Below are 139,974 nucleotides of genomic sequence, written 5' to 3' on the forward strand. Positions count from 1 at the left end.
GTGTCACGCAGTCCGCCGCGTGGATCAACGGATCTATGGTTTTCAATCGAGTCTTTCCCACGAGGCTTTCCCACGAGGCTTTCCCACAGGGCTGTCCCACGTGCACACGTGGTGGGAGTCGATCCTCGGCTTGAACGTCAAGGCAGTGCAGGGAAAACAGGTTCCTCTGGAATGGACTGACACATCTGGGGGACTCTTGGAATGGTGTCACCACCCTGGAGTTCCTCTCGCCTTTCCTGTGGAGAGCGCCTCCTCTTGAGATGCGACGGGAACGCCGGGAATTCTTTCCCTACGAAACAGGGAAAGGATCCCTCATCTCGAGCTAGGAGGCGGAAACGGGGCTCCCCTGGATGTGTGCGGGAACCCACGTGCTTCCTCTCGAGTGGAGACGGGTATGTCTGGGAACTTCTTGAGTTGCAGCAAGGGTGTGAAGGACCCTTTGGAAGTTCCAGTGGTTAGATGTGATTGGCCTCGAGAAGCCTCAGCGGAAATGGGCCTCATCTCGCCTGGAGGGCAAAACCTCCTGGGTTTTCTCGAGTTGCGGCAGGTGCTCTCGACTTACGACGGGGACCTCAGGGAACCGCTCTGGTGGCCTCAGGAAAGGCCAGTCCCCATGCGAGTTCCTCGGGGGCGTCTCGGGATTCCTCTCCCGTCGACGCCGGGGCCTAAGACCTTCTGTGGAGTCGGGGCCGGAACCTGAGGATTCCACTCCAGTGCTGACATGGATCTTGGGGTACTTCTGGAGTCTCCCCAGGGGAGTCAGTCCTCGTCTCGAATGCGGGCATGCACTTGCGCTTTCCTCCAGAGCGGTAGCAGCAGTGTCACGCAGTCCGCCGCGTGGATCAAAGGATCTATGGTTTTCCCTCGAGTCTTTCCCACGAGGCTTTCCCACGAGGCTTTCCCACAGGGCTGTCCCACGTGCACACGTGGTGGGACTCGATCCTCGGCTTGAACGTCAAGGCAGTGCAGGGAAAACAGGTTCCTCTGGAATGGACTGACACATCTGGGGGACTCTTGGAATGGTGGCATGACCCTGGAGTTCCTCTCGCCTTTCCTGTGGAGAGCGCCTCCTCTTGAGATGCGACGGGAACGCCGGGAATTCTTTCCCTACGAAACAGGGAAAGGATCCCTCATCTCGAGCTAGGAGGCGGAAACGGGGCTCCCCTGGATGTGTGCGGGACACCACGTGCTTCCTCTCGAGTGCAGACGGGTATGTCGGGGAATTTCTTGCGTTGCAGCAAGGGTGTGAAGGACCCTTTGGAAGTTCCAGTGGTTAGATGTGATTGGCCTCGAGAAGCCTCAGCGGAAATGGGCCTCATCTCGCCTGGAGGGCAAAACCTCCTGGATTTTCTCGAGTTGCGGCAGGTGCTCTCGACTTACGATGGGGACCTCAGGGACCCGCTCTGGTGGCCTCAGGAAAGGCCAGTCCCGATGCGAGTTCCTCGGGGTCCTCTCGGGATTCCTCTCCCGTCGATGCCGGGGCCTAAGACCTTGTGTGGAGTCGTGGCCGGAACCTGAGGATTCCTCTCCAGGGCTGACATGGATCTTGGGGTACTTCTGGAGTCTCCCCAGGGGAGTCAGTCCTCGTCTCGAATGCGGGCATGCACTTGCGCTTTCCTCCAGAGCGGTAGCAGCAGTGTCACGCAGTCCGCCGCGTGGATCAAAGGATCTATGGTTTTCCCTCGAGGCTTTCCCACGAGGCTTTCCCACAGGGCTGTCCCACGTGCACACGTGGTGGGAGTCGATCCTCGGCTTGAACGTGAAGGCAGTGCAGGGAAAACAGGTTCCTCTGGAATGGACTGACACATCTGGGGGTCTCTTGGAATGGTGGCACGACCCTGGAGTTCCTCTCGCCTTTCCTGTGGAGAGCGCCTCCTCTGGAAATGCGACGGGAACGCCGGGAATTCTTTCTCTACGAAACAGGGAAAGGATCCCTCATCTCGAGCTAGGAGGCGGAAACGGGGCTCCCCTGGATGTGTGCGGGACCCCACGTGCTTCCTCTCGAGTGGAGACGGGTATGTCGGGGAAGTTCTTGAGTTGCAGCAAGGGTGTGAAGGACCCTTTGGAAGTTCCAGTGGTTAGACGTGATTGGCCTCGAGAAGCCTCAGCGGAAATGGGCCTCATCTCGCCTGGAGGGCAAAACCTCCTGGATTTTCTCGAGTTGCGGCAGGTGATCTCGACTTACGACGGGGACCTCAGGGACCCGCTCTGGTGGCCTCAGGAAAGGCCAGTCCCCATGCGAGTTCCTCGGGGGCCTCTCGGGATTCCTCTCCCGTCTATGCCGGGGCCTAAGACCTTGTGTGGAGTCGGGGCCGGAACCTGAGGATTCCTCTCCAGTGCTGACATGGACCTTGGGGTACTTCTGGAGTCTCCCCAGGGGAGTCAGTCCTCGTCTCGAATGCGGGCATGAACTTGCGCTTTCCTCCAGAGCGGTAGCAGCAGTGTCACGCAGTCCGCCGCGTGGATCAAAGGATCTATGGTTTTCCCTCGAGTCTTTCCCACGAGGCTTTCCCACGAGGCTTTCCCGCAGCCTGTCCCACGTGCACACGTGGTGGGAGTCGATCCTCGGCTTGAACGTCAAGGCAGTGCAGGGAAAACAGGTTCCTCTGGAATGGACTGACACATCTGGGGGACTCTTGGAATGGTGGCACGACCCTGGAGTTCCTCTCGCCTTTCCTGTGGAGAGCGCCTCCTCTTGAGATGCGACGGGTACGCCGGGAATTCTTTCCCTACGAAACAGGGAAAGGATCCCTCATCTCGAGCTAGGAGGCGGAAACGGGGCTCCCCTGGATGTGTGCGGGACCCCACGTGCTTCCTCTCGAGTGGAGACGGGTATGTCGGGGAACTTCTTGAGTTGCAGCAATGGTGTGAAGGACCCTTTGGAAGTTCCAGTGGTTAGATGTGATTGGCCTCGAGAAGCCTCAGCGGAAATGGGCCTCATCTCGCCTGGAGGGCAAAACCGCCTGGATTTTCTCGAGTTGTGGCAGGTGCTCTCGACTTACGACGGGGACCTCAGGGACCCGCTCTGGTGGCCTCAGGAAAGGCCAGTCCCCATGCGAGTTCCTCGTGGGCTTCTCGGGGTCCCTCTCCCGTCGATGCCGGCGCCTAAGACCTTGTGTGGAGTCGGGGCCGGAACCTGAGGATTCCTCTCCAGTGCTGACATGGATCTTGGGGTACTTCTGGAGTCTCCCCAGTGGAGTCAGTCCTCGTCTCGAATGCGGGCATGCACTTGCGCTTTCCTCCAGAGCGGTAGCAGCAGTGTCACGCAGTCCGCCGCGTGGATCAAAGGATCTATGGTTTTCCCTCGAGTCTTTCCCACGAGGCTTTCCCACGAGGCTTTCCCACAGGGCTGTCCCACGTGCACACGTGGTGGGAGTCGATCCTCGGCTTGAAAGTCAAGGCAGTGCAGGGAAAACAGGTTCCTCTGGAATGGACTGACACATCTGGGGGACTCTTGGAATGGTGGCACGACCCTGGAGTTCCTCTCGAGTTTCCTGTGGAGAGCGCCTCCTCTTGAGATGCGACGGGAACGCCGGGAATTCTTTCCCTACGAAACAGGGAAAGGATCCCTCATCTCGAGCTAGGAGGCGGAAACGGGGCTCCCCTGGATGTGTGCGGGACCCCACGTGCTTCCTCTCGAGTGGAGACGGGTATGTCGGGGAACTTCTTGAGTTGCAGCAATGGTGTGAAGAACCCTTTGGAAGTTCCAGTGGTTAGATGTGATTGGCCTCGAGAAGCTTCAGCGGAAATGGGCCTCATCTCGCCTGGAGGGCAAAACCTCCTGGAATTTCTCGAGTTGCGGCAGGTGCTCTCGACTTACGACGGGGACCTCAGGGACCCGCTCTGGTGGCCTCAGGAAAGGCCATTCCCCATGCGAGTTCCTCGGGGGCCTCTCGGGATTCCTCTCCCATTGATGCCGGGGCCTAAGACCTTGTGTGGAGTCGGGGCCGGAACCTGAGGATTCCTCTCCAGTGCTGACATGGATCTTGGGGTACTTCTGGAGTCTCCCCAGGGGAGTCAGTCCTCGTCTCGAATGCGGGCATGCACTTGCGCTTTCCTCCAGAGCGGTAGCAGCAGTGTCACGCAGTCCGCCGCGTGGATCAAAGGATCTATGGTTTTCCCTCGAGTCTTTCCCACGAGGCTTTCCCACGAGGCTTTCCCACAGGGCTGTCCCACGTGCACACGTGGTGGGAGTCGATCCTCGGCTTGAACGTCAAGGCAGTGCAGGGAAAACAGGTTCCTCTGGAATGGACTGACACATCTGGGGGACTCTTGGAATGGTGTCACGACCCTGGAGTTCCTCTCGCCTTTCCTGTGGAGAGCGCCTCCTCTTGAGATTCGACGGGAACGCCGGGAATTCTTTCCCTACGAAACAGGGAAGGATCCCTCATCTCGAGCTAGGAGGTGGAAACGGGGCTCCCCTGGATGTGTGAGGGACCCCACGTGCTTCCTCTCGAGTGGAGACGGGTATGTCGGGGAACTTCTTGAGTTGCAGCAATGGTGTGAAGGACCCTTTGGAAGTTCCAGTGGTTAGATGTGATTGGCCTCGAGAAGCCTCAGCGGAAATGGGCCTCATCTCGCCTGGAGGGCAAAACCTCCTGGATTTTCTCGAGTTGCGGCAGGTGCTCTCGACTTACGACGGGGACCTCAGGGACCCGCTCTGGTGGCCTCAGGAAAGGCCAGTCCCCATGCGAGTTCCTCGGGGGCCTCTCGGGATTCCTCTCCCGTCGATGCCGGGGCCTAAGACCTTGTGTGGAGTCGGGGCCGGAACCTGAGGATTCCTCTCCAGTGCTGACATGGATCTTGGGGTACTTCTGGAGTCTCCCCAGGGGAGTCAGTCCTCGTCTCGAATGCGGGCATGCACTTGCGCTTTCCTCCAGAGCGGTAGCAGCAGTGTCACGCAGTCCGCCGCGTGGATCAAAGGATCTATGGTTTTCCCTCGAGTCTTTCCCACGAGGCTTTCCCACGAGGTTTTCCCACAGGGCTGTCCCACGTGCACACGTGGTGGGACTCGATCCTCGGCTTGAACGTCAAGGCAGTGCAGGGAAAACAGGTTCCTCTGGAATGGACTGACACATCTGGGGGACTCTTCGAATGGTGGCATGACCCTGGAGTTCCTCTCGCCTTTCCTGTGGAGAGCGCCTCCTCTTGAGATGCGACGGGAACGCCGGGAATTCTTTCCCTACGAAACAGGGAAAGGATCCCTCATCTCGAGCTAGGAGGCGGAAACGGGGCTCCCCTGGATGTGTGCGGGACACCACGTGCTTCCTCTCGAGTGCAGACGGGTATGTCGGGGAATTTCTTGCGTTGCAGCAAGGGTGTGAAGGACCCTTTGGAAGTTCCAGTGGTTAGATGTGATTGGCCTCGAGAAGCCTCAGCGGAAATGGGCCTCATCTCGCCTGGAGGGCAAAACCTCCTGGATTTTCTCGAGTTGCGGCAGGTGCTCTCGACTTACGATGGGGACCTCAGGGACCCGCTCTGGTGGCCTCAGGAAAGGCCAGTCCCGATGCGAGTCCCTCGGGGTCCTCTCGGGATTCCTCTCCCGTCGATGCCGGGGCCTAAGACCTTGTGTGGAGTCGGGGCCGGAACCTGAGGATTCCTCTCCAGGGCTGACATGGATCTTGGGGTACTTCTGGAGTCTCCCCAGGGGAGTCAGTCCTCGTCTCGAATGCGGGCATGCACTTGCGCTTTCCTCCAGAGCGGTAGCAGCAGTGTCACGCAGTCCGCCGCGTGGATCAAAGGATCTATGGTTTTCCCTCGAGGCTTTCCCACGAGGCTTTCCCACAGGGCTGTCCCACGTGCACACGTGGTGGGAGTCGATCCTCGGCTTGAACGTGAAGGCAGTGCAGGGAAAACAGGTTCCTCTGGAATGGACTGACACATCTGGGGGTCTCTTGGAATGGTGGCACGACCCTGGAGTTCCTCTCGCCTTTCCTGTGGAGAGCGCCTCCTCTGGAAATGCGACGGGAACGCCGGGAATTCTTTCCCTACGAAACAGGGAAAGGATCCCTCATCTCGAGCTAGGAGGCGGAAACGGGGCTCCCCTGGATGTGTGCGGGACCCCACGTGCTTCCTCTCGAGTGGAGACGGGTATGTCGGGGAAGTTCTTGAGTTGCAGCAAGGGTGTGAAGGACCCTTTGGAAGTTCCAGTGGTTAGACGTGATTGGCCTCGAGAAGCCTCAGCGGAAATGGGCCTCATCTCGCCTGGAGGGCAAAACCTCCTGGATTTTCTCGAGTTGCGGCAGGTGATCTCGACTTACGACGGGGACCTCAGGGACCCGCTCTGGTGGCCTCAGGAAAGGCCAGTCCCCATGCGAGTTCCTCGGGGGCCTCTCGGGATTCCTCTCCCGTCTATGCCGGGGCCTAAGACCTTGTGTGGAGTCGGGGCCGGAACCTGAGGATTCCTCTCCAGTGCTGACATGGACCTTGGGGTACTTCTGGAGTCTCCCCAGGGGAGTCAGTCCTCGTCTCGAATGCGGGCATGAACTTGCGCTTTCCTCCAGAGCGGTAGCAGCAGTGTCACGCAGTCCGCCGCGTGGATCAAAGGATCTATGGTTTTCCCTCGAGTCTTTCCCACGAGGCTTTCCCACGAGGCTTTCCCACAGCCTGTCCCACGTGCACACGTGGTGGGAGTCGATCCTCGGCTTGAACGTCAAGGCAGTGCAGGGAAAACAGGTTCCTCTGGAATGGACTGACACATCTGGGGGACTCTGGGAATGGTGTCACGACCCTGGAGTTCCTCTCGCCTTTCCTGTGGAGAGCGCCTCCTCTTGAGATGCGACGGGAACGCCGGGAATTCTTTCCCTACGAAACAGGGAAAGGATCCCTCATCTCGAGCTAGGAGGCGGAAACGGGGCTCCCCTGGATGTGTGCGGGAACCCACGTGCTTCCTCTCGAGTGGAGACGGGTATGTCGGGGAACTTCTTGAGTTGCAGCAATGGTGTGAAGGACCCTTTGGTAGTTCCAGTGGTTAGATGTGATTGGCCTCGAGAAGCCTCAGCGGAAATGGGCCTCATGTCGCCTGGAGGGCAAAACCTCCTGGATTTTCTCGAGTTGCGGCAGGTGCTCTCGACTTACGACGGGGACCTCAGGGAACCGCTCTGGTGGCCTCAGGAAAGGCCAGTCCCCATGCGAGTTCCTCGGGGGCCTCTCGGGTTCCTCTCCCGTCGATGCCGGGGCCTAAGACCTTGTGTGGAGTCGGGGCCGGAACCTGAGGATTCCTCTCCAGTGCTGACATGGATCTTGGGGTACTTCTGGAGTCTCCCCAGGGGAGTCAGTCCTCGTCTCGAATGCGGGCATGCACTTGCGCTTCCTCCAGAGCGGTAGCAGCAGTGTCACGCAGTCCGCCGCGTGGATCAACGGATCTATGGTTTTCCCTCGAGTCTTTCCCACGAGGCTTTCCCACGAGGCTTTCCCACAGGGCTGTCCCACGTGCACACGTGGTGGGAGTCGATCCTCGGCTTGAACGTCAAGGCAGTGCAGGGAAAACAGGTTCCTCTGGAATGGACTGACACATCTGGGGGACTCTTGGAATGGTGTCACGACCCTGGAGTTCCTCTCGCCTTTCCTGTGGAGAGCGCCTCCTCTTGAGATGCGACGGGAACGCCGGGAATTCTTTCCCTACGAAACAGGGAAAGGATCCCTCATCTCGAGCTAGGAGGCGGAAACGGGGCTCCCCTGGATGTGTGCGGGAACCCACGTGCTTCCTCTCGAGTGGAGACGGGTATGTCTGGGAACTTCTTGAGTTGCAGCAAGGGTGTGAAGGACCCTTTGGAAGTTCCAGTGGTTAGATGTGATTGGCCTCGAGAAGCCTCAGCGGAAATGGGCCTCATCTCGCCTGGAGGGCAAAACCTCCTGGGTTTTCTCGAGTTGCGGCAGGTGCTCTCGACTTACGACGGGGACCTCAGGGAACCGCTCTGGTGGCCTCAGGAAAGGCCAGTCCCCATGCGAGTTCCTCGGGGGCGTCTCGGGATTCCTCTCCCGTCGACGCCGGGGCCTAAGACCTTCTGTGGAGTCGGGGCCGGAACCTGAGGATTCCACTCCAGTGCTGACATGGATCTTGGGGTACTTCTGGAGTCTCCCCAGGGGAGTCAGTCCTCGTCTCGAATGCGGGCATGCACTTGCGCTTTCCTCCAGAGCGGTAGCAGCAGTGTCACGCAGTCCGCCGCGTGGATCAAAGGATCTATGGTTTTCCCTCGAGTCTTTCCCACGAGTCTTTCCCACGAGGCTTTCCCACAGGGCTGTCACACGTGCACACGTGGTGGGAGTGGATCCTCGGCTTGAACGTCAAGGCAGTGCAGGGAAAACAGGTTCCTCTGGAATGGACTGACACATCTGGGGGACTCTTTGAATGGTGGCACGACCCTGGAGTTCCTCTCGCCTTTCCTGTGGAGAGCGCCTCCTCTTGAGATGCGACGGGAACGCCGGGAATTCTTTCCCTACGAAACAGGGAAAGGATCCCTCATCTCGAGCTAGGAGGCGGAAACGGGGCTCCCCTGGATGTGTGCGGGACCCCACGTGCTTCCTCTCGAGTGGAGACGGGTATGTCGGGGAACTTCTTGAGTTGCAGCAAGGGTGTGAAGGACCCTTTGGAAGTTCCAGTGGTTAGACGTGATTCGCCTCGAGAAACCTCAGCGGAAATGGGCCTCATCTCGCCTGGAGGGCAAAACCTCCTGGATTTTCTCGAGTTGCGGCAGGTGCTCTCGACTTACGACGGGGACCTCAGGGACCCGCTCTGGTGGCCTCAGGAAAGGCCAGTCCCCATGCGAGTTCCTCGGGGGCCTCTCGGGATTCCTCTCCCGTCGATGCCGGGGCCTAAGACCTTGTGTGGAGTCGGGGCCGGAACCTGAGGATTCCTCTCCAGTGCTGACATGGATCTTGGCGTATTTCTGGAGTCTCCCCAGGGGAGTCAGTCCTCGTCTCGAATGCGGGCATGCACTTGTGCTTTCCTCCAGAGCGGTAGCAGCAGTGTCACGCAGTCCGCCGCGTGGATCAAAGGATCTATGGTTTTCCCTCGAGTCTTTCCCACGAGGCTTTCCCACGAGGCTTTCCCACAGGGCTGTCCCACGTGCACACGTGGTGGGAGTGGATCCTCGGCTTGAACGTCAAGGCAGTGCAGGGAAAACAGGTTCCTCTGGAATGGACTGACACATCTGGGGGTCTCTTGGAATGGTGGCACGACCCTGGAGTTCCTCTCGCCTTTCCTGTGGAGAGCGCCTCCTCTTGAGATGCGACGGGATCACCGGGAATTCTTTCCCTACGAAACAGGGAAAGGATCCCTCATCTCGAGCTAGGAGGCGGAAACGGGGCTCCCCTGGATGTGTGCGGGACCCCACGTGCTTCCTCTCGAGTGGAGACGGGTATGTCGGGGAACTTCTTGAGTTGCAGCAAGGGTGTGAAGGACCCTTTGGAAGTTCCAGTGGTTAGACGTGATTAGCCTCGAGAAGCCTCAGCGGAAATGGGCCTCATCTCGCCTGGAGGGCAAAACCTCCTGGATTTTCTCGAGTTGCGGCAGGTGCTCTCGACTTACGACGCGGACCTCAGGGACCCGCTCTGGTGGCCTCAGGAAAGGCCAGTCCCCATGCGAGTTCCTCGGGGGCCTCTCGGGATTCCTCTCCCGTCGATGCCGGGGCCTAAGACCTTGTGTGGAGTCGGGGCCGGAACCTGAGGATTCCTCTCCAGTGCTGACATGGATCTTGGGGTACTTCTGGAGTCTCCCCAGGGGAGTCAGTCCTCGTCTCGAATGCGGGCATGCACTTGCGCTTTCCTCCAGAGCGGTAGCAGCAGTGTCACGCAGTCCGCCGCGTGGATCAAAGGATCTATGGTTTTCCCTCGAGTCTTTCCCACGAGGCTTTCCCACGAGGCTTTCCCACAGGGCTGTCCCACGTGCACACGTTGTGGGAGTCGATCCTCGGCTTGAACGTCAAGGCAGTGCAGGGAAAACAGGTTCCTCTGGAATGGACTGACACATCTGGGGGACTCTTGAAATGGTGGCACGACAGTGGAGTTCCTCTCGCCTTTTCTGTGGAGAGCGCCTCCTCTTGAGATGCGACGGGAACGCCGGGAATTCTTTCCCTACGAAACAGGGAAAGGATCCCTCATCTGGCGCTAGGAGGCGGAAACAGGGCTCCCTGGATGTGTGCGGGACCCCTCGTGCTTCCTCTCGAGTGGAGACGGGTATGTCGGGGAACTTCTTGAGTTGCAGTAAGGGTGTGAAGGACCCTTTGGAAGTTCCAGTGGTTAGACGTGATTCGCCTCGAGAAGCCTCAGCGGAAATGGGCCTCATCTCGCTTGGAGGGCAAAACCTCCTGGATTTTCTCGAGTTGCGGCAGGTGCTCTCGACTTACGACGGGGACCTCAGGGACCCGCTCTGGTGGCCTCAGGAAAGGCCAGTCCCCATGCGAGTTCCTCGGGGGCCTCTCGGGATTCCTCTCCCGTCGATGCCGGGGCCTAAGACCTTGTGTGGAGTCGGGGCCGGAACCTGAGGATTCCTCTCCAGTGCTGACATGGATCTTGGGGTACTTCTGGAGTCTCCCCAGGGGAGTCAGTCCTCGTCTCGAATGCGGGCATGCACTTGCGCTTTCCTCCAGAGCGGTAGCAGCAGTGTCACGCAGTCCGCCGCGTGGATCAAAGGATCTATGGTTTTCCCTCGAGTCTTTCCCACGAGGCTTTCCCACGAGGCTTTCCCACAGGGCTCTCCCACGTGCACACATGGTGGGAGTCGATCCTCGGCTTGAACGTCAAGGCAGTGCAGGGAAAACAGGTTCCTCTGGAATGGACTGACACATCTGGGGGACTCTTGGAATGGTGGCACGACCCTGGAGTTCCTCTCGCCTTTCCTGTGGAGAGCGCCTCCTCTTGAGATGCGACGGGAATGCCGGAAATTCTTTCCCTACGAAACAGGGAAAGGATTCCTCATCTCGAGCTAGGAGGCGGAAACGGGGCTCCCCTGGATGTGTGCGGGACCCCACGTGCTTCCTCTCGAGTGGAGACGGGTATGTCGGGGAACTTCTTGAGTTGCAGCAAGGGTGTGAAGGACCCTTTGGAAGTTCCAGTGGTTAGACGTGATTCGCCTAGAGAAGCCTCAGCGGAAATGGGCCTCATCTCGCCTGGAGGGCAAAACCTCCTGGATTTTCTCGAGTTGCCGCAGGTGCTCTCGACTTACGACGGGGACCTCAGGGACCCGCTCTGGTGGCCTCAGGAAAGGCCAGTCCCCATGCGAGTTCCTCGGGGGTCTCTCGGGATTCCTCTCCCGTCGATGCCGGGGCCTAAGACCTTGTGTGGAGTCGGGGCCGGAACCTGAGGATTCCTCTGCAGTGCTGACATGGATCTTGGGGTACGTCTGGAGTCTCCCCAGGGGAGTCAGTCCTCGTCTCGAATGCGGGCATGCACTTGCGCTTTCCTCCAGAGTGGTAGCAGCAGTGTCACGCAGTCCGCCGCGTGGATCAAAGGATCTATGGTTTTCCCTCGAGTCTTTCCCACGAGGCTTTCCCAAGAGGCTTTCCCACAGGGCTGTCCCACGTGCACACGTGGTGGGAGTGGATCCTCGGCTTGAACGTCAAGGCAGTGCAGGGAAAACAGGTTCCTCTGGAATGGACTGACACATCTGGGGGACTCTTGGAATGGTGGCACGACCCTGGAGTTCCTCTCGCCTTTCCTGTGGAGAGCGCCTCCTCTTGAGATGCGACGGGATCGCCGGGAATTCTTTCCCTACGAAACAGGGAAAGGATCCCTCATCTCGAGCTAGGAGGTGGAAACGGGGCTCCCCTGGATGTGTGCGGGACCCCACGTCCTTCCTCTCGAGTGGAGACGGGTATGTCGGGGAACTTCTTGAGTTGCAGCTAGGGTGCGAAGGACCCTTTGGAAGTTCCAGTGGTTAGATGTGATTGGCCTCGAGAAGCCTCAGCGGAAATGGGCCTAATCTCGCCTGGAGGGCAAAACCTCCTGGATTTTCTCGAGTTGCGGCAGGTGCTCTCGACTTACGACGGGGACCTCAGGGACCCGCTCTGGTGGCCTCAGGAAAGGCCAGTCCCCATGTGAGTTCCTCGGGGGCCTCTCGGGATTCCTCTCCCGTCGATGCCGGGGCCTAAGACCTTGTGTGGAGTCGGGGCCGGAACCTGAGGATTCCTCTCCAGTGCTGACATGGATCTTGGGGTACTTCTGGAGTCTCCCCAGGGGAGTCAGTCCTCGTCTCGAATGCGGGCATGCACTTGCGCTTTCCTCCAGAGCGGTAGCAGCAGTGTCACGCAGTCCGCCGCGTGGATCAAAGGATCTATGGTTTTCCCTCGAGTCTTTCCCACGAGGCTTTCCCACGAGGCTTTCCCACAGGGCTCTCCCACGTGCACACATGGTGGGAGTGGATCCTCGGCTTGAACGTCAAGGCAGTGCAGGGAAAACAGGTTCCTCTGGAATGGACTGACACATCTGGGGGACTCTTGGAATGGTGGCACGACCCTGGAGTTCCTCTCGCCTTTCCTGTGGAGAGCGCCTCCTCTTGAGATGCGACGGGAACGCCGGGAATTCTTTCCCTACGAAACAGGGAAAGGATCCCTCATCTCGAGCTAGGAGGCGGAAACGGGGCTCCCCTGGATGTGTGCGGGACCCCACGTGCTTCCTCTCGAGTGGAGACGGGTATGTCGGGGAACTTCTTGAGTTGCAGCAAGGGTGTGAAGGACCCTTTGGAGGTTCCAGTGGTTAGACGTGATTAGCCTCGAGAAGCCTCAGCGGAAATGGGCCTCATCTCGCCTGGAGGGCAAAACCTCCTGGATTTTCTCGAGTTGCGGCAGGTGCTCTCGACTTACGATGGGGACCTCAGGGACCCGCTCTGGTGGCCTCAGGAAAGGCTAGTCTCCATGCGAGTTCCTCGGGGGCCTCTCGGCATTCCTCTCCCGTCGATGCCGGGGCCTATGACCTTGTGTGGAGTCGGGGCCGGAACCTGAGGATTCCTCTCCAGTGCTGACATGGATCTTGGAGTACTTCTGGAGTCTCCCCAGGGGAGTCAGTCCTCGTCTCGAATGCGGGCATGCACTTGCGCTTTCCTCCAGAGCGGTAGCAGCAGTGTCACGCAGTCCGCCGCGTGGATCAAAGGATCTATGGTTTTCCCTCGAGTCTTTCCCACGAGGCTTTCCCACGAGGCTTTCACACAGGGCTGTCCCACGTGCACACGTGGTGGGAGTGGATCCTCGGCTTGAACGTCAAGGCAGTGCAGGGAAAACAGGTTCCTCTGGAATGGACTGACACATCTGGGGGACTCTTGGAATGGTGGCACGACCCTGGAGTTCCTCTCGCCTTTACTGTGGAGAGCGCCTCCTCTTGAGATGCGACGGGAACGCCGGGAATTCTTTCCCTACGAAACAGGGAAAGGATCCCTCATCTCGAGCTAGGAGGCGGAAACGGGGCTCCCCTGGATGTGTGCGGGACCCCACGTGCTTCCTCTCGAGTGGAGACGGGTATGTCGGGGAACTTCTTGAGTTGCAGCAAGGGTGTGAAGGACCCTTTGGAAGTTCCAGTGGTTAGACGTGATTAGCCTCGAGAAGCCTCAGCGGAAATGGGCCTCATCTCGCCTGGAGGGCAAAACCTCCTGGATTTTCTCGAGTTGCGGCAGGTGCTCTCGACTTACGACGGGGACCTCAGGGACCCGCTCTGGTGGCCTCAGGAAAGGCCAGTCCCCATGCGAGTTCCTCGGGGGCCTCTCGGGATTCCTCTCCCGTCGATGCCGGGGCCTAAGACCTTGTGTGGAGTCGGGGCCGGAACCTGAGGATTCCTCTCCAGTGCTGACATGGATCTTGGGGTACTTCTGGAGTCTCCCCAGGGGAGTCAGTCCTCGTCTCGAATGCGGGCATGCACTTGCGCTTTCCTCCAGAGCGGTAGCAGCAGTGTCACGCAGTCCGCCGCGTGGATCAAAGGATCTATGGTTTTCCCTCGAGTCTTTCCCACGAGGCTTTCCCACGAGGCTTTCCCACAGGGCTGTCCCACGTTCACACGTGGTGGGAGTGGATCCTCGGCTTGAACGTCAAGGCAGTGCAGGGAAAACAGGTTCCTCTGGAATGGACTGACACATCTGGGGGACTCTTGGAATGGTGGCACGACCCTGGAGTTCCTCTCGCCTTTACTGTGGAGAGCGCCTCCTCTTGAGATGCGACGGGAACGCCGGGAATTCTTTCCCTACGAAACAGGGAAAGGATCCCTCATCTCGAGCTAGGAGGCGGAAACGGGGCTCCCCTGGATGTGTGCGGGACCCCACGTGCTTCCTCTCGAGTGGAGACGGGTATGTCGGGGAACTTCTTGAGTTGCAGCAAGGGTGTGAAGGACCCTTTGGAAGTTCCAGTGGTTAGACGTGATTAGCCTCGAGAAGCCTCAGCGGAAATGGGCCTCATCTCGCCTGGAGGGCAAAACCTCCTGGATTTTCTCGAGTTGCGGCAGGTGCTCTCCACTTACGACGGGGACCTCAGGGACCCGCTCTGGTGGCCTCAGGAAAGGCCAGTCCCCATGCGAGTTCCTCGGGGGCCTCTCGGGATTCCTCTCCCGTCGATGCCGGGGCCTAAGACCTTGTGTGGAGTCGGGGCCGGAACCTGAGGATTCCTCTCCAGTGCTGACATGGATCTTGGGGTACTTCTGGAGTCTCCCCAGGGGAGTCAGTCCTCGTCTCGAATGCGGGCATGCACTTGCGCTTTCCTCCAGAGCGGTAGCAGCAGTGTCACGCAGTCCGCCGCGTGGATCAAAGGATCTATGGTTTTCCCTCGAGTCTTTCCCACGAGGCTTTCCCACGAGGCTTTCCCACAGGGCTGTCCCACGTGCACACGTGGTGGGAGTGGATCCTCGGCTTGAACGTCAAGGCAGTGCAGGGAAAACAGGTTCCTCTGGAATGGACTGACACATCTGGGGGACTCTTGGAATGGTGGCACGACCCTGGAGTTCCTCTCGCCTTTACTGTGGAGAGCGCCTCCTCTTGAGATGCGACGGGAACGCCGGGAATTCTTTCCCTACGAAACAGGGAAAGGATCCCTCATCTCGAGCTAGGAGGCGGAAACGGGGCTCCCCTGGATGTGTGCGGGACCCCACGTGCTTCCTCTCGAGTGGAGACGGGTATGTCGGGGAACTTCTTGAGTTGCAGCAAGGGTGTGAAGGACCCTTTAGAAGTTCCAGTGGTTAGACGTGATTAGCCTCGAGAAGCCTCAGCGGAAATGGGCCTCATCTCGCCTGGAGGGCAAAACCTCCTGGATTTTCTCGAGTTGCGGCAGGTGCTCTCCACTTACGACGGGGACCTCAGGGACCCGCTCTGGTGGCCTCAGGAAAGGCCAGTCCCCATGCGAGTTCCTCGGGGGCCTCTCGGGATTCCTCTCCCGTCGATGCCGGGGCCTAAGACCTTGTGTGGAGTCGGGGCCGGAACCTGAGGATTCCTCTCCAGTGCTGACATGGATCTTGGGGTACTTCTGGAGTCTCCCCAGGGGAGTCAGTCCTCGTCTCGAATGCGGGCATGCACTTGCGCTTTCCTCCAGAGCGGTAGCAGCAGTGTCACGCAGTCCGCCGCGTGGATCAAAGGATCTATGGTTTTCCCTCGAGTCTTTCCCACGAGGCTTTCCCACGAGGCTTTCCCACTGGGCTGTCCCACGTGCACACGTGGTGGGAGTGGATCCTCGGCTTGAACGTCAAGGCAGTGCAGGGAAAACAGGTTCCTCTGGAATGGACTGACACATCTGGGGGACTCTTGGAATGGTGGCACGACCCTGGAGTTCCTCTCGCCTTTCCTGTGGAGAGCGCCTCCTCTTGAGATGCGACGGGAACGCCGGGAATTCTTTCCCTACGAAACAGGGAAAGGATCCCTCATCTCGAGCTAGGAGTCGGAAACGGGGCTCCCCTGGATGTGTGCGGGACCCCACGTGCTTCCTCTCGAGTGGAGACGGGTATGTCGGGGAACTTCTTGAGTTGCAGCAAGGGTGTGAAGGACCCTTTGGAAGTTCCAGTGGTTAGACGTGATTAGCCTCGAGAAGCCTCAGCGGAAATGGGCCTCATCTCGCCTGGAGGGCAAAACCTCCTGGATTTTCTCGAGTTGCGGCAGGTGCTCTCGACTTACGACGGGGACCTCAGGGACCCGCTCTGGTGGCCTCAGTAAAGGCCAGTCCCCATGCGAGTTCCTCGGGGGCCTCTCGGGATTCCTCTCCCGTCGATGCCGGGGCCTAAGACCTTGTGTGGAGTCGGGGCCGGAACCTGAGGATTCCTCTCCAGTGCTGACATGGATCTTGGGGTACTTCTGGAGTCTCCCCAGGGGAGTCAGTCCTCGTCTCGAATGCGGGCATGCACTTGCGCTTTCCTCCAGAGCGGTAGCAGCAGTGTCACGCAGTCCGCCGCGTGGATCAAAGGATCTATGGTTTTCCCTCGAGTCTTTCCCACGAGGCTTTCCCACGAGGCTTTCCCACAGGGCTGTCCCACCTGCACACGTGGTGGGAGTGGATCCTCGGCTTGAACGTCAAGGCAGTGCAGGGAAAACAGGTTCCTCTGAAATGGACTGATACATCTGGGGGACTCTTGGAATGATGGCACGACCCTGGAGTTCCTCTCGCCTTTCCTGTGGAGAGCGCCTCCTCTTGAGATGCGACGGGAACGCCGGGAATTCTTTCCCTACGAAACAGGGAAAGGATCCCTCATCTCGAGCTAGGAGGCGGAAACGGGGCTCCCCTGGATGTGTGCGGGACCCCACGTGCTTCCTCTCGAGTGGAGACGGGTATGTCGGGGAACTTCTTGAGTTGCAGCAAGGGTGTGAAGGACCCTTTGGAAGTTCCAGTGGTTAGACGTGATTCGCCTCGAGAAACCTCAGCGGAAATGGGCCTCATCTCGCCTGGAGGGCAAAACCTCCTGGATTTTCTCGAGTTGCGGCAGGTGCTCTCGACTTACGACGGGGACCTCAGGGACCCGCTCTGGTGGCCTCAGGAAAGGCCAGTCCCCATGCGAGTTCCTCGGGGGCCTCTCGGCATTCCTCTCCCGTCGATGCCGGGGCCTAAGACCTTGTGTGGAGTCGGGGCCGGAACCTGAGGATTCCTCTCCAGTGCTGACATGGATCTTGGGGTACTTCTGGAGTCTCCCCAGGGGAGTTAGTCCTCGTCTCGAATGCGGGCATGCACTTGCGCTTTCCTCCAAAGCGGTAGCAGCAGTGTCACGCAGTCCGCCGCGTGGATCAAAGGATCTATGGTTTTCCCTCGAGTCTTTCCCACGAGGCTTTCCCACGAGGCTTTCCCACAGGGCTGTCCCACGTGCACACGTGGTGGGAGTGGATCCTCGGCTTGAACGTCAAGGCAGTGCAGGGAAAACAGGTTCCTCTGGAATGGACTGACACATCTGGGGGACTCTTGGAATGGTGGCACGACCCTGGAGTTCCTCTCGCCTTTCCTGTGGAGAGCGCCTCCTCTTGAGATGCGACGGGAACGCCGGGAATTCTTTCCCTACGAAACAGGGAAAGGATCCCTCATCTCGAGCTAGGAGGCGGAAACGGGGCTCCCCTGGATGTTTGCGGGACCCCACGTGCTTCCTCTCGAGTGGAGACGGGTATGTCGGGGAACTTCTTGAGTTGCAGCAAGGGTGTGAAGGACCCTTTGGAAGTTCCAGTGGTTAGACGTGATTCGCCTCGAGAAGCCTCAGCGGAAATGGGCCTCATCTCGCCTGGGGGGCAAAACCTCCTGGATTTTCTCGAGTTGCGGCAGGTGCTCTCGACTTACGACGGGGACCTCAGAGACCCGCTCTGGTGGCCTCAGGAAAGGCCAGTCCTCATGCGAGTTCCTCGGGGGCCTCTCGGGATTCCTCTCCCGTCGATGCCGGGGCCTAAGACCTTGTGTGGAGTCGGGGCCGGAACCTGAGGATTCCTCTCCAGTGCTGACATGGATCTTGGGGTACTTCTGGAGTCTCCCCAGGGGAGTCAGTCCTCGTCTTGAATGCGGGCATGCACTTGCGCTTTCCTCCAGAGCGGTAGCAGCAGTGTCACGCAGTCCGCCGCGTGGATAAAAGGATCTATGGTTTTCCCTCGACTCTTTCCCACGAGGCTTTCCCACGAGGCTTTCCCACAGGGCTGTCCCACGTGCACACGTTGTGGGAGTGGATCCTCGGCTTGAACGTCAAGGCAGTGCAGGGAAAACAGGTTCCTCTGGAATGGACTGACACATCTGGGGGACTCTTGGAATGGTGGCACGACCCTGGAGTTCCTCTCGACTTTCCTGTGGAGAGCGCCTCCTCTTGAGATGCGACGGGAACGCCGGGAATTCTTTCCCTACGAAACAGGGAAAGGATCCCTCATCTCGAGCTAGGAGTCGGAAACGGGGCTCCCCTGGATGTGTGCGGGACCCCACGTGCTTCCTCTCGAGTGGAGACGGGTATGTCGGGGAACTTCTTGAGTTGCAGCAAGGGTGTGAAGGACCCTTTGGAAGTTCCAGTGGTTAAACGTGATTAGCCTCGAGAAGCCTCAGCGGAAATGGGCCTCATCTCGCCTGGAGGGCAAAACCTCCTGGATTTTCTCGAGTTGCGGCAGGTGCTCTCGACTTACGACGGGGACCTCAGGGACCCGCTCTGGTGGCCTCAGGAAAGGCCAGTCCCCATGCGAGTTCCTCGGGGGCCTCTCGGGATTCCTCTCCCGTCGATGCCGGGGCCTAAGACCTTGTGTGGAGTCGGGGCCGGAACCTGAGGATTCCTCTCCAGTGCTGACATGGATCTTGGGGTACTTCTGGAGTCTCCCCAGGGGAGTCAGTCCTCGTCTCGAATGCGGGCATGCACTTGCGCTTTCCTCCAGAGCGGTAGCAGCAGTGTCACGCAGTCCGCCGCCTGGATCAAAGGATCTATGGTTTTCCCTCGAGTCTTTCCCACGAGGCTTTCCCACGAGGCTTTCCCACAGGGCTGTCCCACGTGCACACGTGGTGGGAGTGGATCCTCGGCTTGAACGTCAAGGCAGTGCAGGGAAAACAGGTTCCTCTGGAATGGACTGACACATCTGGGGGACTCTTGGAATGGTGGCACGACCCTGGAGTTCCTCTCGCCTTTCCTGTGGAGAGCGCCTCCTCTTGAGATGCGACGGGAACGCCGGGAATTCTTTCCCTACAAAACATGGAAAGGATCCCACATCTCGAGCTAGGAGGCGGAAACGGGCACCCCTGGATGTGTGCGGGACCCCACGTGCTTCCTCTCGAGTGGAGACGGGTATGTCGGGGAACTTCTTGAGTTGCAGCAAGGGTGTGAAGGACCCTTTGGAAGTTCCAGTGGTTAGACGTGACTCGCCTCGAGAAGCCTCAGCGGAAATGGGCCTCATCTCGCCCAGAGGGGAAAACCTCCTGGATTTTCTCGAGTTGCGGCAGGTGCTCTCGACTTACGACGGGGACCTCAGGGACCCGCTCTGGTGGCCTCAGGAAAGGCCAGTCCCCATGCGAGTTCCTCGGGGGCCTCTCGGCATTCCTCTCCCGTCGATGCCGGGGCCTAAGACCTTGTGTGGAGTCGGGGCCGGAACCTGAGGATTCCTCTCCAGTGCTGACATGGATCTTGGGGTACTTCTGGAGTCTCCCCAGGGGAGTCAGTCCTCGTCTCGAATGCGGGCATGCACTTGCGCTTTCCTCCAGAGCGGTAGCAGCAGTGTCACGCAGTCCGCCGCGTGGATCAAAGGATCTATGGTTTTCCCTCGAGTCTTTCCCACGAGGCTTTCCCACGAGGCTTTCCCACAGGGCTGTCCCACGTGCACACGTGGTGGGAGTCTATCCTCGGCTTGAACGTCAAGGCAGTGCAGGGAAAACAGGTTCCTCTGGAATGGACTGACACATCTGGGGGACTCTTGGAATGGTGGCACGACCCTGGAGTTCCTCTCGCCTTTCCTGTGGAGAGCGCCTCCTCTTGAGATGCGACGGGAACGCCGGGAATTCTTTCCCTACGAAACAGGGAAAGGATCCCTCATCTCGAGCTAGGAGGCGGAAACGGGGCTCCCCTGGATGTCTGCGGGACCCCACGTGCTTCCTCTCCAGTGGAGACGGGTATGTCGGGGAACTTCTTGAGTTGCAGCAACGGTGTGAAGGACCCTTTGGAAGTTCCAGTGGTTAGACGTGATTGGCCTCGAGAAGCCTCAGCGGAAATGGGCCTCATCTCGCCTGGAGGGCAAAACCTCCTGGATTTTCTCGAGTTGCGGCAGGTGCTCTCGACTTACGACGGGGACCTCAGGGACCCGCTCTGGTGGCCTCAGGAAAGGCCAGTCCCCATGCGAGTTCCTCGGGGGCCTCTCGAGATTCCTCTCCCGTTGATGCCGGGGCCTAAGACCTTGTGTGGAGTCAGTGTCGGAACCTGAGGATTCCTCTCCAGTGCTGACATGGATCTTGGGGTACTTCTGGAGTCTCCCCAGGGGAGTCAGTCCTCGTCTCGAATGCGGGCATGCACTTGCGCATTCCTCCAGAACGGTAGCAGCAGTGTCACGCAGTCCGCCGCGTGGATCAAAGGATCTATGGTTTTCCCTCGAGTCTTTCCCACGAGGCTTTCCCACGAGGCTTTCCACAGGGCTGTCCCACGTGCACACGTGGTGGGACTCGATCCTCGGCTTGAACGTCAAGGTAGTGCAGGGAAAACAGGTTCCTCTGGAATGGACTGACACATCTGGGGGACTCTTGGAATGGTGGCACGACCCTGGAGTTCCTCTCGCCTTTCCTGAGGAGAGCGCCTCCTCTTGAGATGCGACGGGAACGCCGGGAATTCATTCCCTACGAAACAGGGAAAGGATCCCTCATCTCGAGCTAGGAGGCGGAAACGGGGCTCCCCTGGATGTGTGCGGGACCCCACGTGCTTCCTCTCGAGTGGAGACGGGTATGTTGCGGAACTGCTTCAGTTGCAGCAAGGGTGTGAAGGACCCTTTGGAAGTTCAAGTGGTTAGATGTGATTAGCCTCGAGAAGCCTCAGCGGAAATGGGCCTCATTTCGCCTGGAGGGCAAAACCTCCTGGATTTTCTCGAGTTGCGGCAGGTGCTCTCGACTTACGATGGGGACCTCAGGGACCCGCTCTGGTGGCCTCAGGAAAGGCCAGTCCCCATGCGAGTTCCTGGGGGCCTCTCGGCATTCCTCTCCCGTCGAAGCTGGGGCCTAAGACCTTGTGTGGAGTCGGGGACGGAACCTGAGGATTCCTCTCCAGTGCTGACATGGATCTTGGGGTACTTCTGGAGCCTCCCCAGGGGAGTCAGTCCTCGTCTCGAATGCGGGCATGCACTTGCGCTTTCCTCCAGAGCGGTAGCAGCAGTGTCACGCAGTCCGCCGCGTGGATCAAAGGATCTATGGTTTTCCCTCGAGTCTTTCCCACGAGGCTTTCCCAGGAGGCTTTCCCACAGGGCTGTCCCACATGCACACGTGGTGGGAGTCGATCCTCGGCTTGAACGTCAAGGCAGTGCAGGGAAAACAGGTTCCTCTGGAATGGACTGACACATCTGGGGGACTCTTGGAATGGAGGCACGACCCTGGAGTTCCTCTCGCCTTTCCTGTGGAGAGCGCCTCCTCTTGAGATGCGACGGGAACGCCGGGAATTCTTTCCCTACGAAACAGGGAAAGGATCCCTCATCTCGAGCTAGGAGGCGGAAACGGGGCTCCCCTGGATGTGTGCGGGACCCCACGAGCTTCCTCTCGAGTGGAGACGGGTATGTCGGGGAACTTCTAGAGTTGCAGCAAGGGTGTGAAGGACCCTTTGGAAGTTCCAGTGGTTAGACGTGATTAGCCTCAGCGGAAATGGGCCTCATCTCGCCTGGAGGGCAAAACCTCCTGGATTTTCTCGAGTTGTGGCATGTGCTCTCGACTTAAAACGGGGACCTCAGGGACCCGCTCTGGTGACCTCAGGAAAGGCCAGTCCCCATGCGAGTTCCTCGGGGGCCTCTCGGGATTCCTCTCCCGTCGATGCCGGGGCCTAAGACCTTGTGTGGAGTCGGGGCCGGAACCTGAGGATTCCTCTCCAGTGCTGACATGGATCTTGGGGTACTTCTGGAGTCTCCCCAGGGGAGTAAGTCCTCCTCTCAAATGCGGGCATGCAATTGCGCTTCCTCCAGAGCGGTAGCAGCAGTGTCACGCAGTCCGCCGCGTGGATCAAAGGATCTATGGTTTTCCCTCGAGTCTTTCCCACGAGGCTTTCCCACGAAGCTTTCCCACAGGGCTGTCCCACGTGCACACGTGGTGGGAGTGGATCCTCGGCTTGAACGTCAAGGCAGTGCAGGGAAAACAGGTTCCTCTGGAATGGACTGACACATCTGGGGGACTCTTGGAATGGTGGCATGTCCCTGGAGTTCCTCTCGCCTTTCCAGTGGAGAGCGCCTCCTCTTGAGATGCGACGGGAATGCCGGGAATTCTTTCCCTACGAAACAGGGAAAGGATCCCTCATCTCGAGCTAGGAGGCGGAAACGGGGCTCTCCTGGATGTGTGCGGGACCCCACGTGCTTCCTCTCGAGTGGAGACGGGTATGTCGGGGAACTTCTTGAGTTGCATCCAGGGTGTGAAGGACCCTTTGGAAGTTCCAGTGGTTAGATGTGATTAGCCTCGAGAAGCCTCAGCGGAAATGGGCCTCATCTCGCCTGGAGGGCAAAACCTCCTGGATTTTCTCGAGTTGCGGCATGTGCTCTCGACTTACGACGGGGACCTCGGGGACCCGCTCTGGTGGCCTCAGGAAAGGCCAGTCCCCATGCGAGTTCCTCGGGGGCGTCTCGGGATTCTTCTCCCGTCAATGCCGGGGCCTAAGACCTTGTGTGGATTCGGGGCCCGAACCTGAGGATTCCTCTCCAGTGCTGACATGGAACTTGGGGTACTTCTGGAGTCTCCCCAGGGGAGTCAGTCCTCGTCTCGAATGCGGGCATGCACTTGCGCTTTCCTCCAGAGCGGTAGCAGCAGTGTCACGCAGTCCGCCGAGTGGATCAAAGGATCTATGGTTTTCCCTCGAGTTTTTCCCACTAGGCTTTCCCACGAGGCTTTCCCACAGGGCTGTCCCACGTGCACACGTGGTGGGAGTCGATCCTCGGCTTAAACGTCAAGGCAGTGCAGTGAAAACAGGTTCCTCTGGAATGGACTGACACATCTGGGGGACTCTTGGAATGGTGGCACGACCCTGGAGTTCCTCTCGCCTTTCCTGTGGAGAGCGCCACCTCTTGAGATGCGACGGGAACGCCGGGAATTCTTTCCCTACGAAACTGGGAAAGGATCCCTCATCTCGAGCTAGGAGGCGGAAACGGGGCTCCCCTGGATGTGTGCGGGACCCCACGTGCTTCCTCTCGAGTGGAGACGGGTATGTCGGGGAACTTCTTGAGTTGCAGCAAGGGTGTGAAGGACCCTTTGGAAGTTCCAGTGGTTAGATGTGATTGGCCTCGAGAAGCCTCAGCGGAAATGGGCCTCATCTCGCCTGGAGGGCAAAACCTCCTGGATTTTCTCGAGTTGCGGCAGGTGCTCTCGACTTACGACGGGGACCTCGGGGACCCGCTCTGGTGGCCTCAGGAAAGGCCAGTCCCCATGCGAGTTCCTCGGGGGCCTCTCGGGATTCCCCTCCCGTCGATGCTGTGGCCTAAGACCTTGTGTGGAGTCGGAGCCGGAACCTGAGGATTCCTCTCCAGTGCTGACATGGATATTTGGGTACTTCTGGAGTCTCCCCAGGGGAGTCAGTCCTCGACTCGAATGCACGCATGCACTTGCGATTTCCTCCAGAGCGGTAGCTGCAGTGTCACGCAGTCCGCCGCATGGATCAAAGGATCTATTGTTTTCCCTCGTGTCTTTCCCACGAGGCTTTCCCACGAGGCTTTCCCACAGTGCTGTCCCACGTGCACACGTGGTGGGAGTGGATCCTCGGCTTGAACGTCAAGGCAGTGCAGGGAAAACAGGTTCCTCTGGAATGGACTGACACATCTGGGGGACTCTTGGAATGGTGGCACGACCCTGGAGTTCCTCTCGCCTTTCCTGTGGAGAGCGCCTCCTCTTGAGATGCGACGGGAACGCCGGGAATTCTTTCCCTACGAAACAGGGAAAGGATCCCTCATCTCGAGCTAGGAGGCGGAAACGGGGCTCCCCTGGATGTGTGCGGGACCCCACGTGCTTCCTCCCGAGTGCAGACGGGTATGTCGGGGAACTTCTTGAATTGCAGCAAGGGTGTGAAGGACCCTTTGGAAGTTCCAGTGGTTAGATGTGATTGGCCTCGAGAAGCCTCAGCGGAAATGGGCCTCATCTCGCCTGGAGGGCAAAACCTCCTGGATTTTCTCGAGTTGCGGCATGTGCTCTCGACTTACGACGGGGACCTCGGGGACCCGCTCTGGTGGCCTCAGGAAAGGCCAGTCCCCATGCGAGTTCCTCGGGGGCGTCTCGGGATTCCTCTCCCGTCGATGCCGGGGACTAAGACCTTGTGTGGAGTCGGGGCCCGAACCTGAGGATTCCTCTCCAGTGTTGACATGGATCTTGGGGTACTTCTGGAGCCTCCCCAGGGGAGTCAGTCCTCGTCTCGAATGCGGGCATGCACTTGCGCTTTCCTCCAGAGCGGTAGCAGCAGTGTCACGCAGTCCGCCGCGTGGATCAAAGGATCTATGGTTTTCCCTCGAGTCTTTCCCACGAGGCTTCCCCAGGAGGCTTTCCCACAGGGCTGTCCCACATGCACACGTGGTGGGAGTCGATCCTCGGCTTGAACGTCAAGGCAGTGCAGGGAAAACAGGTTCCTCTGGAATGGACTGACACATCTGGGGGACTCTTGGAATGGAGGCACGACCCTGGAGTTCCTCTCGCCTTTCCTGTGGAGAGCGCCTCCTCTTGAGATGCGACGGGAACGCCGGGAATTCTTTCCCTACGAAACAGGGAAAGGATCCCTCATCTCGAGCTAGGAGGCGGAAACGGGGCTCCCCTGGATGTGTGCGGGACCCCACGAGCTTCCTCTCGAGTGGAGACGGGTATGTCGGGGAACTTCTAGAGTTGCAGCAAGGGTGTGAAGGACCCTTTGGAAGTTCCAGTGGTTAGACGTGATTAGCCTCAGCGGAAATGGGCCTCATCTCGCCTGGAGGGCAAAACCTCCTGGATTTTCTCGAGTTGTGGCATGTGCTCTCGACTTAAAACGGGGACCTCAGGGACCCGCTCTGGTGACCTCAGGAAAGGCCAGTCCCCATGCGAGTTCCTCGGGGGCCTCTCGGGATTCCTCTCCCGTCGATGCCGGGGCCTAAGACCTTGTGTGGAGTCGGGGCCGGAACCTGAGGATTCCTCTCCAGTGCTGACATGGATCTTGGGGTACTTCTGGAGTCTCCCCAGGGGAGTAAGTCCTCCTCTCAAATGCGGGCATGCAATTGCGCTTCCTCCAGAGCGGTAGCAGCAGTGTCACGCAGTCCGCCGCGTGGATCAAAGGATCTATGGTTTTCCCTCGAGTCTTTCCCACGAGGCTTTCCCACGAAGCTTTCCCACAGGGCTGTCCCACGTGCACACGTGGTGGGAGTGGATCCTCGGCTTGAACGTCAAGGCAGTGCAGGGAAAACAGGTTCCTCTGGAATGGACTGACACATCTGGGGGACTCTTGGAATGGTGGCATGTCCCTGGAGTTCCTCTCGCCTTTCCAGTGGAGAGCGCCTCCTCTTGAGATGCGACGGGAATGCCGGGAATTCTTTCCCTACGAAACAGGGAAAGAATCCCTCATCTCGAGCTAGGAGGCGGAAACGGGGCTCTCCTGGATGTGTGCGGGACCCCACGTGCTTCCTCTCGAGTGGAGACGGGTATGTCGGGGAACTTCTTGAGTTGCATCCAGGGTGTGAAGGACCCTTTGGAAGTTCCAGTGGTTAGATGTGATTAGCCTCGAGAAGCCTCAGCGGAAATGGGCCTCATCTCGCCTGGAGGGCAAAACCTCCTGGATTTTCTCGAGTTGCGGCATGTGCTCTCGACTTACGACGGGGACCTCGGGGACCCGCTCTGGTGGCCTCAGGAAAGGCCAGTCCCCATGCGAGTTCCTCGGGGGCGTCTCGGGATTCTTCTCCCGTCAATGCCGGGGCCTAAGACCTTGTGTGGATTCGGGGCCCGAACCTGAGGATTCCTCTCCAGTGCTGACATGGAACTTGGGGTACTTCTGGAGTCTCCCCAGGGGAGTCAGTCCTCGTCTCGAATGCGGGCATGCACTTGCGCTTTCCTCCAGAGCGGTAGCAGCAGTGTCACGCAGTCCGCCGAGTGGATCAAAGGATCTATGGTTTTCCCTCGAGTTTTTCCCACTAGGCTTTCCCACGAGGCTTTCCCACAGGGCTGTCCCACGTGCACACGTGGTGGGAGTCGATCCTCGGCTTAAACGTCAAGGCAGTGCAGTGAAAACAGGTTCCTCTGGAATGGACTGACACATCTGGGGGACTCTTGGAATGGTGGCACGACCCTGGAGTTCCTCTCGCCTTTCCTGTGGAGAGCGCCACCTCTTGAGATGCGACGGGAACGCCGGGAATTCTTTCCCTACGAAACTGGGAAAGGATCCCTCATCTCGAGCTAGGAGGCGGAAACGGGGCTCCCCTGGATGTGTGCGGGACCCCACGTGCTTCCTCTCGAGTGGAGACGGGTATGTCGGGGAACTTCTTGAGTTGCAGCAAGGGTGTGAAGGACCCTTTGGAAGTTCCAGTGGTTAGATGTGATTGGCCTCGAGAAGCCTCAGCGGAAATGGGCCTCATCTCGCCTGGAGGGCAAAACCTCCTGGATTTTCTCGAGTTGCGGCAGGTGCTCTCGACTTACGACGGGGACCTCGGGGACCCGCTCTGGTGGCCTCAGGAAAGGCCAGTCCCCATGCGAGTTCCTCGGGGGCCTCTCGGGATTCCCCTCCCGTCGATGCTGTGGCCTAAGACCTTGTGTGGAGTCGGAGCCGGAACCTGAGGATTCCTCTCCAGTGCTGACATGGATATTTGGGTACTTCTGGAGTCTCCCCAGGGGAGTCAGTCCTCGACTCGAATGCACGCATGCACTTGCGATTTCCTCCAGAGCGGTAGCTGCAGTGTCACGCAGTCCGCCGCATGGATCAAAGGATCTATTGTTTTCCCTCGTGTCTTTCCCACGAGGCTTTCCCACGAGGCTTTCCCACAGTGCTGTCCCACGTGCACACGTGGTGGGAGTGGATCCTCGGCTTGAACGTCAAGGCAGTGCAGGGAAAACAGGTTCCTCTGGAATGGACTGACACATCTGGGGGACTCTTGGAATGGTGGCACGACCCTGGAGTTCCTCTCGCCTTTCCTGTGGAGAGCGCCTCCTCTTGAGATGCGACGGGAACGCCGGGAATTCTTTCCCTACGAAACAGGGAAAGGATCCCTCATCTCGAGCTAGGAGGCGGAAACGGGGCTCCCCTGGATGTGTGCGGGACCCCACGTGCTTCCTCCCGAGTGCAGACGGGTATGTCGGGGAACTTCTTGAATTGCAGCAAGGGTGTGAAGGACCCTTTGGAAGTTCCAGTGGTTAGATGTGATTGGCCTCGAGAAGCCTCAGCGGAAATGGGCCTCATCTCGCCTGGAGGGCAAAACCTCCTGGATTTTCTCGAGTTGCGGCATGTGCTCTCGACTTACGACGGGGACCTCGGGGACCCGCTCTGGTGGCCTCAGGAAAGGCCAGTCCCCATGCGAGTTCCTCGGGGGCGTCTCGGGATTCCTCTCCCGTCGATGCCGGGGACTAAGACCTTGTGTGGAGTCGGGGCCCGAACCTGAGGATTCCTCTCCAGTGCTGACATGGAACTTGGGGTACTTCTGGAGTCTCCCCAGGGGAGTCAGTTCTCGTCTCGAATGCGGGCATGCACTTGCGCTTTCCTCCAGAGCGGTAGCAGCAGTGTCACGCAGTCCGGCGAGTGGATCAAAGGATCTATGGTTTTCCCTCGAGTCTTTCCCACGAGGCTTTCCCACAGGGCTGTCCCACGTGCACACGTGGTGGGAGTCGATCCTCGGCTTGAACGTCAAGGCAGTGCAGGGAAAACAGGTTCCTCTGGAATGGACTGACACATCTGGGGGACTCTTGGAATGGTGGCACGACCCTGGAGTTCCTCTCGCCTTTCCTGTGGAGAGCGCCTCCTCTTGAGATGCGACGGGAACGCCGGGAATTCTTTCCCTACGAAACAGGGAAAGGATCCCTCATCTCGAGCTAGGAGGCGGAAACGGGGCTCCCCTGGATGTGTGCGGGACCCCACGTGCTTCCTCTCGAGTGGAGACGGGTATGTCGGGGAACTTCTTGAGTTGCAGCAAGGGTGTGAAGGACCCTTTGGAAGTTCCAGTGGTTAGACGTGATTAGCCTCGAGAAGCCTCAGCGGAAATGGGCCTCATCTCACCTGGAGGGCAAAACCTCCTGGATTTTCTCGAGTTGCGGCAGGTGCTCTCGACTTACGACGGGGACCTCAGGGACCCGCTCTGGTGGCCTCAGGAAAGGCCAGTCCCCATGCGAGTTCCTCAGGGGCCTCTCGGGATTCCTCTCCCGTCGATGCCGGGGCCTTAGACCTTGTGTGGAGTCGGGGCCGGAACCTGAGGATTCCTCTCCAGTGCTGACATGGATCTTGGGGTACTACTGGAGTCTCCCCAGGGGAGTCAGTCCTCGTCTCGAATGCGGGCATGCACTTGCGCTTTCCTCCAGAGCGGTAGCAGCAGTGTCACGCAGTCCGCCGCGTGGATCAAAGGATCTATGTTTTTCCCTCGAGTCTTTCCCACGAGGCTTTCCCACGAGGCTTTCCCACAGGGCTGTTCCACGTGCACACGTGGTGGGAGTGGATCCTCGGCTTGAACGTCAAGGCAGTGCAGGGAAAACAGTTTCCTCTGGAATGGACTGACACATCTGGGGGACTCTTGGAATGGTGGCACGACCCTGGAGTTCCTCTCGCCTTTCCTGTGGAGAGCGCCTCCTCTTGAGATGCGACGGGAACGCCGGGAATTCTTTCCCTACGAAACAGGGAAAGGATCCCTCATCTCGAGCTAGGAGCGGAAACCGGGCTCCCCTGGATGTGTGCGGGACCCCACGTGCTTCCTCTCGAGTGGAGACGGGTATGTCGGGGAACTTCTTGAGTTGCAGCAAGGGTGTGAAGGACCCTTTGTAAGTTCCAGTGGTTAGATGTGATTGGCCTCGAGAAGCCTCAGCGGAAATGGGCCTCATCTCGCCTGGAGGGCAAAACCTCCTGGATTTTCTCGAGTTGCGGCAGGTGCTCTCGACTTACGACGGGGACCTCAGGGACCCGCTCTGGTGGCCTCAGGAAAGGCCAGTCCCCAGGCGAGTTCCTCGGGGGCCTCTCGGGATTCCTCTCCCGTCGATGCCGGGGCCTAAGACCTTGTGTGGAGTCGGGGCCGGAACCTGAGGATTCCTCTCCAGTGCTGACATGGATCTTGGGGTACTTCTGGAGTCTCCCCAGGGGAGTCAGTCCTCGTCTCGAATGAGGGCATGCACTTGCGCTTTCCTCCAGAGCGGTAGCAGCAGTGTCACGCAGTCCTCCGCGTGGATCAAAGGATCTATGGTTTTCCCTCGAGTCTTTCCCACGAGGTTTTCCCACGAGGCTTTCCCACAGGGCTGTCCCACGTGCACACGTGGTGGGAGTCGATCCTCGGCTTGAACGTCAAGGCAGTGCAGGGAAAACAGGTTCCTCTGGAATGGACTGACACATCTGGGAGACTCTTGGAATGGTGGCAAGACCCTGGAGTTCCTCTCGCCTTTCCTGTGGAGAGCGCCTCCTCTTGAGATGCGACGGGAACGCCGGGAATTCTTTCCCTACGAAACAGGGAAAGGATCCCTCATCTCGAGCTAGGAGGCGGAAACGGGGCTCCCCTGGATGTGTGCGGGACCCCACGTGCTTCCGTTCGAGTGGAGACGGGTATGTCGGGGAACTTCTTGAGTTGCAGCAAGGGTGTGAAGGACCCTTTGGAAGTTCCCGTGGTTAGATGTGATTGGCCTCGAGAAGCCTCAGCGGAAATGGGGCTCATCTCGCCTGGAGGGCAAAACCTGCTGGATTTTCTCGAGTTGCGGCAGGTGCTCTCGACTTACGACGGGGACCTCAGGGACCCGCTCTAGTGGCCTCAGGAAAGGCCAGTCCCCATGCGAGTTCCTCGGGGGCCTCTCGGGATTCCTCTCCCGTCGATGCCGGGGCCTAAGACCTTGTGTGGAATCGGGGCCGGAACCTGAGGATTCCTCTCCAGTGCTGACATGGATCTTGGGGTACTTCTGGAGTCTCCCCAGGGGAGTCAGTCCTCGTCTCGAATGCGGGCATGCACTTGCGCTTTCCTCCAGAGCGGTAGCAGCAGTGTCACGCAGTCCTCCGCGTGGATCAAAGGATCTATGGTTTTCCCTCGAGTCTTTCCCACGAGGCTTTCCCACGAGGCTTTCCCACAGGGCTGTCCCACGTGCACACGTGGTGGGTGTCGATCCTCGGCTTGAACGTCAAGGCAGTGCAGGGAAAACAGGTTCCTCTGGAATGGACTGACACATCTGGGGGACTCTTGGAATGGTGGCACGACCCTGGAGTTCCTCTCGCCTTTCCTGTGGAGAGCGCCTCCTCTTGAGATGCGACGGGAACGCCGGGAATTCTTTCCCTACGAAACAGGGAAAGGATCCCTCATCTCGAGCTAGGAGGCGGAAACGGGGCTCCCCTGAATGTGTGCGGGACCCTCGTGCTTCCTCTCGAGTGGAGACGGGTATGTCGGAGAACTTCTTGTGTTGCCGCAAGGGTGTGAAGGACCCTTTGGAAATTCCAGTGGTGAGAGGTGATTAGCCTCGAGAAGCCTCAGCGGAAATGGGCCTCATCTCGCCTGGAGGGCAAAACCTCCTGGATTTTCTCGAGTTGCGGCAGCTGCTCTCTACTTACGACGTGGACCTCAGGGACCCGCTCTGGTGGCCTCAGGAAAGCCCAGTCCGCATGCGAGTTCCTCGGGGGCCTCTCGGGATTCCTCTCCCGTCGATGCCGGGGACTAAGACCTTGTGTGGAGTCGGGGCCGGAACCTGAGGATTCCTCTCCAGTGTTGACATGGATCTTGGGGTACTTCTGGATTCTCCCCAGGGGAGTCAGTCCTCGTCTCGAATGTGAGCATGCACTTGCGCTTTCCTCCAGAGCGGTAGCAGCAGTGTCACGCAGTCCGCAGCGTGCATCAAAGGATCTATGGTTTTCCCTCGAGTCTTTCCCACGAGGCTTTCCCATTAGGCTCTCCCACAGGGCTGTCTAACGTGAAACGTGGTGCGAATCGATCCTCGGCTTGAACGTTAAGGCAGTGCAGGAAAAACAGGTTCCTCTGGAATGGCCTGACACATCTGGGGGACTCTTGGAATGGTGGCACGACCCTGGAGTTCCTCTCGCCTTTCCTGTGGAGAGCGCCTCCTCTTGAGATGCGACGGGAACGCCGGGAATTCTTTCCCTACGAAACAGGGAAAGGATCCCTCATCTCGAGCTAGGAGGCGGAAACGGGGCTCCCCTGGATGTGTGCGGGACACCACGTGCTTCCTCTCGAGTGCAGACGGGTATGTCGGGGAACTTGTTGAGTTGCAGCAAGGGTGTGAAGGACCCTTTGGAAGTTCCAGTGGTTAGATGTGATTGGCCTCGAGAAGCCTCAGCAGAAATGGGCCTCATCTCGCCTGGAGGGCAAAACCTCCTGGATTTTCTCGAGTTGCGGCAGGTGCTCTCGACTTATGACGGGGACCTCAGGGACCCGCTTTGGTGGCCTCAGGAAAGGCCAGTCCCCATGCGAGTTCCTCGGGGGCCTCTCGGGATTCCTCTCCCGTCGATGCCGGGGCCTAAGACCTTGTGTGGAGTCGGGGCCGGAACCTGAGGATTCCTCTCCAGTGCTGACATGGATCTTGGGGTACTTCTGGAGTCTCCCCAGGGGAGTCAGTCCTCGTCTCGAATGCGGGCATGCACTTGCGCTTTCCTCCAGAGTGGTAGCAGCAGTGTCACGCAGTCCGCCGCGTGGATCAAAGGATCTATGGTTTTCCCTCGAGTCTTTCCCACGAGGCTTTCCCACGAGGCTTTCCCACAGGGCTGTCCCACGTGCACACGTGGTGGGACTCGATCCTCGGCTTGAACGTCAAGGCAGTGCAGGGAAAAAAGGTTCCTCTGGAATGGACTGACACATCTGGGGGACTCTTGGAATGGTGTCACGATCCTGGAGTTCCTCTCGCCTTTCCTGTGGAGAGCGCCTCCTCTTGAGATGCGACGGGAACGCCGGGAATTCTTTCCCTACGAAACAGGGAAAGGATCCCTCATCTCGAGCTAGGAGGCGGAAACGGGGCTCCCCTGGATGTGTGCGGGAACCCACGTGCTTCCTCTCGAGTGGAGACGGGTATGTCGGGGAACTTCTTGAGTTGCAGCAATGGTGTGAAGGACCCTTTGGAAGTTCCAGTGGTTAGATGTGATTGGCCTCGAGTAGCCTCAGCGGAAATGGGCCTCATCTCGCCTGGAGGGCAAAACCTCCTGGATTTTCTCGAGTTGCGGCAGGTGCTCTCGACTTACGACGGGGCCTCAGGGAACCGCTCTGGTGGCCTCAGGAAAGGCCAGTCCCCATGCGAGTTCCTCGGGGGCCTCTCGGGATTCCTCTCCTTTTGATGCCGGGGCCTAAGACCTTGTGTGGAGTCGGGGCCGGAACCTGAGGATTCCTCTCCAGTGCTGACATGGATCTCGGGGTACTTCTGGAGTCTCCCCAGGGGAGTCAGTCCTCGTCTCGAATGCGGGCATGCATTGTGCTTTCCTCCAGAGCGGTAGCAGCAGTGTCACGCAGTCCGCCGCGTGGATCAAAGGATCTATGGTTTTCCCTCGAGTCTTTCCCACGAGGCTTTCCCACGAGGCTTTCCCACAGGGCTGTCCCACGTGCACACGTGGTGGGAGTGGATCCTCGGCTTGAACGTCAAGGCAGTGCAGGGAAAGCAGGTTCCTCTGGAATGGACTGACACATCTGGGGGACTCTTGGAATGGTGGCACGACCCTGGAGTTCCTCTCGCCTTTCCTGTGGAGAGCGCCTCCTCTTGAGATGCGACGGGAACGCCGGGAATTCTTTCCCTACGAAACAGGGAAAGGATCCCTCATCTCGAGCTAGGAGGCGGAAACGGGGCTCCCCTGGATGTGTGCGGGACCCCACGTGCTTCCTCTCGAGTGGAGACGGGTATGTCGGGGAACTTCTTGAGTTGCAGCAATGGTGTGAAGGACCCTTTGGAAGTTCCAGTGGTTAGATGTGATTGGCCTCGAGAAGCCTCAGCGGAAATGGGCCTCATCTCGCCTGGAGCGCAAAACCTCCTGGATTTTCTCGAGTTGCGGCAGGTGCTCTCGACTTACGACGGGGACCTCAGGGAACCGCTCTGGTGGCCTCAGGAAAGGCCAGTCCCCATGCGAGTTCCTCGGGGGCCTCTCGGGATTCCTCTCCCGTCGATGCCGGGGCCTAAGACCTTGTGTGGAGTCGGGGCCGGAACCTGAGGATTCCTCTCCAGTGCTGACATGGATCTTGGGGTACTTCTGGAGTCTCCCCAGGGGAGTCAGTCCTCGTCTCGAATGCGGGCATGCACTTGCGCTTTCCTCCAGAGCGGTAGCAGAAGTGTCACGCAGTCCGCCGCGTGCATCAAAGGATCTATGGTTTTCCCTCGAGTCTTTCCCACGAGGCTTTCCCACGAGGCTTTCCAACAGGGCTGTCCCACGTGCACACGTGGTGGGAGTCGATCCTCGGCTTGAACGTCAAGGCAGTGCAGGGAAAACAGGTTCCTCTGGAATGGACTGACACATCTGGGGGACTCTTGGAACGGTGGCACGACCCTGGAGTTCCTCTCGCCTTTCCTGTGGAGAGCGCCTCCTCTTGAGATGCGACGGGAACGCCGGGAATTCTTTCCCTACGAAACAGGGAAAGGATCCCTCATCTCGAGCTAGGAGGCGGAAACGGGGCTCCCCTGGATCTGTGCGGGACCCACGTGCTTCCTCTCGAGTGGAGACGGGTATGTCGGGGAACTTCTTGAGTTGCAGCAAGGGTGTGAAGGACCCTTTGGAAGTTCCACTGGTTAGACGTGATTAGCCTCGAGAAGCCTCAGCGGAAATGGGCCTCATCTCGCCTGGAGGGCAAAACCTCCTGGATTTTCTCGAGTTGCGGCAGGTGCTCTCGACTTACGACGGGGACCTCAGGGACCCGCTCTGGTGGCCTCAGGAAAGGCCAGTCCCCATGCGAGTTCCTCGGGGGCCTCTCGGGATTCCTCTCCCGTCGATGCCGGGGCCTAAGACCTTGTGTGGAGTCGGGGCCGGAACCTGAGGATTCCTCTCCAGTGCTGACATGGATCTTGGGGTACTTCTGGAGTCTCCCCAGGGGAGTCAGTCCTCGTCTCGAATGCGGGCATGCACTTGCGCTTTCCTCCAGAGCGGTAGCAGCAGTGTCACGCAGTCCACCGCGTGGATCAAAGGATCTATGGTTTTCCCTCGAGTCTTTCCCACGAGGCTTTCCCACGAGGCTTTCCCACAGGGCTGTCCCACGTGCACACGTGGTGGGAGTCGATCCTCGGCTTGAACGTCAAGGCAGTGCAGGGAAAACAGGTTCCTCTGGAATGGACTGACACATCTGGGGGACTCTTGGAATGGTGGCACGACCCTGGAGTTCCTCTCGCCTTTCCTGTGGAGAGCGCCTCCTCTTGAGATGCGACGGGAACGCCGGGAATTCTTTCCCTACGAAACAGGGAAAGGATCCCTCATCTCGAGCTAGGAGGCGGAAACGGGGCTCCCCTGGATCTGTGCGGGACCCACGTGCTTCCTCTCGAGTGGAGACGGGTATGTCGGGGAACTTCTTGAGTTGCAGCAAGGGTGTGAAGGACCCTTTGGAAGTTCCACTGGTTAGACGTGATTAGCCTCGAGAAGCCTCAGCGGAAATGGGCCTCATCTCGCCTGGAGGGCAAAACCTCCTGGATTTTCTCGAGTTGCGGCAGGTGCTCTCGACTTACGACGGGGACCTCAGGGACCCGCTCTGGTGGCCTCAGGAAAGGCCAGTCCCCATGCGAGTTCCTCGGGGGCCTCTCGGGATTCCTCTCCCGTCGATGCCGGGGCCTAAGACCTTGTGTGGAGTCGGGGCCGGAACCTGAGGATTCCTCTCCAGTGCTGACATGGATCTCGGGGTACTTCTGGAGTCTCCCCAGGGGAGTCAGTCCTCGTCTCGAATGCGGGCATGCATTGTGCTTTCCTCCAGAGCGGTAGCAGCAGTGTCACGCAGTCCGCCGCGTGGATCAAAGGATCTATGGTTTTCCCTCGAGTCTTTCCCACGAGGCTTTCCCACGAGGCTTTCCCACAGGGCTGTCCCACGTGCACACGTGGTGGGAGTCGATCCTCGGCTTGAACGTCAAGGCAGTGCAGGGAAAACAGGTTCCTCTGGAATGGACTGACACATCTGGGGGACTCTTGGAATGGTGTCACGACCCTGGAGTTCCTCTCGCCTTTCCTGTGGAGAGCGCCTCCTCTTGAGATGCGACGGGAACGCCGGGAATTCTTTCCCTACGAAACAGGGAAAGGATCCCTCATCTCGAGCTAGGAGGCGGAAACGGGGCTCCCCTGAATCTGTGCGGGACCCACGTGCTTCCTCTCGAGTGGAGACGGGTATGTCGGGGAACTTCTTGAGTTGCAGCAAGGGTGTGAAGGACCCTTTGGAAGTTCCAGTGGTTAGACGTGATTAGCCTCGAGAAGCCTCAGCGGAAATGGGCCTCATCTCGCCTGGAGGGCAAAACCTCCTGGATTTTCTCGAGTTGCGGCAGGTGCTCTCGACTTACGACGGGGACCTCAGGGACCCGCTCTGGTGGCCTCAGGAAAGGCCAGTCCCCATGCGAGTTCCTCGGGGGCCTCTCGGGATTCCTCTCCCGTCGATGCCGGGGCCTAAGACCTTGTGTGGAGTCGGGGCCGGAACCTGAGGATTCCTCTCCAGTGCTGACATGGATCTTGGGGTACTTCTGGAGTCTCCCCAGGGGAGTCAGTCCTCGTCTCGAATGCGGGCATGCACTTGCGCTTTCCTCCAGAGCGGTAGCAGCAGTGTCACGCAGTCCGCCGCGTGCATCAAAGGATCTATGGTTTTCCCTCGAGTCTTTCCCACGAGGCTTTCCCACGAGGCTTTCCCACAGGGCTGTCCCACGTGCACACGTGGTGGGAGTGGATCCTCGGCTTGAACGTCAAGGCAGTGCAGGGAAAACAGGTTCCTCTGGAATGGACTGACACATCTGGGGGACTCTTGGAATGGTGGCACGACCCTGGAGTTCCTCTCGCCTTTCCTGTGGAGAGCGCCTCCTCTTGAGATGCGACGGGAACGCCGGGAATTCTTTCCCTACGAAACAGGGAAAGGATCCCTCATCTCGAGCTAGGAGGCGGAAACGGGGCTCCCCTGGATGTGTGCGGGAACCCACGTGCTTCCTCTCGAGTGGAGACGGGTATGTCGGGGAACTTCTTGAGTTGCAGCAATGGTGTGAAGGACCCTTTGGAAGTTCCAGTGGTTAGATGTGATTGGCCTCGAGAAGCCTCAGCGGAAATGGGCCTCATCTCGCCTGGAGCGCAAAACCTCCTGGATTTTCTCGAGTTGCGGCAGGTGCTCTCGACTTACGACGGGGACCTCAGGGAACCGCTCTGGTGGCCTCAGGAAAGTCCAGTCCCCATGCGAGTTCCTCGGGGACCTCTCGGGATTCCTCTCCCGTCGATGCCGGGGCCTAAGACCTTGTGTGGAGTCGGGGCCGGAACCTGAGGATTCCTCTCCAGTGCTGACATGGATCTTGGGGTACTTCTGGAGTCTCCCCAGGGGAGTCAGTCCTCGTCTCGAATGCGGGCATGCACTTGCGCTTTCCTCCAGAGCGGTAGCAGCAGTGTCACGCAGTCCGCCGCGTGCATCAAAGGATCTATGGTTTTCCCTCGAGTCTTTCCCACGAGGCTTTCCCACGAGGCTTTCCAACAGGGCTGTCCCACGTGCACACGTGGTGGGAGTGGATCCTCGGCTTGAACGTCAAGGCAGTGCAGGGAAAACAGGTTCCTCTGGAATGGACTGACACATCTGGGGGACTCTTGGAATGGTGGCACGACCCTGGAGTTCCTCTCGCCTTTCCTGTGGAGAGCGCCTCCTCTTGAGATGCGACGGGAACGCCGGGAATTCTTTCCCTACGAAACAGGGAAAGGATCCCTCATCTCGAGCTAGGAGGCGGAAACGGGGCTCCCCTGGATGTGTGCGGGAACCCACGTGCTTCCTCTCGAGTGGAGACGGGTATGTCGGGGAACTTCTTGAGTTGCAGCAATGGTGTGAAGGACCCTTTGGAAGTTCCAGTGGTTAGATGTGATTGGCCTCGAGAAGCCTCAGCGGAAATGGGCCTCATCTCGCCTGGAGCGCAAAACCTCCTGGATTTTCTCGAGTTGCGGCAGGTGCTCTCGACTTACGACGGGGACCTCAGGGAACCGCTCTGGTGGCCTCAGGAAAGGCCAGTCCCCATGCGAGTTCCTCGGGGGCCTCTCGGGATTCCTCTCCCGTCGATGCCGGGGCCTAAGACCTTGTGTGGAGTCGGGGCCGGAACCTGAGGATTCCTCTCCAGTGCTGACATGGATCTTGGGGTACTTCTGGAGTCTCCCCAGGGGAGTCAGTCCTCGTCTCGAATGCGGGCATGCACTTGCGCTTTCCTCCAGAGCGGTAGCAGCAGTGTCACGCAGTCCACCGCGTGGATCAAAGGATCTATGGTTTTCCCTCCAGTCTTTCCCACGAGGCTTTCCCACGAGGCTTTCCAACAGGGCTGTCCCACGTGCACACGTGGTGGGAGTGGATCCTCGGCTTGAACGTCAAGGCAGTGCAGGGAAAACAGGTTCCTCTGGAATGGACTGACACATCTGGGGGGCTCTTGGAATGGTGGCACGACCCTGGAGTTCCTCTCGCCTTTCCTGTGGAGAGCGCCTCCTCTTGAGATGCGACGGGAACGCCGGGAATTCTTTCCCTACGAAACAGGGAAAGGATCCCTCATCTCGAGCTAGGAGGCGGAAACGGGGCTCCCCTGGATCTGTGCGGGACCCACGTGCTTCCTCTCGAGTGGAGACGGGTATGTCGGGGAACTTCTTGAGTTGCAGCAAGGGTGTGAAGGACCCTTTGGAAGTTCCACTGGTTAGACGTGATTAGCCTCGAGAAGCCTCAGCGGAAATGGGCCTCATCTCGCCTGGAGGGCAAAACCTCCTGGATTTTCTCGAGTTGCGGCAGGTGCTCTCGACTTACGACGGGGACCTCAGGGACCCGCTCTGGTGGCCTCAGGAAAGGCCAGTCCCCATGCGAGTTCCTCGGGGGCCTCTCGGGATTCCTCTCCCGTCGATGCCGGGGCCTAAGACCTTGTGTGGAGTCGGGGCCGGAACCTGAGGATTCCTCTCCAGTGCTGACATGGATCTTGGGGTACTTCTGGAGTCTCCCCAGGGGAGTCAGTCCTCGTCTCGAATGCGGGCATGCACTTGCGCTTTCCTCCAGAGCGGTAGCAGCAGTGTCACGCAGTCCGCCGCGTGCATCAAAGGATCTATGGTTTTCCCTCGAGTCTTTCCCACGAGGCTTTCCCACGAGGCTTTCCCACAGGGCTGTCCCACGTGCACACGTGGTGGGAGTGGATCCTCGGCTTGAACGTCAAGGCAGTGCAGGGAAAACAGGTTCCTCTGGAATGGACTGACACATCTGGGGGACTTTGGAATGGTGGCACGACCCTGGAGTTCCTCTCGCCTTTCCTGTGGAGAGCGCCTCCTCTTGAGATGCGACGGGAACGCCGGGAATTCTTTCCCTACGAAACAGGGAAAGGATCCCTCATCTCGAGCTAGGAGGCGGAAACGGGGCTCCCCTGGATCTGTGCGGGACCCACGTGCTTCCTCTCGAGTGGAGACGGGTATGTCGGGGAACTTCTTGAGTTGCAGCAAGGGTGTGAAGGACCCTTTGGAAGTTCCAGTGGTTAGACGTGATTAGCCTCGAGAAGCCTCAGCGGAAATGGGCCTCATCTCGCCTGGAGGGCAAAACCTCCTGGATTTTCTCGAGTTGCGGCAGGTGCTCTCGACTTACGACGGGGACCTCAGGGACCCGCTCTGGTGGCCTCAGGAAAGGCCAGTCCCCATGCGAGTTCCTCGGGGGCCTCTCGGGATTCCTCTCCCGTCGATGCCGGGGCCTAAGACCTTGTGTGGAGTCGGGGCCGGAACCTGAGGATTCCTCTCCAGTGCTGACATGGATCTTGGGGTACTTCTGGAGTCTCCCCAGGGGAGTCAGTCCTCGTCTCGAATGCGGGCATGCACTTGCGCTTTCCTCCAGAGCGGTAGCAGCAGTGTCACGCAGTCCGCCGCGCGCATCAAAGGATCTATGGTTTTCCCTCGAGTCTTTCCCACGAGGCTTTCCCACGAGGCTTTCCCACAGGGCTGTCCCACGTGCACACGTGGTGGGAGTGGATCCTCGGCTTGAACGTCAAGGCAGTGCAGGGAAAACAGGTTCCTCTGGAATGGACTGACACATCTGGGGGACTCTTGGAATGGTGGCACGACCCTGGAGTTCCTCTCGCCTTTCCTGTGGAGAGCGCCTCCTCTTGAGATGCGACGGGAACGCCGGGAATTCTTTCCCTACGAAACAGGGAAAGGATCCCTCATCTCGAGCTAGGAGGCGGAAACGGGGCTCCCCTGGATGTGTGCGGGACACCACGTGCTTCCTCTCGAGTGCAGACGGGTATGTCGGGGAACTTCTTGAGTTGCAGCAAGGTGTGAAGGACCCTTTGGAAGTTCCAGTGGTTAGATGTGATTGGCCTCGAGAAGCCTCAGCGGAAATGGGCCTCATCTCGCCTGGAGGGCAAAACCTCCTGGATTTTCTCGAGTTGCGGCAGGTGCTCTCGACTTACGACGGGGACCTCAGGGACCCGCTCTGGTGGCCTCAGGAAAGGCCAGTCCCCATGCGAGTTCCTCGGGGGCCTCTCGGGATTCCTCTCCCGTCGATGCCGGGGCCTAAGACCTTGTGTGGAGTCGGGGCCGGAACCTGAGGATTCCTCTCCAGTGCTGACATGGATCTTGGGGTACTTCTGGAGTCTCCCCAGGGGAGTCAGTCCTCGTCTCGAATGCGGGCATGCACTTGCGCTTTCCTCCAGAGCGGTAGCAGCAGTGTCACGCAGTCCTCCGCGTGGATCAAAGGATCTATGGTTTTCCCTCGAGTCTTTCCCACGAGGTTTTTCCACGAGGCTTTCCCACAGGGCTGTCCCACGTGCACACGTGGTGGGAGTCGATCCTCGGCTTGAACGTCAAGGCAGTGCAGGGAAAACAGGTTCCTCTGGAATGGACTGACACATCTGGGGGACTCTTGGAATGGTGCCACGACCCTGGAGTTCCTCTCGCCTTTCCTGTGGAGAGCGCCTCCTCTTGAGATGCGACGGGAACGCCGGGAATTCTTTCCCTACGAAACAGGGAAAGGATCCCTCATCTCGAGCTAGGAGGCGGAAACGGGGCTCCCCTGAATGTGTGCGGGACCCTCGTGCTTCCTCTCGAGTGGAGACGGGTATGTCGGAGAACTTCTTGTGTTGCAGCAAGGGTGTGAAGGACCCTTTGGAAATTCCAGTGGTGAGAGGTGATTAGCCTCGAGAAGCCTCAGCGGAAATGGGCCTCATCTCGCCTGGAGGGCAAAACCTCCTGGATTTTCTCGAGTTGCGGCAGGTGCTCTCGACTTACGACGTGGAACTCAGGGACCCGCTCTGGTGGCCTCAGGAAAGCCCAGTCCCCATGCGAGTTCCTCGGGGGCCTCTCGGGATTCCTCTCCCGTCGATGCCGGGGACTAAGACCTTGTGTGGAGTCGGGGCCGGAACCTGAGGATTCCTCTCCAGTGCTGACATGGATCTTGGGGTACTTCTTGAGTCTCCCCAGGGGAGTCAGTCCTCGTCTCGAATGCGGGCATGCACTTGCGCTTTCCTCCAGAGCGGTAGCAGCAGTGTCACGCAGTCCGCCGCGTGGATCAAAGGATCTATGGTTTTCCCTCGAGTCTTTCCCACGAGGCTTTCCCACGAGGCTTTCCCACAGGGCTGTCCCACGTGCACACGTGGTGGGAGTGGATCCTCGGCTTGAACGTCAAGGCAGTGCAGGGAAAACAGGTTCCTCTGGAATGGACTGACACATCTGGGGGACTCTTGGAATGGTGGCACGACCCTGGAGTTCCTCTCGCCTTTCCTGTGGAGAGCGCCTCCTCTTGAGATGCGACGGGAACGCCGGGAACTCTTTCCCTACGAAACAGGGAAAGGATCCCTCATCTCGAGCTAGGAGGCGGAAACGGGGCTCCCCTGGATGTGTGCGGGACACCACGTGCTTCCTCTCGAGTGCAGACGGGTATGTCGGGGAACTTCTTGAGTTGCAGCAAGGGTGTGAAGGACCCTTTGGAAGTTCCAGTGGTTAGATGTGATTGGCCTCGAGAAGCCTCAGCGGAAATGGGCCTCATCTCGCCTGGAGGGCAAAACCTCCTGGATTTTCTAGAGTTGCGGCAGGTGCTCTCGACTTACGACGGGGACCTCAGGGACCCGCTCTGGTGGCCTCAGGAAAGGCCAGTCCCCATGCGAGTTCCTCGGGGGCCTCTCGGGATTCCTCTCCCGTCGATGCCGGGGCCTAAGACCTTGTGTGGAGTCGGGGCCGGAACCTGAGGATTCCTCTCCAGTGCTGACATGGATCTTGGGGTACTTCTGGAGTCTCCCCAGGGGAGTCAGTCCTCGTCTCGAATGCGGGCATGCACTTGCGCTTTCCTCCAGAGCGGTAGCAGCAGTGTCACGCAGTCCTCCGCGTGGATCAAAGGATCTATGGTTTTCCCTCGAGTCTTTCCCACGAGGCTTTCCAACGAGGCTTTCCCACAGGGCTGTCCCACGTGCACACGTGGTGGGAGTCGATCCTCGGCTTGAACGTCAAGGCAGTGCAGGGAAAACAGGTTCCTCTGGAATGGACTGACACATCTGGGGGACTCTTGGAATGGTGCCACGACCCTGGAGTTCCTCTCGCCTTTCCTGTGGAGAGTGCCTCCTCTTGAGATGCGACGGGAACGCCGGGAATTCTTTCCCTACGAAACAGGGAAAGGATCCCTCATCTCGAGCTAGGAGGCGGAAACGGGGCTCCCCTGAATGTGTGCGGGACCCTCGTGCTTCCTCTCGAGTGGAGACGGGTATGTCGGAGAACTTCTTGTGTTGCAGCAAGGGTGTGAAGGACCCTTTGGAAATTCCAGTGGTGAGAGGTGATTAGCCTCGAGAAGCCTCAGCGGAAATGGGCCTCATCTCGCCTGGAGGGCAAAACCTCCTGGATTTTCTCGAGTTGCGGCAGGTGCTCTCGACTTACGACGTACACCTCAGGGACCCGCTCTGGTGGCCTCAGGAAAGCCCAGTCCCCATGCGAGTTCCTCGGGGGCCTCTCGGGATTCCTCTCCCGTCGATGCCGGGGCCTAAGACCTTGTGTGGAGTCGGGGCCGGAACCTGAGGATTCCTCTCCAGTGCTGACATGGATCTTGGGGTACTTCTGGAGTCTCCCCAGGGGAGTCAGTCCTCGTCTCGAATGCGGGCATGCACTTGCGCTTTCCTCCAGAGCGGTAGCAGCAGTGTCACGCAGTCCGCCGCGTGCATCAAAGGGTCTATGGTTTTCCCTCGAGTCTTTCCCACGAGGCTTTCCCACGAGGCTTTCCCACAGGGCTGTCCCACGTGCACACGTGGTGGGAGTGGATCCTCGGCTTGAACGTCAAGGCAGTGCAGGGAAAACAGGTTCCTCTGGAATGGACTGACACATTTGGGGGACTCTTCGAATGGTGGCACGACCCTGGAGTTCCTCTCGCCTTTCCTGTGGAGAGCGCCTCCTCTTGAGATGCGACGGGAACGCCGGGAATTCTTTCCCTACGAAACAGGGAAAGGATCTCTCATCTCGAGCTAGGAGGCGGAAACGGGGCTCCCCTGGATGTGTGCGGGACCCCACGTGCTTCCTCTCGAGTGGAGACGGGTATGTCGGGAAACTTCTTGAGTTGCAGCAAGGGTGTGAAGGACCCTTTGGAAGTTCCAGTGGTTAGATGTGATTGGCCTCGAGAAGCCTCAGCGGAAATGGGCCTCATCTCGCCTGGAGCGCAAAACCTCCTGGATTTTCTCGAGTTGCGGCAGGTGCTCTCGACTTACGACGGGGACCTCAGGGAACCGCTCTGGTGGCCTCAGGAAAGGCCAGTCCCCATGCGAGTTCCTCGGGGGCCTCTCGGGATTCCTCTCCCGTCGATGCCGGGGCCTAAGAATTGTGTGGAGTCGGGGCCGGAACCTGAGGATTCCTCTCCAGTGCTGACATGGATCTTGGGGTACTTCTGGAGTCTCCCCAGGGGAGTCAGTCCTCGTCTCGAATGCGGGCATGCACTTGCGCTTTCCTCCAGAGCGGTAGCAGCAGTGTCACGCAGTCCACGGCGTGGATCAAAGGATCTATGGTTTTCCCTCGAGTCTTTCCCACGAGGCTTTCCCACGAGGCTTTCCCACAGGGCTGTCCCACGTGCACACGTGGTGGGAGTGGATCCTCGGCTTGAACGTCAAGGCAGTGCAGGGAAAACAGGTTCCTCTGGAATGGACTGACACATCTGGGGGACTCTTGGAATGGTGGCACGACCCTGGAGTTCCTCTCGCCTTTCCTGTGGAGAGCGCCTCCTCTTGAGATGCGACGGGAACGCCGGGAATTCTTTCCCTACGAAACAGGGAAAGGATCCCTCATCTCGAGCTAGGAGGCGGAAACGGGGCTCCCCTGGATCTGTGCGGGACCCACGTGCTTCCTCTCGAGTGGAGACGGGTATGTCGGGGAACTTCTTGAGTTGCAGCAAGGGTGTGAAGGACCCTTTGGAAGTTCCAGTGGTTAGACGTGATTAGCCTCGAGAAGCCTCAGCGGAAATGGGCCTCATCTCGCCTGGAGGGCAAAACCTCCTGGATTTTCTCGAGTTGCGGCAGGTGCTCTCGACTTACGACGGGGACCTCAGGGACCCGCTCTGGTGGCCTCAGGAAAGGCCAGTCCCCATGCGAGTTCCTCGGGGGCCTCTCGGGATTCCTCTCCCGTCGATGCCGGGGCCTAAGACCTTGTGTGGAGTTGGGGCCGGAACCTGAGGATTCCTCTCCAGTGCTGACATGGATCTTGGGGTACTTCTGGAGTCTCCCCAGGGGAGTCAGTCCTCGTCTCGAATGCGGGCATGCACTTGCGCTTTCCTCCAGAGCGGTAGCAGCAGTGTCACGCAGTCCGCCGCGTGGATCAAAGGATCTATGGTTTTCCCTCGAGTCTTTCCCACGAGGCTTTCCCACGAGGCTTTCCCACAGGGCTGTCCCACGTGCACACGTGGTGGGAGTGGATCCTCGGCTTGAACGTCAAGGCAGTGCAGGGAAAACAGGTTCCTCTGGAATGGACTGACACATCTGGGGGACTCTTGGAATGGTGGCACGACCCTGGAGTTCCTCTCGCCTTTCCTGTGGAGAGCGCCTCCTCTTGAGATGCGACGGGAACGCCGGGAATTCTTTCCCTACGAAACAGGGAAAGGATCCCTCATCTCGAGCTAGGAGGCGGAAACGGGGCTCCCCTGGATGTGTGCGGGACACCACGTGCTTCCTCTCGAGTGCAGACGGGTATGTCGGGGAACTTCTTGAATTGCAGCAAGGGTGTGAAGGACCCTTTGGAAGTTCCAGTGGTTAGATGTGATTGGCCTCGAGAAGCCTCAGCGGAAATGGGCCTCATCTCGCCTGGAGGGCAAAACCTCCTGGATTTTCTCGAGTTGCGGCAGGTGCTCTCGACTTACGACGGGGACCTCAGGGACCCGCTCTGGTGGCCTCAGGAAAGGCCAGTCCCCATGCGAGTTCCTCGGGGGCCTCTCGGGATTCCTCTCCCGTCGATGCCGGGGCCTAAGACCTTGTGTGGAGTCGGGGCCGGAACCTGAGGATTCCTCTCCAGTGCTGACATGGATCTTGGGGTACTTCTGGAGTCTCCCCAGGGGAGTCAGTCCTCGTCTCGAATGCGGGCATGCACTTGCGCTTTCCTCCAGAGCGGTAGCAGCAGTGTCACGCAGTCCTCCGCGTGGATCAAAGGATCTATGGTTTTCCCTCGAGTCTTTCCCACGAGGCTTTCCCACGAGGCTTTCCCACAGGGCTGTCCCACGTGCACACGTGGTGGGAGTCGATCCTCGGCTTGAACGTCAAGGCAGTGCAGGGAAAACAGGTTCCTCTGGAATGGACTGACACATCTGGGGGACTCTTGGAATGGTGCCACGACCCTGGAGTTCCTCTCGCCTTTCCTGTGGAGAGCGCCTCCTCTTGAGATGCGACGGGAACGCCGGGAATTCTTTCCCTACGAAACAGGGAAAGGATCCCTCATCTCGAGCTAGGAGGCGGAAACGGGGCTCCCCTGAATGTGTGCGGGACCCTCGTGCTTCCTCTCGAGTGGAGACGGGTATGTCGGAGAACTTCTTGAGTTGCAGCAATGGTGTGAAGGACCCTTTGGAAGTTCCAGTGGTTAGATGTGATTGGCCTCGAGAAGCCTCAGCGGAAATGGGCCTCATCTCGCCTGGAGGGCAAAACCTCCTGGATTTTCTCGAGTTGCGGCAGGTGCTCTCGACTTACGACGGGGACCTCAGGGACCCGCTCTGGTGGCCTCAGGAAAGGCCAGTCCCCATGCGAGTTCCTCGGGGGCCTCTCGGGATTCCTCTCCCGTCGATGCCGGGGCCTAAGACCTTGTGTGGAGTCGGGGCCGGAACCTGAGGATTCCTCTCCAGTGCTGACATGGATCTTGGGGTACTTCTTGAGTCTCCCCAGGGGAGTCAGTCCTCGTCTCGAATGCGGGCATGCACTTGCGCTTTCCTCCAGAGCGGTAGCAGCAGTGTCACGCAGTCCGCCGCGTGCATCAAAGGATCTATGGTTTTCCCTCGAGTCTTTCCCACGAGGCTTTCCCATGAGGCTTTCCCACAGGGCTGTCCCACGTGCACACGTGGTGGGAGTGGATCCTCGGCTTGAACGTCAAGGCAGTGCAGGGAAAACAGGTTCCTCTGGAATGGACTGACACATCTGGGGGACTCTTCGAATGGTGGCACGACCCTGGAGTTCCTCTCGCCTTTCCTGTGGAGAGCGCCTCCTCTTGAGATGCGACGGGAACGCCGGGAATTCTTTCCCTAAGAAACAGGGAAAGGATCCCTCATTTCGAGCTAGGAGGCGGAAACGGGGCTCCCCTGGATCTGTGCGGGACCCACGTGCTTCCTCTCGAGTGGAGAAGGGTATGTCGGGGAACTTCTTGAGTTGCAGCAAGGGTGTGAAGGACCCTTTGGAAGTTCCAGTGGTTAGACGTGATTAGCCTCGAGAAGCCTCAGCGGAAATGGGCCTCATCTCGCCTGGAGCGCAAAACCTCCTGGATTTTCTCGAGTTGCGGCAGGTGCTCTCGACTTACGACGGGGACCTCAGGGACCCGCTCTGGTGGCCTCAGGAAAGGCCAGTCCCCATGCGAGTTCCTCGGGGGCCTCTCGGGATTCCTCTCCCGTCGATGCCGGGGCCTAAGACCTTGTGTGGAGTCGGGGCCGGAACCTGAGGATTCCTCTCCAGAACTGACATGGATCTTGGGGTACTTCTGGAGTCTCCCCAGGGGAGTCAGTCCTCGTCTCGAATGCGGGCATGCACTTGCGCTTTCCTCCAGAGCGGTAGCAGCAGTGTCACGCAGTCCGCCGCGTGGATCAAAGGATCTATGGTTTTCCCTCGAGTCTTTCCCACGAGGCTTTCCCTCGAGGCTTTCCCACAGGGCTGTCCCACGTGCACACGTGGTGGGAGTCGATACTCGGCTTGAACGTCTAGGCAGTGCAGGGAAAACAGGTTCCTCTGGAATGGACTGACTCATCTGGGGGACTCTTGGAATGGTGGCACGACCCTGGAGTTCCTCTCGCCTTTCCTGTGGAGAGCGCCTCCTCTTGAGATGCGACGGGAACGCCGGGAATTCTTTCCCTACGAAACAGGGAAAGGATCCCTCATCTCGAGCTAGGAGGCGGAAACGGGGCTCCCCTGGATGTGTGCGGGACCCCACGTGCTTCCTCTCGAGTGGAGACGGGTATGTCGGGGAACTTCTTGAGTTGCAGCAATGGTGTGAAGGACCCTTTGGAAGTTCCAGTGGTTAGATGTGATTGGCCTCGAGAAGCCTCAGCGGAAATGGGCCTCATCTCGCCTGGAGCGCAAAACCTCCTGGATTTTCTCGAGTTGCGGCAGGTGCTCTCGACTTACGACGGGGACCTCAGGGACCCGCTCTGGTGGCCTCAGGAAAGGCCAGTCCCCATGCGAGTTCCTCGGGGGCCTCTCGGGATTCCTCTCCCGTCGATGCCGGGGCCTAAGACCTTGTGTGGAGTCGGGGCCGGAACCTGAGGATTCCTCTCCAGTGCTGACATGGATCTTGGGGTACTTCTGGAGTCTCCCCAGGGGAGTCAGTCCTCGTCTCGAATGCGGGCATGCACTTGCGCTTTCCTCCAGAGCGGTAGCAGCAGTGTCACGCAGTCCGCCGCGTGCATCAAAGGATCTATGGTTTTCCCTCGAGTCTTTCCCACGAGGCTTTCCCACGAGGCTTTCCCACAGGGCTGTCCCACGTGCACACGTGTTGGGAGTCGATCCTCGGCTTGAACGTCAAGGCAGTGCAGGGAAAACAGGTTCCTCTGGAATGGACTGACACATCTGGGGGACTCTTGGAATGGTGTCACGATCCTGGAGTTCCTCTCGCCTTTCCTGTGGAGAGCGCCTCCTCTTGAGATGCGACGGGAACGCCGGGAATTCTTTCCCTACGAAACAGGGAAAGGATCCCTCATCTCGAGCTAGGAGGCGGAAACGGGGCTCCCCTGGATGTGTGCGGGAACCCACGTGCTTCCTCTCGAGTGGAGACGGGTATGTCGGGGAACTTCTTGAGTTGCAGCAAGGGTGTGAAGGACCCTTTGGAAGTTCCAGTGGTTAGACGTGATTAGCCGCGAGAAGCCTCAGCGGAAATAGGCCTCATCTCGCCTGGAGGGCAAAACCTCCTGGATTTTCTCGAGTTGCGGCAGGTGCTCTCGACTTACGACGGGGACCTCAGGGACCCGCTCTGGTGGCCTCAGGAAAGGCCAGTCCCCATGCGAGTTCCACGGGGGCCTCTCGGGATTGCTCTCCCGTCGATGCCGGGGCCTAAGACCTTGTGTGGAGTCGGGGCCGGAACCTGAGGATTCCTCTCCAGAACTGACATGGATCTTGGGGTACTTCTGGAGTCTCCCCAGGGGAGTCAGTCCTCGTCTCGAATGCGGGCATGCACTTGCGCTTTCCTCCAGAGCGGTAGCAGCAGTGTCACGCAGTCCGCCGCGTGGATCAAAGGATCTATGGTTTTCCCTCGAGTCTTTCCCACGAGGCTTTCCCACGAGGCTTTCCCACAGGGCTGTCCCACGTGCACACGTGGTGGGAGTCGATCCTCGGCTTGAACGTCAAGGCAGTGCAGGGAAAACAGGTTCCTCTGGAATGGACTGACACATCTGGGGGACTCTTGGAATGGTGGCACGACCCTGGAGTTCCTCTCGCCTTTCCTGTGGAGAGCGCCTCCTCTTGAGATGCGACGGGAACGCCGGGAATTCTTTCCCTACGAAACAGGGAAAGGATCCCTCATCTCGAGCTAGGAGGCGGAAACGGGGCTCCCCTGGATCTGTGCGGGACCCACGTGCTTCCTCTCGAGTGGAGACGGGTATGTCGGGGAACTTCTTGAGTTGCAGCAAGGGTGTGAAGGACCCTTTGGAAGTTCCAGTGGTTAGATGTGATTGGCCTCGAGAAGCCTCAGCGGAAATGGGCCTCATCTCGCCTGGAGCGCAAAACCTCCTAGATTTTCTCGAGTTGCGGCAGGTGCTCTCGACTTACGACGGGGACCTCAGGGAACCGCTCTGGTGGCCTCAGGAAAGGCCAGTCCCCATGCGAGTTCCTCGGGGGCCTCTCGGGATTCCTCTCCCGTCGATGCCGGGGCCTAAGACCTTGTGTGGAGTCGGGGCCGGAACCTGAGGATTCCTCTCCAGTGCTGACATGGATCTTGGGGTACTTCTGGAGTCTCCCCAGGGGAGTCAGTCCTCGTCTCGAATGCGGGCATGCATTGCGCTTTCCTCCAGAGCGGTAGCAGCAGTGTCACGCAGTCCGCCGCGTGGATCAAAGGATCTATGGTTTTCCCTCGAGTCTTTCCCACGAGGCTTTCCCTCGAGGCTTTCCCACAGGGCTGTCCCACGTGCACACGTGGTGGGAGTCGATCCTCGGCTTGAACGTTTAGGCAGTGCAGGGAAAACAGGTTCCTCTGGAATGGACTGACTCATCTGGGGGACTCTTGGAATGGTGGCACGACCCTGGAGTTCCTCTCGCCTTTCCTGTGGAGAGCGCCTCCTCTTGAGATGCGACGGGAACGCCGGGAATTCTTTCCCTACGAAACAGGGAAAGGATCCCTCATCTCGAGCTAGGAGGCGGAAACGGGGCTCCCCTGGATGTGTGCGGGACCCCACGTGCTTCCTCTCGAGTGGAGACGGGTATGTCGGGGAACTTCTTGGGTTGCAGCAATGGTGTGAAGGACCCATTGGAAGTTCCAGTGGTTAGATGTGATTGGCCTCGAGAAGCCTCAGCGGAAATGGGCCTCATCTCGCCTGGAGCGCAAAACCTCCTGGATTTTCTCGAGTTGCGGCAGGTGCTCTCGACTTACCACGGGGACCTCAGGGAACCGCTCTGGTGGCCTCAGGAAAGGCCAGTCCCCATGCGAGTTCCTCGGGGGCCTCTCGGGATTCCTCTCCCGTCGATGCCGGGGCCTAAGACCTTGTGTGGAGTCGGGGCCGGAACCTGAGGATTCCTCTCCAGTGCTGACATGGATCTTGGGGTACTTCTGGAGTCTCCCCAGGGGAGTCAGTCCTCGTCTCGAATGCGGGCATGCATTGCGCTTTCCTCCAGAGCGGTAGCAGCAGTGTCACGCAGTCCGCCCCGTGCATCAAAGGATCTATGGTTTTCCCTCGAGTCTTTCCCACGAGGCTTTCCCCCGAGGCTTTCCCACAGGGCTGTCCCACGTGCACACTTGGTGGGAGTCGATCCTCGGCTTGAACGTCAAGGCAGTGCAGGGAAAACAGGTTCCTCTGGAATGGACTGACACATCTGGGCGTCTCTTGGAATGGTGGCACGACCCTGGAGTTCCTCTCGCCTCTCCTGTGGAGAGCGCCTCCTCTTGAGATGCGACGGGAACGCCGGGAATTCTTACCCTAAGCAACAGGAAAAGGATCCCTCATCTCGAGCTAGGAGGGGGAAACGGGGCCCCCTGGATGTGTACGGGACCCCACGTGCTTCCTCTCGAGTGGAGACGGGTATGTCGGGGAACTTCTTGAGTTGCAGCAAGGGTGTGAAGGACCCTTTGGAAGTTCCAGTGGTTAGATGTGATTGGCCTCGAGAAGCCTCAGCGGAAATGGGCCTCATCTCGCCTGGAGGGCAAAACCTCCTGGATTTTCTCGAGTTGCGGCATGTGCTCTCGACTTACGACGGGGACCTCGGGGACCCGCTCTGGTGACCTCAGGAAAGGCCAGTCCCCATGCGAGTTCCTCGGGGGCCTCTCGGGATTCCTCTCCCGTCGATGCCGGGGCCTAAGACCTTGTGTGGAGTCGGGGCCGGAACCTGAGGATTCCTCTCCAGTGCTGACATGGATCTTGGGGTACTTCTGGAGTCTCCCCAGGGGAGTCAGTCCTCGTCTCGAATGCGGGCATGCACTTGCGCTTTCCTCCAGAGCGGTAGCAGCAGTGTCACGCAGTCCGCCGCGTGGATCAAAGGATCTATGGTTTTCCCTCGAGTCTTTCCCACGAGGCTTTCCCACGAGGCTTTCCCACAGGGCTGTCCCACGTGCACACGTGGTGGGAGTGGATCCTCGGCTTGAACGTCAAGGCAGTGCAGGGAAAACAGGTTCCTCTGGAATGGACTGACACATCTGGGGGACTCTTGGAATGGTGGCACGACCCTGGAGTTCCTCTCGCCTTTCCTGTGGAGAGCGCCTCCTCTTGAGATGCGACGGGAACGCCGGGAATTCTTTCCCTACGAAACAGGGAAAGGATCCCTCATCTCGAGCTAGGAGGCGGAAACGGGGCTCCCCTGGATCTGTGCGGGACCCACGTGCTTCCTCTCGAGTGGAAACGGGTATGTCGGGGAACTTCTTGAGTTGCAGCAAGGGTGTGAAGGACCCTTTGGAAGTTCCAGTGGTTAGATGTGATTGGCCTCGAGAAGCCTCAGCGGAAATGGGCCTCATCTCGCCTGGAGCGCAAAACCTCCTGGATTTTCTCGAGTTGCGGCAGGTGCTCTCGACTTACGACGGGGACCTCAGGGAACCGCTCTGGTGGCCTCAGGAAAGGCCAGTCCCCATGCGAGTTCCTCGGGGGCCTCTCGGGATTCCTCTCCCGTCGATGCCGGGGCCTAAGACCTTGTGTGGAGTCGGGGCCGGAACCTGAGGATTCCTCTCCAGTGCTGACATGGATTTTGGGGTACTTCTGGAGTCTCCCCAGGGGAGTCAGTCCTCGTCTCGAATGCGGGCATGCACTTGCGCTTTCCTCCAGAGCGGTAGCAGCAGTGTCACGCAGTCCACGGCGTGGATCAAAGGATCTATGGTTTTCCCACGAGGCTTTCCCACGAGGCTTTCCCACAGGGCTGTCCCACGTGCACACGTGGTGGGAGTGGATCCTCGGCTTGAACGTCAAGGCAGTGCAGGGAAAACAGGTTCCTCTGGAATGGACTGACACATCTGGGGGACTCTTGGAATGGTGGCACGACCCTGGAGTTCCTCTCGCCTTTCCTGTGGAGAGCGCCTCCTCTTGAGATGCGACGGGAACGCCGGGAATTCTTTCCCTACGAAACAGGGAAAGGATCCCTCATCTCGAGCTAGGAGGCGGAAACGGGGCTCCCCTGGATCTGTGCGGGACCCACGTGCTTCCTCTCGAGTGGAGACGGGTATGTCGGGGAACTTCTTGAGTTGCAGCAAGGGTGTGAAGGACCCTTTGGAAGTTCCAGTGGTTAGACGTGATTAGCCTCGAGAAGCCTCAGCGGAAATGGGCCTCATCTCGCCTGGAGGGCAAAACCTCCTGGATTTTCTCGAGTTGCGGCAGGTGCTCTCGACTTACGACGGGGACCTCAGGGACCCGCTCTGGTGGCCTCAGGAAAGGCCAGTCCCCATGCGAGTTCCTCGGGGGCCTCTCGGGATTCCTCTCCCGTCGATGCCGAGGCCTAAGACCTTGTGTGGAGTCGGGGCCGGAACCTGAGGATTCCTCTCCAGTGCTGACATGGATCTTGGGGTACTTCTGGAGTCTCCCCAGGGGAGTCAGTCCTCGTCTCGAATGCGGGCATGCACTTGCGCTTTCCTCCAGAGCGGTAGCAGCAGTGTCACGCAGTCCGCCGCGTGGATCAAAGGATCTATGGTTTTCCCTCGAGTCTTTCCCACGAGGCTTTCCCACGAGGCTTTCCCACAGGGCTGTCCCACGTGCACACGTGGTGGGACTCGATCCTCGGCTTGAACGTCAAGGCAGTGCAGGGAAAACAGGTTCCTCTGGAATGGACTGACACATCTGGGGGACTCTTGGAATGGTGTCACGATCCTGGAGTTCCTCTCGCCTTTACTGTGGAGAGCGCCTCCTCTTGAGATGCGACGGGAACGCCGGGAATTCTTTCCCTACGAAACAGGGAAAGGATCTCTCATCTCGAGCTAGGAGGCGGAAACGGGGCTCCCCTGGATGTGTGCGGGACCCCACGTGCTTCCTCTCGAGTGGAGACGGGTATGTCGGGGAACTTCTTGAGTTGCAGCAATGGTGTGAAGGACCCTTTGGAAGTTCCAGTGGTTAGATGTGATTGGCCTCGAGAAGCCTCAGCGGAAATGGGCCTCATCTCGCCTGGAGCGCAAAACCTCCTGGATTTTCTCGAGTTGCGGCAGGTGCTCTCGACTTACGACGGGGACCTCAGGGAACCGCTCTGGTGGCCTCAGGAAAGGCCAGTCCCCATGCGAGTTCCTCGGGGGCCTCTCGGGATTCCTCTCCCGTCGATGCCGGGGCCTAAGACCTTGTGTGAAGTCGGGGCCGGAACCTGAGGATTCCTCTCCAGTGCTGACATGGATCTTGGGGTACTTCTGGAGTCTCCCCAGGGGAGTCAGTCCTCGTCTCGAATGCGGGCATGCACTTGCGCTTTCCTCCAGAGCGGTAGCAGCAGTGTCACGCAGTCCGCCGCGTGGATCAAAGGATCTATGGTTTTCCCTCGAGTCTTTCCCACGAGGCTTTCCCACGAGGCTTTCCCACAGGGCTGTCCCACGTGCACACGTGGTGGGAGTCGATCCTCGGCTTGAACGTCAAGGCAGTGCAGGGAAAACAGGTTCCTCTGGAATGGACTGACACATCTGGGGGACTCTTGGAATGGTGGCACGACCCTGGAGTTCCTCTCGCCTTTCCTGTGGAGAGCGCCTCCTCTTGAGATGCGACGGGAACGCCGGGAATTCTTTCCCTACGAAACAGGGAAAGGATCCCTCATCTCGAGCTAGGAGGCGGAAACGGGGCTCCCCTGGATGTGTGCGGGACCCCACGTGCTTCCTCTCGAGTGGAGACGGGTATGTCGGGGAACTTCTTGAGTTGCAGCAATGGTGTGAAGGACCCTTTGGAAGTTCCAGTGGTTAGATGTGATTGGCCTCGAGAAGCCTCAGCGGAAATGGGCCTCATCTCGCCTGGAGCGCAAAACCTCCTGGATTTTCTCGAGTTGCGGCAGGTGCTCTCGACTTACGACGGGGACCTCAGGGACCCGCTCTGGTGGCCTCAGGAAAGGCCAGTCCCCATGCGAGTTCCTCGGGGGCCTCTCGGGATTCCTCTCCCGTCGATGCCGGGGCCTAAGACCTTGTGTGGAGTCGGGGCCGGAACCTGAGGATTCCTCTCCAGTGCTGACATGGATCTTGGGGTACTTCTGGAGTCTCCCCAGGGGAGTCAGTCCTCGTCTCGAATGCGGGCATGCACTTGCGCTTTCCTCCAGAGCGGTAGCAGCAGTGTCACGCAGTCCGCCGCGTGCATCAAAGGATCTATGGTTTTCCCTCGAGTCTTTCCCACGAGGCTTTCCCACGAGGCTTTCCCACAGGGCTGTCCCACGTGCACACGTGTTGGGAGTCGATCCTCGGCTTGAACGTCAAGGCAGTGCAGGGAAAACAGGTTCCTCTGGAATGGACTGACACATCTGGGGGACTCTTGGAATGGTGTCACGATCCTGGAGTTCCTCTCGCCTTTCCTGTGGAGAGCGCCTCCTCTTGAGATGCGACGGGAACGCCGGGAATTCTTTCCCTACGAAACAGGGAAAGGATCCCTCATCTCGAGCTAGGAGGCGGAAACGGGGCTCCCCTGGATGTGTGCGGGAACCCACGTGCTTCCTCTCGAGTGGAGACGGGTATGTCGGGGAACTTCTTGAGTTGCAGCAAGGGTGTGAAGGACCCTTTGGAAGTTCCAGTGGTTAGACGTGATTAGCCGCGAGAAGCCTCAGCGGAAATAGGCCTCATCTCGCCTGGAGGGCAAAACCTCCTGGATTTTCTCGAGTTGCGGCAGGTGCTCTCGACTTACGACGGGGACCTCAGGGACCCGCTCTGGTGGCCTCAGGAAAGGCCAGTCCCCATGCGAGTTCCACGGGGGCCTCTCGGGATTGCTCTCCCGTCGATGCCGGGGCCTAAGACCTTGTGTGGAGTCGGGGCCGGAACCTGAGGATTCCTCTCCAGAACTGACATGGATCTTGGGGTACTTCTGGAGTCTCCCCAGGGGAGTCAGTCCTCGTCTCGAATGCGGGCATGCACTTGCGCTTTCCTCCAGAGCGGTAGCAGCAGTGTCACGCAGTCCGCCGCGTGGATCAAAGGATCTATGGTTTTCCCTCGAGTCTTTCCCACGAGGCTTTCCCACGAGGCTTTCCCACAGGGCTGTCCCACGTGCACACGTGGTGGGAGTCGATCCTCGGCTTGAACGTCAAGGCAGTGCAGGGAAAACAGGTTCCTCTGGAATGGACTGACACATCTGGGGGACTCTTGGAATGGTGGCACGACCCTGGAGTTCCTCTCGCCTTTCCTGTGGAGAGCGCCTCCTCTTGAGATGCGACGGGAACGCCGGGAATTCTTTCCCTACGAAACAGGGAAAGGATCCCTCATCTCGAGCTAGGAGGCGGAAACGGGGCTCCCCTGGATCTGTGCGGGACCCACGTGCTTCCTCTCGAGTGGAGACGGGTATGTCGGGGAACTTCTTGAGTTGCAGCAAGGGTGTGAAGGACCCTTTGGAAGTTCCAGTGGTTAGATGTGATTGGCCTCGAGAAGCCTCAGCGGAAATGGGCCTCATCTCGCCTGGAGCGCAAAACCTCCTAGATTTTCTCGAGTTGCGGCAGGTGCTCTCGACTTACGACGGGGACCTCAGGGAACCGCTCTGGTGGCCTCAGGAAAGGCCAGTCCCCATGCGAGTTCCTCGGGGGCCTCTCGGGATTCCTCTCCCGTCGATGCCGGGGCCTAAGACCTTGTGTGGAGTCGGGGCCGGAACCTGAGGATTCCTCTCCAGTGCTGACATGGATCTTGGGGTACTTCTGGAGTCTCCCCAGGGGAGTCAGTCCTCGTCTCGAATGCGGGCATGCATTGCGCTTTCCTCCAGAGCGGTAGCAGCAGTGTCACGCAGTCCGCCGCGTGGATCAAAGGATCTATGGTTTTCCCTCGAGTCTTTCCCACGAGGCTTTCCCTCGAGGCTTTCCCACAGGGCTGTCCCACGTGCACACGTGGTGGGAGTCGATACTCGGCTTGAACGTTTAGGCAGTGCAGGGAAAACAGGTTCCTCTGGAATGGACTGACTCATCTGGGGGACTCTTGGAATGGTGGCACGACCCTGGAGTTCCTCTCGCCTTTCCTGTGGAGAGCGCCTCCTCTTGAGATGCGACGGGAACGCCGGGAATTCTTTCCCTACGAAACAGGGAAAGGATCCCTCATCTCGAGCTAGGAGGCGGAAACGGGGCTCCCCTGGATGTGTGCGGGACCCCACGTGCTTCCTCTCGAGTGGAGACGGGTATGTCGGGGAACTTCTTGGGTTGCAGCAATGGTGTGAAGGACCCATTGGAAGTTCCAGTGGTTAGATGTGATTGGCCTCGAGAAGCCTCAGCGGAAATGGGCCTCATCTCGCCTGGAGCGCAAAACCTCCTGGATTTTCTCGAGTTGCGGCAGGTGCTCTCGACTTACCACGGGGACCTCAGGGAACCGCTCTGGTGGCCTCAGGAAAGGCCAGTCCCCATGCGAGTTCCTCGGGGGCCTCTCGGGATTCCTCTCCCGTCGATGCCGGGGCCTAAGACCTTGTGTGGAGTCGGGGCCGGAACCTGAGGATTCCTCTCCAGTGCTGACATGGATCTTGGGGTACTTCTGGAGTCTCCCCAGGGGAGTCAGTCCTCGTCTCGAATGCGGGCATGCATTGCGCTTTCCTCCAGAGCGGTAGCAGCAGTGTCACGCAGTCCGCCCCGTGCATCAAAGGATCTATGGTTTTCCCTCGAGTCTTTCCCACGAGGCTTTCCCCCGAGGCTTTCCCACAGGGCTGTCCCACGTGCACACTTGGTGGGAGTCGATCCTCGGCTTGAACGTCAAGGCAGTGCAGGGAAAACAGGTTCCTCTGGAATGGACTGACACATCTGGGCGTCTCTTGGAATGGTGGCACGACCCTGGAGTTCCTCTCGCCTCTCCTGTGGAGAGCGCCTCCTCTTGAGATGCGACGGGAACGCCGGGAATTCTTACCCTAAGCAACAGGAAAAGGATCCCTCATCTCGAGCTAGGAGGGGGAAACGGGGCCCCCTGGATGTGTACGGGACCCCACGTGCTTCCTCTCGAGTGGAGACGGGTATGTCGGGGAACTTCTTGAGTTGCAGCAAGGGTGTGAAGGACCCTTTGGAAGTTCCAGTGGTTAGATGTGATTGGCCTCGAGAAGCCTCAGCGGAAATGGGCCTCATCTCGCCTGGAGGGCAAAACCTCCTGGATTTTCTCGAGTTGCGGCATGTGCTCTCGACTTACGACGGGGACCTCGGGGACCCGCTCTGGTGACCTCAGGAAAGGACAGTCCCCATGCGAGTTCCTCGGGGGCCTCTCGGGATTCCTCTCCCGTCGATGCCGGGGCCTAAGACCTTGTGTGGAGTCGGGGCCGGAACCTGAGGATTCCTCTCCAGTGCTGACATGGATCTTGGGGTACTTCTGGAGTCTCCCCAGGGGAGTCAGTCCTCGTCTCGAATGCGGGCATGCACTTGCGCTTTCCTCCAGAGCGGTAGCAGCAGTGTCACGCAGTCCGCCGCGTGGATCAAAGGATCTATGGTTTTCCCTCGAGTCTTTCCCACGAGGCTTTCCCACGAGGCTTTCCCACAGGGCTGTCCCACGTGCACACGTGGTGGGAGTGGATCCTCGGCTTGAACGTCAAGGCAGTGCAGGGAAAACAGGTTCCTCTGGAATGGACTGACACATCTGGGGGACTCTTGGAATGGTGGCACGACCCTGGAGTTCCTCTCGCCTTTCCTGTGGAGAGCGCCTCCTCTTGAGATGCGACGGGAACGCCGGGAATTCTTTCCCTACGAAACAGGGAAAGGATCCCTCATCTCGAGCTAGGAGGCGGAAACGGGGCTCCCCTGGATCTGTGCGGGACCCACGTGCTTCCTCTCGAGTGGAGACGGGTATGTCGGGGAACTTCTTGAGTTGCAGCAAGGGTGTGAAGGACCCTTTGGAAGTTCCAGTGGTTAGACGTGATTAGCCTCGAGAAGCCTCAGCGGAAATGGGCCTCATCTCGCCGGAGGGCAAAACCTCCTGGATTTTCTCGAGTTGCGGCAGGTGCTCTCGACTTACGACGGGGACCTCAGGGACCCGCTCTGGTGGCCTCAGGAAAGGCCAGTCCCCATGCGAGTTCCTCGGGGGCCTCTCGGGATTCCTCTCCCGTCGATGCCGGGGCCTAAGACCTTGTGTGGAGTCGGGGCCGGAACCTGAGGATTCCTCTCCAGTGCTGACATGGATCTTGGGGTACTTCTGGAGTCTCCCCAGGGGAGTCAGTCCTCGTCTCGAATGCGGGCATGCACTTGCGCTTTCCTCCAGAGCGGTAGCAGCAGTGTCACGCAGTCCGCCGCGCGCATCAAAGGATCTATGGTTTTCCCTCGAGTCTTTCCCACGAGGCTTTCCCACGAGGCTTTCCCACAGGGCTGTCCCACGTGCACACGTGGTGGGAGTGGATCCTCGGCTTGAACGTCAAGGCAGTGCAGGGAAAACAGGTTCCTCTGGAATGGACTGACACATCTGGGGGACTCTTGGAATGGTGGCACGACCCTGGAGTTCCTCTCGCCTTTCCTGTGGAGAGCGCCTCCTCTTGAGATGCGACGGGAACGCCGGGAATTCTTTCCCTACGAAACAGGGAAAGGATCCCTCATCTCGAGCTAGGAGGCGGAAACGGGGCTCCCCTGGATGTGTGCGGGACACCACGTGCTTCCTCTCGAGTGCAGACGGGTATGTCGGGGAACTTCTTGAGTTGCAGCAAGGGTGTGAAGGACCCTTTGGAAGTTCCAGTGGTTAGATGTGATTGGCCTCGAGAAGCCTCAGCGGAAATGGGCCTCATCTCGCCTGGAGGGCAAAACCTCCTGGATTTTCTCGAGTTGCGGCAGGTGCTCTCGACTTACGACGGGGACCTCAGGGACCCGCTCTGGTGGCCTCAGGAAAGGCCAGTCCCCATGCGAGTTCCTCGGGGGCCTCTCGGGATTCCTCTCCCGTCGATGCCGGGGCCTAAGACCTTGTGTGGAGTCGGGGCCGGAACCTGAGGATTCCTCTCCAGTGCTGACATGGATCTTGGGGTACTTCTGGAGTCTCCCCAGGGGAGTCAGTCCTCGTCTCGAATGCGGGCATGCACTTGCGCTTTCCTCCAGAGCGGTAGCAGCAGTGTCACGCAGTCCTCCGCGTGGATCAAAGGATCTATGGTTTTCCCTCGAGTCTTTCCCACGAGGTTTTTCCACGAGGCTTTCCCACAGGGCTGTCCCACGTGCACACGTGGTGGGAGTGGATCCTCGGCTTGAACGTCAAGGCAGTGCAGGGAAAACAGGTTCCTCTGGAATGGACTGACACATCTGGGGGACTCTTGGAATGGTGGCACGACCCTGGAGTTCCTCTCGCCTTTCCTGTGGAGAGCGCCTCCTCTTGAGATGCGACGGGAACGCCGGGAATTCTTTCCCTACGAAACAGGGAAAGGATCCCTCATCTCGAGCTAGGAGGCGGAAACGGGGCTCTCCTGAATGTGTGCGGGACCCTCGTGCTTCCTCTCGAGTGGAGACGGGTATGTCGGAGAACTTCTTGTGTTGCAGCAAGGGTGTGAAGGACCCTTTGGAAGTTCCAGTGGTTAGATGTGATTGGCCTCGAGAAGCCTCAGCGGAAATGGGCCTCATCTCGCCTGGAGCGCAAAACCTCCTGGATTTTCTCGAGTTGCGGCAGGTGCTCTCGACTTACGACGGGGACCTCAGGGACCCGCTCTGGTGGCCTCAGGAAAGGCCAGTCCCCATGCGAGTTCCTCGGGGGCCTCTCGGGATTCCTCTCCCATCGATGCCGGGGCCTAAGACCTTGTGTGGAGTCGGGGCCGGAACCTGAGGATTCCTCTCCAGTGCTGACATGGATCTTGGGGTACTTCTGGAGTCTCCCCAGGGGAGTCAGTCCTCGTCTCGAATGCGGGCATGCACTTGCGCTTTCCTCCAGAGCGGTAGCAGCAGTGTCACGCAGTCCGCCGCGTGGATCAAAGGATCTATGGTTTTCCCTCGAGTCTTTCCCACGAGGCTTTCCCACGAGGCTTTCCCACAGGGCTGTCCCACGTGCACACGTGGTGGGAGTCGATCCTCGGCTTGAACGTCAAGGCAGTGCAGGGAAAACAGGTTCCTCTGGAATGGACTGACACATCTGGGGGACTCTTGGAATGGTGTCACGATCCTGGAGTTCCTCTCGCCTTTCCTGTGGAGAGCGCCTCCTCTTGAGATGCGACGGGAACGCCGGGAATTCTTTCCCTACGAAACAGGGAAAGGATCCCTCATCTCGAGCTAGGAGGCGGAAACGGGGCTCCCCTGGATGTGTGCGGGACACCACGTGCTTCCTCTCGAGTGCAGACGGGTATGTCGGGGAACTTCTTGAGTTGCAGCAAGGGTGTGAAGGACCCTTTGGAAGTTCCAGTGGTTAGATGTGATTGGCCTCGAGAAGCCTCAGCGGAAATGGGCCTCATCTCGCCTGGAGGGCAAAACCTCCTGGATTTTCTCGAGTTGCGGCAGGTGCTCTCGACTTACGACGGGGACCTCAGGGACCCGCTCTGGTGGCCTCAGGAAAGGCCAGTCCCCATGCGAGTTCCTCGGGGGCCTCTCGGGATTCCTCTCCCGTCGATGCCGGGGCCTAAGACCTTGTGTGGAGTCGGGGCCGGAACCTGAGGATTCCTCTCCAGTGCTGACATGGATCTTGGGGTACTTCTGGAGTCTCCCCAGGGGAGTCAGTCCTCGTCTCGAATGCGGGCATGCACTTGCGCTTTCCTCCAGAGCGGTAGCAGCAGTGTCACGCAGTCCTCCGCGTGGATCAAAGGATCTATGGTTTTCCCTCGAGTCTTTCCCACGAGGTTTTTCCACGAGGCTTTCCCACAGGGCTGTCCCACGTGCACACGTGGTGGGAGTGGATCCTCGGCTTGAACGTCAAGGCAGTGCAGGGAAAACAGGTTCCTCTGGAATGGACTGACACATCTGGGGGACTCTTGGAATGGTGGCACGACCCTGGAGTTCCTCTCGCCTTTCCTGTGGAGAGCGCCTCCTCTTGAGATGCGACGGGAACGCCGGGAATTCTTTCCCTACGAAACAGGGAAAGGATCCCTCATCTCGAGCTAGGAGGCGGAAACGGGGCTCTCCTGAATGTGTGCGGGACCCTCGTGCTTCCTCTCGAGTGGAGACGGGTATGTCGGAGAACTTCTTGTGTTGCAGCAAGGGTGTGAAGGACCCTTTGGAAGTTCCAGTGGTTAGATGTGATTGGCCTCGAGAAGCCTCAGCGGAAATGGGCCTCATCTCGCCTGGAGCGCAAAACCTCCTGGATTTTCTCGAGTTGCGGCAGGTGCTCTCGACTTACGACGGGGACCTCAGGGACCCGCTCTGGTGGCCTCAGGAAAGGCCAGTCCCCATGCGAGTTCCTCGGGGGCCTCTCGGGATTCCTCTCCCGTCGATGCCGGGGCCTAAGACCTTGTGTGGAGTCGGGGCCGGAACCTGAGGATTCCTCTCCAGTGCTGACATGGATCTTGGGGTACTTCTGGAGTCTCCCCAGGGGAGTCAGTCCTCGTCTCGAATGCGGGCATGCACTTGCGCTTTCCTCCAGAGCGGTAGCAGCAGTGTCACGCAGTCCGCCGCGTGGATCAAAGGATCTATGGTTTTCCCTCGAGTCTTTCCCACGAGGCTTTCCCACGAGGCTTTCCCACAGGGCTGTCCCACGTGCACACGTGGTGGGAGTCGATCCTCGGCTTGAACGTCAAGGCAGTGCAGGGAAAACAGGTTCCTCTGGAATGGACTGACACATCTGGGGGACTCTTGGAATGGTGTCACGATCCTGGAGTTCCTCTCGCCTTTCCTGTGGAGAGCGCCTCCTCTTGAGATGCGACGGGAACGCCGGGAATTCTTTCCCTACGAAACAGGGAAAGGATCCCTCATCTCGAGCTAGGAGGCGGAAACGGGGCTCCCCTGGATGTGTGCGGGAACCCACGTGCTTCCTCTCGAGTGGAGACGGGTATGTCGGGGAACTTCTTGAGTTGCAGCAAGGGTGTGAAGGACCCTTTGGAAGTTCCAGTGGTTAGACGTGATTAGCCGCGAGAAGCCTCAGCGGAAATAGGCCTCATCTCGCCTGGAGGGCAAAACCTCCTGGATTTTCTCGAGTTGCGGCAGGTGCTCTCGACTTACGACGGGGACCTCAGGGACCCGCTCTGGTGGCCTCAGGAAAGGCCAGTCCCCATGCGAGTTCCACGGGGGCCTCTCGGGATTGCTCTCCCGTCGATGCCGGGGCCTAAGACCTTGTGTGGAGTCGGGGCCGGAACCTGAGGATTCCTCTCCAGAACTGACATGGATCTTGGGGTACTTCTGGAGTCTCCCCAGGGGAGTCAGTCCTCGTCTCGAATGCGGGCATGCACTTGCGCTTTCCTCCAGAGCGGTAGCAGCAGTGTCACGCAGTCCGCCGCGTGGATCAAAGGATCTATGGTTTTCCCTCGAGTCTTTCCCACGAGGCTTTCCCACGAGGCTTTCCCACAGGGCTGTCCCACGTGCACACGTGGTGGGAGTCGATCCTCGGCTTGAACGTCAAGGCAGTGCAGGGAAAACAGGTTCCTCTGGAATGGACTGACACATCTGGGGGACTCTTGGAATGGTGGCACGACCCTGGAGTTCCTCTCGCCTTTCCTGTGGAGAGCGCCTCCTCTTGAGATGCGACGGGAACGCCGGGAATTCTTTCCCTACGAAACAGGGAAAGGATCCCTCATCTCGAGCTAGGAGGCGGAAACGGGGCTCCCCTGGATCTGTGCGGGACCCACGTGCTTCCTCTCGAGTGGAGACGGGTATGTCGGGGAACTTCTTGAGTTGCAGCAAGGGTGTGAAGGACCCTTTGGAAGTTCCAGTGGTTAGATGTGATTGGCCTCGAGAAGCCTCAGCGGAAATGGGCCTCATCTCGCCTGGAGCGCAAAACCTCCTAGATTTTCTCGAGTTGCGGCAGGTGCTCTCGACTTACGACGGGGACCTCAGGGAACCGCTCTGGTGGCCTCAGGAAAGGCCAGTCCCCATGCGAGTTCCTCGGGGGCCTCTCGGGATTCCTCTCCCGTCGATGCCGGGGCCTAAGACCTTGTGTGGAGTCGGGGCCGGAACCTGAGGATTCCTCTCCAGTGCTGACATGGATCTTGGGGTACTTCTGGAGTCTCCCCAGGGGAGTCAGTCCTCGTCTCGAATGCGGGCATGCATTGCGCTTTCCTCCAGAGCGGTAGCAGCAGTGTCACGCAGTCCGCCGCGTGGATCAAAGGATCTATGGTTTTCCCTCGAGTCTTTCCCACGAGGCTTTCCCTCGAGGCTTTCCCACAGGGCTGTCCCACGTGCACACGTGGTGGGAGTCGATCCTCGGCTTGAACGTTTAGGCAGTGCAGGGAAAACAGGTTCCTCTGGAATGGACTGACTCATCTGGGGGACTCTTGGAAAGGTGGCACGACCCTGGAGTTCCTCTCGCCTTTCCTGTGGAGAGCGCCTCCTCTTGAGATGCGACGGGAACGCCGGGAATTCTTTCCCTACGAAACAGGGAAAGGATCCCTCATCTCGAGCTAGGAGGCGGAAACGGGGCCCCCTGGATGTGTACGGGACCCCACGTGCTTCCTCTCGAGTGGAGACGGGTATGTCGGGGAACTTCTTGAGTTGCAGCAAGGGTGTGAAGGACCCTTTGGAAGTTCCAGTGGTTAGATGTGATTGGCCTCGAGAAGCCTCAGCGGAAATGGGCCTCATCTCGCCTGGAGGGCAAAACCTCCTGGATTTTCTCGAGTTGCGGCATGTGCTCTCGACTTACGACGGGGACCTCGGGGACCCGCTCTGGTGACCTCAGGAAAGGCCAGTCCCCATGCGAGTTCCTCGGGGGCCTCTCGGGATTCCTCTCCCGTCGATGCCGGGGCCTAAGACCTTGTGTGGAGTCGGGGCCGGAACCTGAGGATTCCTCTCCAGTGCTGACATGGATCTTGGGGTACTTCTGGAGTCTCCCCAGGGGAGTCAGTCCTCGTCTCGAATGCGGGCATGCACTTGCGCTTTCCTCCAGAGCGGTAGCAGCAGTGTCACGCAGTCCGCCGCGTGGATCAAAGGATCTATGGTTTTCCCTCGAGTCTTTCCCACGAGGCTTTCCCACGAGGCTTTCCCACAGGGCTGTCCCACGTGCACACGTGGTGGGAGTGGATCCTCGGCTTGAACGTCAAGGCAGTGCAGGGAAAACAGGTTCCTCTGGAATGGACTGACACATCTGGGGGACTCTTGGAATGGTGGCACGACCCTGGAGTTCCTCTCGCCTTTCCTGTGGAGAGCGCCTCCTCTTGAGATGCGACGGGAACGCCGGGAATTCTTTCCCTACGAAACAGGGAAAGGATCCCTCATCTCGAGCTAGGAGGCGGAAACGGGGCTCCCCTGGATCTGTGCGGGACCCACGTGCTTCCTCTCGAGTGGAGACGGGTATGTCGGGGAACTTCTTGAGTTGCAGCAAGGGTGTGAAGGACCCTTTGGAAGTTCCAGTGGTTAGACGTGATTAGCCTCGAGAAGCCTCAGCGGAAATGGGCCTCATCTCGCCGGAGGGCAAAACCTCCTGGATTTTCTCGAGTTGCGGCAGGTGCTCTCGACTTACGACGGGGACCTCAGGGACCCGCTCTGGTGGCCTCAGGAAAGGCCAGTCCCCATGCGAGTTCCTCGGGGGCCTCTCGGGATTCCTCTCCCGTCGATGCCGGGGCCTAAGACCTTGTGTGGAGTCGGGGCCGGAACCTGAGGATTCCTCTCCAGTGCTGACATGGATCTTGGGGTACTTCTGGAGTCTCCCCAGGGGAGTCAGTCCTCGTCTCGAATGCGGGCATGCACTTGCGCTTTCCTCCAGAGCGGTAGCAGCAGTGTTACGCAGTCCGCCGCGCGCATCAAAGGATCTATGGTTTTCCCTCGAGTCTTTCCCACGAGGCTTTCCCACGAGGCTTTCCCACAGGGCTGTCCCACGTGCACACGTGGTGGGAGTGGATCCTCGGCTTGAACGTCAAGGCAGTGCAGGGAAAACAGGTTCCTCTGGAATGGACTGACACATCTGGGGGACTCTTGGAATGGTGGCACGACCCTGGAGTTCCTCTCGCCTTTCCTGTGGAGAGCGCCTCCTCTTGAGATGCGACGGGAACGCCGGGAATTCTTTCCCTACGAAACAGGGAAAGGATCCCTCATCTCGAGCTAGGAGGCGGAAACGGGGCTCCCCTGGATGTGTGCGGGACACCACGTGCTTCCTCTCGAGTGCAGACGGGTATGTCGGGAAACTTCTTGAGTTGCAGCAAGGGTGTGAAGGACCCTTTGGAAGTTCCAGTGGTTAGATGTGATTGGCCTCGAGAAGCCTCAGCGGAAATGGGCCTCATCTCGCCTGGAGGGCAAAACCTCCTGGATTTTCTCGAGTTGCGGCAGGTGCTCTCGACTTACGACGGGGACCTCAGGGACCCGCTCTGGTGGCCTCAGGAAAGGCCAGTCCCCATGCGAGTTCCTCGGGGGCCTCTCGGGATTCCTCTCCCGTCGATGCCGGGGCCTAAGACCTTGTGTGGAGTCGGGGCCGGAACCTGAGGATTCCTCTCCAGTGCTGACATGGATCTTGGGGTACTTCTGGAGTCTCCCCAGGGGAGTCAGTCCTCGTCTCGAATGCGGGCATGCACTTGCGCTTTCCTCCAGAGCGGTAGCAGCAGTGTCACGCAGTCCTCCGCGTGGATCAAAGGATCTATGGTTTTCCCTCGAGTCTTTCCCACGAGGTTTTTCCACGAGGCTTTCCCACAGGGCTGTCCCACGTGCACACGTGGTGGGAGTCGATCCTCGGCTTGAACGTCAAGGCAGTGCAGGGAAAACAGGTTCCTCTGGAATGGACTGACACATCTGGGGGACTCTTGGAATGGTGCCACGACCCTGGAGTTCCTCTCGCCTTTCCTGTGGAGAGCGCCTCCTCTTGAGATGCGACGGGAACGCCGGGAATTCTTTCCCTACGAAACAGGGAAAGGATCCCTCATCTCGAGCTAGGAGGCGGAAACGGGGCTCCCCTGAATGTGTGCGGGACCCTCGTGCTTCCTCTCGAGTGGAGACGGGTATGTCGGAGAACTTCTTGTGTTGCAGCAAGGGTGTGAAGGACCCTTTGGAAATTCCAGTGGTGAGAGGTGATTAGCCTCGAGAAGCCTCAGCGGAAATGGGCCTCATCTCGCCTGGAGGGCAAAACCTCCTGGATTTTCTCGAGTTGCGGCAGGTGTTCTCGACTTACGACGTGGACCTCAGGGACCCGCTCTGGTGGCCTCAGGAAAGCCCAGTCCCCATGCGAATTCCTCGGGGGCCTCTCGGGATTCCTCTCCCGTCGATGCCGGGGACTAAGACCTTGTGTGGAGTCGGGGCCGGAACCTGAGGATTCCTCTCCAGTGCTGACATGGATCTTGGGGTACTTCTGGAGTCTCCCCAGGGGAGTCAGTCCTCGTCTCGAATGCGGGCATGCACTTGCGCTTTCCTCCAGAGCGGTAGCAGCAGTGTCACGCAGTCCGCCGCGTGGATCAAAGGATCTATGGTTTTCCCTCGAGTCTTTCCCACGAGGCTTTCCCACGAGGCTTTCCCACAGGGCTGTCCCACGTGCACACGTGGTGGGACTCGATCCTCGGCTTGAACGTCAAGGCAGTGCAGGGAAAACAGGTTCCTCTGGAATGGACTGACACATCTGGGGGACTCTTGGAATGGTGGCACGACCCTGGAGTTCCTCTCGCCTTTCCTGTGGAGAGCGCCTCCTCTTGAGATGCGACGGGAACGCCGGGAACTCTTTCCCTACGAAACAGGGAAAGGATCCCTCATCTCGAGCTAGGAGGCGGAAACGGGGCTCCCCTGGATGTGTGCGGGACACCACGTGCTTCCTCTCGAGTGCAGACGGGTATGTCGGGGAACTTCTTGAGTTGCAGCAAGGGTGTGAAGGACCCTTTGGAAGTTCCAGTGGTTAGATGTGATTGGCCTCGAGAAGCCTCAGCGGAAATGGGCCTCATCTCGCCTGGAGGGCAAAACCTCCTGGATTTTCTAGAGTTGCGGCAGGTGCTCTCGACTTACGACGGGGACCTCAGGGACCCGCTCTGGTGGCCTCAGGAAAGGCCAGTCCCCATGCGAGTTCCTCGGGGGCCTCTCGGGATTCCTCTCCCGTCGATGCCGGGGCCTAAGACCTTGTGTGGAGTCGGGGCCGGAACCTGAGGATTCCTCTCCAGTGCTGACATGGATCTTGGGGTACTTCTGGAGTCTCCCCAGGGGAGTCAGTCCTCGTCTCGAATGCGGGCATGCACTTGCGCTTTCCTCCAGAGCGGTAGCAGCAGTGTCACGCAGTCCGCCGCGCGCATCAAAGGATCTATGGTTTTCCCTCGAGTCTTTCCCACGAGGCTTTCCCACGAGGCTTTCCCACAGGGCTGTCCCACGTGCACACGTGGTGGGAGTGGATCCTCGGCTTGAACGTCAAGGCAGTGCAGGGAAAACAGGTTCCTCTGGAATGGACTGACACATCTGGGGGACTCTTGGAATGGTGGCACGACCCTGGAGTTCCTCTCGCCTTTCCTGTGGAGAGCGCCTCCTCTTGAGATGCGACGGGAACGCCGGGAATTCTTTCCCTACGAAACAGGGAAAGGATCCCTCATCTCGAGCTAGGAGGCGGAAACGGGGCTCCCCTGGATCTGTGCGGGACCCACGTGCTTCCTCTCGAGTGGAGACGGGTATGTCGGGGAACTTCTTGAGTTGCAGCAAGGGTGTGAAGGACCCTTTGGAAGTTCCAGTGGTTAGACGTGATTAGCCTCGAGAAGCCTCAGCGGAAATGGGCCTCATCTCGCCGGAGGGCAAAACCTCCTGGATTTTCTCGAGTTGCGGCAGGTGCTCTCGACTTACGACGGGGACCTCAGGGACCCGCTCTGGTGGCCTCAGGAAAGGCCAGTCCCCATGCGAGTTCCTCGGGGGCCTCTCGGGATTCCTCTCCCGTCGATGCCGGGGCCTAAGACCTTGTGTGGAGTCGGGGCCGGAACCTGAGGATTCCTCTCCAGTGCTGACATGGATCTTGGGGTACTTCTGGAGTCTCCCCAGGGGAGTCAGTCCTCGTCTCGAATGCGGGCATGCACTTGCGCTTTCCTCCAGAGCGGTAGCAGCAGTGTCACGCAGTCCTCCGCGTGGATCAAAGGATCTATGGTTTTCCCTCGAGTCTTTCCCACGAGGTTTTTCCACGAGGCTTTCCCACAGGGCTGTCCCACGTGCACACGTGGTGGGAGTCGATCCTCGGCTTGAACGTCAAGGCAGTGCAGGGAAAACAGGTTCCTCTGGAATGGACTGACACATCTGGGGGACTCTTGGAATGGTGCCACGACCCTGGAGTTCCTCTCGCCTTTCCTGTGGAGAGCGCCTCCTCTTGAGATGCGACGGGAACGCCGGGAATTCTTTCCCTACGAAACAGGGAAAGGATCCCTCATCTCGAGCTAGGAGGCGGAAACGGGGCTCCCCTGAATGTGTGCGGGACCCTCGTGCTTCCTCTCGAGTGGAGACGGGTATGTCGGAGAACTTCTTGTGTTGCAGCAAGGGTGTGAAGGACCCTTTGGAAATTCCAGTGGTGAGAGGTGATTAGCCTCGAGAAGCCTCAGCGGAAATGGGCCTCATCTCGCCTGGAGGGCAAAACCTCCTGGATTTTCTCGAGTTGCGGCAGGTGTTCTCGACTTACGACGTGGACCTCAGGGACCCGCTCTGGTGGCCTCAGGAAAGCCCAGTCCCCATGCGAATTCCTCGGGGGCCTCTCGGGATTCCTCTCCCGTCGATGCCGGGGACTAAGACCTTGTGTGGAGTCGGGGCCGGAACCTGAGGATTCCTCTCCAGTGCTGACATGGATCTTGGGGTACTTCTGGAGTCTCCCCAGGGGAGTCAGTCCTCGTCTCGAATGCGGGCATGCACTTGCGCTTTCCTCCAGAGCGGTAGCAGCAGTGTCACGCAGTCCGCCGCGTGGATCAAAGGATCTATGGTTTTCCCTCGAGTCTTTCCCACGAGGCTTTCCCACGAGGCTTTCCCACAGGGCTGTCCCACGTGCACACGTGGTGGGAGTGGATCCTCGGCTTGAACGTCAAGGCAGTGCAGGGAAAACAGGTTCCTCTGGAATGGACTGACACATCTGGGGGAATCTTGGAATGGTGGCACGACCCTGGAGTTCCTCTCGCCTTTCCTGTGGAGAGCGCCTCCTCTTGAGATGCGACGGGAACGCCGGGAACTCTTTCCCTACGAAACAGGGAAAGGATCCCTCATCTCGAGCTAGGAGGCGGAAACGGGGCTCCCCTGGATGTGTGCGGGACACCACGTGCTTCCTCTCGAGTGCAGACGGGTATGTCGGGGAACTTCTTGAGTTGCAGCAAGGGTGTGAAGGACCCTTTGGAAGTTCCAGTGGTTAGATGTGATTGGCCTCGAGAAGCCTCAGCGGAAATGGGCCTCATCTCGCCTGGAGGGCAAAACCTCCTGGATTTTCTAGAGTTGCGGCAGGTGCTCTCGACTTACGACGGGGACCTCAGGGACCCGCTCTGGTGGCCTCAGGAAAGGCCAGTCCCCATGCGAGTTCCTCGGGGGCCTCTCGGGATTCCTCTCCCGTCGATGCCGGGGCCTAAGACCTTGTGTGGAGTCGGGGCCGGAACCTGAGGATTCCTCTCCAGTGCTGACATGGATCTTGGGGTACTTCTGGAGTCTCCCCAGGGGAGTCAGTCCTCGTCTCGAATGCGGGCATGCACTTGCGCTTTCCTCCAGAGCGGTAGCAGCAGTGTCACGCAGTCCGCCGCGCGCATCAAAGGATCTATGTTTTTCCCTCGAGTTTTTCCCACGAGGCTTTCCCACGAGGCTTTCCCACAGGGCTGTCCCACGTGCACACGTGGTGGGAGTGGATCCTCGGCTTGAACGTCAAGGCAGTGCAGGGAAAACAGGTTCCTCTGGAATGGACTGACACATCTGGGGGACTCTTGGAATGGTGGCACGACCCTGGAGTTCCTCTCGCCTTTCCTGTGGAGAGCGCCTCCTCTTGAGATGCGACGGGAACGCCGGGAATTCTTTCCCTACGAAACAGGGAAAGGATCCCTCATCTCGAGCTAGGAGGCGGAAACGGGGCTCCCCTGGATGTGTGCGGGACACCACGTGCTTCCTCTCGAGTGCAGACGGGTATGTCGGGGAACTTCTTGAGTTGCAGCAAGGGTGTGAAGGACCCTTTGGAAGTTCCAGTGGTTAGATGTGATTGGCCTCGAGAAGCCTCAGCGGAAATGGGCCTCATCTCGCCTGGAGGGCAAAACCTCCTGGATTTTCTCGAGTTGCGGCAGGTGCTCTCGACTTACGACGGGGACCTCAGGGACCCGCTCTGGTGGCCTCAGGAAAGGCCAGTTCCCATGCGAGTTCCTCGGGGGCCTCTCGGGATTCCTCTCCCGTCGATGCCGGGGCCTAAGACCTTGTGTGGAGTCGGGGCCGGAACCTGAGGATTCCTCTCCAGTGCTGACATGGATCTTGGGGTACTTCTGGAGTCTCCCCAGGGGAGTCAGTCCTCGTCTCGAATGCGGGCATGCACTTGCGCTTTCCTCCAGAGCGGTAGCAGCAGTGTCACGCAGTCCTCCGCGTGGATCAAAGGATCTATGGTTTTCCCTCGAGTCTTTCCCACGAGGTTTTTCCACGAGGCTTTCCCACAGGGCTGTCCCACGTGCACACGTGGTGGGAGTCGATCCTCGGCTTGAACGTCAAGGCAGTGCAGGGAAAACAGGTTCCTCTGGAATGGACTGACACATCTGGGGGACTCTTGGAATGGTGCCACGACCCTGGAGTTCCTCTCGCCTTTCCTGTGGAGAGCGCCTCCTCTTGAGATGCGACGGGAACGCCGGGAATTCTTTCCCTACGAAACAGGGAAAGGATCCCTCATCTCGAGCTAGGAGGCGGAAACGGGGCTCCCCTGAATGTGTGCGGGACCCTCGTGCTTCCTCTCGAGTGGAGACGGGTATGTCGGAGAACTTCTTGTGTTGCAGCAAGGGTGTGAAGGACCCTTTGGAAATTCCAGTGGTGAGAGGTGATTAGCCTCGAGAAGCCTCAGCGGAAATGGGCCTCATCTCGCCTGGAGGGCAAAACCTCCTGGATTTTCTCGAGTTGCGGCAGGTGCTCTCGACTTACGACGTGGACCTCAGGGACCCGCTCTGGTGGCCTCAGGAAAGGCCAGTCCCCAGGCGAGTTCCTCGGGGGCCTCTCGGGATTCCTCTCCCGTCGATGCCGGGGCCTAAGACCTTGTGTGGAGTCGGGGCCGGAACCTGAGGATTCCTCTCCAGTGCTGACATGGATCTTGGGGTACTTCTGGAGTCTCCCCAGGGGAGTCAGTCCTCGTCTCGAATGCGGGCATGCACTTGCGCTTTCCTCCAGAGCGGTAGCAGCAGTGTCACGCAGTCCGCCGCGTGGATCAAAGGATCTATGGTTTTCCCTCGAGTCTTTCCCACGAGGCTTTCCCACGAGGCTTTCCCACAGGGCTGTCCCACGTGCACACGTGGTGGGAGTCGATCCTCGGCTTGAACGTCAAGGCAGTGCAGGGAAAACTGGTTCCTCTGGAATGGACTGACACATCTGGGGGACTCTTGGAATGGTGGCACGACCCTGGAGTTCCTCTCGCCTTTCCTGTGGAGAGCGCCTCCTCTTGAGATGCGACGGGAACGCCGGGAACTCTTTCCCTACGAAACAGGGAAAGGATCCCTCATCTCGAGCTAGGAGGCGGAAACGGGGCTCCCCTGGATGTGTGCGGGACACCACGTGCTTCCTCTCGAGTGCAGACGGGTATGTCGGGGAACTTCTTGAGTTGCAGCAAGAGTGTGAAGGACCCTTTGGAAGTTCCAGTGGTTAGATGTGATTGGCCTCGAGAAGCCTCAGCGGAAATGGGCCTCATCTCGCCTGGAGGGCAAAACCTCCTGGATTTTCTCGAGTTGCGGCAGGTGCTCTCGACTTACGACGGGGACCTCAGGGACCCGCTCTGGTGGCCTCAGGAAAGGCCAGTCCCCATGCGAGTTCCTCGGGGGCCTCTCGGGATTCCTCTCCCGTCGATGCCGGGGCCTAAGACCTTGTGTGGAGTCGGGGCCGGAACCTGAGGATTCCTCTCCAGTGCTGACATGGATCTTGGGGTACTTCTGGAGTCTCCCCAGGGGAGTCAGTCCTCGTCTCGAATGCGGGCATGCACTTGCGCTTTCCTCCAGAGCGGTAGCAGCAGTGTCACGCAGTCCTCCGCGTGGATCAAAGGATCTATGGTTTTCCCTCGAGTCTTTCCCACGAGGCTTTCCCACGAGGCTTTCCCACAGGGCTGTCCCACGTGCACACGTGGTGGGACTCGATCCTCGGCTTGAACGTCAAGGCAGTGCAGGGAAAACAGGTTCCTCTGGAATGGACTGACACATCTGGGGGGACTCTTGGAATGGTGGCAACGACCCTGGAGTTCCTCTCGCCTTTCCTGTGGAGAGCGCCTCCTCTTGAGATGCGACAGGGAACGCCGGGAATTCTTTCCCTACGAAACAGGGGAAAGGATCCCCTCATCTCGAGCTAGGAGGCGGAAACGGGGCTCGCCCTGGATGTGTGCGGGATCCCCACGTGCTTCCTCTCGAGTGGAGACGGGGTATGTCGGGAAACTTCTTGAGTTGCAGCAAGGGTGTGAAGGACCCTTTGGAAGTTCCAGTGGTGAGATGTGATTGGGCCTCGAGAAGCCTCAGCGGAAATGGGCCTCATCTCGCCTGGAGCGCAAAACCTCCTGGATTTTCTCGAGTTGCGGCAGGTGCTCTCGACTTACGACGGGGACCTCAGGGAACCGCTCTGGTGGCCTCAGGAAAGGCCAGTCCCCATGCGAGTTCCTCGGGGGCCTCTCGGGATTCCTCTCCCGTCGATGCCGGGGCCTAAGACCTTGTGTGGAGTCGGGGCCGGAACCTGAGGATTCCTCTCCAGTGCTGACATGGATCTTGGGGTACTTCTGGAGTCTCCCCAGGGGAGTCAGTCCTCGTCTCGAATGCGGGCATGCACTTGCGCTTTCCTCCAGAGCGGTAGCAGCAGTGTCACGCAGTCTACGGCGTGGATCAAAGGATCTATGGTTTTCCCTCGAGTCTTTCCCACGAGGCTTTCCCACGAGGCTTTCCCACAGGGCTGTCCCACGTGCACACGTGGTGGGAGTGGATCCTCGGCTTGAACGTCAAGGCAGTGCAGGGAAAACAGGTTCCTCTGGAATGGACTGACACATCTGGGGGCTCTTGGAATGGTGGCACGACCCTGGAGTTCCTCTCGCCTTTCCTGTGGAGAGCGCCTCCTCTTGAGATGCGACGGGAACGCCGGGAATTCTTTCCCTACGAAACAGGGAAAGGATCCCTCATCTCGAGCTAGGAGGCGGAAGCGGGGCTCCCCTGGATCTGTGCGGGACCCACGTGCTTCCTCTCGAGTGGAGACGGGTATGTCGGGGAACTTCTTGAGTTGCAGCAAGGGTGTGAAGGACCCTTTGGAAGTTCCAGTGGTTAGACGTGATTAGCCTCGAGAAGCCTCAGCGGAAATGGGCCTCATCTCGCCTGGAGGGCAAAACCTCCTGGATTTTCTCGAGTTGCGGCAGGTGCTCTCGACTTACGACGGGGACCTCAGGGACCCGCTCTGGTGGCCTCAGGAAAGGCCAGTCCCCATGCGAGTTCCTCGGGGGCCTCTCGGGATTCCTCTCCCGTCGATGCCGGGGCCTAAGACCTTGTGTGGAGTCGGGGCCGGAACCTGAGGATTCCTCTCCAGTGCTGACATGGATCTTGGGGTACTTCTTGAGTCTCCCCAGGGGAGTCAGTCCTCGTCTCGAATGCGGGCATGCACTTGCGCTTTCCTCCCGAGCGGTAGCAGCAGTGTCACGCAGTCCGCCGCGTGCATCAAAGGATCTATGGTTTTCCCTCGAGTCTTTCCCACGAGGCTTTCCCATGAGGCTTTCCCACAGGGCTGTCCCACGTGCACACGTGGTGGGAGTGGATCCTCGGCTTGAACGTCAAGGCAGTGCAGGGAAAACAGGTTCCTCTGGAATGGACTGACACATCTGGGGGACTCTTCGAATGGTGGCACGACCCTGGAGTTCCTCTCGCCTTTCCTGTGGAGAGCGCCTCCTCTTGAGATGCGACGGGAACGCCGGGAATTCTTTCCCTACGAAACAGGGAAAGGATCCCTCATCTCGAGCTAGGAGGCGGAAACGGGGCTCCCCTGGATGTGTGCGGGACCCCACGTGCTTCCTCTCGAGTGGAGACGGGTATGTCGGGGAACTTCTTGAGTTGCAGCAAGGGTGTGAAGGACCCTTTGGAAGTTCCAGTGGTTAGATGTGATTGGCCTCGAGAAGCCTCAGCGGAAATGGGCCTCATCTCGCCTGGAGCGCAAAACCTCCTGGATTTTCTCGAGTTGCGGCAGGTGCTCTCGACTTACGACGGGGACCTCAGGGAACCGCTCTGGTGGCCTCAGGAAAGGCCAGTCCCCATGCGAGTTCCTCGGGGGCCTCTCGGGATTCCTCTCCCGTCGATGCCGGGGCCTAAGACCTTGTGTGGAGTCGGGGCCGGAACCTGAGGATTCCTCTCCAGTGCTGACATGGATTTTGGGGTACTTCTGGAGTCTCCCCAGGGGAGTCAGTCCTCGTCTCGAATGCGGGCATGCACTTGCGCTTTCCTCCAGAGCGGTAGCAGCAGTGTCACGCAGTCCACGGCGTGGATCAAAGGATCTATGGTTTTCCCTCGAGTCTTTCCCACGAGGCTTTCCCACGAGGCTTTCCCACAGGGCTGTCCCACGTGCACACGTGGTGGGAGTGGATCCTCGGCTTGAACGTCAAGGCAGTGCAGGGAAAACAGGTTCCTCTGGAATGGACTGACACATCTGGGGGACTCTTGGAATGGTGTCACGACCCTGGAGTTCCTCTCGCCTTTCCTGTGGAGAGCGCCTCCTCTTGAGATGCGACGGGAACGCCGGGAATTCTTTCCCTACGAAACAGGGAAAGGATCCCTCATCTCGAGCTAGGAGGCGGAAACGGGGCTCCCCTGGATCTGTGCGGGACCCACGTGCTTCCTCTCGAGTGGAGACGGGTATGTCGGGGAACTTCTTGAGTTGCAGCAAGGGTGTGAAGGACCCTTTGGAAGTTCCAGTGGTTAGACGTGATTAGCCTCGAGAAGCCTCAGCGGAAATGGGCCTCATCTCGCCTGGAGGGCAAAACCTCCTGGATTTTCTCGAGTTGCGGCAGGTGCTCTCGACTTACGACGGGGACCTCAGGGACCCGCTCTGGTGGCCTCAGGAAAGGCCAGTCCCCATGCGAGTTCCTCGGGGGCCTCTCGGGATTCCTCTCCCGTCGATGCCGAGGCCTAAGACCTTGTGTGGAGTCGGGGCCGGAACCTGAGGATTCCTCTCCAGTGCTGACATGGATCTTGGGGTACTTCTGGAGTCTCCCCAGGGGAGTCAGTCCTCGTCTCGAATGCGGGCATGCACTTGCGCTTTCCTCCAGAGCGGTAGCAGCAGTGTCACGCAGTCCGCCGCGTGGATCAAAGGATCTATGGTTTTCCCTCGAGTCTTTCCCACGAGGCTTTCCCACGAGGCTTTCCCACAGGGCTGTCCCACGTGCACACGTGGTGGGACTCGATCCTCGGCTTGAACGTCAAGGCAGTGCAGGGAAAACAGGTTCCTCTGGAATGGACTGACACATCTGGGGGACTCTTGGAATGGTGTCACGATCCTGGAGTTCCTCTCGCCTTTACTGTGGAGAGCGCCTCCTCTTGAGATGCGACGGGAACGCCGGGAATTCTTTCCCTACGAAACAGGGAAAGGATCCCTCATCTCGAGCTAGGAGGCGGAAACGGGGCTCCCCTGGATGTGTGCGGGACCCCACGTGCTTCCTCTCGAGTGGAGACGGGTATGTCGGGGAACTTCTTGAGTTGCAGCAATGGTGTGAAGGACCCTTTGGAAGTTCCAGTGGTTAGATGTGATTGGCCTCGAGAAGCCTCAGCGGAAATGGGCCTCATCTCGCCTGGAGCGCAAAACCTCCTGGATTTTCTCGAGTTGCGGCAGGTGCTCTCGACTTACGACGGGGACCTCAGGGAACCGCTCTGGTGGCCTCAGGAAAGGCCAGTCCCCATGCGAGTTCCTCGGGGGCCTCTCGGGATTCCTCTCCCGTCGATGCCGGGGCCTAAGACCTTGTGTGAAGTCGGGGCCGGAACCTGAGGATTCCTCTCCAGTGCTGACATGGATCTTGGGGTACTTCTGGAGTCTCCCCAGGGGAGTCAGTCCTCGTCTCGAATGCGGGCATGCACTTGCGCTTTCCTCCAGAGCGGTAGCAGCAGTGTCACGCAGTCCGCCGCGTGGATCAAAGGATCTATGGTTTTCCCTCGAGTCTTTCCCACGAGGCTTTCCCCCGAGGCTTTCCCACAGGGCTGTCCCACGTGCACACGTGGTGGGAGTCGATCCTCGGCTTGAACGTCAAGGCAGTGCAGGGAAAACAGGTTCCTCTGGAATGGACTGACACATCTGGCGGACTCTTGGAATGGTGCCACGACCCTGGAGTTCCTCTCGCCTTTCCTGTGGAGAGCGCCTCCTCTTGAGATGCGACGGGAACGCCGGGAATTCTTTCCCTAAGAAACAGGGAAAGGATCCCTCATTTCGAGCTAGGAGGCGGAAACGGGGCTCCCCTGGATCTGTGCGGGACCCACGTGCTTTCTCTCGAGTGGAGAAGGGTATGTCGGGGAACTTCTTGAGTTGCAGCAAGGGTGTGAAGGACCCTTTGGAAGTTCCAGTGGTTAGACGTGATTAGCCTCGAGAAGCCTCAGCGGAAATGGGCCTCATCTCGCCTGGAGCGCAAAACCTCCTGGATTTTCTCGAGTTGCGGCAGGTGCTCTCGACTTACGACGGGGACCTCAGGGACCCGCTCTGGTGGCCTCAGGAAAGGCCAGTCCCCATGCGAGTTCCTCGGGGGCCTCTCGGGATTCCTCTCCCGTCGATGCCGGGGCCTAAGACCTTGTGTGGAGTCGGGGCCGGAACCTGAGGATTCCTCTCCAGAACTGACATGGATCTTGGGGTACTTCTGGAGTCTCCCCAGGGGAGTCAGTCCTCGTCTCGAATGCGGGCATGCACTTGCGCTTTCCTCCAGAGCGGTAGCAGCAGTGTCACGCAGTCCGCCGCGTGGATCAAAGGATCTATGGTTTTCCCTCGAGTCTTTCCCACGAGGCTTTCCCTCGAGGCTTTCCCACAGGGCTGTCCCACGTGCACACGTGGTGGGAGTCGATCCTCGGCTTGAACGTCTAGGCAGTGCAGGGAAAACAGGTTCCTCTGGAATGGACTGACTCATCTGGGGGACTCTTGGAATGGTGGCACGACCCTGGAGTTCCTCTCGCCTTTCCTGTGGAGAGCGCCTCCTCTTGAGATGCGACGGGAACGCCGGGAATTCTTTCCCTACGAAACAGGGAAAGGATCCCTCATCTCGAGCTAGGAGGCGGAAACGGGGCTCCCCTGGATGTGTGCGGGACCCCACGTGCTTCCTCTCGAGTGGAGACGGGTATGTCGGGGAACTTCTTGAGTTGCAGCAATGGTGTGAAGGACCCTTTGGAAGTTCCAGTGGTTAGATGTGATTGGCCTCGAGAAGCCTCAGCGGAAATGGGCCTCATCTCGCCTGGAGCGCAAAACCTCCTGGATTTTCTCGAGTTGCGGCAGGTGCTCTCGACTTACGACGGGGACCTCAGGGACCCGCTCTGGTGGCCTCAGGAAAGGCCAGTCCCCATGCGAGTTCCTCGGGGGCCTCTCGGGATTCCTCTCCCGTCGATGCCGGGGCCTAAGACCTTGTGTGGAGTCGGGGCCGGAACCTGAGGATTCCTCTCCAGTGCTGACATGGATCTTGGGGTACTTCTGGAGTCTCCCCAGGGGAGTCAGTCCTCGTCTCGAATGCGGGCATGCACTTGCGCTTTCCTCCAGAGCGGTAGCAGCAGTGTCACGCAGTCCGCCGCGTGGATCAAAGGATCTATGGTTTTCCCTCGAGTCTTTCCCACGAGGCTTTCCCACGAGGCTTTCCCACAGGGCTGTCCCACGTGCACACGTGGTGGGAGTCGATCCTCGGCTTGAACGTCAAGGCAGTGCAGGGAAAACAGGTTCCTCTGGAATGGACTGACACATCTGGGGGACTCTTGGAATGGTGTCACGATCCTGGAGTTCCTCTCGCCTTTCCTGTGGAGAGCGCCTCCTCTTGAGATGCGACGGGAACGCCGGGAATTCTTTCCCTACGAAACAGGGAAAGGATCCCTCATCTCGAGCTAGGAGGCGGAAACGGGGCTCCCCTGGATGTGTGCGGGAACCCACGTGCTTCCTCTCGAGTGGAGACGGGTATGTCGGGGAACTTCTTGAGTTGCAGCAAGGGTGTGAAGGACCCTTTGGAAGTTCCAGTGGTTAGACGTGATTAGCCTCGAGAAGCCTCAGCGGAAATAGGCCTCATCTCGCCTGGAGGGCAAAACCTCCTGGATTTTCTCGAGTTGCGGCAGGTGCTCTCGACTTACGACGGGGACCTCAGGGACCCGCTCTGGTGGCCTCAGGAAAGGCCAGTCCCCATGCGAGTTCCTCGGGGGCCTCTCGGGATTGCTCTCCCGTCGATGCCGGGGCCTAAGACCTTGTGTGGAGTCGGGGCCGGAACCTGAGGATTCCTCTCCAGAACTGACATGGATCTTGGGGTACTTCTGGAGTCTCCCCAGGGGAGTCAGTCCTCGTCTCGAATGCGGGCATGCACTTGCGCTTTCCTCCAGAGCGGTAGCAGCAGTGTCACGCAGTCCGCCGCGTGGATCAAAGGATCTATGGTTTTCCCTCGAGTCTTTCCCACGAGGCTTTCCCACGAGGCTTTCCCACAGGGCTGTCCCACGTGCACACGTGGTGGGAGTCGATCCTCGGCTTGAACGTCAAGGCAGTGCAGGGAAAACAGGTTCCTCTGGAATGGACTGACACATCTGGGGGACTCTTGGAATGGTGCCACGACCCTGGAGTTCCTCTCGCCTTTCCTGTGGAGAGCGCCTCCTCTTGAGATGCGACGGGAACGCCGGGAATTCTTTCCCTAAGAAACAGGGAAAGGATCCCTCATCTCGAGCTAGGAGGCGGAAACGGGGCTCCCCTGGATCTGTGCGGGACCCACGTGCTTCCTCTCGAGTGGAGACGGGTATGTCGGGGAACTTCTTGAGTTGCAGCAAGGGTGTGAAGGACCCTTTGGAAGTTCCAGTGGTTAGACGTGATTAGCCTCGAGAAGCCTCAGCGGAAATGGGCCTCATCTCGCCTGGAGCGCAAAACCTCCTGGATTTTCTCGAGTTGCGGCAGGTGCTCTCGACTTACGACGGGGACCTCAGGGACCCGCTCTGGTGGCCTCAGGAAAGGCCAGTCCCCATGCGAGTTCCTCGGGGGCCTCTCGGGATTCCTCTCCCGTCGATGCCGGGGCCTAAGACCTTGTGTGGAGTCGGGGCCGGAACCTGAGGATTCCTCTCCAGTGCTGACATGGATCTTGGGGTACTTCTGGAGTCTCCCCAGGGGAGTCAGTCCTCGTCTCGAATGCGGGCATGCACTTGCGCTTTCCTCCAGAGCGGTAGCAGCAGTGTCACGCAGTCCACGGCGTGGATCAAAGGATCTATGGTTTTCCCTCGAGTCTTTCCCACGAGGCTTTCCCACGAGGCTTTCCCACAGGGCTGTCCCACGTGCACACGTGGTGGGAGTGGATCCTCGGCTTGAACGTCAAGGCAGTGCAGGGAAAACAGGTTCCTCTGGAATGGACTGACACATCTGGGGGACTCTTGGAATGGTGGCACGACCCTGGAGTTCCTCTCGCCTTTCCTGTGGAGAGCGCCTCCTCTTGAGATGCGACGGGAACGCCGGGAATTCTTTCCCTACGAAACAGGGAAAGGATCCCTCATCTCGAGCTAGGAGGCGGAAACGGGGCTCCCCTGGATGTGTGCGGGAACCCACGTGCTTCCTCTCGAGTGGAGACGGGTATGTCGGGGAACTTCTTGAGTTGCAGCAAGGGTGTGAAGGACCCTTTGGAAGTTCCAGTGGTTAGACGTGATTAGCCTCGAGAAGCCTCAGCGGAAATAGGCCTCATCTCGCCTGGAGGGCAAAACCTCCTGGATTTTCTCGAGTTGCGGCAGGTGCTCTCGACTTACGACGGGGACCTCAGGGACCCGCTCTGGTGGCCTCAGGAAAGGCCAGTCCCCATGCGAGTTCCTCGGGGGCCTCTCGGGATTGCTCTCCCGTCGATGCCGGGGCCTAAGACCTTGTGTGGAGTCGGGGCCGGAACCTGAGGATTCCTCTCCAGAACTGACATGGATCTTGGGGTACTTCTGGAGTCTCCCCAGGGGAGTCAGTCCTCGTCTCGAATGCGGGCATGCACTTGCGCTTTCCTCCAGAGCGGTAGCAGCAGTGTCACGCAGTCCGCCGCGTGGATCAAAGGATCTATGGTTTTCCCTCGAGTCTTTCCCACGAGGCTTTCCCACGAGGCTTTCCCACAGGGCTGTCCCACGTGCACACGTGGTGGGAGTCGATCCTCGGCTTGAACGTCAAGGCAGTGCAGGGAAAACAGGTTCCTCTGGAATGGACTGACACATCTGGGGGACTCTTGGAATGGTGGCACGACCCTGGAGTTCCTCTCGCCTTTCCTGTGGAGAGCGCCTCCTCTTGAGATGCGACGGGAACGCCGGGAATTCTTTCCCTACGAAACAGGGAAAGGATCCCTCATCTCGAGCTAGGAGGCGGAAACGGGGCTCCCCTGGATCTGTGCGGGACCCACGTGCTTCCTCTCGAGTGGAGACGGGTATGTCGGGGAACTTCTTGAGTTGCAGCAAGGGTGTGAAGGACCCTTTGGAAGTTCCAGTGGTTAGACGTGATTAGCCTCGAGAAGCCTCAGCGGAAATGGGCCTCATCTCGCCTGGAGCGCAAAACCTCCTGGATTTTCTCGAGTTGCGGCAGGTGCTCTCGACTTACGACGGGGACCTCAGGGACCCGCTCTGGTGGCCTCAGGAAAGGCCAGTCCCCATGCGAGTTCCTCGGGGGCCTCTCGGGATTCCTCTCCCGTCGATGCCGGGGCCTAAGACCTTGTGTGGAGTCGGGGCCGGAACCTGAGGATTCCTCTCCAGTGCTGACATGGATCTTGGGGTACTTCTGGAGTCTCCCCAGGGGAGTCAGTCCTCGTCTCGAATGCGGGCATGCACTTGCGCTTTCCTCCAGAGCGGTAGCAGCAGTGTCACGCAGTCCACGGCGTGGATCAAAGGATCTATGGTTTTCCCTCGAGTCTTTCCCACGAGGCTTTCCCACGAGACTTTCCCACAGGGCTGTCCCTCGTGCACACGTGGTGGGAGTGGATCCTCGGCTTGAACGTCAAGGCAGTGCAGGGAAAACAGGTTCCTCTGGAATGGACTGACACATCTGGGGGACTCTTGGAATGGTGGCACGACCCTGGAGTTCCTCTCGCCTTTCCTGTGGAGAGCGCCTCCTCTTGAGATGCGACGGGTACGCCGGGAATCCTTTCCCTACGAAACAGTGAAAGGATCCCTCATCTAGAGCTAGGAGGCGGAAACGGGGCTCCCCTGGATGTGTGCGGGAACCCACGTGCTTCCTCTCCAGTGGAGACGGGTATGTCGGGGAACTTCTTGAGTTGCAGCAATGGTGTGAAGGACCCTTTGGAAGTTCCAGTGGTTAGATGTGATTGGCCTCGAGAAGCCTCAGCGGAAATGGGCCTCATCTCGCCTGGAGGGCAAAACCTCCTGGATTTTCTCGAGTTGCGGCAGGTGCTCTCGACTTACGACGGGGACCTCAGGGAACCGCTCTGGTGGCCTCAGGAAAGGCCAGTCCCCATGCGAGTTCCTCCGGGGCCTCTCGGGATTCCTCTCCCGTCGATGCCGGGGCCTAAGACCTTGTGTGGAGTCGGGGCCGGAACCTGAGGATTCCTCTCCAGTGCTGACATGGATCTTGGGGTACTTCTGGAGTCTCCCCAGGGGAGTCAGTCCTCGTCTCGAATGCGGGCATGCATTGCGCTTTCCTCCAGAGCGGTAGCAGCAGTGTCACGCAGTCCGCCGCGTGGATCAAAGGATCTATTGTTTTCCCTCGAGTCTTTCCCACGAGGCTTTCCCCCGAGGCTTTCCCACAGGGCTGTCCCACGTGCACACTTGGTGGGAGTCGATCCTCGGCTTGAACGTCAAGGCAGTGCAGGGAAAACAGGTTCCTCTGGAATGGACTGACACATCTGGGCGTCTCTTGGAATGGTGGCACGACCCTGGAGTTCCTCTCGCCTCTCCTGTGGAGAGCGCCTCCTCTTGAGATGCGACGGGAACGCCGGGAATTCTTACCCTAAGAAGCAGGGAAAGGATCCCTCATCTCGAGCTAGGAGGGGGAAACGGGGCCCCCTGGATGTGTACGGGACCCCACGTGCTTCCTCTCGAGTGGAGACGGGTATGTCGGGGAACTTCTTGAGGTGCAGCAAGGGTGTGAAGGACCCTTTGGAAGTTCCAGTGGTTAGATGTGATTGGCCTCGAGAAGCCTCAGCGGAAATGGGCCTCATCTCGCCTGGAGGGCAAAACATCCTGGATTTTCTCGAGTTGCGGCATGTGCTCTCGACTTACGACTGGGAACCTCGGGGACCCGCTCTGGTGACCTCAGGAAAGGCCAGTCCCCATGCGAGTTCCTCGGGGGCCTCTCGAGATTCCTCTCCCGTCGATGCCGGGGCCTAAGACCTTGTGTGGAGTCGGGGCCGGAACCTGAGGATTCCTCTCCAGTGCTGACATGGATCTTGGGGTACTTCTGGAGTCTCCCCAGGGGAGTCAGTCCTCGTCTCGAATGCGGGCATGCACTTGCGCTTTCCTCCAGAGCGGTAGCAGCAGTGTCACGCAGTCCGCCGCGTGCATCAAAGGATCTATGGTTTTCCCTCGAGACTTTCCCACGAGGCTTTCCCCCGAGGCTTTCCCACAGGGCTGTCCCACGTGCACACTTGGTGGGAGTCGATCCTCGGCTTGAACGTCAAGGCAGTGCAGGGAAAACAGGTTCCTCTGGAATGGACTGACACATCTGGGCGTCTCTTGGAATGGTGGCACGACCCTGGAGTTCCTCTCGCCTCTCCTGTGGAGAGCGCCTCCTCTTGAGATGCGACGGGAACGCCGGGAATTCTTACCCTAAGAAACAGGGAAAGGATCCCTCATCTCGAGCTAGGAGGGGGAAACGGGGCCCCCTGGATGTGTACGGGACCCCACGTGCTTCCTCTCGAGTGGAGACGGGTATGTCGGGGAACTTCTTGAGTTGCAGCAAGGGTGTGAAGGACCCTTTTGAAGTTCCAGTGGTTAGATGTGATTGGCCTCGAGAAGCCTCAGCGGAAATGGGCCTCATCTCGCCTGGAGGGCAAAACATCCTGGATTTTCTCGAGTTGCGGCATGTGCTCTCGACTTACGACGGGGCCCTCGGGGACCCGCTCTGGTGACCTCAGGAAAGGCCAGTCCAAATGCGAGTTCCTCGTGGGCCTCTCGGGATTCCTCTCCCATCGATGCTGGGGCCTAAGACGTTGTGTGGAGTCGGGGCCGGAACCTGAGGATTCCTCTCCAGTGCTGATATGGATCTTGGGGTACTTCCGGAGTCTCCCCAGGGGAGTCAGTCCTCGTCTCGAATGCGGGCATGCACTTGCGCTTTCCTCCAGAGCGGTAGCAGCAGTGTCACGCAGTCCGCCGCGTGGATCAAAGGATCTATGGTTTTCCCTCGAGTTTTCCCACGAGGCTTTCCCACGAGGCTTTCCCACAGGGCTGTCCCACGTGCACACGTGGTGGGAGTCGATCCTCGGCTTGAACGTCAAGGCAGTGCAGGGAAAACAGGTTCCTCTGGAATGGACTGACACATCTGGGGGACTCTTGGAATGGTGGCACGACCCTGGAGTTCCGCTCGCCTTTCCTGTGGAGAGCGCCTCCTCTTGAGATGCGACGGGAACGCCGGGAATTCTTTCCCTACGAAACAGGGAAAGGATCCCTCATCTCGAGCTAGGAGGCGGAAACGGGGCTCCCCTGGATGTGTGCGGGACACCACGTGCTTCCTCTCGAGTGGAGACGGGTATGTCGGGGAACTTCTTGGGTTGCAGCAATGGTGTGAAGGACCCATTGGAAGTTCCAGTGGTTAGATGTGATTGGCCTCGAGAAGCCTCAGCGGAAATGGGCCTCATCTCGCCTGGAGCGCAAAACCTCCTGGATTTTCTCGAGTTGCGGCAGGTGCTCTCGACTTACCACGGGGACCTCAGGGAACCGCTCTGGTGGCCTCAGGAAAGGCCAGTCCCCATGCGAGTTCCTCGGGGGCCTCTCGGGATTCCTCTCCCGTCGATGCCAGGGCCTAAGACCTTGTGTGGAGTCGGGGCCGGAACCTGAGGATTCCTCTCCAGTGCTGACATGGATCTTGGGGTACTTCTGGAGTCTCCCCAGGGGAGTCAGTCCTCGTCTCGAATGCGGGCATGCATTGCGCTTTCCTCCAGAGCGGTAGCAGCAGTGTCACGCAGTCCGCCCCGTGCATCAAAGGATCTATGGTTTTCCCTCGAGTCTTTCCCACGAGGCTTTCCCCCGAGGCTTTCCCACAGGGCTGTCCCACGTGCACACTTGGTGGGAGTCGATCCTCGGCTTGAACGTCAAGGCAGTGCAGGGAAAACAGGTTCCTCTGGAATGGACTGACACATCTGGGCGTCTCTTGGAATGGTGGCACGACCCTGGAGTTCCTCTCGCCTCTCCTGTGGAGAGCGCCTCCTCTTGAGATGCGACGGGAACGCCGGGAATTCTTACCCTAAGCAACAGGAAAAGGATCCCTCATCTCGAGCTAGGAGGGGAAACGGGGCCCCCTGGATGTGTACGGGACCCCACGTGCTTCCTCTCGAGTGGAGACGGGTATGTCGGGGAACTTCTTGAGTTGCAGCAAGGGTGTGAAGGACCCTTTGGAAGTTCCAGTGGTTAGATGTGATTGGCCTCGAGAAGCCTCAGCGGAAATGGGCCTCATCTCGCCTGGAGGGCAAAACCTCCTGGATTTTCTCGAGTTGCGGCATGTGCTCTCGACTTACGACGGGGACCTCGGGGACCCGCTCTGGTGACCTCAGGAAAGGCCAGTCCCCATGCGAGTTCCTCGGGGGCCTCTCGGGATTCCTCTCCCGTCGATGCCGGGGCCTAAGACCTTGTGTGGAGTCGGGGCCGGAACCTGAGGATTCCTCTCCAGTGCTGACATGGATCTTGGGGTACTTCTGGAGTCTCCCCAGGGGAGTCAGTCCTCGTCTCGAATGCGGGCATGCACTTGCGCTTTCCTCCTGAGCGGAAGCAGCAGTGTCACGCAGTCCGCCGCGTGGATCAAAGGATCTATGGTTTTCCCTCGAGTCTTTCCCACGAGGCTTTCCCACGAGGCTTTCCCACAGGGCTGTCCCACGGGCACACGTGGTGGGAGTGGATCCTTGGCTTGAACGTCAAGGCAGTGCAGAGAAAACAGGTTCCTCTGGAATGGACTGACACATCTGGGGGACTCTTGGAATGGTGGCACGACCCTGGAGTTCCTCTCGCCTTTCCTGTGGAGAGCGCCTCCTCTTGAGATGCGACGGGAACGCCGGGAATTCTTTCCCTACGAAACAGGGAAAGGATCCCTCATCTCGAGCTAGGAGGCGGAAACGGGGCTCCCCTGGATGTGTGCGGGACACCACGTGCTTCCTCTCGAGTGGAGAAGGGTATGTCGGGGAACTTCTTGAGTTGCAGCAAGGGTGTGAAGGACCCTTTGGAAGTTCCAGTGGTTAGATGTGATTGGCCTCGAGAAGCCTCAGCGGAAATGGGCCTCATCTCGCCTGGAGGGCAAAACCTCCTGGATTTTCTCGAGTTGCGGCAGGTGCTCTCGACTTACGATGGGGACCTCAGGGACCCGCTCTGGTGGCCTCAGGAAAGGCCAGTCCCCATGCGAGTTCCTCGGGGGCCTCTCGGGATTCCTCTCCCGTCGATGCCGGGGCCTAAGACCTTGTGTGGAGTCGGGGCCGGAACCTGAGGATTCCTCTCCAGTGCTGACATGGATCTTGGGGTACTTCTGGAGTCTCCCCAGGGGAGTCAGTCCTCGTCTCGAATGCGGGCATGCACTTGCGCTTTCCTCCAGAGCGGTAGCAGCAGTGTCACGCAGTCCGCCGCGTGCATCAAAGGATCTATGGTTTTCCCTCGAGACTTTCCCACGAGGCTTTCCCCCGAGGCTTTCCCACAGGGCTGTCCCACGTGCACACTTGGTGGGAGTCGATCCTCGGCTTGAACGTCAAGGCAGTGCAGGGAAAACAGGTTCCTCTGGAATGGACTGACACATCTGGGCGTCTCTTGGAATGGTGGCACGACCCTGGAGTTCCTCTCGCCTCTCCTGTGGAGAGCGCCTCCTCTTGAGATGCGACGGGAACGCCGGGAATTCTTACCCTAAGAAACAGGGAAAGGATCCCTCATCGTGAGCTAGGAGGGGGAAACGGGGCCCCCTGGATGTGTACGGGACCCCACGTGCTTCCTCTCGAGTGGAGACGGGTATGTCGGGGAACTTCTTGAGTTGCAGCAAGGGTGTGAAGGACCCTTTGGAAGTTCCAGTGGTTAGATGTGATTGGCCTCGAGAAGCCTCAGCGGAAATGGGCCTCATCTCGCCTGGAGGGCAAAACATCCTGGATTTTTTCGAGTTGCGGCATGTGCTCTCGACTTACGACGGGGACCTCGGGGACCCGCTCTGGTGACCTCAGGAAAGGCCAGTCCCCATGCGAGTTCCTCGGGGGCCTCTCGGGATTCCTCTCCCATCGATGCTGGGGCCTAAGACGTTGTGTGGAGTCGGGGCCGGAAACTGAGGATTCCTCTCCAGTGCTGATATGGATCTTGGGGTACTTCTGGAGTCTCCCCAGGGGAGTCAGTCCTCGTCTCGAATGCGGGCATGCACTTGCGCTTTCCTCCAGAGCGGTAGCATCAGTGTCACGCAGTTCGCCGCGTGGATCAAAGGATCTATGGTTTTCCCTCGAGTTTTCCCACGAGGCTTTCCCAGGAGGCTTTCCCACAGGGCTGTCTCACGTGCACACGTGGTGGGAGTCGATCCTCGGCTTGAACGTCAAGGCAGTGCAGGGAAAACAGGTTCCTCTGGAATGGACTGACACATCTGGGGGACTCTTGGAATGGTGGCACGACCCTGGAGTTCCTCTCGCCTTTCCTGTGGGGAGCGCCTCCTCTTGAGATGCGACGGGAACGCCGGGAATTCTTTCCCTACGAAACAGGGAAAGGATCCCTCATCTCGAGCTAGGAGGCGGAAACGGGGCTCCCCTGGAGGTGTGCGGGACACCACGTGCTTCCTCTCGAGTGGAGACGGGTATGTCGGGGAACTTCTTGGGTTGCAGCAATGGTGTGAAGGACCCATTGGAAGTTCCAGTGGTTAGATGTGATTGGCCTCGAGAAGCCTCAGCGGAAATGGGCCTCATCTCGCCTGGAGCGCAAAACCTCCTGGATTTTCTCGAGTTGCGGCAGGTGCTCTCGACTTACGACGGGGACCTCAGGGAACCGCTCTGGTGGCCTCAGGAAAGGCCAGTCCCCATGCGAGTTCCTCGGGGGCCTCTCGGGATTCCTCTCCCGTCGATGCCGGGGCCTAAGACCTTGTGTGGAGTCGGGGCCGGAACCTGAGGATTCCTCTCCAGTGCTGACATGGATCTTGGGGTACTTCTGGAGTCTCCCCAGGGGAGTCAGTCCTCGTCTCGAATGCGGGCATGCATTGCGCTTTCCTCCAGAGCGGTAGCAGCAGTGTCACGCAGTCCGCCGCGTGGATCAAAGGATCTACGGTTTTCCCTCGAGTCTTTCCCATGAGGTTTTCCCATGAGGCTTTACCACAGGGCTGTCCCACGTGCACACGTGGTGGGACTCAATCCTCGGCTTGAACGTCAAGGCAGTGCAGGAAAAACAGATTCCTCTGGAATGGACTGACACATCTGGGGGTCTCTTGGAATGGTGCCACGACCCTGGAGTTCCTCTCGGCTTTCCTGTGGTGAGGGCCACCTCTTGAGATGCGACGGGAACGCCGGGAATTCTTTCCCTACGAAAAAGGGAAAGGATCCCTCATCTCGAGCTAGGAGGCGGAAACGGGGCTCCCCTGGATGTGGGCGGGACCCCACGTGCTTCCTCTCGAGTGGAGACGGGTATGTCGCGGAACTGCTTGAGTTGCAGCAAGGGTGTGAAGGACCCTTTGGAAGTTCCAGTGGTTAGATGTGATTAGCCTCGAGAAGCCTCAGCGGAAATGGGCCTCATCTCGCCTGGAGGGCAAAACCTCCTGGATTTTCTCGAGTTGCGGCAGGTGCTCTCGACTTACGACGGGGACATCAGGGAACCGCTCTGGTGGCCTCAGGAAAGGCCAGTCCCCATGCGAGTTCCTCGGGGGCCTCTCGGGATTCCTCTCCCGTCGATGCCGGGGCCTAAGACCTTGTGTGGAGTCGGGGCGGGAACCTGAGGATTCCTCTCCAGTGCTGACATGGATCTTGGGGTACTTCTGGAGTCTCCCCAGGGGAGTCAGTCCTCGTCTCGAATGCGGGCATGCACTTGCGCTTTCCTCCAGAGCGGTAGCAGCAGTGTCACGCAGTCCGCCGCGTGGATCAAAGGATCTATGGTTTTCCCTCGTGTCTTTCCCACGAGGCTTTCCCACGAGGCTTTCCCACAGGGCTGTCCCACGTGCACACGTGGTGGGAGTCGATCCTCGGCTTGAACGTCAAGGCAGTGAAGGGAAAACAGGTTCCTCTGGATTGGACTGACACATCTGGGGGACTCTTGGAATGGTGGCACGACCCTGGAGTTCCTCTCGCCTTTCCTGTGGAGAGCGCCTCCTCTTGAGATGCGACGGGAACGCCGGGAATTCTTTCCCTACGAAACAGGGAAAGGATCCCTCATCTCGAGCTAGGAGGCGGAAACGGGGCTCCCCTGGATGTGTGCGGGACCCCACGTGCTTCCTCTCGAGTGGAGACGGGTATGTCGGGGAACTTCTTGAGTTGCAGCCAGGGTGTGAAGGACCCTTTGGAAGTTCCAGTGGTTAGATGTGATTAGCCTCGAGAAGCCTCAGCGGAAATGGGCCTCATCTCGCCTGGAGGGCAAAACCTCCTGGATTTTCTCGAGTTGCGGCATGTGCTCTCGACTTACGACGGGGACCTCGGGGACCCGCTCTGGTGGCCTCAGGAAAGGCCAGTCCCCATGCGAGTTCCTCGGGGGCCTCTCGGGATTCCTCTCCCGTCGATGCCGGGGACTAAGACCTTGTGTGGAGTCGGGGCCCGAACATGAGGATTCCTCTCCAGTGCTGACATGGAACTTGGGGTACTTCTGGAGTCTCCCCAGGGGAGTCAGTCCTCCTCTCGAATGCGGGCATGCACTTGCGCTTTCCTCCAGAGCGGTAGCAGCAGTGTCACGCAGTCCGCCGAGTGGATCAAAGGATCTATGGTTTTCCCTCGAGTCTTTCCCACGAGGCTTTCCCACGAGGCTTTCCAACAGGGCTGTCCCACGTGCACACGTGGTGGGAGTCGATCCTCGGCTTAAACGTCAAGGCAGTGCAGGGAAAACAGGTTCCTCTGGAATGGACTGACACATCTGGGGGTCTCTTGGAATGGTGTCACGACCCTGGAGTTCCTCTCGCCTTTCCTGTGGAGAGCGCCACCTCTTGAGATGTGACGGGAACGCCGGGAATTCTTTCCCTACGAAACTGGGAAAGGATCCCTCATCTCGAGCTAGGAGGCGGAAACGGGGCTCCCCTGGATGTGTGCGGGACCCCACGTGCTTCCTCTCGAGTGGAGACGGGTATGTCGCGGAACTGCTTGAGTTGCAACAAACGTGTGAAGGACCCTTTGGAAGTTCCAGTGGTTAGATGTGATTAGCCTCGAGAAGCCTCAGCGGAAATGGGCCTCATCTCGCCTGGAGGGCAAAACCTCCTGGATTTTCTCGAGTTGCGGCAGGTGCTCTCGACTTACGACGGGGACATCAGGGAACCGCTCTGGTGGCCTCTGGAAAGGCCAGTCCCCATGCGAGTTCCTCGGGGGCCTCTCGGGATTCCTCTCCCGTCGATGCCGGGGCCTAAGACCTTGTGTGGAGTCGGGGCCGGAACCTGAGGATTCCTCTCCAGTGCTGACATGGATCTTGGGGTACTTCTGGAGTCTCCCCAGGGGAGTCAGTCCTCGTCTCGAATGCGGGCATGCACTTGCGCTTTCCTCCAGAGCGGTAGCAGCAGTGTCACGCAGTCCGCCGCGTGGATCAAAGGATCTATGGTTTTCCCTCGAGTCTTTCCAACGAGGCTTTCCCACGAGGCTTTCCCACAGGGCTGTCCCACGTGCACACGTGGGGGGAGTCGATCCTCGGCTTGAACGTCAAGGCAGTGCAGGGAAAACAGGTTCCTCTGGAATGGACTGACACATCTGGGGGACTCTTGGAATGGTGGCACGACCCTGGAGTTCCTTTCGCCTTTCCTGTGGAGAGCGCCTCCTCTTGAGATGCGACGGGAACGCCGGGAATTCTTTCCCTACGAAACAGGGAAAGGATCCCTCATCTCGAGCTAGGAGGCGGAAACGGGGCTCCCCTGGATGTGTGCGGGACCCCACGTGCTTCCTCTCGAGTGGAGACGGGTATATCGGGGAACTTCTTGAGTTGCAGCAAGGGTGTGAAGGACCCTTTGGATGTTCCAGTGGTTAGACGTGATTAGCCTCGAGAAGCCTCAGCGGAAATGGGCCTCATCTCGCCTGGAGGGCAAAACCTCCTGGATTTTCTCGAGTTGCGGCAGGTGCTCTCGACTTACGACGGGGACCTCAGGGACCCGCTCTGGTGGCCTCAGGAAAGGCCAGTCCCCATGCGAGTTCCTCGGGGGCCTCTCGGGATTCCTCTCCCGTCGATGCCGGGGCCTTAGACCTTGTGTGGAGTCGGGGCCGGAACCTGAGGATTCCTCTCCAGTGCTGACATGGAACTTGCGGTACTACTGGAGTCTCCCCAGGGGAGTCAGTCCTCGTCTCGAATGCGGGCATGCACTTGCGCTTTCCTCCAGAGCGGTAGCAGCAGTGTCACGCAGTCCGCCGCGTGGATCAAAGGATCTATGGTTTTCCCTCGAGTCTTTCCCACGAGGCTTTCCCACGAGGCTTTCCCACAGGGCTGTCCCATGTGCACACGTGGTGGGAGTCGATCCTCGGCTTGAACGTCAAGGCAGTGCAGGGAAAACAGGTTCCTCTGGAATGGACTGACACATCTGGGGGACTCTTGGAATGGTGGCACGACCCTGGAGTTCCTCTCGCCTTTCCTGTGGAGAGCGCCTCCTCTTGAGATGCGACGGGAACGTCGGGAATTCTTTCCCTACGAAACAGGGAAAGGATCCCTCATCTCGAGCTAGGAGGCGGAAACCGGGCTCCCCTGGATGTGTGCGGGACCCCACGTGCTTCCTCTCGAGTGGAGATTGGTATGTCGGGGAACTTCTTGAGTTGCAGCAAGGGTGTGAAGGACCCTTTGTAAGTTCCAGTGGTTAGATGTGATTGGCCTCGAGAAGCCTCAGCGGAAATGGGCCTCATCTCGCCTGGAGGGCAAAACCTCCTGGATTTTCTAGAGTTGCGGCAGGTGCTCTCGACTTACGACGGGGACCTCAGGGACCCGCTCTGGTGGCCTCAGGAAAGGCCAGTCCCCATGCGAGTTCCTCGGGGGCCTCTCGGGATTCCTCTCCCGTCGATGCCGGGGCCTAAGACCTTGTGTGGAGTCGGGGCCGGAACCTGAGGATTCCTCTCCAGTGCTGACATGGATCTTGGGGTACTTCTGGAGTCTCCCCAGGGGAGTCAGTCCTCGTCTCGAATGAGGGCATGCACTTGCGCTTTCCTCCAGAGCGGTAGCAGCAGTGTCACGCAGTCCTCCGCGTGGATCAAAGGATCTATGGTTTTCCCTGGAGTCTTTCCCACGAGGTTTTCCCACGAGGCTTTCCCACAGGGCTGTCCCACGTGCACACGTGGTGGGAGTCGATCCTCGGCTTGAACGTCAAGGCAGTGCAGGGAAACAGGTTCCTCTGGAATGGACTGACACATCTGGGAGACTCTTTGAATGGTGGCAAGACCCTGGAGTTCCTCTCGCCTTTCCTGTGGAGAGCGCCTCCTCTTGAGATGCGACGGGAACGCCGGGAATTCTTTCCCTACGAAACAGGGAAAGGATCCCTCATCTCGAGCTAGGAGGCGGAAACGGGGCTCCCCTGGATGTGTGCGGGACCCCACGTGCTTCCTCTCGAGTGGAGACGGGTATGTCTTGGAACTTCTTGAGTTGCAGCAATGGTGTGAAGGACCCTTTGGAAGTTCCAGTGGTTAGATGTGATTGGCCTCGAGAAGCCTCAGCGGAAATGGGCCTCATCTCGCCTGGAGGGCAAAACCTCCTGGATTTTCTCGAGTTGCGGCAGGTGCTCTCGACTTACGACGGGGACATCAGGGAACCGCTCTGGTGGCCTCAGGAAAGGCCAGTCCCCATGCGCGTTCCTCGGGGGCCTCTCGGGATTCCTCTCCCGTCGATGCCGGGGCCTAAGACCTTGTGTGGAGTCGGGGCCGGAACCTGAGGATTCCTCTCCAGTGCTGACATGGATCTTGGGGTACTTCTGGTGTCTCCCCAGGGGAGTCAGTCCTCGTCTCGAATGCGGGCATGCACTTGCGCTTTCCTCCAGAGCGGTAGCAGCAGTGTCACGCAGTCCGCCGCGTGGATCAAAGGATCTATGGTTTTCCCTCGAGTCTTTCCCACGAGGCTTTCCCACGAGGCTTTCCCACAGGGCTGTCCCACGTGCACACGTGGTGGGAGTCGATCCTCGGCTTGAACGTCAAGGCAGTGCAGGGAAAACAGGTTCCTCTGGAATGGACTGACACATCTGGGGGACTCTTGGAATGGTGTCACGACCCTGGAGTTCCTCTCGCCTTTCCTGTGGAGAGCGCCTCCTCTTGAGATGCGACGGGAACGCCGGGAATTCTTTCCCTACGAAACAGGGAAAGGATCCCTCATCTCGAGCTAGGAGGCGGAAACGGGACTCCCCTGGATGTGTGCGGGAACCCACGTGCTTCCTCTCGAGTGGAGACGGGTATGTCGGGGAACTTCTTGAGTTGCAGCCAGGGTGTGAAGGACCCTTTGGAAGTTCCAGTGGTTAGATGTGATTAGCCTCGAGAAGCCTCAGCGGAAATGGGCCTCATCTCGCCTGGAGGGCAAAACCTCCTGGATTTTCTCGAGTTGCGGCATGTGCTCTCGACTTACGACGGGGACCTCGGGGACCCGCTCTGTTGGCCTCAGGAAAGGCCAGTCCCCATGCGAGTTCCTCGGGGGCGTCTCGAGATTCCTCTCCCATCGATGCTGGGGCCTAAGACGTTGTGTGGAGTCGGGGCCGGAAACTGAGGATTCCTCTCCAGTGCTGACATGGAACTTGGGGTACTTCTGGAGTCTCCCCAGGGGAGTCAGTCCTCGTCTCGAATGCGGGCATGCACTTGCGCGTTCCTCCAGAGCGGTAGCAGCAGTGTCACGCAGTCCGCCGAGTGGATCAAAGGATCTATGGTTTTCCCTCGAGTCTTTCCCACGAGGCTTTCCCACGAGGCTTTCCAACAGGGCTGTCCCACGTGCACACGTGGTGGGAGTCGATCCTCGGCTTAAACGTCAAGGCAGTGCAGGGAAAACAGGTTCCTCTGGAATGGACTGACACATCTGGGGGTCTCTTGGAATGGTGGCACGACCCTGGAGTTCCTCTCGCCTTTCCTGTGGAGAGCGCCACCTCTTGAGATGTGACGGGAACGCCGGGAATTCTTTCCCTACGAAACTGGGAAAGGATCCCTCATCTCGAGCTAGGAGGCGGAAACGGGGCTCCCCTGGATGTGTGCGGGACCCCACGTGCTTCCTCTCGAGTGGAGACGGGTATGTCGGGGAACTTCTTGAGTTGCAGCAAGGGTGTGAAGGACCCTTTGGAAGTTCCAGTGGTTAGATGTGATTGGCCTCGAGAAGCCTCAGCGGAAATGGGCCTCATCTCGCCTGGAGGGCAAAACCTCCTGGATTTTGTCGAGTTGCGGTAGGTGCTCGCGACTTACGATGGGGACCTCAGGGAACCGCTCTGGTGGCCTCAGGAAAGGCCAGTCCCCATGCGAGTTCCTCGGGGGCCTCTCGGAATTCCGCTCCCGTCGATGCCGGGGCCCAGGCCTTGTGTGGAGTCGGGGCCGGAACCTGAGGATTCCTCTCCAGTGCTGACATGTATCTTGGGGTTCTTCTGGAGTCTCCCCAGGGGAGTCAGTCCTCGTCTCGAATGCGGGCATGGACTTGCGCTTTCCTCCAGAGCGGTAGCAGCAGTGTCACGCAGTCCGCCGCGTGGATCAAAGGATCTACGGTTTTCCCTCGAGTCTTTCCCACGAGGTTTTCCCATGAGGCTTTACCACAGGGCTGTCCCACGTGCACACGTGGTGGGACTCAATCCTCGGCTTGAACGTCAAGGCAGTGAAGGAAAAACAGATTCCTCTGGAATGGACTGACACATCTGGGGGTCTCTTGGAATGGTGCCACGACCCTGGAGTTCCTCTCGGCTTTCCTGTGGTGAGGGCCACCTCTTGAGATGCGACGGGAACGCCGGGAATTCTTTCCCTACGAAAAAGGGAAAGGATCCCTCATCTCGAGCTAGGAGGCGGAAACGGGGCTCCCCTGGATGTGGGCGGGACCCCACGTGCTTCCTCTCGAGTGGAGACGGGTATGTCGCGGAACTGCTTGAGTTGCAGCAAGGGTGTGAAGGACCATTTGGAAGTTCCAGTGGTTAGATGTGATTAGCCTCGAGAAGCCTCAGCGGAAATGGGCCTCATCTCGCCTGGAGGGCAAAACCTCCTGGATTTTCTCGAGTTGCGGCAGGTGCTCTCGACTTACGACGGGGACATCAGGGAACCGCTCTGGTGGCCTCAGGAAAGGCCAGTCCCCATGCGAGTTCCTCGGGGGCCTCTCGGGATTCCTCTCCCGTCGATGCCGGGGCCTAAGACCTTGTGTGGAGTCGGGGCGGGAACCTGAGGATTCCTCTCCAGTGCTGACATGGATCTTGGGGTACTTCTGGAGTCTCCCCAGGGGAGTCAGTCCTCGTCTCGAATGCGGGCATGCACTTGCGCTTTCCTCCAGAGCGGTAGCAGCAGTGTCACGCAGTCCGCCGCGTGGATCAAAGGATCTATGGTTTTCCCTCGTGTCTTTCCCACGAGGCTTTCCCACGAGGCTTTCCCACAGGGCTGTCCCACGTGCACACGTGGTGGGAGTCGATCCTCGGCTTGAACGTCAAGGCAGTGAAGGGAAAATAGGTTCCTCTGGATTGGACTGACACATCTGGGGGACTCTTGGAATGGTGGCACGACCCTGGAGTTCCTCTCGCCTTTCCTGTGGAGAGCGCCTCCTCTTGAGATGCGACGGGAACGCCGGGAATTCTTTCCCTACGAAACAGGGAAAGGATCCCTCATCTCGAGCTAGGAGGCGGAAACGGGGCTCCCCTGGATGTGTGCGGGACCCCACGTGCTTCCTCTCGAGTGGAGACGGGTATGTCGGGGAACTTCTTGAGTTGCAGCCAGGGTGTGAAGGACCCTTTGGAAGTTCCAGTGGTTAGATGTGATTAGCCTCGAGAAGCCTCAGCGGAAATGGGCCTCATCTCGCCTGGAGGGCAAAACCTCCTGGATTTTCTCGAGTTGCGGCATGTGCTCTCGACTTACGACGGGGACCTCGGGGACCCGCTCTGGTGGCCTCAGGAAAGGCCAGTCCCCATGCGAGTTCCTCGGGGGCCTCTCGGGATTCCTCTCCCGTCGATGCCGGGGACTAAGACCTTGTGTGGAGTCGGGGCCCGAACATGAGGATTCCTCTCCAGTGCTGACATGGAACTTGGGGTACTTCTGGAGTCTCCCCAGGGGAGTCAGTCCTCCTCTCGAATGCGGGCATGCACTTGCGCTTTCCTCCAGAGCGGTAGCAGCAGTGTCACGCAGTCCGCCGAGTGGATCAAAGGATCTATGTTTTTCCCTCGAGTCTTTCCCACGAGGCTTTCCCACGAGGCTTTCCAACAGGGCTGTCCCACGTGCACACGTGGTGGGAGTCGATCCTCGGCTTAAACGTCAAGGCAGTGCAGGGAAAACAGGTTCCTCTGGAATGGACTGACACATCTGGGGGTCTCTTGGAATGGTGTCACGACCCTGGAGTTCCTCTCGCCTTTCCTGTGGAGAGCGCCACCTCTTGAGATGTGACGGGAACGCCGGGAATTCTTTCCCTACGAAACTGGGAAAGGATCCCTCATCTCGAGCTAGGAGGCGGAAACGGGGCTCCCCTGGATGTGTGCGGGACCCCACGTGCTTCCTCTCGAGTGGAGACGGGTATGTCGCGGAACTGCTTGAGTTGCAACAAATGTGTGAAGGACCCTTTGGAAGTTCCAGTGGTTAGATGTGATTAGCCTCGAGAAGCCTCAGCGGAAATGGGCCTCATCTCGCCTGGAGGGCAAAACCTCCTGGATTTTCTCGAGTTGCGGCAGGTGCTCTCGACTTACGACGGGGACATCAGGGAACCGCTCTGGTGGCCTCTGGAAAGGCCAGTCCCCATGCGAGTTCCTCGGGGGCCTCTCGGGATTCCTCTCCCGTCGATGCCGGGGCCTAAGACCTTGTGTGGAGTCGGGGCCGGAACCTGAGGATTCCTCTCCAGTGCTGACATGGATCTTGGGGTACTTCTGGAGTCTCCCCAGGGGAGTCAGTCCTCGTCTCGAATGCGGGCATGCACTTGCGCTTTCCTCCAGAGCGGTAGCAGCAGTGTCACGCAGTCCGCCGCGTGGATCAAAGGATCTATGGTTTTCCCTCGAGTCTTTCCAACGAGGCTTTCCCACGAGGCTTTCCCACAGGGCTGTCCCACGTGCACACGTGGGGGGAGTCGATCCTCGGCTTGAACGTCAAGGCAGTGCAGGGAAAACAGGTTCCTCTGGAATGGACTGACACATCTGGGGGACTCTTGGAATGGTGGCACGACCCTGGAGTTCCTTTCGCCTTTCCTGTGGAGAGCGCCTCCTCTTGAGATGCGACGGGAACGCCGGGAATTCTTTCCCTACGAAACAGGGAAAGGATCCCTCATCTCGAGCTAGGAGGCGGAAACGGGGCTCCCCTGGATGTGTGCGGGACCCCACGTGCTTCCTCTCGAGTGGAGACGGGTATATCGGGGAACTTCTTGAGTTGCAGCAAGGGTGTGAAGGACCCTTTGGATGTTCCAGTGGTTAGACGTGATTAGCCTCGAGAAGCCTCAGCGGAAATGGGCCTCATCTCGCCTGGAGGGCAAAACCTCCTGGATTTTCTCGAGTTGCGGCAGGTGCTCTCGACTTACGACGAGGACCTCAGGGACCCGCTCTGGTGGCCTCAGGAAAGGCCAGTCCCCATGCGAGTTCCTCGGGGGCCTCTCGGGATTCCTCTCCCGTCGATGCCGGGGCCTTAGACCTTGTGTGGAGTCGGGGCCGGAACCTGAGGATTCCTCTCCAGTGCTGACATGGATCTTGCGGTACTACTGGAGTCTCCCCAGGGGAGTCAGTCCTCGTCTCGAATGCGGGCATGCACTTGCGCTTTCCTCCAGAGCGGTAGCAGCAGTGTCACGCAGTCCGCCGCGTGGATCAAAGGATCTATGGTTTTCCCTCGAGTCTTTCCCACGAGGCTTTCCCACGAGGCTTTCCCACAGGGCTGTCCCATGTGCACACGTGGTGGGAGTCGATCCTCGGCTTGAACGTCAAGGCAGTGCAGGGAAAACAGGTTCCTCTGGAATGGACTGACACATCTGGGGGACTCTTGGAATGGTGGCACGACCCTGGAGTTCCTCTCGCCTTTCCTGTGGAGAGCGCCTCCTCTTGAGATGCGACGGGAACGTCGGGAATTCTTTCCCTACGAAACAGGGAAAGGATCCCTCATCTCGAGCTAGGAGGCGGAAACCGGGCTCCCCTGGATGTGTGCGGGACCCCACGTGCTTCCTCTCGAGTGGAGATTGGTATGTCGGGGAACTTCTTGAGTTGCAGCAAGGGTGTGAAGGACCCTTTGTAAGTTCCAGTGGTTAGATGTGATTGGCCTCGAGAAGCCTCAGCGGAAATGGGCCTCATCTCGCCTGGAGGGCAAAACCTCCTGGATTTTCTAGAGTTGCGGCAGGTGCTCTCGACTTACGACGGGGACCTCAGGGACCCGCTCTGGTGGCCTCAGGAAAGGCCAGTCCCCATGCGAGTTCCTCGGGGGCCTCTCGGGATTCCTCTCCCGTCGATGCCGGGGCCTAAGACCTTGTGTGGAGTCGGGGCCGGAACCTGAGGATTCCTCTCCAGTGCTGACATGGATCTTGGGGTACTTCTGGAGTCTCCCCAGGGGAGTCAGTCCTCGTCTCGAATGAGGGCATGCACTTGCGCTTTCCTCCAGAGCGGTAGCAGCAGTGTCACGCAGTCCTCCGCGTGGATCAAAGGATCTATGGTTTTCCCTGGAGTCTTTCCCACGAGGTTTTCCCACGAGGCTTTCCCACAGGGCTGTCCCACGTGCACACGTGGTGGGAGTCGATCCTCGGCTTGAACGTCAAGGCAGTGCAGGGAAACAGGTTCCTCTGGAATGGACTGACACATCTGGGAGACTCTTTGAATGGTGGCAAGACCCTGGAGTTCCTCTCGCCTTTCCTGTGGAGAGCGCCTCCTCTTGAGATGCGACGGGAACGCCGGGAATTCTTTCCCTACGAAACAGGGAAAGGATCCCTCATCTCGAGCTAGGAGGCGGAAACGGGGCTCCCCTGGATGTGTGCGGGACCCCACGTGCTTCCTCTCGAGTGGAGACGGGTATGTCTTGGAACTTCTTGAGTTGCAGCAATGGTGTGAAGGACCCTTTGGAAGTTCCAGTGGTTAGATGTGATTGGCCTCGAGAAGCCTCAGCGGAAATGGGCTTCATTTCGCCTGGAGGGCAAAACCTGCTGGATTTTCTCGAGTTGCGGCAGGTGCTCTCGACTTACAACGGGGACCTCAGGGACCCGCTCTAGTGGCCTCAGGAAAGGCCAGTCCCCATGCGAGTTCCTCGGGGGCCTCTCGGGATTCCTCTCCCGTCGATGCCGGGGCCTAAGACCTTGTGTGGAGTCGGGGCCGGAACCTGAGGATTCCTCTCCAGTGCTGACATGGATCTTGGGGTACTTCTGGAGTCTCCCCAGGGGAGTCAGTCCTCGTCTCGAATGCGGGCATGCACTTGCGCTTTCCTCCAGAGCGGTAGCAGCAGTGTCACGCAGTCCTCCGCGTGGATCAAAGGATCTATGGTTTTCCCTCGAGTCTTTCCCACGAGGCTTTCCCACGAGGCTTTCCCACAGGGCTGTCCCACGTGCACACGTGGTGGGAGTCGATCCTCGGCTTGAACGTCAAGGCAGTGCAGGGAAAACAGGTTCCTCTGGAATGGACTGACACATCTGGGGGACTCTTGGAATGGTGGCACGACCCTGGAGTTCCTCTCGCCTTTCCTGTGGAGAGCGCCTCCTCTTGAGATGCGACGGGAACGCCGGGAATTCTTTCCCTACGAAACAGGGAAAGGATCCCTCATCTCGAGCTAGGAGGCGGAAACGGGGCTCACCTGAATGTGTGCGGGACCCTCGTGCTTCCTCTCGAGTGGAGACGGGTATGTCGGGGAACTTCTTGGGTTGCAGCAATGGTGTGAAGGACCCTTTGGAAGTTCCAGTGGTTAGATGTGATTGGCCTCGAGAAGCCTCAGCGGAAATGGGCCTCATCTCGCCTGGAGGGCAAAACCTCCTGGATTTTCTCGAGTTGCGGCATGTGCTCTCGACTTACGACGGGGACCTCGGGGATCCGCTCTGGTGACCTCAGGAAAGGCCAGTCCCCATGCGAGTTCCTCGGGGGCCTCTCGGAATTCCTCTCCCGTTGATGCCGGGGCCTAAGACCTTGTGTGGAGTCGGGGCCGGAACCTGAGGATTCCTCTCCAGTGCTGACATGGATCTTGGGGTACTTCTGGAGTCTCCCCAGGGGAGTCAGTCCTCGTCTCGAATGCGGGCATGCACTTGCGCTTTCCTCCAGAGCGGTAGCAGCAGTGTCACGCAGTCCGCCGCGTGGATCAAAGGATCTATGGTTTTCCCTCGAGTCTTTCCCACGAGGCTTTCCCACGAGGCTTTCCCACAGGGCTGTCCCACGTGCACACTTGGTGGGAGTCGATCCTCGGCTTGAACGTCAAGGCAGTGCAGGGAAAACAGGTTCCTCTGGAATGGACTGACACATCTGGGGGACTCTTGGAATGGTGGCACGACCCTGGAGTTCCTCTCGCCTTTCCTGTGGGGAGCGCCTCCTCTTGAGATGCGACGGGAACGCCGGGAATTCTTTCCCTACGAAACAGGGAAAGGATCCCTCATCTCGAGCTAGGAGGCGGAAACGGGGCTCCCCTGGAGGTGTGCGGGACCCACGTGCTTCCTCTCGAGTGGAGACGGGTATGTCGGGGAACTTCTTGAGTTGCAGCAAGGGTGTGAAGGACCCTTTGGAAGTTCCAGTGGTTAGACGTGATTAGCCTCGAGAAGCCTCAGCGGAAATGGGCCTCATCTCTCCTGGAGGGCAAAACCTCCTGGATTTTCTCGAGTTGCGGCAGGTGCTCTCGACTTACGACGGGGACCTCAGGGACCCGCTCTGGTGGCCTCAGGAAAGGCCAGTCCCCATGCGAGTTCCTCGGGGGCCTCTCGGGATTCCTCTCCCGTCGATGCCGGGGCCTAAGACCTTGTGTGGAGTCGGGGCCGGAACCTGAGGATTCCTCTCCAGAACTGACATGGATCTTGGGGTACTTCTGGAGTCTCCCCAGGGGAGTCAGTCCTCGTCTCGAATGCGGGCATGCACTTGCGCTTTCCTCCAGAGCGGTAGCATCAGTGTCACGCAGTCCGCCGCGTGGATCAAAGGATCTATGGTTTTCCCTCGAGTCTTTCCCACGAGGCTTTCCCACGAGGCTTTCCCACAGGGCTGTCCCACGTGCACACGTGGTGGGAGTCGATCCTCGGCTTGAACGTCAAGGCAGTGCAGGGAAAACAGGTTCCTCTGGAATGGACTGACACATCTGGGGGACTCTTGGAATGGTGGCACGACCCTGGAGTTCCTCTCGCCTTTCCTGTGGAGAGCGCCTCCTCTTGAGATGCGACGGGAACGCCGGGAATTCTTTCCCTACGAAACAGGGAAAGGATCCCTCATCTCGAGCTAGGAGGCGAAAACGGGGCTCCCCTGGATGTGTGCGGGACCCACGTGCTTCCTCTCGAGTGGAGACGGGTATGTCGGGGAACTTCTTGAGTTGCAGCAAGGGTGTGAAAGACCCTTTGGAAGTTCCAGTGGTTAGACGTGATTGGCCTCGAGAAGCCTCAGCGGAAATGGGCCTCATCTCGCCTGGAGGGCAAAACCTCCTGGATTTTCTCGAGTTGCGGCAGGTGCTCTCGACTTACGACGGGGACCTCAGGGAACCGCTCTGGTGGCCTCAGGAAAGGCCAGTCCCCATGCGAGTTCCTCGGGGGCCTCTGGGGATTCCTCTCCCGTCGATGCCGGGGCCTAAGACCTTGTGTGGAGTCGGGGCCGGAACCTGAGGATTCCTCTCCAGTGCTGACATGGATCTAGGGGTACTTCTGGAGTCTCCCCAGGGGAGTCAGTCCTCGTCTCGAATGCGGGCATGCATTGCGCTTTCCTCCAGAGCGGTAGCAGCAGTGTCACGCAGTCCGCCGCGTGCATCAAAGGATCTATGGTTTTCCCTCGAGTCTTTCCCAAGAGGCTTTCCCCCGAGGCTTTCCCACAGGGCTGTCCCACGTGCACACTTTTTGGGAGTCGATCCTCGGCTTGAACGTCAAGGCAGTGCAGGGAAAACAGGTTCCTCTGGAATGGACTGACATATCTGGGCGTCTCTTGGAATGGTGGCACGACCCTGGAGTTCCTCTCGCCTCTCCTGTGGAGAGCGCCTCCTCTTGAGATGCTACGGGAACGCCGGGAATTCTTACCCTAAGAGACAGGGAAAGGATCCCTCATCTCGAGCTAGGAGGGGGAAACGGGGCCCCCTGGATGTGTACGGGACCCCACGTGCTTCCTCTCGAGTGGAGACGGGTATGTCGGGGAACTTCTTGAGTTGCAGCAAGGGTGTGAAGGACCCTTTGGAAGTTCCAGTGGTTAGATGTGATTGGCCTCGAGAAGCCTCAGCGGAAATGGGCCTCATCTCGCCTGGAGGGTAAAACTCCTGGATTTTCTCGAGTTGCGGCATGTGCTCTCGACTTACGACGGGGACCTCGGGGAACCGCTCTGGTGACCTCAGGAAAGGCCAGTCCCCATGCGAGTTCCTCTGGGGCCTCTCGGGATTCCTCTCCCGTCGATGCCGGGGCCTAAGACCTTGTGTGGAGTCGGGGCCGGAACCTGAGGATTCCTCTCCAGTGCTGACATGGATCTTGGGGTACTTCTGGAGTCTCCCCAGGGGAGTCAGTCCTCGTCTCGAATGCGGGCATGCACTTGCGGTTTCCTCCAGAGCGGAAGCAGCAGTGTCACGCAGTCCGCCGCGTGGATCAAAGGATATATGGTTTTCCCTCGAGTCTTTCCCACGAGGCTTTCCCACGAGGATTTCACACAGGGCTGTCCCACGTGCACACGTGGTGGGAGTGGATCCTTGGCTTGAACGTCAAGGCAGTGCAGGGAAAACAGGTTCCTCTGGAATGGACTGACACATCTGGGGGACTCTTGGAATGGTGGCACGACCCTGGAGTTCCTCTCGCCTTTCCTGTGGAGAGCGCCTCCTCTTGAGATGCGACGGGAACGCCGGGAATTCTTTCCCTATGAAACAGGGAAAGGATCCCTCATCTCGAGCTAGGAGGCGGAAACGGGGCTCCCCTGGATGTGTGCGGGACACCACGTGCTTCCTCTCGAGTGGAGAAGGGTATGTCGGGGAACTTCTTGAGTTGCAGCAAGGGTGTGAAGGACCCTTTGGAAGTTCCAGTGGTTAGATGTGATTGGCCTCGAGAAGCCTCAGCGGAAATGGGCCTCATCTCGCCTGGAGCGCAAAACCTCCTGGATTTTCTCGAGTTGCGGCAGGTGCTCTCGACTTACGACGGGGACCTCAGGGAACCGCTCTGGTGGCCTCAGGAAAGGCCAGTCCCCATGCGAGTTCCTCGGGGGCCTCTCGGGATTCCTCTCCCATCGATGCTGGGGCCTAAGACGTTGTGTGGAGTCGGGGCCGGAAACTGAGGATTCCTCTCCAGTGCTGATATGGATCTTGGGGTACTTCTGGAGTCTCCCCAGGGGAGTCAGTCCTCGTCTCGAATGCGGGCATGCACTTGCGCTTTCCTCCAGAGCGGTAGCAGCAGTGTCACGCAGTCCGCCGCGTGGATCAAAGGATCTATGGTTTTCCCTCGAGTTTTCCCACGAGGCTTTCCCACGAGGCTTTCCCACAGGGCTGTCCCACGTGCACACGTGGTGTGAGTCGATCCTCGGCTTGAACGTCAAGGCAGTGCAGGGAAAACAGGTTCCTCTGGAATGGACTGACACATCTGGGCGTCTCTTGGAATGGTGGCACGACCCTGGAGTTCCTCTCGCCTCTCCTGTGGAGAGCGCCTCCTCTTGAGATGCGACGGGAACGCCGGGAATTCTTACCCTAAGAAACAGGGAAAGGATCCCTCATCTCGAGCTAGGAGGGGGAAACGGGGCCCCCTGGATGTGTACGGGACCCCACGTGCTTCCTCTCGAGTGGAGACGGGTATGTCGGGGAACTTCTTGAGTTGCAGCAAGGGTGTGAAGGACCCTTTGGAAGTTCCAGTGGTTAGATGTGATTGGCCTCGAGAAGCCTCAGCGGAAATGGGCCTCATCTCGCCTGGAGGGCAAAACCTCCTGGATTTTCTCGAGTTGCGGCATGTGCTCTCGACTTACGACGGGGACCTCGGGGACCCGCTCTGGTGACCTCAGGAAAGGCCAGTCCCCATGCGAGTTCCTCGGGGGCCTCTCGGAATTCCTCTCCCGTTGATGCCGGGGCCTAAGACCTTGTGTGGAGTCGGGGCCGGAACCTGAGGATTCCTCTCCAGTGCTGACATGGATCTTGGGGTACTTCTGGAGTCTCCCCAGGGGAGTCAGTCCTCGTCTCGAATGCGGGCATGCACTTGCGCTTTCCTCCAGAGCGGTAGCAGCAGTGTCACGCAGTCCGCCGCGTGGATCAAAGGATCTATGGTTTTCCCTCGAGTCTTTCCCACGAGGCTTTCCCACGAGGCTTTCCCACAGGGCTGTCCCACGTGCACACGTGGTGGGAGTCGATCCTCGGCTTGAACGTCAAGGCAGTGCAGGGAAAACAGGTTCCTCTGGAATGGACTGACACATCTGGGGGACTCTTGGAATGGTGGCACGACCCTGGAGTTCCTCTCGCCTTTCCTGTGGGGAGCGCCTCCTCTTGAGATGCGACGGGAACGCCGGGAATTCTTTCCCTACGAAACAGGGAAAGGATCCCTCATCTCGAGCTAGGAGGCGGAAACGGGGCTCCCCTGGATGTGTGCGGGACCCACGTGCTTCCTCTCGAGTGGAGACGGGTATGTCGGGGAACTTCTTGAGTTGCAGCAAGGGTGTGAAGGACCCTTTGGAAGTTCCAGTGGTTAGACGTGATTAGCCTCGAGAAGCCTCAGCGGAAATGGGCCTCATCTCTCCTGGAGGGCAAAACCTCCTGGATTTTCTCGAGTTGCGGCAGGTGCTCTCGACTTACGACGGGGACCTCAGGGACCCGCTCTGGTGGCCTCAGGAAAGGCCAGTCCCCATGCGAGTTCCTCGGGGGCCTCTCGGGATTCCTCTCCCGTCGATGCCGGGGCCTAAGACCTTGTGTGGAGTCGGGGCCGGAACCTGAGGATTCCTCTCCAGAACTGACATGGATCTTGGGGTACTTCTGGAGTCTCCCCAGGGGAGTCAGTCCTCGTCTCGAATGCGGGCATGCACTTGCGCTTTCCTCCAGAGCGGTAGCAGCAGTGTCACGCAGTCCGCCGCGTGGATCAAAGGATCTATGGTTTTCCCTCGAGTCTTTCCCACGAGGCTTTCCCACGAGGCTTTCCCACAGGGCTGTCCCACGTGCACACGTGGTGGGAGTCGATCCTCGGCTTGAACGTCAAGGCAGTGCAGGGAAAACAGGATCCTCTGGAATGGACTGACACATCTGGGGGACTCTTGGAATGGTGGCACGACCCTGGAGTTCCTCTCAACTTTCCTGTGGAGAACGCCTCCTCTTGAGATGCGACGGGAACGCCGGGAATTCTTTCCCTACGAAACAGGGAAAGGATCCCTCATCTCGAGCTAGGAGGTGAAAACGGGGCTCCCCTGGATGTGTGCGGGACCCACGTGCTTCCTCTCGAGTGGAGACGGGTATGTCGGGGAACTTCTTGAGTTGCAGCAAGGGTGTGAAGGACCCTTTGGAAGTTCCAGTGGTTAGACGTGATTGGCCTCGAGAAGCCTCAGCGGAAATGGGCCTCATCTCGCCTGGAGGGCAAAACCTCCTGGATTTTCTCGAGTTGCGGCAGGTGCTCTCGACTTACGACGGGGACCTCAGGGAACCGCTCTGGTGGCCTCAGGAAAGGCCAGTCCCCATGCGAGTTCCTCGGGGGCCTCTGGGGATTCCTCTCCCGTCGATGCCGGGGCCTAAGACCTTGTGTGGAGTCGGGGCCGGAACCTGAGGATTCCTCTCCAGTGCTGACATGGATCTTGGGGTACTTCTGGAGTCTCCCCAGGGGAGTCAGTCCTCGTCTCGAATGCGGGCATGCATTGCGCTTTCCTCCAGAGCGGTAGCAGCAGTGTCACGCAGTCCGCCGCGTGCATCAAAGGATCTATGGTTTTCCCTCGAGTCTTTCCCAAGAGGCTTTCCCCCGAGGCTTTCCCACAGGGCTGTCCCACGTGCACACTTTTTGGGAGTCGATCCTCGGCTTGAACGTCAAGGCAGTGCAGGGAAAACAGGTTCCTCTGGAATGGACTGACATATCTGGGCGTCTCTTGGAATGGTGGCACGACCCTGGAGTTCCTCTCGCCTCTCCTGTGGAGAGCGCCTCCTCTTGAGATGCTACGGGAACGCCGGGAATTCTTACCCTAAGAGACAGGGAAAGGATCCCTCATCTCGAGCTAGGAGGGGGAAACGGGGCCCCCTGGATGTGTACGGGACCCCACGTGCTTCCTCTCGAGTGGAGACGGGTATGTCGGGGAACTTCTTGAGTTGCAGCAAGGGTGTGAAGGACCCTTTGGAAGTTCCAGTGGTTAGATGTGATTGGCCTCGAGAAGCCTCAGCGGAAATGGGCCTCATCTCGCCTGGAGGGTAAAACCTCCTGGATTTTCTCGAGTTGCGGCATGTGCTCTCGACTTACGACGGGGACCTCGGGGAACCGCTCTGGTGACCTCAGGAAAGGCCAGTCCCCATGCGAGTTCCTCTGGGGCCTCTCGGGATTCCTCTCCCGTCGATGCCGGGGCCTAAGACCTTGTGTGGAGTCGGGGCCGGAACCTGAGGATTCCTCTCCAGTGCTGACATGGATCTTGGGGTACTTCTGGAGTCTCCCCAGGGGAGTCAGTCCTCGTCTCGAATGCGGGCATGCACTTGCGGTTTCCTCCAGAGCGGAAGCAGCAGTGTCACGCAGTCCGCCGCGTGGATCAAAGGATCTATGGTTTTCCCTCGAGTTTTCCCACGAGGCTTTCCCACGAGGCTTTCCCACAGGGCTGTCCCACGTGCACACGTGGTGTGAGTCGATCCTCGGCTTGAACGTCAAGGCAGTGCAGGGAAAACAGGTTCCTCTGGAATGGACTGACACATCTGGGCGTCTCTTGGAATGGTGGCACGACCCTGGAGTTCCTCTCGCCTCTCCTGTGGAGAGCGCCTCCTCTTGAGATGCGACGGGAACGCCGGGAATTCTTACCCTAAGAAACAGGGAAAGGATCCCTCATCTCGAGCTAGGAGGGGGAAACGGGGCCCCCTGGATGTGTACGGGACCCCACGTGCTTCCTCTCGAGTGGAGACGGGTATGTCGGGGAACTTCTTGAGTTGCAGCAAGGGTGTGAAGGACCCTTTGGAAGTTCCAGTGGTTAGATGTGATTGGCCTCGAGAAGCCTCAGCGGAAATGGGCCTCATCTCGCCTGGAGGGCAAAACCTCCTGGATTTTCTCGAGTTGCGGCATGTGCTCTCGACTTACGACGGGGACCTCGGGGACCCGCTCTGGTGACCTCAGGAAAGGCCAGTCCCCATGCGAGTTCCTCGGGGGCCTCTCGGAATTCCTCTCCCGTTGATGCCGGGGCCTAAGACCTTGTGTGGAGTCGGGGCCGGAACCTGAGGATTCCTCTCCAGTGCTGACATGGATCTTGGGGTACTTCTGGAGTCTCCCCAGGGGAGTCAGTCCTCGTCTCGAATGCGGGCATGCACTTGCGCTTTCCTCCAGAGCGGTAGCAGCAGTGTCACGCAGTCCGCCGCGTGGATCAAAGGATCTATGGTTTTCCCTCGAGTCTTTCCCACGAGGCTTTCCCACGAGGCTTTCCCACAGGGCTGTCCCACGTGCACACGTGGTGGGAGTCGATCCTCGGCTTGAACGTCAAGGCAGTGCAGGGAAAACAGGTTCCTCTGGAATGGACTGACACATCTGGGGGACTCTTGGAATGGTGGCACGACCCTGGAGTTCCTCTCGCCTTTCCTGTGGGGAGCGCCTCCTCTTGAGATGCGACGGGAACGCCGGGAATTCTTTCCCTACGAAACAGGGAAAGGATCCCTCATCTCGAGCTAGGAGGCGGAAACGGGGCTCCCCTGGATGTGTGCGGGACCCACGTGCTTCCTCTCGAGTGGAGACGGGTATGTCGGGGAACTTCTTGAGTTGCAGCAAGGGTGTGAAGGACCCTTTGGAAGTTCCAGTGGTTAGACGTGATTAGCCTCGAGAAGCCTCAGCGGAAATGGGCCTCATCTCTCCTGGAGGGCAAAACTTCCTGGATTTTCTCGAGTTGCGGCAGGTGCTCTCGACTTACGACGGGGACCTCAGGGACCCGCTCTGGTGGCCTCAGGAAAGGCCAGTCCCCATGCGAGTTCCTCGGGGGCCTCTCGGGATTCCTCTCCCGTCGATGCCGGGGCCTAAGACCTTGTGTGGAGTCGGGGCCGGAACCTGAGGATTCCTCTCCAGAACTGACATGGATCTTGGGGTACTTCTGGAGTCTCCCCAGGGGAGTCAGTCCTCGTCTCGAATGCGGGCATGCACTTGCGCTTTCCTCCAGAGCGGTAGCAGCAGTGTCACGCAGTCCGCCGCGTGGATCAAAGGATCTATGGTTTTCCCTCGAGTCTTTCCCACGAGGCTTTCCCACGAGGCTTTCCCACAGGGCTGTCCCACGTGCACACGTGGTGGGAGTCGATCCTCGGCTTGAACGTCAAGGCAGTGCAGGGAAAACAGGATCCTCTGGAATGGACTGACACATCTGGGGGACTCTTGGAATGGTGGCACGACCCTGGAGTTCCTCTCAACTTTCCTGTGGAGAACGCCTCCTCTTGAGATGCGACGGGAACGCCGGGAATTCTTTCCCTACGAAACAGGGAAAGGATCCCTCATCTCGAGCTAGGAGGTGAAAACGGGGCTCCCCTGGATGTGTGCGGGACCCACGTGCTTCCTCTCGAGTGGAGACGGGTATGTCGGGGAACTTCTTGAGTTGCAGCAAGGGTGTGAAGGACCCTTTGGAAGTTCCAGTGGTTAGACGTGATTGGCCTCGAGAAGCCTCAGCGGAAATGGGCCTCATCTCGCCTGGAGGGCAAAACCTCCTGGATTTTCTCGAGTTGCGGCAGGTGCTCTCGACTTACGACGGGGACCTCAGGGAACCGCTCTGGTGGCCTCAGGAAAGGCCAGTCCCCATGCGAGTTCCTCGGGGGCCTCTGGGGATTCCTCTCCCGTCGATGCCGGGGCCTAAGACCTTGTGTGGAGTCGGGGCCGGAACCTGAGGATTCCTCTCCAGTGCTGACATGGATCTTGGGGTACTTCTGGAGTCTCCCCAGGGGAGTCAGTCCTCGTCTCGAATGCGGGCATGCATTGCGCTTTCCTCCAGAGCGGTAGCAGCAGTGTCACGCAGTCCGCCGCGTGCATCAAAGGATCTATGGTTTTCCCTCGAGTCTTTCCCAAGAGGCTTTCCCCCGAGGCTTTCCCACAGGGCTGTCCCACGTGCACACTTTTTGGGAGTCGATCCTCGGCTTGAACGTCAAGGCAGTGCAGGGAAAACAGGTTCCTCTGGAATGGACTGACATATCTGGGCGTCTCTTGGAATGGTGGCACGACCCTGGAGTTCCTCTCGCCTCTCCCGTGGAGAGCGCCTCCTCTTGAGATGCTACGGGAACGCCGGGAATTCTTACCCTAAGAGACAGGGAAAGGATCCCTCATCTCGAGCTAGGAGGGGGAAACGGGGCCCCCTGGATGTGTACGGGACCCCACGTGCTTCCTCTCGAGTGGAGACGGGTATGTCGGGGAACTTCTTGAGTTGCAGCAAGGGTGTGAAGGACCCTTTGGAAGTTCCAGTGGTTAGATGTGATTGGCCTCGAGAAGCCTCAGCGGAAATGGGCCTCATCTCGCCTGGAGGGTAAAACCTCCTGGATTTTCTCGAGTTGCGGCATGTGCTCTCGACTTACGACGGGGACCTCGGGGAACCGCTCTGGTGACCTCAGGAAAGGCCAGTCCCCATGCGAGTTCCTCTGGGGCCTCTCGGGATTCCTCTCCCGTCGATGCCGGGGCCTAAGACCTTGTGTGGAGTCGGGGCCGGAACCTGAGGATTCCTCTCCAGTGCTGACATGGATCTTGGGGTACTTCTGGAGTCTCCCCAGGGGAGTCAGTCCTCGTCTCGAATGCGGGCATGCACTTGCGGTTTCCTCCAGAGCGGAAGCAGCAGTGTCACGCAGTCCGCCGCGTGGATCAAAGGATATATGGTTTTCCCTCGAGTCTTTCCCACGAGGCTTTCCCACGAGGATTTCACACAGGGCTGTCCCACGTGCACACGTGGTGGGAGTGGATCCTTGGCTTGAACGTCAAGGCAGTGCAGGGAAAACAGGTTCCTCTGGAATGGACTGACACATCTGGGGGACTCTTGGAATGGTGGCACGACCCTGGAGTTCCTCTCGCCTTTCCTGTGGAGAGCGCCTCCTCTTGAGATGCGACGGGAACGCCGGGAATTCTTTCCCTACGAAACAGGGAAAGGATCCCTCATCTCGAGCTAGGAGGCGGAAACGGGGCTCCCCTGGATGTGTGCGGGACACCACGTGCTTCCTCTCGAGTGGAGAAGGGTATGTCGGGGAACTTCTTGAGTTGCAGCAAGGGTGTGAAGGACCCTTTGGAAGTTCCAGTGGTTAGATGTGATTGGCCTCGAGAAGCCTCAGCGGAAATGGGCCTCATCTCGCCTGGAGGGCAAAACCTCCTGGATTTTCTCGAGTTGCGGCAGGTGCTCTCGACTTACGATGGGGACCTCAGGGACCCGCTCTGGTGGCCTCAGGAAAGGCCAGTCCCCATGCGAGTTCCTCGGGGGCCTCTCGGGATTCCTCTCCCATCGATGCCGGGGCCTAAGACGTTGTGTGGAGTCGGGGCCGGAAACTGAGGATTCCTCTCCAGTGCTGATATGGATCTTGGGGTACTTCTGGAGTCTCCCCAGGGGAGTCAGTCCTCGTCTCGAATGCGGGCATGCACTTGCGCTTTCCTCCAGAGCGGTAGCAGCAGTGTCACGCAGTCCGCCGCGTGGATCAAATGATCTATGGTTTTCCCTCGAGTTTTCCCACGAGGCTTTCCCACGAGGCTTTCCCACAGGGCTGTCCCACGTGCACACGTGGTGGGAGTGGATCCTCGGCTTGAACGTCAAGGCAGTGCAGGGAAAACAGGTTCCTCTGGAATGGACTGACACATCTGGGGGACTCTTGGAATGGTGGCACGACCCTGGAGTTCCTCTCGCCTTTCCTGTGGAGAGCGCCTCCTCTTGAAATGCGACGGGAACGCCGGGAATTCTTTCCCTACGAAACAGGGAAAGGATCCCTCATCTCGAGCTAGGAGGCGAAAACGGGGCTCCCCTGGATGTGTGCGGGACCCACGTGCTTCCTCTCGAGTGGAGACGGGTATGTCGGGGAACTTCTTGAGTTGCAGCAAGGGTGTGAAGGACCCTTTGGAAGTTCCAGTGGTTAGACGTGATTAGCCTCGAGAAGCCTCAGCGGAAATGGGCCTCAACTCGCCTGAAGGGCAAAACCTCCTGGATTTTCTCGAGTTGCGGCAGGTGCTCTCGACTTACGACGGGGACCTCAGGGACCCGCTCTGGTGGCCTCAGGAAAGGCCAGTCCCCATGCGAGTTCCTCGTGGGCCTCTCGGGATTCCTCTCCCGTCGATGCCGGGGACTAAGACCTTGTGTGGAGTCGGGGCCGGAAACTGAGGATTCCTCTCCAGTGCTGACATGGATCTTGGGGTACTTCTGGAGTCTCCCCAGGGGAGTCAGTCCTCGTCTCGAATGCGGGCATGCACTTGCGCTTTCCTCCAGAGCGGTAGCAGCAGTGTCACGCAGTCCGCCGCGTGGATCAAAGGATCTATGGTTTTCCCTCGAGTCTTTTCCACGAGGCTTTCCCACGAGGCTTTCCCACAGGGCTGTCCCACGTGCACACGTGGTGGGAGTCGATCCTCGGCTTGAACATCAAGGCAGTGCAGGGAAAACAGGTTCCTCTGGAATGGACTGACACATCTGGGGGACTCTTGGAATGGTGGCACGACCCTTCAGTTCCTCTCGCCTTTCCTGTGGAGAGCGCCTCCTCTTGAGATGTGACGGGAACGCCGGGAATTCTTTCCCTACGAAACAGGGAAAGGATCCCTCATCTCGAGCTAGGAGGCGGAAACGGAGCTCCCCTGGATGTGTGCGGGACACCACGTGCTTCCTCTCGAGTGGAGACGGGTATGTCGGGGAACTTCTTGAGTTGCAGCAAGGGTGTGAAGGACCCTTTGGAAGTTCCAGTGGTTAGACGTGATTAGCCTCGAGAAGCCTCAGCGGAAATGGGCCTCATCTCGCCTGGAGGGCAAAACCTCCTGGATTTTCTCGAGTTGCGGCAGGTGCTCTCGACTTACGACGGGGACCTCAGGGACCCGCTCTGGTGGCCTCAGGAAAGGCCAGTCCCCATGCGAGTTCCTCGGGGGCCTCTCGGGATTCCTCTCCCGTCTATGCCGGGGACTAAGACCTTGTGTGGAGTCGGGGCCGGAAACTGAGGATTCCTCTCCAGTGTTGACATGGATCTTGGGGTACTTCTGGAGTCTCCCCAGGGGAGTCAGTCCTCGTCTCGAATGCGGGCATGCACTTGCGCTTTCCTCCAGAGCGGTAGCAGCAGTGTCACGCAGTCCGCCGCGTGGATCAAAGGATCTATGGTTTTCCCTTGAGTCTTTTCCACGAGGCTTTCCCACGAGGCTTTCCCACAGGGCTGTCCCACGTGCACACGTGGTGGGAGTCGATCCTCGGCTTGAACATCAAGGCAGTGCAGGGAAAACAGGTTCCTCTGGAATGGACTGACACATCTGGGGGACTCTTGGAATGGTGGCACGACCCTTCAGTTCCTCTCGCCTTTCCTGTGGAGAGCGCCTCCTCTTGAGATGTGACGGGAACGCCGGGAATTCTTTCCCTACGAAACAGGGAAAGGATCCCTCATCTCGAGCTAGGAGGCGGAAACGGAGCTCCCCTGGATGTGTGCGGGACACCACGTGCTTCCTCTCGAGTGGAGACGGGTATGTCGGGGAACTTCTTGAGTTGCAGCAAGGGTGTGAAGGACCCTTTGGAAGTTCCAGTGGTTAGACGTGATTAGCCTCGAGAAGCCTCAGCGGAAATGGGCCTCATCTCGCCTGGAGGGCAAAACCTCCTGGATTTTCTCGAGTTGCGGCAGGTGCTCTCGACTTACGACGGGGACCTCAGGGACCCGCTCTGGTGGCCTCAGGAAAGGCCAGTCCCCATGCGAGTTCCTCGGGGGCCCCTCGGGATTCCTCTCCCGTCGATGCCGGGGCCTAAGACCTTCTGTGGAGTCGGGGCCGGAACCTGAGGATTCCTCTCCAGTGCTGACAAGGATCTTGGGGTACTTCTGGAGTCTCCCCAGGGGAGTCAGTCCTCGTCTCGAATGCGGGCATGCACTTGCGCTTTCCTCCAGAGCGGGAGCAGCAGTGTCACGCAGTCCGCCGCGTGGATCAAAGGATCTATGGTTTTCCCTCGAGTCTTTTCCACGAGGCTTTCCCACGAGTCTTTCCCACAGGGCTGTCCCACGTGCACACGTGGTGGGAGTCGATCCTCGGCTTGAACGTCAAGGCAGTGCAGGGAAAACAGGTTCCTCTGGATTGGACTGACACATCTGGGGGACTCTTGGAATGGTGTCACGACCCTGGAGTTCCTCTCGCCTTTCCTGTGGAGAGCGCCTCCTCTTGAGATGCGACGGGAACGCCGGGAATTCTTTCCCTACGAAACAGGGAAAGGATCCCTCATCTCGAGCTAGGAGGCGGAAACGGGGCTCCCCTGGATGTGTGCGGGAACCCACGTGCTTCCTTTCGAGTGGAGACGGGTATGTCGGGGAACTTCTTGAGTTGCAGCAATGGTGTGAAGGACCCTTTGGAAGTTCCAGTGGTTAGATGTGATTGGCCTCGAGAAGCCTCAGCGGAAATGGGCCTCATCACGCCTGGAGGGCAAAACCTCCTGGATTTTCTCGAGTTGCGGCAGGTGCTCTCGACTTACGACGGGGACCTCAGGGAACCGCTCTGGTGGCCTCAGGAAAGGCCAGTCCCCATGCGAGTTCCTCGGGGGCCTCTCGGGATTCCTCTCCCGTCGATGCCGGGGCCTAAGACCTTGTGTGGAGTCGGGGCCGGAACCTGAGGATTCCTCTCCAGTGCTGACATGGATCTTGGGGTACTTCTGGAGTCTCCCCAGGGGAGTCAGTCCTCGTCTCAAATGCGGGCATGCATTGCGCTTTCCTCCAGAGCGGTAGCAGCAGTGTCTCGCAGTCCGCCGCGTGGATCAAAGGATCTATGGTTTTCCCTCGAGTCTTTCCCACAAGGCTTTCCCACGAGGCTTTCCCACAGGGCTGTCCCACGTGCACACGTGGTGGGAGTCGATCCTCGGCTTGAACGTCTAGGCAGTGCAGGGAAAACAGGTTCCTCTGGAATGGACTGACTCATCTGGGGGACTCTTGGAATGATGGCACGACCCTGGAGTTCCTCTCGCCTTTCCTGTGGAGAGCGCCTCCTCTTGAGATGCGACGGGAACGCCGGGAATTCTTTCCCTACGAAACAGGGAAAGGATCCCTCATCTCGAGCTAGGAGGCGGAAACGGGGCTCCCCTGGATGTGTGCGGTACCCCACGTGCTTCCTCTCGAGTGGAGACGGGTATGTCGGGGAACTTCTTGAGTTGCAGCAATGGTGTGAAGGACCCTTTGGAAGTTCCAGTGGTTAGATGTGATTGGCCTCGAGAAGCCTCAGCGGAAATGGGCCTCATCACGCCTGGAGGGCAAAACCTCCTGGATTTTCTCGAGTTGCGGCAGGTGCTCTCGACTTACGACGGGGACCTCAGGGAACCGCTCTGGTGGCCTCAGGAAAGGCCAGTCCCCATGCGAGTTCCTCGGGGGCCTCTCGGGATTCCTCTCCCGTCGATGCCGGGGCCTAAGACCTTGTGTGGAGTCGGGGCCGGAACCTGAGGATTCCTCTCCAGTGCTGACATGGATCTTGGGGTACTTCTGGAGTCTCCCCAGGGGAGTCAGTCCTCGTCTCGAATGCGGGCATGCATTGCGCTTTCCTCCAGAGCGGTAGCAGCAGTGTCTCGCAGTCCGCCGCGTGGATCAAAGGATCTATGGTTTTCCCTCGAGTCTTTCCCACAAGGCTTTCCCACGAGGCTTTCCCACAGGGCGGTCCCACGTGCACACGTGGTGGGAGTCGATCCTCGGCTTGAACGTCTAGGCAGTGCAGGGAAAACAGGTTCCTCTGGAATGGACTGACTCATCTGGGGGACTCTTGGAATGATGGCACGACCCTGGAGTTCCTCTCGCCTTTCCTGTGGAGAGCGCCTCCTCTTGAGATGCGACGGGAACGCCGGGAATTCTTTCCCTACGAAACAGGGAAAGGATCCCTCATCTCGAGCTAGGAGGCGGAAACGGGGCTCCCCTGGATGTGTGCGGTACCCCACGTGCTTCCTCTCGAGTGGAGACGGGTATGTCGGGGAACTTCTTGAGTTGCAGCAATGGTGTGAAGGACCCTTTGGAAGTTCCAGTGGTTAGATGTGATTGGCCTCGAGAAGCCTCAGCGGAAATGGGCCTCATCTCGCCTGGAGCGCAAAACCTCCTGGATTTTCTCGAGTTGCGGCAGGTGCTCTCGACTTACGACGGGGACCTCAGGGACCCGCTCTGGTGGCCTCAGGAAAGGCAAGTACCCATGCGAGTTCCTTGGGGGCCTCTGGGGATTCCTCTCCCGTCGATGCCGGGGCCTAAGTTCTTGTGTGGAGTCGGGGCCGGAACCTGAGGATTCCTCTCCAGTGCTGACATGGATCTTGGGGTACTTCTGGAGTCTCCCCAGGGGAGGCAGTCTTCGTCTCGAATGCGGGCATGCACTTGCGCTTTCCTCCAGAGCGGTAGCAGCAGTGTCACGCAGTCCGCCGCGTGGATCAAAGGATCTATGGTTTTCCCTCGAGTCTTTTCCACGAGGCTTTCCCACGAGGCTTTCCCACAGGGCTCTCCCACGTGCACACGTGGTGGGAGTCGATCCTTGGCTTGAACGTCAAGGCAGTGCAGGGAAAACAGGTTCCTCTGGAATGGACTGACACATCTGGGGGACTCTTGGAATGGTGGCACGACACTGGAGTTCCTCTCGCCTTTCCTGTGGAGAGCGCCTCCTCTTGAGATGCGACGAGAACGCCGGGAATTCTTTCCCTACGAAACCGGGAAAGGATCCCTCATCTCGAGCTAGGAGTCGGAAACGAAGCTCCCCTGGATGTGGGCGGGACACCACGTGCTTCCCCTCGAGTGGAGACGGGTATGTCGGGGAACTTCTTGAGTTGCAGCAAGGATGTGCAGGACCCTTTGGAAGTTCCAGTGGTTAGACGTGATTTGCCTCGAGAAGCCTCAGGGGAAATGGGCCTCATCTCGCCTGGAGGGCAAAACCTCCTGGATTTTCTCGAGTTGCCGCAGGTGCTCTCGACTAACGACGGGGCCTCAGGGACCCGCTCTGGTGGCCTCAGGAAAGGCCAGTCCCCATGCGAGTTCCTCGGGGGCCTCTCGGGATTCCTCTCCCGTCGATGCCGGGGCCTAAGGCCTTGTGTGGAGTCGGGGCCAGAACCTGAGGATTCCTCTCCAGTGCTGACATGGATCTTGGGGAACTTCTGGAGTCTCCCCAGGGGAGTCAGTCCTCGTCTCGAATGCGGGCATGCACTTGCGCTTTCCTCCAGAGGGGTAGCAGCAGTGTCACGCAGTCCGCCGCGTGGATCAAAGGATCTATGGTTTTCCCTCGAGTCTTTCCCACGAGGCTTTCCCACGAGGCTTTCCCACAGGGCTGTCCCACGTGCACACGTGGTGGGAGTCGATCCTCGGCTTGAACATCAAGGCAGTGCAGGGAAAACAGGTTACTCTGGAATGGACTGACACATCTGGGGGACTCTTGGAATGGTGGCACGACCCTTCAGTTCCTCTCACCTTTCCTGTGGAGAGCGCCTCCTCTTGAGATGTGACGGGAACGCCGGGAATTCTTTCCCTAGGAAACAGGGAAAGGATCCCTCATCTCGAGCTAGGAGGCGGAAACGGGGCTCCCCTGGATGTGTGCGGGACACCACGTGCTTCCTCTCGAGTGGAGACGGGTATGTCGGGGAACTTCTTGAGTTGCAGCAAGGGTGTGAAGGACCCTTTGGAAGTTCCAGTGGTTAGACGTGATTAGCCTCGAGAAGCCTCAGCGGAAATGGGCCTCATCTCGCCTGGAGGGCAAAACCTCCTGGATTTTCTCGAGTTGCGGCAGGTGCTCTCGACTTACGACGGGGACCTCAGGGACCCGCTCTGGTGGCCTCAGGAAAGGCCAGTCCCCATGCGAGTTCCTCGGGGGCCCCTCGGGATTCCTCTCCCGTCGATGCCGGGGCCTAAGACCTTGTGTGGAGTCGGGGCCGGAACCTGAGGATTCCTCTCCAGTGCTGACAAGGATCTTGGGGTACTTCTGGAGTCTCCCCAGGGGAGTCAGTCCTCGTCTCGAATGCGGGCATGCACTTGCGCTTTCCTCCAGAGCGGGAGCAGCAGTGTCACGCAGTCCGCCGCGTGGATCAAAGGATCTATGGTTTTCCCTCGAGTCTTTTCCACGAGGCTTTCCCACGAGGCTTTCCCACAGGGCTGTCCCACGTGCACACGTGGTGGGAGTCGATCCTCGGCTTGAACGTCAAGGCAGTGCAGGGAAAACAGGTTCCTCTGGAATGGACTGACACATCTGGGGGACTCTTGGAATGGTGTCACGACCCTGGAGTTCCTCTCGCCTTTCCTGTGGAGAGCGCCTCCTCTTGAGATGCGACGGGAACGCCGGGAATTCTTTCCCTACGAAACAGGGAAAGGATCCCTCATCTCGTGCTAGGAGGCGGAAACGGGGCTCCCCTGGATGTGTGCGGGACCCACGTGCTTCCTCTCGAGTGGAGACGGGTATGTCGGGGAACTTCTTGAGTTGCAGCAAGGGTGTGAAGGACCCTTTGGAAGTTCCAGTGGTTAGACGTGATTAGCCTCGAGAAGCCTCAGCGGAAATGGGCCTCATCTCGCCTGGAGGGCAAAACCTCCTAGATTTTCTCGAGTTGCGGCAGGTGCTCTCGACTTACGACGGGGACCTCAGGGACCCGCTCTGGTGGCCTCAGGAAAGGCCAGTCCCCATGCGAGTTCCTCGGGGGCCTCTCGGGATTCCTCTCCCGTCGATGCCGGGGCCTAAGACCTTGTGTGGAGTCGGGGCCGGAACCTGAGGATTCCTCTCCAGTGCTGACATGGATCTTGGGGTACTTCTGAAGTCTCCCCAGGGGAGTCAGTCCTCCTCTCGAATGCGGGCATGCACTTGCGCTTTCCTCCAGAGCGGTAGCAGCAGTGTCACGCAGTCCGCCGCGTGGATCAAAGGATCTATGGTTTTCCCTCGAGTCTTTCCCACGAGGCTTTCCCACGAGGCTTTCCCACAGGGCTGTCCCACGTGCACAGGTGGTGGGAGTCGATCCTCGGCTTGAACGTCAAGGCAGTGTAGGGAAAACAGGTTCCTCTGGAATGGACTGACACATCTGGGGGACTCTTGGAATGGTGGCACGACCCTGGATTTCCTCTAGCCTTTCCTGTGGAGAGCGCCTCCTCTTGAGATGCGACGGGAACGCCGGGTATTCTTTCCCTACGAAACAGGGAAAGGATCCCTCATCTCGAGCTAGGAGGCGGAAAAGGGGCTCCCCTGGATGTGTGCGGGACCCCACGTGCTTCCTCTCGAGTGGAGACGGGTATGTCGGGGAACTTCTTGAGTTGCAGCAATGGTGTGAAGGACCCTTTGGAAGTTCCAGTGGTTAGATGTGATTGGCCTCGAGAAGCCTCAGCGGAAATGGGCCTCATCTCGCCTGGAGGGCAAAACCTCCTGGATTTTCTCGAGTTGCGGCAGGTGCTCTCAACTTACGACGGGGACCTCAGGGAACCGCTCTGGTGGCCTCAGGAAAGGCCAGTTCCCATGCGAGTTCCTCGGGGGCCTCTCGGGATTCCTCTCCCGTTGATGCCGGGGCCTAAGACCTAGTGTGGAGTCGGGGCCGGAACCTGAGGATTCCTCTCCAGTGCTGACATGGATCTTGGGGTACTTCTGGAGTCTCCCCAGGGGAGTCAGTCCTAGTCTCGAATGCGGGCATGCATTGCGCTTTCCTCCAGAGCGGTAGCAGCAGTGTCACGCAGTCCGCCGCGTGGATCAAAGGATCTATGTTTTTCCCTCCAGTCTTTCCCACGAGGCTTTCCCACGAGGCTTTCCCACAGGGCTGTCCCACGTGCACACGTGGTGGGAGTCGATCCTCGGCTTGAACGTCAAGGCAGTGCAGGGAAAACAGGTTCCTCTGGAATGGACTGACTCATCTGGGGGACTCTTGGAATGGTGGCACGACCCTGGAGTTCCTCTCGCCTTTCCTGTGGAGAGCGCCTCCTCTTGAGATGCGACGGGAACGCCGGGAATTCTTTCCCTACGAAACAGGGAACGGATCCCTCATCTCGAGCTAGGATGCGGAAACGGGGCTCCCCTGGATGTGTGCGGGACACCACGTGCTTCCTCTCGAGTGGAGACGGGTATGTCGGGGAACTGCTTGAGTTGCAGCAATGGTGTGAAGGACCCTTTGGAAGTTCCAGTGGTTAGATGTGATTGGCCTCGAGAAGCCTCAGCGGAAATGGGCCTCATCTCGCCTGGAGGGCAAAACCTCCTGGATTTTCTCGAGTTGCGGCAGGTGCTCTCGACTTACGACGGGGACCTCAGGGACCCGCTCTGGTGGCCTCAGGAAAGGCCAGTCCCCATGCGAGTTCCTCGGGGGCCTCTCGGGATTCCTCTCCCGTCGATGCCGGGGCCTAAGACCTTTTGTGGAGTCGGGACCGGAACCTGAGGATTCCTCTCCAGTGCTGACATGGATCTTGGGGTACTTCTGGAGTCTCCCCAGGGGAGTCAGTCCTCGTCTCGAATGCGGGCATGCATTTGCCCTTTCCTCCAGAGCGGGAGCAGCAGTGTCACGCAGTCCGCCGCGTGGATCAAAGGATCTATGGTTTTCCCTCGAGTCTTTCCCACGAGGCTTTCCCACGAGGCTTTCCCACAGGGCTGTCCCACGTGCACACGTGGTGGGAGTCGATCCTCGGCTTGAACGTCAAGGCAGTGCAGGGAAAACAGGTTCCTCTGGAATGGACTGACACATCTGGGGGACTCTTGGAATGGTGGCACGACCCTGGAGTTCCTCTCGCCTTTCCTGTGGAGAGCGCCTCCTCTTGAGATGCGACGGGAACGCCGGGAATTCTTTCCCTACGAAACAGGGAAAGGATCCCTCATCTCGTGCTAGGAGGCGGAAACGGGGCTCCCCTGGATGTGTGCGGGACCCACGTGCTTCCTCTCGAGTGGAGACGGGTATGTCGGGGAACTTCTTGAGTTGCAGCAAGGGTGTGAAGGACCCTTTGGAAGTTCCAGTGGTTAGACGTGATTAGCCTCGAGAAGCCTCAGCGGAAATGGGCCTCATCTCGCCTGGAGGGCAAAACCTCCTGGATTTTCTCGAGTTGCGGCAGGTGCTCTCGACTTACGACGGGGACCTCAGGGACCCGCTCTGGTGGCCTCAGGAAAGGCCAGTCCCCATGCGAGTTCCTCGGGGGCCTCTCGGGATTCCTCTCCCGTCGATGCCGGGGCCTAAGACCTTGTGTGGAGTCGGGGCCGGAACCTGAGGATTCCTCTCCAGTGCTGACATGGATCTTGGGGTACTTCTGGAGTCTCCCCAGGGGAGTCAGTCCTCGTCTCGAATGCGGGCATGCACTTGCGCTTTCCTCCAGAGCGGTAGCAGCAGTGTCACGCAGTCCGCCGCGTGGATCAAAGGATCTATGGTTTTCCCTCGAGTCTTTCCCACGAGGCTTTCCCACGAGGCTTTCCCACAGGGCTGTCCCACGTGCACACGTGGTGGGAGTCGATCCTCGGCTTGAACGTCAAGGCAGTGCAGGGAAAACAGGTTCCTCTGGAATGGACTGACACATCTGGGGGACTCTTGGAATGGTGTCACGACCCTGGAGTTCCTCTCGCCTTTCCTGTGGAGAGCGCCTCCTCTTGAGATGCGACGGGAACGCCGGGAATTCTTTCCCTACGAAACAGGGAAAGGATCCCTCATCTCGAGTTGGAGGCGGAAACGGGGCTCCCCTGGATGTGTGCGGGACACCACGTGCTTCCTCTTGAGTGCAGACGGGTATGTCGGGGAACTTCTTGAATTGCAGCAAGGGTGTGAAGGACCCTTTGGAAGTTCCAGTGGTTAGATGTGATTGACCTCGAGAAGCCTCAGCGGAAATGGGCCTCATCTCGCCTGGAGGGCAAAACCTCCTGGATTTTCTCGAGTTGCGGCAGGTGCTCTCGACTTACGACGGGGACCTCAGGGACCCGCTCTGGTGGCCTCAGGAAAGGCCAGTCCCCATGCGAGTTCCTCGGGGGCCTCTCGGGATTCCTCTCCCGTCGATGCCGGGGCCTAAGACCTTGTGTGGAGTTGGGGCCGGAACCTGAGGATTCCTCTCCAGTGCTGACATGGATCTTGGGGTACTTCTGAAGTCTCCCCAGGGGAGTCAGTCCTCCTCTCGAATGCGGGCATGCACTTGCGCTTTCCTCCAGAGCGGTAGCAGCAGTGTCACGCAGTCCGCCGCGTGGATCAAAGGATCTATGGTTTTCCCTCGAGTCTTTCCCACGAGGCTTTCCCACGAGGCTTTCCCACAGGGCTGTCCCACGTGCACAGGTGGTGGGAGTCGATCCTCGGCTTGAACGTCAAGGCAGTGCAGGGAAAACAGGATCCTCTGGAATGGACTGACACATCTGGGGGACTCTTGGAATGGTGGCACGACCCTGGATTTCCTCTCGCCTTTCCTGTGGAGAGCGCCTCCTCTTGAGATGCGACGGGAACGCCGGGTATTCTTTCCCTACGAAACAGGGAAAGGATCCCTCATCTCGAGCTAGGAGGCGGAAACGGGGCTCCCCTGGATGTGTGCGGGACCCCACGTGCTTCCTCTCGAGTGGAGACGGGTATGTCAGGGAACTTCTTGAGTTGCAGCAAGGGTGTGAAGACCCTTTGGAAATTCCAGTGTTTAAATGTGATTGGCCTCGAGAAGCCTCAGCGGAAATGGGCCTCATCTCGCCTGGAGGGCAAAACCTCCTGGATTTTCTCGAGTTGCGGCAGGTGCTCTCGACTTACGACGGGGACCTCAGGGACCCGCTCTGGTGACCTCAGGAAAGGCCAGTCCCCATGCGAGTTCCTCGGGGTCCTCTCGGGATTCCTCTCCCGTCGATGCCGGGGCCTAAGACCTTGTGTGGAGTCGGGGCCGGAACCTGAGGATTCCTCTCCAGTGCTGACATGGATCTTGGGGTACTTCTGGAGTCTCCCCAGGCGAGTCAGTCCTCGTCTCGAATGCGGGCATGCACTTGCGCTTTCCTCCAGAGCGGTAGCAGAAGTGTCACGCAGTCCGTCGCGTGGATCAATGGATCTATGGTTTTCCCTCGAGTCTTTCCCACGAGGCTTTCCCACGAGGCTTTCCCACAGGGCTGTCTAACGTGCAAACGTGGAGCGAGTCGATCCTCGGCTTGAACGTCAAGGCAGTGCAGGGAAAACAGGTTCCTCTGGAATGGACTGACACATCTGGGGGACTCTTGGAATGGTGGCACGACCCTGGAGTTCCTCTCCCCTTTCCTGTGGAGAGCGCCTCCTCTTGAGATGCGATGGGAACGCCGGGAATTCTTTCCCTACGAAACAGGGAAAGGATCCCTCATCTCGAGCTAGGAGGCAGAAACGGGGCTTCCCTGGATGTGTGCGGGACCCCCGTGCTTCCTCTCGAGTGGAGACGGGTATGTCGGGGAACTTCTTGAGTTGCAGCAATGGTGTGAAGGACCCTTTGGAAGTTTCAGTGGTTAGATTTGATTGGCCTCGAGAAGCCTCAGCGGAAATAGGCCTCATCACGCCTGGAGGGCAAAACCTCCTGGATTTTCTCGAGTTGCGGCAGGTGCTCTCGACTTACGACGGGGACCTCAGGGACCCGCTCTGGTGGCCTCAGGAAAGGCCAGTCCCCATGCGAGTTCCTCGGGGGCCTCTCGGGATTCCTCTCCCGTCGATGCCGGGGCCTAAGACCTTGTGTGGAGTCGGGGCCGGAACCTGAGGATTCCTCTCCAGTGCTGACATGGATCTTGGGGTACTTCTGGAGTCTCCCCAGGGGAGCCAGTCCTCGTCTCGAATGCGGGCATGCATTGCGCTTTCCTCCAGAGCGGTAGCAGCAGTGTCTCGCAGTCCGCCGCGTGGATCAAAGGATCTATGGTTTTCCCTCGAATCTTTCCCACAAGGCTTTCCCACGAGGCTTTCCCACAGGGCTGTCCCACGTGCACACGTGGTGGGAGTCGATCCTCGGCTTGAACGTCTAGGCAGTGCAGGGAAAACAGGTTCCTCTGGAATGGACTGACTCATCTGGGGGACTCTTGGAATGATGGCACGACCCTGGAGTTCCTCTCGCCTTTCCTGTGGAGAGCGCCTCCTCTTGAGATGCGACGGGAACGCCGGGAATTCTTTCCCTACGAAACAGGGAAAGGATTCCTCATCTCGAGCTAGGAGGCGGAAACGGGGCTCCCCTGGATGTGTGCGGGACCCCACGTGCTTCCTCTCGAGTGGAGACGGGTATGTCGGGGAACTTCTTGAGTTGCAGCAGTGGTGTGAAGGACCCTTTGGAAGTTCCAGTGGTTAGATGTGATTGGCCTCGAGAAGCCTCAGCGGAAATGGGCCTCATCTCGCCTGGAGCGCAAAACCTCCTGGATTTTCTCGAGTTGCGGCAGGTGCTCTCCACTTACGACGGGGACCTCAGGGAACCGCTCTGGTGGCCTCAGGAAAGGCCAGTCCCCATGCGAGTTCCTCGGGGGCCTCTCGGGATTCCTCTCCCGTCGATGCCGGGGCCTAAGACCTTGTGTGGAGTCGGGGCCGGAACCTGAGGATTCCTCTCCAGTGCTGACATGGATCTTGGGGTACTTCTGGAGTCTCCCCAGGGGAGTCAGTCCTCGTCTCGAATGCGGGCATGCACTTGCGCTTTCCTCCAGAGGGGTAGCAGCAGTGTCACGCAGTCCGCCGCGTGGATCAAAGGATCTATGGTTTTCCCTCGAGTCTTTCCCATGAGGCTTTCCCACGAGGCTTTCCCACAGGGCTGTCCCACGTGCACACGTGGTGGGAGTCGATCCTCGGCTTGAACGTCAAGGCAGTGCAGGGAAAACAGGTTCCTCTGGAATGGACTGACACATCTGGGGGACTCTTGGAATGGTGGCACGACCCTTCAGTTCCTCTCGCCTTTCATGTGGAGAGCGCCTCCTCTTGAGATGCGACGGGAACGCCGGGAATTCTTTCCCTACGAAACAGGGAAAGGATCCCTCATCTCGAGCTAGGAGGCGGAAACGGGGCTCCCCTGGATGTGTGCGGGACCACGTGCTTTCTCTCGAGTGGAGACGGGTATGTCGGGGAACTTCTTGAGTTGCAGCAAGGGTGTGAAGGACCCTTTGGAAGTTCCAGTGGTTAGACGTGATTAGCCTCGAGAAGCCTCAGGGGAAATGGGCCTCATCTCGCCTGGAGGGCAAAACCTCCTGGATTTTCTCGAGTTGCGGCAGGTGCTCTAGACTTACCACGGGGACCTCAGGGACCCGCTCTGGTGGCCTCAGGAAAGGCCAGTCCCCATGCGAGTTCTTCGGGGGCCTCTCGGGATTCCTCTCCCGTCGATGCCGGGGCCTAAGACCTTGTGTGGAGTCGGGGCCGGAACCTGAGGATTCCTCTCCAGTGCTGACATGGATCTTGGGGTACTTCTGGAGTCTCCCCAGGGGAGTCAGTCCTCGGCTCGAATGCGGGCATGCACTTGCGCTTTCCTCCAGAGCGGTAGCAGCAGTGTCACGCAGTCCGCCGCGTGGATCAAAGGATCTAGGGTTTTCCCTCGAGTCATTCCCACGAGGCTTTCCCACGAGGCTTTCCCAAAGGGCTGTCCCACGTGCACACGTGGTGGGAGTCGATCCTCGGCTTGAACGCAAGGCAGTGCAGGGAAAACAGGTTCATCTGGAATGGACTGACACATCTGGGGGACTCTTGGAATGGTGGCACGACCCTGGAGTTCCTCTCGCCTTTCCTGTGGAGAGCGCCTCCTCTTGAGATGCGACGGGAACGCCGGGAATTCTTTCCCTACGAAACAGGGAAAGGATCCCTCATCTCGAGGTAGGAGGCGGAAACGGGGCTCCCCTGGATGTGTGCGGGACACCACGTGCTTCCTCTCGAGTGGAGACGGGTATGTCGGGGAACTTCTTGAGTTGCAGCAAGGGTGTGAAGGACCCTTTGGAAGTTCCAGTGGTTAGATGTGATTGGCCTCGAGAAGCCTCAGCGGCAATGGGCCTCATCTCGCCTGGAGGGCAAAACCTCCTGGATTTTCTCGAGTTGCGGCAGGTGCTCTAGACTTACTACGGGGACCTCAGGGACCCGCTCTGGTGGCCTCAGGAAAGGCCAGACCCCATGCGAGTTCCTCGGGGGCCTCTGGGGATTCCTCTCCCGTCGATGCCGGGGCCTAAGTCCTTGTGTGGAGTCGGGGCCGGAACCTGAGGATTCCTCTCCAGTGCTGACATGGATCTTGGGGTACTTCTGGAGTCTCCCCAGGGGAGGCAGTCTTCGTCTCGAATGCGGGCATGCACTTGCGCTTTCCTCCAGAGCGGTAGCAGCAGTGTCACGCAGTCCGCCGCGTGGATCAAAGGATCTATGTTTTTCCCTCGAGTCTTTTCCACGAGGCTTTCCCACGAGGCTTTCCCACAGGGCTCTCCCACGTGCACACGTGGTGGGAGTCGATCCTTGGCTTGAACGTCAAGACAGTGCAGGGAAAACAGGTTCCTCTGGAATGGACTGACACATCTGGGGGACTCTTGGAATGGTGGCGCGACCCTGGAGTTCCTCTCGCCTTTCCTGTGGAGAGCGCCTCCTCTTGAGATGCGACGGGAACGCCGGGAATTCTTTCCCTACGAAACAGGGAAAGGATCCCTCATCTCGAGCTAGGAGTCGGAAACGAAGCTCCCCTGGATGTGGGCGGGACACCACGTGCTTCCCCTCGAGTGGAGACGGGTATGTCGGGGAACTTCTTGAGTTGCAGCAAGGGTGTGAAGGACCCTTTGGAAGTTCCAGTGGTTAGACGTGATTAGCCTCGAGAAGCCTCAGGGGAAATGGGCCTCATCTCGCCTGGAGGGCAAAACCTCCTGGATTTTCTCGAGTTGCGGCAGGTGCTCTAGACTTACCACGGGGACCTCAGGGACCCGCTCTGGTGGCCTCAGGAAAGGCCAGTCCCCATGCGAGTTCCTCGGGGGCGTCTCGGGATTCCTCTCCCGTCGATGCCGGGGCCTAAGACCTTGTGTGGAGTCGGGGCCGGAACCTGAGGATTCCTCTCCAGTGCTGACATGGATCTTGGGGTACTTCTGGAGTCTCCCCAGGGGAGTCAGTCCTCGTATCGAATGCGGGCATGCACTTGCGCTTTCCTCCAGAGCGGTAGCAGCAGTGTCACGCAGTCCGCCGCGTGGATCAAAGGATCTATGGTTTTCCCTCGAGTCTTTCCCACGAGGCTTTCCCACGAGGCTTTCCCACAGGGCTGTCCCACGTGCACACGTGGTTGGAGTCGATCTTCGGCTTGAACGTCAAGGCAGTGCAGGGAAAACATGTTCCTCTGGAATGGACTGACACATCTGGGGGACTCTTGGAATGGTGGCACGACCCTGGAGTTCCTCTCGCCTTTCCTGTGGAGAGCGCCTCCTATTGAGATGCGACGGGAACGCCGGGAATTCTTTCCCTACGAAGCAGGGAAAGGATCCCTCATCTCGAGCTAGGAGGCGGAAACGGGACTCCCCTGGATGTGTGCGGGACACCACGTGCTTCCTCTCGAGTGGAGACGGGTATGTCGGGGAACTTCTTGAGTTGCAGCAAGGGTGTGAAGGACCCTTTGGAAGTTCCAGTGGTTAGATGTGATTGGCCTCGAGAAGCCTCAGCGGAAATGGGCCTCATCTCGCCTGGAGGGCAAAACCTCCTGGATTTTCTCGAGTTGCGGCAGGTGCTCTCGACTTACGACGAGGACCTCAGGGAACCGCTCTGGTGGCCTCAGGAAAGGCCAGTCCCCATGCGAGTTCCTCGGGGGCCTCTCGGGATTCCTCTCCCTTCGATGCCGGGGCCTAAGACCTTGTGTGGAGTCGGGGCCGGAAACTGAGGATTCCTCTCCAGTGCTGACATGGATCTTGGGGTACTTCTGGAGTCTCCCCAGGGGAGTCAGTCCTCGTCTCGAATGCGGGCATGCACTTGCGCTTTCCTCCAGAGTGGTAGCAGCAGTGTCACGCAGTCCGCCGCGTGGATCAAAGGATCTATGGTTTTCCCTCGAGTCTTTCCCACGAGGCTTTCCCACAAGGCTTTCCCACAGGGCTGTCCCACGTGCACACGTGGTGGGAGTCGATCCTCGGCTTGAACGTCAAGGCAGTGCTGGGAAAACAGGTTCCTCTGGAATGGACTGACATATCTGGGGGACACTTTAGATGGTGGCACGACCCTGGAGTTCCTCTCGCCTTTCCTGTGGAGAGCGCCTCCTCTTGAGATGCGACGGGAACGCCGGGAATTCTTTCCCTACGAAACAGGGAAAGGATCCCTCATCTCGAGCTAGGAGGCGGAAAAGGGGCTCCCCTGGATTTTTGAGGGACCCCACGTGCTTCCTCTCGAGTGGAGACGGGTATGTCGGGGAACTTCTTGAGTTGCAGCAAGGCTGTGAAGGACCCTTTGGGAGTTCCAGTGGTTAGATGTGATTGGCCTCAAGAAGCCTCAGCGGAAATGGGCCTCATCTCGCCTGGAGGGCAAAACCTCCTGGATTTTCTCGAGTTGCGGCAGGTGCTCTCGACTTACGACGGGGACCTCAGGGAACCGCTCTGGTGGCCTCAGGAAAGGCCAGTCCCCATGCGAGTTCCTCGGGGGCCTCTCGGGATTCCTCTCCCGTCGATGCCGGGGCCGAAGACCTTGTGTGGAGTCGGGGCCGGAACCTGAGGATTCCTCTCCAGTGCTGACATGGATCTTGGGGTACTTCTGGAGTCTCCCCAGGGGAGTCAGTCCTCGTCTCGAATGCGGGCATGCACTTGCGCTTTCCTCCAGAGCGGTAGCAGCAGTGTCACGCAGTCCGCCGCGTGCATCAAAGGATCTATGGTTTTCCCTCGAGTCTTTCCCACGAGGCTTTCCCCCGAGGCTTTCCCACAGGGCTGTCCCACGTGCACACGTGGTGGGAGTCGATCCTCGGCTTGAACGTCAAGGCAGTGCAGGGAAAACAGGTTCCTCTGGAATGGACTGACACATCTGGGCGTCTCTTGGAATGGTGGCACGACCCTGGAGTTCCTCTCGCCTCTCCTGTGGAGAGCGCCTCCTCTTGAGATGCGACGGGAACGCCGGGAATTCTTACCCTAAGAAACAGGGAAAGGATCCCTCATCTCGAGCTAGGAGGGGGAAACGGGGCCCCCTGGATGTGTACGGGACCCCACGTGCTTCCTCTCGAGTGGAGACGGGTATGTCGGGGAACTTCTTGAGTTGCAGCAAGGGTGTGAAGGACCCTTTGGAAGTTCCAGTGGTTAGATGTGATTGGCCTCGAGAAGCCTCAGCGGAAATGGGCCTCATCTCGCCTGGAGGGCAAAACCTCCTGGATTTTCTCGAGTTGCGGCATGTGCTCTCGACTTACGACGGGGACCTCGGGGACCCGCTCTGGTGACCTCAGGAAAGGCCAGTCCCCATGCGAGTTCCTCGGGGGCCTCTCGGGATTCCTCTCCCATCGATGCCGGGGCCTGAGACCTTGTGTGGAGTCAGGGCCGGAAACTGAGGATTCCTCTCCTGTGCTGATATGGATCTTGGGGTACTTCTGGAGTCTCCCCAGGGGAGGCAGTCTTCGTCTCGAATGCGGGCATGCACTTGCGCTTTCCTCCAGAGCGGTAGCAGCAGTGTCACGCAGTCCGCCGCGTGGATCAAAGGATCTATGTTTTTCCCTCGAGTCTTTTCCACGAGGCTTTCCCACGAGGCTTTCCCACAGGGCTCTCCCACGTGCACACGTGGTGGGAGTCGATCCTTGGCTTGAACGTCAAGACAGTGCAGGGAAAACAGGTTCCTCTGGAATGGACTGACACATCTGGGGGACTCTTGGAATGGTGGCGCGACCCTGGAGTTCCTCTCGCCTTTCCTGTGGAGAGCGCCTCCTCTTGAGATGCGACGGGAACGCCGGGAATTCTTTCCCTACGAAACAGGGAAAGGATCCCTCATCTCGAGCTAGGAGTCGGAAACGAAGCTCCCCTGGATGTGGGCGGGACACCACGTGCTTCCCCTCGAGTGGAGACGGGTATGTCGGGGAACTTCTTGAGTTGCAGCAAGGGTGTGAAGGACCCTTTGGAATTTCCAGTGGTTAGACGTGATTAGCCTCGAGAAGCCTCAGGGGAAATGGGCCTCATCTCGCCTGGAGGGCAAAACCTCCTGGATTTTCTCGAGTTGCGGCAGGTGCTCTAGACTTACCACGGGGACCTCAGGGACCCGCTCTGGTGGCCTCAGGAAAGGCCAGTCCCCATGCGAGTTCCTCGGGGGCCTCTCGGGATTCCTCTCCCGTCGATGCCGGGGCCTAAGACCTTGTGTGGAGTCGGGGCCGGAAACTGAGGATTCCTCTCCAGTGCTGACATGGATCTTGGGGTACTTCTGGAGTCTCCCCAGGGGAGTCAGTCCTCGTCTCGAATGCGGGCATGCACTTGCGCTTTCCTCCAGAGTGGTAGCAGCAGTGTCACGCAGTCCGCCGCGTGGATCAAAGGATCTATGGTTTTCCCTCGAGTCTTTCCCACGAGGCTTTCCCACGAGGCTTTCCCACAGGGCTGTCCCACGTGCACACGTGGTGGGAGTCGATCCTCGGCTTGAACGTCAAGGCAGTGCAGGGAAAACAGGTTCCTCTGGAATGGACTGACACATCTGGGGGACTCTTGGAATGGTGGCACGACCCTGGAGTTCCTCTCGCCTTTCCTGTGGAGAGCGCCTCCTCTTGAGACGCGACGGGAACGCCGGGAATTCTTTCGCTACGAAACAGGGAAAGGATCCCTCATCTCGAGGTAGGAGGCGGAAACGGGGCTCCCCTGGATGTGTGCGGGACACCACGTGCTTCCTCTCGAGTGCAGACGGGTATGTCGGGGAACTTCTTGAGTTGCAGCAAGGGTGTGAAGGACCCTTTGGAAGTTCCAGTGGTTAGATGTGATTGGCCTCGAGAAGCCTCAGCGGAAATGGGCCTCATCTCGCCTGGAGGGCAAAACCTCCTGGATTTTCTCGAGTTGCGGCAGGTGCTCTCGACTTACGACGGGGACCTCAGGGACCCGCTCTGGTGGCCTCAGGAAAGGCCAGTCCCCATGCGAGTTCCTCGGGGGCCTCTGGGGATTCCTCTCCCGTCGATGCCGGGGCCTAAGACCTTGTGTGGAGTCGGGGCCGGAACCTGAGGATTCCTCTCCAGTGCTGACATGGATCTTGGGGTACTTCTGGAGTCTCCCCAGGGGAGTCAGTCCTCGTCTCGAATGCGGGCATATACTTGTGCTTTCCTCCAGAGCGGTAGCAGCAGTGTCACGCAGTCCGCCGCGTGGATCAAAGGATCTATGGTTTTCCCTCGAGTCTTTCCCACGAGGCTTTCCCACGAGGCTTTCCCACAGGGCTGTCCCACGTGCACACGTGGTGGGAGTCGATCCTCGGCTTGAACGTCAAGGCAGTGCAGGGAAAACAGGTTCCTCTGGAATGGACTGACACATCTGGGGGACTCTTGGAATGGTGGCACGACCCTGGAGTTCCTCTCGCCTTTCCTGTGGAGAGCGCCTCCTCTTGAGATGCGACGGGAACGCCGGGAATTCTTTCCCTACGAAACAGGCAAAGGATCCCTCACCTCGAGCTAGGAGGCGGATACGGAGCTCCCCTGGATATGTGCGGGACCCCACGTGCTTCCTCTCGAGTGGAGACGGGTATGTCGGGGAACTTCTTGAGTTGCAGCAAGGGTGTGAAGGACCCTTTGGAAGTTCCAGTGGTTAGATGTGACTGGCCTCGAGAAGCCTCAGCGGAAATGGGCCTCATCTCGCCTGGAGGGCAAAACCTCCTGGATTTTCTCGAGTTGCGGCAGGTGCTCTCGACTTACGACAGGGACCTCAGGGAACCGCTCTGGTGGCCTCAGGAAAGGCCAGTCCCAATGCAAGTTCCTCGGGGGCCTCTCGGGATTCCTCTCCCGTCGATGCCGGGGCCTAAGACCTTGTGTGGAGTCGGGGCCGGAACCTGAGGATTCCTCTCCAGTGCTGACATGGATCTTGGGGTACTTCTGGAGTCTCCCCAGGGGAGTCAGTCCTCGTCTCGAATGCGGGCATGCACTTGCGCTTTCCTCCAGAGCAGTAGCAGCAGTGTCACGCAGTCCGCTGCGTGGGTCAAAGGATCTATGGTTTTCCCTCGAGTCTTTCCCACGAGGCTTTCCCACGAGGCTTTCCACAGGGCTGTCCCACGTGCACACGTGGTGGGAGTCGATCCTCGGCTTGAACGTCAAGGCAGTGCAGGGAAAACAGGTTCCTCTGGAATGGACTGACATATCTGGGGGACACTTTAGATGGTGGCACGACCCTGGAGTTCCTCTCGCCTTTCCTGTGGAGAGCGCCTCCTCTTGAGATGCGACGGGAACGCCGGGAATTCTTTCCCTACGAAACAGGGAAAGGATCCCTCATCTCGAGCTAGGAGGCGGAAAAGGGGCTCCCCTGGATTTTTGCGGGACCCCACGTGCTTCCTCTCGAGTGGAGACGGGTATGTCGGGGAACTTCTTGAGTTGCAGCAAGGGTGTGAAGGACCCTTTGGGAGTTCCAGTGGTTAGATGTGATTGGCCTCAAGAAGCCTCAGCAGAAATGGGCCTCATCTCGCCTGGAGGGCAAAACCTCCTGGATTTTCTCGAGTTGCGGCAGGTGCTCTCGACTTACGACGGGGACCTCAGGGAACCGCTCTGGTGGCCTCAGGAAAGGCCAGTCCCCATGCGAGTTCCTCGGGGGCCTCTCGGGATTCCTCTCCCGTCGATGCCGGGGCCGAAGACCTTGTGTGGAGTCGGGCCCGGAACCTGAGGATTCCTCTCCAGTGCTGACATGGATCTTGGGGTACTTCTGGAGTCTCCCCAGGGGAGTCAGTCCTCGTCTCGAATGCGGGCATGCACTTGCGCTATCCTCCAGAGCGGTAGCAGCAGTGTCAAGCAGTCCTCCGCGTGCATCAAAGGATCTATGGTTTTCCCTCGAGTCTTTCCCACGAGGCTTTCCCACGAGGCCTTCACACAGGGCTGTCCCACGTGCACACGTGGTGGGAGTCGATCCTCGGCTTGAACGTCAAGGCAGTGCAGGGAAAACAGGTTCCTCTGGAATGGACTGACATATCTGGGGGACACTTTAGATGGTGGCACGACGCTGGTGTCCTCTCGCCTTTCCTGTGGAGAGCGCCTCCTCTTGAGATGCGACGGGAATGCCGGGAATTCTTTCCCTACGAAACAGGGAAAGGATCCCTCATCTCGAGCTAGGAGGCGAAAACGGGGCTCCCCTGGATGTGTGCGGGACACCACGTGCTTCCTCTCGAGTGGAGAAGGGTATGTCGGGGAACTTCTTGAGTTGCAGCAAGGGTGTGAAGGACCCTTTGGAAGTTCCAGTGGTTAGATGTGATTGGCCTCGAGAAGCCTCAGCGGAAATGGGCCTCATCTCGCCTGGAGGGCAAAACCTCCTGGATTTTCTCGAGTTGCGGCAGGTGCTCTCGACTTACGATGGGGACCTCAGGGACCCGCTCTGGTGGCCTCAGGAAAGGCCAGTCCCCATGCGAGTTCCTCGGGGGCCTCTCGGGATTCCTCTCCCGTCGATGCCGGGGCCTAAGACCTTGTGTGGAGTCGGGGCCGGAACCTGAGGATTCCTCTCCAGTGCTGACATGGATCTTGGGGTACTTCTGGAGTCTCCCCAAGGGAGTCAGTCCTCGTCTCGAATGCGGGCATGCACTTGCGCTTTCCTCCAGAGCGGTAGCAGCAGTGTCACGCAGTCCGCCGCGTGCATCAAAGGATCTATGTTTTTCCCTCGAGTCTTTCCCACGAGGCTTTCCCACGAGGCTTTCCCACAGGGCTGTCCCACGTGCACACGTGGTGGGAGTCGATCCTCGGCTTGAACGTCAAGGCAGTGCAGGGAAAACAGGTTCCTCTGGAATGGACTGACACATCTGGGCGTCTCTTGGAATGGTGGCACGACCCTGGAGTTCCTCTCGCCTCTCCGGTGGAGAGCGCCTCCTCTTGAGATGCGACGGGAACGCCGGGAATTCTTACCCTAAGAAACAGGGAAAGGATCCCTCATCTCGAGCTAGGAGGGGGAAACGGGGCCCCCTGGATGTGTACGGGACCCCACGTGCTTCCTCTCGAGTGGAGACGGGTATGTCGGGGAACTTCTTGAGTTGCAACAAGGGTGTGAAGGACCCTTTGGAAGTTCCAGTGGTTAGATGTGATTGGCCTCGAGAAGCCTCAGCGGAAATGGGCCTCATCTCGCCTGGAGGGCAAAACCTCCTGGATTTTCTCGAGTTGCGGCATGTGCTCTCGACTTACGACGGGGACCTCGGGGACCCGCTCTGGTGACCTCAGGAAAGGACAGTCCCCATGCGAGTTCCTCGGGGGCCTCTCGGGATTCCTCTCCCATCGATGACGGGGCCTAAGACGTTGTGTGGAGTCGGGGCCGGAAACTGAGGATTCCTCTCCAGTGCTGATATGGATCTTGGGGTACTTCTGGAGTCTCCCCAGGGGAGTCAGTCCTCGTCTCGAATGCGGGCATGCACTTGCACTTTCCTCCAGAGCGGTAGCAGCAGTGTCACGCAGTCCGCCGCGTGGATCAAAGGATCTATGGTTTTCCCTCGAGTTTTCCCACGAGGCTTTCCCACGAGGCTTTCCCACAGGGCTGTCCCACGTGCACACGTGGTGGGAGTGGATCCTCGGCTTGAACGTCAAGGCAGTGCAGGGAAAACAGGTTCCTCTGGAATGGACTGACACTTCTGGGGGACTCTTGGAATGGTGGCACGACCCTGGAGTTCCTCTCGCCTTTCCTGTGCAGAGCGCCTCCTCTTGAAATGCGACGGGAACGCCGGGAATTCTTTCCCTACGAAACAGGCAAAGGATCCCTCACCTCGAGCTAGGAGGCGGAAACGGAGCTCCCCTGGATATGTGCGGGACCCCACGTGCTTCCTCTCGAGTGGAGACGGGTATGTCGGGGAACTTCTTGAGTTGCAGCAAGGGTGTGAAGGACCCTTTGGAAGTTCCAGTGGTTAGATGTGACTGGCCTCGAGAAGCCTCAGCGGAAATGGGCCTCATCTCACCTGGAGGGCAAAACCTCCTGGATTTTCTCGAGTTGCGGCAGGTGCTCTCGACTTACGACGGGGACCTCAGGGACCCGCTCTGGTGGCCTCAGGAAAGGCCAGTCCCAATGCAAGTTCCTCGGGGGCCTCTCGGGATTCCTCTCCCGTCGATGCCGGGGCCGAAGACCTTGTGTGGAGTCGGGCCCGGAACCTGAGGATTCCTCTCCAGTGCTGACATGGATCTTGGGGTACTTCTGGAGTCTCCCCAGGGGAGTCAGTCCTCGTCTCGAATGCGGGCATGCACTTGCGCTATCCTCCAGAGCGGTAGCAGCAGTGTCAAGCAGTCCTCCGCGTGCATCAAAGGATCTATGGTTTTCCCTCGAGTCTTTCACACGAGGCTTTCCCACGAGGCCTTCACACAGGGCTGTCCCACGTGCACACGTGGTGGGAGTCGATCCTCGGCTTGAACGTCAAGGCAGTGCAGGGAAAACAGGTTCCTCTGGAATGGACTGACATATCTGGGGGACACTTTAGATGGTGGCACGACGCTGGTGTCCTCTCGCCTTTCCTGTGGAGAGCGCCTCCTCTTGAGATGCGACGGGAACGCCGGGAATTCTTTCCCTACGAAACAGGGAAAGGATCCCTCATCTCGAGCTAGGAGGCGAAAACGGGGCTCCCCTGGATGTGTGCGGGACACCACGTGCTTCCTCTCGAGTGGAGAAGGGTATGTCGGGGAACTTCTTGAGTTGCAGCAAGGGTGTGAAGGACCCTTTGGAAGTTCCAGTGGTTAGATGTGATTGGCCTCGAGAAGCCTCAGCGGAAATGGGCCTCATCTCGCCTGGAGGGCAAAACCTCCTGGATTTTCTCGAGTTGCGGCAGGTGCTCTCGACTTACGATGGGGACCTCAGGGACCCGCTCTGGTGGCCTCAGGAAAGGCCAGTCCCCATGCGAGTTCCTCGGGGGCCTCTCGGGATTCCTCTCCCGTCGATGCCGGGGCCTAAGACCTTGTGTGGAGTCGGGGCCGGAACCTGAGGATTCCTCTCCAGTGCTGACATGGATCTTGGGGTACTTCTGGAGTCTCCCCAAGGGAGTCAGTCCTCGTCTCGAATGCGGGCATGCACTTGCGCTTTCCTCCAGAGCGGTAGCAGCAGTGTCACGCAGTCCGCCGCGTGCATCAAAGGATCTATGGTTTTCCCTCGAGTCTTTCCCACGAGGCTTTCCCCGAGGCTTTCCCACAGGGCTGTCCCACGTGCACACGTGGTGGGAGTGGATCCTCGGCTTGAACGTCAAGGCAGTGCAGGGAAAACAGTTTCCTCTGGAATGGACTGACACATCTGGGCGTCTCTAGGAATGGTGGCACGACCCTGGAGTTCCTCTCGCCTCTCCTGTGGAGAGCGCCTCCTCTTGAGATGCGACGGGAACGCCGGGAATTCTTACCCTATGAAACAGGGAAAGGATCCCTCATCTCGAGCTAGGAGGGGGAACCGGGCCCCCTGGATGTGTACGGGACCCCACGTGCTTCCTCTCGAGTGGAGACGGGTATGTCGGGGAACTTCTTGAGTTGCAGCAAGGGTGTGAAGGACCCTTTGGAAGTTCCAGTGGTTAGATGTGATTGGCCTCGAGAAGCCTCAACGGAAATGGGCCTCATCTCGCCTGGAGGGCAAAACCTCCAGGATTTTCTCGAGTTGCGGCAGGTGCTCTCGACTTACGACGGGGACCTCGGGGACCCGCTCTGGTGACCTCAGGAAAGGCCAGTCCCCATGCGAGTTCCTCGGGGGCCTCTCGGGATTCCTCTCCCGTCGATGCCGGGGCCTAAGACCTTGTGTGGAGTCGGGGCCGGAACCTGAGGATTCCTCTCCAGTGCTGACATGGATCTTGGGGTACTTCTGGAGTCTCCCCAGGGGAGTCAGTCCTCGTCTCGAATGCGGGCATGCACTTGCGCTTTCCTCCAGAGCGGTAGCAGCAGTGTCACGCAGTCCGCCGCGTGGATCAAAGGATCTATGGTTTTCCCTCGAGTCTTTCCCACGAGGCTTTCCCACGAGGCTTTCCCACAGGGCTGTCCCACGTGCACACGTGGTGGGAGTGGATCCTCGGCTTGAACGTCAAGGCAGTGCAGGGAAAACAGGTTCCTCTGGAATGGACTGACACATCTGGGGGACTCTTGGAATGGTGGCACGACCCTGGAGGTCCTCTCGCCTTTCCTGTGGAGAGCGCCTCCTCTTGAGATGCGACGGGAACGCCAGGAATTCTTTCCCTACGAAACAGGGAAAGGATCCCTCATCTCGAGCTAGGAGGCGGAAACGGGGCTCCCCTGGATGTGTGCGGGACCCCACGTGCTTCCTCTCGAGTGGAGACGGGTATGTCGGGGAACTTCTTGAGTTGCAGCAAGGGTGTGAAGGACCCTTTGGAAGTTCCAGTGGTTAGACGTGATTCGCCTGGAGAAGCCACAGCGGAAATGGGCCTCATCTCGCCTGGAGGGCAAAACCTCCTGGATTTTCTCGAGTTGCGGCAGGTGCTCTCGACTTACGACGGGGACCTCAGGGACCCGCTCTGGTGGCCTCAGGAAAGGCCAGTCCCCATGCGAGTTCCTCGGGGGCCTCTCGGGATTCCTCTCCCGTCGATGCCGGGGCCTAAGACCTTGTGTGGAGTCGGGGCCGGAACCTGAGGATTCCTCTCCAGTGCTGACATGGATCTTGGGGTACTTCTGGAGTCTCCCCAGGGGAGTCAGTCCTCGTCTCGAATGCGGGCATGCACTTGCGCTTTCCTCCAGAGCGGTAGCAGCAGTGTCACGCAGTCCGCCGCGTGGATCAAAGGATCTATGGTTTTCCCTCGAGTCTTTCCCACGAGGCTTTCCCACGAGGCTTTCCCACAGGGCTGTCCCACGTGCACACGTGGTGGGAGTGGATCCTCGGCTTGAACGTCAAGGCAGTGCAGGGAAAACAGGTTCCTCTGGAATGGACTGACACATCTGGGGGACTCTTGGAATGGTGGCACGACCCTGGAGTTCCTCTCGCCTTTCCTGTGGAGAGCGCCTCCTCTTGAGATGCGACGGGAACGCCGGGAATTCTTTCCCTACGAAACAGGGAAAGGATCCCTCATCTCGAGCTAGGAGGCGGAAACGGGGCTCCCCTGGATGTGTGCGGGACCCCACGTGCTTCCTCTCGAGTGGAGACGGGTATGTCGGGGAACTTCTTGAGTTGCAGCAAGGGTGTGAAGGACCCTTTGGAAGTTCCAGTGGTTAGACGTGATTCGCCTGGAGAAGCCACAGCGGAAATGGGCCTCATCTCGCCTGGAGGGCAAAACCTCCTGGATTTTCTCGAGTTGCGGCAGGTGCTCTCGACTTACGACGGGGACCTCAGGGACCCGCTCTGGTGGCCTCAGGAAAGGCCAGTCCCCATGCGAGTTCCTCGGGGGCCTCTCGGGATTCCTCTCCCGTCGATGCCGGGGCCTAAGACCTTGTGTGGAGTCGGGGCCGGAACCTGAGGATTCCTCCCCAGTGCTGACATGGATCTTGGGGTACTTCTGGAGTCTCCCCAGGGGAGTCAGTCCTCGTCTCGAATGCGGGCATGCACTTGCGCTTTCCTCCAGAGCGGTAGCAGCAGTGTCACGCAGTCCGCCGCGTGGATCAAAGGATCTATGGTTTTCCCTCGAGTCTTTCCCACGAGGCTTTCCCACGAGGCTTTCCCACAGGGCTGTCCCACGTGCACACGTGGTGGGAGTGGATCCTCGGCTTGAACGTCAAGGCAGTGCAGGGAAAACTGCTTCCTCGGAATGGACTGACACATCAGGGGGACTCTTGGAATGGTGGCACGACCCTGGAATTCCTCTCGCCTTTCCTGTGGAGAGCGCCTCCTCTTGAGATGCGACGGGAACGCCGGGAATTCTTTCCCTACGCAACAGGGAAAGGATCCCTCATCTCGAGCTAGGAGGCGGAAACGGGGCTCCCCTGGATGTGTGCGGGACCCCACGTGCTTCCTCTCGAGTGGAGACGGGTATGTCGGGGAACTTCTTGAGTTGCAGCAAGGGTGTGAAGGACCCTTTGGAAGTTCCAGTGGTTAGACGTGATTAGCCTCGAGAAGCCTCAGCGGAAATGGGCCTCATCTCGCCTGGAGGGCAAAACCTCCTGGATTTTCTCGAGTTGCGGCAGGTGCTCTCGACTTACGATGGGGACCTCAGGGACCCGCTCTGGTGGCCTCAGGAAAGGCCAGTCCCCATGCGAGTTCCTCGGGGGCCTCTCGGGATTCCTCTCCCGTCGATGCCGGGGCCTAAGTCCTTGTGTGGAGTCGGGGCCGGAACCTGAGGATTCCTCTCCAGTGCTGACATGGACCTTGGAGTACTTCTGAAGTCTCCCCAGGGGAGTCAGTCCTCGTCTCGAATGCGTGCATGCACTTGCGCTTTCCTCCAGAGCGGTAGCAGCAGTGTCACGCAGTCCGCCGCGTGGATCAATGGATCTATGTTTTTCCCTCGAGTTTTTCCCACGAGGCTTTCCCACGAGGCTTTCCCACAGGGCTGTCCCACATGCACACGTGGTGGGAGTGGATCCTCGGCTTGAACGTCAAGGCAGTGCAGGGAAAACAGGTTCCTCTGGAATGGACTGACACATCTGGGGGACTCTTGGAATGGTGGCACGACCCTGGAGTTCCTCTCGCCTTTCCTGTGGAGAGCGCCTCCTCTTGAGATGCGACGGGAACGCCGGGAATTCTTTCCCTACGAAACAGGGAAAGGATCCCTCATCTCGAGCTAGGAGGCGGAAACGGGGCTCCCCTGGATGTGTGCCGGACCCCACGTGCTTCCTCTCGAGTGGAGACGGGTATGTCGGGGAACTTCTTGAGTTGCAGCAAGGGTGTGAAGGACCCTTTGGAAGTTCCAGTGGTTAGACGTGATTAGCCTCGAGAAGCCTCAGCGGAAATGGGCCTCATCTCGCCTGGAGGGCAAAACCTCCTGGATTTTCTCGAGTTGCGGCAGGTGCTCTCGAATTACGACGGGGACCTCAGGGACCCGCTCTGGTGGCCTCAGGAAAGGCCAGTCCCCATGCGATTTCCTCGGGGGCCTCTGGGGATTCCTCTCCCGTCGATGCCGGGGCCTAAGACCTTGTGTGGAGTCGGGGCCGGAACCTGAGGATTCCTCTCCAGTGCTGACATGGATCTTGGGGAACTTCTGGAGTCTCCCCAGGGGAGTCAGTCCTCGTCTCGAATGCGGGCATGCACTTGTGCTTTCCTCCAGAGCGGTAGCAGCAGTGTCACGCAGTCCGCCGCGTGGATCAAAGGATCTATGGTTTTCCCTCGAGTCTTTCCCACGAGGCTTTCCCACGAGGCTTTCCCACAGGGCTGTCCCACGTGCACACGTGGTGGGAGTGGATGCTCGGCTTGAACGTCAAGGCAGTGCAGGGAAAACAGGTTCCTCTGGAATGGACTGACACATCTGGGGGACTCTTGGAATGGTGGCACGACCCTGGAGTTCCTCTCGCCTTTCCTGTGGAGAGCGCCTCCTCTTGAGATGCGACGGGAACGCCGGGAATTCTTTCCCTACGAAACAGGGAAAGGATCCCTCATCTCGAGCTAGGAGGCGGAAACAGGGCTCCCTTGGATGTGTGTGGGACCCCACGTGCTTCCTCTCGAGTGGAGACGGGTATGTCGGGGAACTTCTTGAGTTGCAGCAAGGGTGTGAAGGACCCTTTGGAAGTTCCAGCGGTTAGATGTGATTAGCCTCGAGAAGCCTCAGCGGAAATGGGCCTCATCTCGCCTGGAGGGCAAAACCTCCTGGATTTTCTCGAGTTGCGGCAGGTGCTCTCGACTTACGACGGGGACCTCAGGGACCCGCTCTGGTGGCCTCAGGAAAGGCCAGTCCCCATGCGAGTTCCTCGGGGGCCTCTCGGCATTTTTCTCCCGTCGATGCCGGGGCCTAAGACCTTGTGTGGAGTCGGGGCCGGAACCTGAGGATTCCTCTCCAGTGCTGACATGGATCTTGGGGTACTTCTGGAGTCTCCCCAGGGGAGTCAGTCCTCGTCTCGAATGCGGGCATGCACTTGCGCTTTCCTCCAGAGCGGTAGCAGCAGTGTCACGCAGTCCGCCGCGTGGATCAAAGGATCTATGGTTTTCCCTCGAGTCTTTCCCACGAGGCTTTCCCACGAGGCTTTCCCACAGGGCTGTCCCACGTGCACACGTGGTGGGAGTGGATCCTCGGCTTGAACGTCAAGGCAGTGCAGGGAAAACTGCTTCCTCTGGAATGGACTGACACATCAGGGGGACTCTTGGAATGGTGGCACGACCCTGGAATTCCTCTCGCCTTTCCTGTGGAGAGCGCCTCCTCTTGAGATGCGACGGGAACG

This window comes from Ovis canadensis, chromosome 10, assembly GCF_042477335.2.
Source record: "Ovis canadensis isolate MfBH-ARS-UI-01 breed Bighorn chromosome 10, ARS-UI_OviCan_v2, whole genome shotgun sequence".
Lineage (NCBI taxonomy): Eukaryota > Metazoa > Chordata > Mammalia > Artiodactyla > Bovidae > Ovis > Ovis canadensis.